The 123,390-nt window shown below is 44.2% G+C and overlaps 1 protein-coding gene across 2 annotated transcripts; it reads right to left on the bottom strand.

The window, feature by feature from the left end:
• Positions 1–56,755: 56,755 nt before the first annotated feature.
• LOC130076137 (anoctamin-1) lies at positions 56,756–121,527 on the bottom strand. Of its 2 annotated transcripts, none has more exons than XM_056241106.1 (24): positions 121,400–121,527; positions 113,951–114,268; positions 96,010–96,108; positions 95,778–95,929; positions 88,160–88,214; positions 88,028–88,079; positions 87,814–87,869; positions 87,660–87,701; positions 87,465–87,529; positions 87,259–87,393; positions 84,842–85,002; positions 81,326–81,408; positions 80,840–80,911; positions 80,124–80,198; positions 66,756–66,957; positions 66,510–66,621; positions 65,999–66,056; positions 65,822–65,922; positions 65,580–65,722; positions 64,732–64,884; positions 64,402–64,454; positions 57,753–57,937; positions 57,576–57,681; positions 56,756–57,407 (listed from the first exon to the last, which is right to left on the bottom strand). In XM_056241106.1, the coding sequence occupies exons 1-24, from the start codon at positions 121,502–121,504 to the stop codon at positions 57,183–57,185; spliced, it is 2,808 nt and encodes a 935-aa protein (XP_056097081.1). In that variant the 5' UTR covers positions 121,505–121,527; the 3' UTR covers positions 56,756–57,182. The 2 variants fall into 2 exon arrangements, with proteins under 2 accessions (XP_056097081.1, XP_056097082.1); XM_056241107.1 differs by lacking the exon at positions 121,400–121,527 and adding an exon at positions 116,882–117,077.
• Between the last annotated feature and the right edge of the window lie 1,863 nt (positions 121,528–123,390).

The following is a 123,390-nucleotide window of genomic DNA, read 5'->3' on the forward strand; positions in this document are numbered from 1 at the left end:
ATGTGACAATCAGCAGCTGTAGTGCCCTCGAGAGCCACTGGAGGGCACTCTCTCATTGTGTTATGTTTTCCTCATGGACTCATTATGTTTTATTATGTTCAGCTGTGTGTCATTATTGGTTATTGAGTTCCTGATTTAAGCCTGAGTTTTGCCTGTGTCCTTTGCGAAGTCTTGTTACACTGTAAGCGTGCATTTCTGAGCGTTATTCCCTGTTCTGTTTCTCCGTGTTTCCCTGGACTCTTGACCCTAGCCTGTATCCTGGACTGTTCTCGAACCTGTGCTGCCTGCCTCGACCCACGCCCGTTTGTACCACGATTTATTGGATTGCCCTTGTTTATTTATGTGCCTGATTGTCTAATAAAGTTCTGCCCATGGATCCGACCGTCTCTGCCCGTACGTTACACAGAGGCAGACAAAAACATATTCCCCCCCCCCCCAATATGTTTATTGTCCTTTTTTCATTTTATAACCACAGAACAAGTACACATGCTTACACCCTTTTACATATACATCTTCAATTTACACTTCTTAAAAGAAGAATATATATACCAAAAAAAATTTAAATAAAAAAATTGATCAAAGTCTTTCCATCAAGGGATATCGGACGACCATCACAACCTCGAACAGTCGAACTTCATTCACCACGTCTAAAAGTAAGCTATGGCTTGTTTAACCTGTTTGTTATAGTTAATTTGACTATCTTTAAATCTAGAGAGAATAATATTGGTCAAAACAGCATGCCTCTTTATACACAATTATGTTTTCAAATGTAGCTTAATGTTGTCAATATTCAAATGATAATTAATGATGGTTTTGTATAACATTTGCCACATTTCTTTTTAAATCATGCTTTAAAGCCAAAAATGTTGTTCTTTCCAATGACGAAAAACAATATAGAAAACGGTTAGTTTTGTCGTTTATGTTTCTCTTAATGTTATCAGGGGGTTGATGGCAAAAAATGCCAGCAGAATTAATATGCACCCAAAATTCAAAATGTGGTGGAAAAATTGCCCTAGTATGAGTTATTTTCATAATTATAACATATATAAAAAAAATATTTCCAGATTATTGGCGCGATTGCAAATGTGATGATTTTATAAAACAGTTCAGTAAACAAAGAGTGAATATTGTGATGTGACATTTTAGACATAATATTCCAAATATTCTCTGTTTTTGCTCTATTTCTCCAATGACAATAGTTCCAAACAAGCCACAGAAAGAGTTATGCGTATTTGTGATTCAGTGACCTAGTTGCTTAGTTCCAGAAAGAATCTGTCATTTTGAACAAATCAGTTGACTGCTTTTATGACTCGTACATTAAGACGGTGATTTGGCGCCACCTATTGGCGGTTTTAACTTCATAATAGGCTAAATGCCAACGGCTGTTATATAACTTATGTAAAGGGGATGCCAGTTTGAAGAATGCCATTTGGTGGCATAGCAGGAACCATTATACTTGAATTGTGAATTGTTTAATACCTTTTAATGGTCTTCTGCCATGTTTGAGGCATATTTATTTTTTCATGCTTTAAAGGGTACATATCATGCTTTTAAATCGTTCCTTTTTACATATAAATCATACATTTGTAGTCTATATAAAGCGGAACTGCAATGCTTGGGTCTGAATTCCTCATTATTATAGCTCCACAGGCCCCTTTTCTACCCCTTTTCTGATGTGCATCTGAGAGCAACTCGTTTTGGTGCGGTCTCTTTAAATACAATTGAGACACTTCATACCCCGCCCCCGGTGACACCATAGACAGATAGACAGGGTGACACTCGGTTCAACTCCACCCCGTTCGGCCATTTTTGTAGTTTGATAGCAGAGATACGATTATCTAGCAGCACAGAAACGTTTTATTCACACGTTATTAACAAAATGTCAACAACGGAAGACTTGTCCAGCCAGCCTTACATGTTCTAGCCAGAGTCGGAGCCGGAGCGAGATGAAAATGAAGACGACGAACCTGCAGAACAACGTCTTCATATGGATGTATCGCAATGGTGTGTTACTGTATTATTTACACATGAAACTTTGGTCTTCCGACCTTTTACCACCGTGTTGATTTATTTTGATTAATATGTGCGAGGGAGAGAGAGCAAGACAGCGCCTAGTTTGGAGACGGTGAAGTCTTGTTTACACTTTCGCCTGGCTCCGAAGAAAGAGAGTGCGCGCGCGCGACCGGGTCTCTCTCTCTCTCTCTCTCTGCTCGTTCTTTCAGTTAAACATGCGCCCTGTCACAACACAAGCACGGCAGTTCATCTACATTAGACGGTGTAATGAAGCGTGTGGGTTACATCCAACAACCGAACATTTTAACTTACCCTCTCGTAAGTTCTGCATCCTTTAGCTTGGACTACAAAATTGCAGCGAGAAATAAAAATGGCGGATTGCTCGAAGTGGTGGGCCGGAAGTCATGGTCCTTATTTGGCAGTTCCGCTGCAAATACTGTGACGTAATAGTTCAAAACACGTCATAGAGAACAGAAAAATCGGAACAGGTTGAAAAATATGACCAAAACAGAATATAAAGATATCAACGAAGCACCTGAAGAGAATAATTTAAACTTTTCTGTACTTCTAAACACTCCAAATATACAACAAAATGCATTTAAGGGCTAAAAAAATGGATTTAGCACGATATGTCCCCTTTAAAGGTGACCTATAATTCAAAATTGAATTTACCTTGGTATAGTCAAATAACAAGAGTTCAGTGCATGGACATGATAGAGTGAATCTCAAACTGGACTGTTTTCGCGTTCTCATTTAATTCACGTTTATGAAAAACACCCCTGAAAAACGGTCGGTTCTCCACACAATACCGACTGTGACGCAATAGTCGGGATCATTAATATGTACGCTTCCAAATATTTGCATAATGCCAGCCCTCAATGCCAGGCGGAACTGCGCAGCCGAAGCATGGCAGTTGCTCAGTGTGGATGTACACATGAACACAAAAGTATTTTTTAGTTCCCCTTCAGGGACTACCGCTGCGTGTAATCGCAGTGGGAACGCCCCCAGCGTGACGCGTCTGAAGCATGAATGAAATCAGTCAATGGAGAGAATGAGCGTACGGCGAGTGACGTCATAGACCAGGAAGCTATAAATATCCCCTGAGCACACCACACGCCAGCTTTTGTCACTTCAGCAGCTCTGTGCGTGTGTCTGAATCTGTCGATTGTGTTTGTCTGTTCTGTCAGGAGTTTATCACTATATATAGATATATATATAAAAAAACCAATATGAGCGAGCAGTATAGAAAGTGTGTTCCCCCCTGTACTCGATATATCACGGGTGGGGATTCACACGAGTTATGTGTGGCTTGTCTGGGTGTTCAGCATGCCCAGTCGGCTCTCGAGGGAGTCGACTGTCAGCATTGCGAACGCTTTCCTCTTAGAACTCTGCGCTCGCGGCGATCGCTCTTTGAGGAGAGTGGTTTGCTGCGAGCTCCCCAAGGCTCGGGTCCCGCTTCTGTTGAGGCAGAGCGGCGGCGCTTGACTTGGGGTTCGCAGATGGATCTCACCGGCGATGTTGAGACGGGCTCCGCCCTATCTCAGCTTTCTCCGGCGGGATCCGGTGCCTCTCACCCGGCTTCGGAAGCACGCGCTGCGGCGGTTACTTCTGCCCAGGTGGAGGCATATGACGATGTTGAATTAAGATTATCCAGTTCTGAGGATCTGGATGTCGAAAGTTTTGCATCAGAGGGTTCTAGTGTCACACATTATACTGCAAATGAAGAAGGTTTGATGGATGTGTTATCTCGGGCTGTTGAAAGGCTCAGTATCGAGTGGCCAGCTGATAGACAGGATTCTAAAATTAAAAGCAAACTAGATGATAGATTTCTGTCTGCACGACCTCAACCTTCTCGCCGGTGCTTGCCGTTCTTCCCAGACCTTCATGCTGAAGTTTCAAAGACCTGGGTTAGACCGGTTTCTAGCAGAATTTACACGAATCAATCAAATGCTTATGGTAACATTTTTGGTGCAAAATCTGCTGGTTATGTGACGATGCCGAAGGCGGAGGAGACGCTCGCGAGCTATCTCTCTCCTGCTTCTTCGGTTTCACTTGAAGCGCCGGCTCTTCCATCTAGACCACTAAAAAATACCTCGGTGCTGGTGGGGAAGGCTTACTCGGCGGCTGGGCAGGCGGCTGCGTGTTTGCATACGATGGCTATTATGCAGGCTTATCAGGCCGACCTGCTCAAAGATGTTTCTGAGGGGGGTGAAATTTCGGCTGATATGATTAGCGAACTTAGGCAGACTGCTGATCTCACTCTGCGTGCCACCAGAGAGTCCGCTAAATCTGTTGGTCGATCTATGGCAGCCATGGTGGCCACAGAGAGGCACTTATGGTTGAGTCAAACATCGATGAAAGAAAAAGATAAGTCTCTCCTTTTAAATGCTCCTGTTTCGCCTGCGGGCCTCTTCGGTGACGCTCTTCACTCGGTCACGGAGAGGTTCCAGGAAGAGAAAAAACAGGCGGCTGCTTTTTCTAAATTTATCCCTCTCAAGATTCGTGTCACTGGGGCTGCTGAGCGAAAAGGGCAGTCCCAGCCGTCGAGTTCTTCCTCTTCAAGAAGAGCACAGCAGAAGCGGAGTGTCGCGTCTCGTGCCCCCCCGCAGGGAAACTGGAGGGACGAGGCGGGGCGCTCCCCGGTGCGGCCGTCTCGGGGCAGGACTGATCTGAGGACAGTCATTGTCGCCAGGAAGGCCGCGTCGAAAAAATCCTGACGGGCTGAACGTCAGGACTCTGAGGGTGGTCCCCATCGGGAGAGACTTGAGTTCACCGCACAAGAACACGGTGCCCTGTCTTTCCCGATGCCCTCAGGGGTCTGTTCTACTAACCCTGCCTACACAGGGCGTAGAGAGACTCGGCGAGCGATTTCCCGAGGGACGCTCGCCCCCTCCGAGGAGGGTTGTGGAGTGTTCAGACCAGCTGTTTCCTGCCAGTATGTTACAGGGCGCTGTGTCTGTCACTCGGGATGTTCATCCAGAGGCCAGCCTCGAGAGGCTGGTTCCCTTAGTAGAGTTCCTGGCAGAATGGGAAATGCTTCCCAATGTTTCTCAGTGGGTCCTGAATATTATAAAGAACGGGTACGCTATTCAGTTCAGAACGCGTCCACCTCAGTTCAGAGGGGTTCTGCCCACGGTGGTGGGCCCCGAGCAGGCTCTGGTATTAGAACAGGAGGTAAAAACTCTGCTGCAAAAAGGGGCTATAGAACGGGTTCCTCCACCCAGCAGGGAGTTAGGATACTACAGCCGGTACTTCATCGTTCCGAAAAAAGATGGAGGGCTGCGTCCCATTCTAGATCTGCGTGTCTTAAATCGCACTGTAGGAAAGCTCAAATTCAAGATGCTCACTCTCAAACAGATCGTGTCACAAATCAGATCCGAGGACTGGTTTGTCACGATAGATCTAAAGGACGCTTACTTCCATGTATCTATCCTCCCTCAACACAGGAAGTTCCTGAGGTTCGCTTTCGGGGGCGAAGCGTACCAATATCGGGTTCTTCCGTTCGGCCTAGCACTGTCACCCCGCACGTTCACGAAGTGTATGGATGCAGCTATAGCTCCGCTCAGGCTGCAGGGCATCCGTATTCTGAACTATATAGACGATTGGTTAATCCTAGCTCAATCGGAACAACAGGCGGTTCGGCATCGAGATGTCGTTCTGGCTCACATCAAGAGGTTGGGGTTGAGACTCAACGCCAAGAAGAGTGTTCTTTCTCCATTACAGAGAACCACTTTTCTCGGTGTAGTGTGGGATTCGACGACGATGCAGGCACAATTGTCACCTGCTCGTGTTGCTTTGATTCTTGCCACAGTAGATCAAGTCAAGCTAGGCCGGTCATCCACTGTAAAACAGTTCCAGAGACTGTTAGGTCTCATGGCAGCTGCGTCCAACGTGATACCTTTTGGCCTCCTGCACATGAGACCGTTACAGTGGTGGCTCAGAACCAAGGGATTCTCCCCGAGGGGAAATCCGCTTCGCATGATCATGAGTTCGCGACGGTGTCATCGCGCCCTGGTTATGTGGAAAGATCCTTGGTTTCTGTCCCAAGGCCCTGTGTTGGGAGCTCCTTGTCGTCGCGTTACGCTAACGACAGATGCCTCTCTCACGGGTTGGGGGGCGATCATGAGTGGTCGCCCGGCTCAGGGTCTGTGGGGGGACCATCACCGTCTATGGCACATAAATTGTCTAGAGATGTTGGCAGTGTTTCAGGCCCTGAAACATTTCCTCCCAGACCTAAGAGGCCACCATGTTCTTGTCCGGACAGACAACACATCGGTGGTCTCTTACATCAACCATCAGGGGGGTCTGCGTTCTCGCCCGCTTTACAAACTGGCACGTCAGATCCTTCTATGGTCCCAGGGGAAAATTCTCTCTCTCAGAGCTATTTATCTCCCGGGGTATTTGAATCAGGGGGCAGACATCCTGTCGAGGCAGGGGCCGAGGCCCGGGGAGTGGAGTCTTCACCCCGATGTGGTGGAGCTCCTATGGGGACATTTCGGTCGTGCCGAGGTAGACCTATTTGCGTCCCGAGAGACATCACACTGTCCACTGTGGTTCTCTCTCAGCCAGCCAGCCCCACTGGGGTTGGATGCTATGGTACATCCGTGGCCGAGGTCACGCCTGTACGCTTTTCCCCCGATCGCTCTGCTCCCAGGAGTTCTGGAGAGGGTTCGCCGGGACGGGCTCAGTCTCCTGCTTATAGCCCCGTTCTGGCCGGCCCGAGTATGGTTTTCGGACCTAGTGTCTCTCCTCGACGGCTCTCCCCTAGAGATACCGATCAGGAGAGACCTGCTCTCTCAGGCGAGTGGGTCGATCCTTCACCCCCGTCCAGAGCTATGGAGGCTGTGGGCTTGGCCTCTGAGGGGGCCCAGCTCATAGATTCTGGTCTCTCGGCTGAGGTCGTTGAGACCATCCTCCAATCCAGAGCTCCCTCCACGAGGAAGTTATATGCCGCGAGGTGGAAGCTTTTCACCTCTTGGTGTGGAGAGCGCCAGCAGGACCCAGTTAACTGCCCGGTTGGTACAGTGCTGGATTTCCTGCAGGACCGTCTCTCCACAGGGTTATCCCACTCCACACTGAAGGTGTATGTGGCGGCCTTAGCTGCTTACCACGCCCCTTCAAGTGGAGGTTCCCTCGGGAAACACCCACTTATATCTCGCTTCCTTCGTGGCACCCTGAGGCTGAGGCCTGCAGTTCGCACAAGGGTACCAGCTTGGGATCTGGCCATCGTCTTAGAAGGTCTCTCCCTTGCTCCTTTTGAGCCCATCGAGGAAGTTTCGGAAAAGTTTCTTACTCTTAAGACTATCCTTCTTCTTGCTATTTCATCTCTAAAAAGGATTGGTGATATTCAAGCACTTTCGGTGGCTCCCTCGTGCCTGGAATTTGCTCCTGGTATGGTTAAGGCCTTTCTCTGTCCGAGACCAGGTTATGTTCCTAAGGTGCCGACTACTTTGGTTAGACCTATAGTTCTGCAGGCTTTCTGTCCTCCGCCTTTTCTGACGTCAGACCAGAGGAAACTTAATTTGCTGTGCCCTGTTAGGGCTTTAGATGCGTATGTCCACAGAGCTGCTCTGTGGAGGAGATCGGAACAACTGTTTGTCTGTTTTGGGTCACCTAAGAGAGGGTGTCCTGCATCTAAGCAAAGGATGAGCAAGTGGGTGGTCGAGGCCATCTCGCTTGCTTACGGTTCGGCCCATCAGCCTTCACCTTTGGCTGTAAGGGCTCATTCCACCAGGAGTATGGCTGCCTCTACAGCTCTTCTTTCAGGAGCTTCTCTTCAGGACGTTTGTGATGCGGCAGGCTGGTCCTCACCGCACACTTTCGTCAGATTTTATTCCCTTGACCTTAGCTCCACTCCCGGGGCTCAGGTTCTCTCGTCGGCTTGTGTCTCCTAATGACACACGACGGGGATTTGGTCGTATGGGGATGTGGGTATTGCGTTCCCACTGCGATTACACGCAGCGGTAGTCCCTGAAGGGGAACGTCCCGGGTTACGTATGTAACCCTAGTTCCCCGAAGGGACGGACGCTGCGTGTCCTGCCATACTCTCGGCATCCCCTTGGGTCGCTGCTTCAGTGACTTTTAAGCTGGCGTGTGGTGTGCTCAGGGGATATTTATAGCTTCCTGGTCTATGACGTCACTCGCCGTACGCTCATTCTCTCCATTGACTGATTTCATTCATGCTTCAGACGCGTCACGCTGGGGGCGTTCCCACTGCGATTACACGCAGCGTCCGTCCCTTCGGGGAACTAGGGTTACATACGTAACCCGGGACGTTCCTTCATCTGAGCCTCTGAAGAAACAATGGGTTAATTTTATTTTCTCTGGAAATTTCCAAACATTTCACCGAGTGTTTCCTCAACTTGGGCCAATACAGAGCTGGCCTCGGATCGAGCTACCAAGCAACACTTTCTGATGTGTAATTGTTCAAGTTCAGACAGGTAATCTTTCTCTCAAAATCGTTCAATACTGTTTATGCATCAGTAAGTCAAGCCAGTGACTAAAATATCAGCTTCACATCGTTTCTTTTAGTAGGATGAAAATAATCGTATTTAAATTGTGAACAAATTATATACAGAAAGCGATCAAAGAACAATCTTTCCACAGCGCGAGTTTATCTGGACACTTGCCAAACTCGTTATGAAATCAATGACGCACGTTACTGCACAACGAAGCTCTTACTGTATTTACATCATCGTGTTTGCATTGGTGAAAGCCTTAGAGAGAGTGCAGAAACTGCTTTGCAATGATAAGATCTTCATTCTCGCGATCAACACACTGTCATCTGCTCAATGCTCATCACGGCAACATTTTATGTGATGGGAATAGATCTAAATACTTTAAAAACATCTCACGATTCGTTAATCTCGATAGCTGTTATAGTAAAAACGTATAATAGCAGTAGTAAAAGTATTCGGGAGAGAGTTTCACATGTAATGCGTAGCTATTTCATATGCAAGCATGTCAGCCAATCACAGCAGAGGCCGCGGTTACACTGAATCCCACAGCCAATCACAGCAGAGGCCGCGGTTACACTGAATCCCACAGCCAATCACAGCAGTGGCCGCGGTTACACTGAATCCCACAGCCAATCACAGCAGTGGCCGCGGTTACACTGAATCCCACAGCCAATCACAGCAGTGGCCGCGGTTACACTGAATCCCACAGCCAATCACAGCAGTGGCAGCGGTTACACTGAATCCCACAGCCAATCACAGCAGAGGCCGCGGTTACACTGAATCCCACAGCCAATCACAGCAGTGGCCGCGGTTACACTGAATCCCACAGCAGACACGCCCCTTCAAACAGAGTGTTCAAATCAGAGGCTAAAAGCAGGCTAGGAAAAATGCCATTTATTTCTAAATTATGATTAATTTTTATCTAAAAAACATACTAACATTATAAGGGTAACCCAGGAAACATTATAAAAAATAAAAATAAAACATTCTAGGGCACCTTTAATGTTGGCCTAATTTCAGTTACATTTACATTTTAGGCTATGTAGTTTGAAATTGTATTTATTTTTTATTTTTTAGATTTTTATTGTAGTAACCACTCAGCTGTATGTGGAAATGCATATTTAAAAAAAATATGTTGCAAATAAAACCATAGTCCACAACTTATGTAGTTTTAACTTATTTTAATATATAAATTCAGTGAAATCATCAAACGTTTGTATGACTTGCCAGTGACTTGTGACCCAAGCTACGACTTGACTTGACTTGCTTGACATAAGGCAGTGACTTGACTTGACTTGACTTGACTTGCTTTTATAAAAAATTGACTTGGACTTGCTTGAGACTCGAAGGTTAAGACTTGAGACTTGCTTGTGACTTGCACATGTGTGACTTACTCCCACCTCTGATTCTAGGTCATGTATCTTGTGTAAACTGGATTAATTCACATGTGTCTATGCTGGATTTGTTTGTCTCCTTGGTGAAGAAACTCTGCTATTTTCCATTTAGCTGCAGTAAAACCACGTAAAGGAGCATAGAGTTGCCATGTTACAGTGTGATTCACAATGAATTTGAAATCTACATCAGAAACAGCGAACGCGCATCTCATTAATCCTGAAACAAAGACCTTTTCATATTCAAAGCTTCAGAGAATGCACACTTTTCTCCCCGTTACATGGGAGCCGGTTAGCCTCACAGCAGGATTCAGTAGCTAACTTAGAACTTTGAACAGAATTGTAAACGTTTGATTTTATTCTGACTGACTCTAAGATTAATTTTCCCAAATAGATTATCGGATTCGAATACTTCCACAAGTTTTGCGTCAGATTAGTGACGACTAATTTCCGGCATCACTTCAAGTGTGCTTGGGTGCAGAGACAAGATAATAACGTTTAGTGCAGCGAATGCTGTTTGATCAGCTTGGATTCGGGTGCGTGTCGTTTACCTCTGTTTTGATTTAATGTTACTTTGATACGTGTGCGTGAGTGATCACGGGTTGGCCAACAAAAACTATTTTGAGAGAAGTGAAGTTGATTGACTGACGTCTTTTAATGGTGGCCAAAATCTCTATTGAAGTAAAACGATTGAATTAAACTCACGAGGAGGCATTTCAAGGGGGTAATTAAAGTATCTTTTGATTGTGTACGTGTGAATACGGAAAATCACAGATATTTAACCAATCGCCTCTGTTTGATGACTGGAACTGACGAGATTGTGTCAGAGACCTGCGAAAGACCTCAAAGTACTATTTCCTGATCTGAGCAGGTAAAACATAATTAAGAGTTAAAAAAGAGAATCAAACATTCGCTAAGATTTAAAGGTGCACGGATATCATTAAAGCTTTTTTTCGTTTAGCATGTGCTTGCGGTTCATTGGGTGTTAACAACAGCAGAGTCACTGATTGGCCTTCAGCCTGACTGTTGTTGTACATTCAGTGCACTGACCAGCGCAGCTGCGACTGCAGGGCAAACTAAAAGAATCAAAAGGAACACTTTGACAACTAAGTTGTTCCAGAGACTAGAAGTAATATCACTCAATTTATATTCTTCCAAATATAATATAATTGTATTATAATTAGAATTATAATATACATTATGTTTAAAATGGCCAAGCAGGGCATTAATTTGAGAAGTGTGACATAATCCTTACAATTCGATTTCATTGGTCCGCTACCCAGTGCCAAAAGGGAAGGGGATGTGCTTTTATTTTGCCTTTACAAAAACACGTCTAGAAGTGTGGCACGGGTATTAGCAAGCCAATCACCTTTGACTGGGGTGCACCAACTAAAATTGAATCTGACCAGGGAAGCAAATTTACAAGGAGGGTGTGAAATGCTAATCATCAGGCGGAAGCACCACAGCCTTTTGTGTGAACGACACCACAACACAGCAAATGCTAAGCAGGCAACACCGAAACTGGTGAACTAACTCCTGCTCACAGATCTGGCTGTAATGAGAGCAACTTGAAGTAGATCCATGGGCATCGACCCATTTGATCTCATGACGATATGAGTGATAAAAAACTGTGAAGGCTCAACTGCAAGAGCAGCTTTAAAATGTCACACACTGCACTGAAACAACAGTAATGATTCAGACCTGGTCAATGAAACTCGGTTTCATGTGAGAACTGGAATTAAAACTGCAATGGACATGATAATGGAGCATTCCACATGTCTGAATTTGAAGTTGTTGAAAATATCAAAATTAACTGTGGTTCTCTCTGCATTTGTTTCTGTCTCAGATTTACTTCTGCAAATTCCTTGGAGGACGGATGCCAGGAGGGGCCGGACCTCACCTGGATCAAAGTCAGGACAGCGGGATTGTCAGAACATAACCTGAGACTCGGGAGATGGGTGAAAAGACACTTCAAGAGGCCATTTACATCTCACAGTAGCACACCACTACATTAGCATGGCCTCCCAGTATAGAACTGGAACTAAAGATCTATTGTCCATCTTCACACTAACAGATCCAGATATCTTCACACACATAGGATGTAAAGTGATCCCATGATGAGAGTCTAACAGAGACACACTTAACATACGCTATTCACAACACTCTGCCAACTCATGGGAAAACACTATAGCTAGATATGAATGGCTACAGTCATAAATCAATGAAGCAAATTATAAAGCAGAGTGTGACAATCAGCAGCTGTAGTGCCCTCGAGAGCCACTGGAGGGCACTCTCTCATTGTGTTATGTTTTCCTCATGGACTCATTATGTTTTATTATGTTCAGCTGTGTGTCATTATTGGTTATTGAGTTCCTGATTTAAGCCTGAGTTTTGCCTGTGTCCTTTGCGAAGTCTTGTTACACTGTAAGCGTGCATTTCTGAGCGTTATTCCCTGTTCTGTTTCTCCGTGTTTCCCTGGACTCTGTTCCACTGCACCTGTTTCTCTGCACCTGTTCCACTGCAACCCAGTGTGAGTACCGCATCTGACTATCTCAGTCTGGCATTTCCTGACAAGTTTGATGGCTCACCTGTGGCGTGTGAGGGATTCCTTCAGCAGTGCAGCGTATATATGAATCTTCAGCCCCAGTTGTACACCTCGGATGACGACCGCGTTTCCTTCATCTGCTCACTGCTCACTGGAAAGGCTCTGGAGTGGGTCGGTACATTCTGGGAACCAGGTCGGATGTCGTTCCCTTCTTATGAGGTATTTATCGCCCTATTCAGAGAGGCTTTTGAACTCCCCGCAGGAGAAGATCCTGAGGAACTGCTCTTGTCCCTGCGTCGGGGAGGTTCGTTTGCGGCTGATTTCTCTCAGTCGTTCCGCACGCCGCTAAAGCCTCATCTCCACAAACTGTTTGATCCTCCCTTGAGGGCCGTCAGAGGGGCTTCCAAGTTTACCGTTCCTGCCAAACCCACCCATCGTATCGGACCCCTCGAGCCCGTATTCCGCACTGGTTTTGTTGAATTTGCTAATCCAGATACAGCGGAGGTTTCGCCCGCCGGCCGAACTGGAGTTTGAGCACGTGCCAGCCGACTCGAAAGAATCGAATCCCGAGTCAAGTGAGTCAAGTCCCGAGTCAAGTGAGTCAAGTGAGTCAAGTCCCGAGTCAAGTGAGTCAAGTCCCGAGTCAAGTGAGTCAAGTCCCGAGTCAAGTCCCGAGTCAAGTGAGTCAAGTGAGTCAAGTGAATCAAGTGTATCGAGTGAGTCAAATGCCGAGACAAGTGAGTCAAATGCCGAATCTAGCCAAGGGAGAGTATCAAGCCCAGTGACTCGCCGTCGCAGGAGAAGAAGGAGGTCTCGTTTGGTTCGCCAGGCTCCGGTGGGTGTTCCCAGACTCCTCGCCCTGCCGGCCCGCCTCTGCGCCTCGCCCTGCCGGCCCCACCTCTGCGCCTCGCCCTGCCGGCCCCGCCTCTGCGCCTCGCCCTGCCGGCCCCGCCTCTGCGCCTCGCCCTGCCTGCGCCCTTCAAGCTCCGGGAGGGCTTTCCTGAACCTGTGGATTTCCCCAAGTATTTTTTGGGGGGGGGGCCAAGGGTCCGGTGAGGAGACCATGAAGGCTGCGCCGCCATGGTCGTCTGCAGGGGCTTCACCATCCTGGCCTTTGCCTAATCCTGCTCCGCCCTGGCCTTCGCCTCAGTCTGCTCCGCCCTCGTCTCCGTCTGAGTCTGCTCCGTCCTGGTACCCTTCTAAGTGTGTTTCACCCTGGTTGTCTTCGACGCGTGCTTCCCCGTGGTCTCTTGCCCTGCTCTGGTCTCCAGGCCCAGGTCTCTCCATGGGGCTGACCTCCTGCCTCTCCACGGGCCTGGCCCTCCATCCCAGCCCCCGTTGACCTCCCCCCAGAGCTCTTAGGAGCGTCTGGAAGCCGCTCCTTAGAGGGGGGTTATGTGACAATCAGCAGCTGTAGTGCCCTCGAGAGCCACTGGAGGGCACTCTCTCATTGTGTTATGTTTTCCTCATGGACTCATTATGTTTTATTATGTTCAGCTGTGTGTCATTATTGGTTATTGAGTTCCTGATTTAAGCCTGAGTTTTGCCTGTGTCCTTTGCGAAGTCTTGTTACACTGTAAGCGTGCATTTCTGAGCGTTATTCCCTGTTCTGTTTCTCCGTGTTTCCCTGGACTCTTGACCCTAGCCTGTATCCTGGACTGTTCTCGAACCTGTGCTGCCTGCCTCGACCCACGCCCGTTTGTACCACGATTTATTGGATTGCCCTTGTTTATTTATGTGCCTGATTGTCTAATAAAGTTCTGCCCATGGATCCGACCGTCTCTGCCCGTACGTTACACAGAGGCAGACAAAAACATATTCCCCCCCCCCCCAATATGTTTATTGTCCTTTTTTCATTTTATAACCACAGAACAAGTACACATGCTTACACCCTTTTACATATACATCTTCAATTTACACTTCTTAAAAGAAGAATATATATACCAAAAAAAATTTAAATAAAAAAATTGATCAAAGTCTTTCCTCTTGCATTTAGCAATATAAGTTAGCCTTTCCAGTCCCATGAGGTTTGATAACTCCTTTATCCACATTTTCATGGACGGAGCATCCATACTCTTCCAGCATAATGCAATAGCTCTTCTGGCTTGAAGCAGACCAAAGTCTATAAGTTTAGTTTGTCTTGGTGTTTGTATAAAGTCCACTGGATACATTCCAAGAATACAAAGTTTTACATTCAAAGGAATTTTAACGTTAAACATGTTTGACATACATTTTATAACCTCCTTCCAGAAGTTTTGTATTTTTGGACATTCCCAGAGGCAATGATATAATGTACCTTTATTATCCAAGCATTTAGAACACACATCTGGAATATTACCGGACATTTGATGAAGTTTGACAGGTGTTATAGGTTCTCATTAACCATTTATATTGCAGTAATTTAAACCTTGTATTTATTGTCTGTGTTTGTGTTTTTTATGACATGCATATTTCCAGTCTGCCTCATCTATATCTTCCTGTATATCCATTTTCCAGGCATTTAATTTGTCCAATGTTGATTCAGTACTGTGTTTGACCATTAAATTATAGTACACAGATACAGTACGTGACCCTTGCCTTCTAAATTTCCAAGAGTTATTTCTTCTAATTTTGATAAAGATGGCATACAGACTATCCGTTCTTCTTTTGATAACATGTAACTTTTCAACTGCAAATACTTAAAAAAAAAAGCTTTTTGGGGATTGTATATTTCTGGCACAGCTGATCAAATGAAAGTAAAACACCATCTTCATATAGATCCATAATTTCAGAATGCCTCTTTTACTCAACAACTTAAATCCTCCATCTTTATTGCCAGGTATAAATTGTTCATTACCCCAAATAGGAGTAAATTAAGATCATTTTGGCATATCACCAATATGCTTATGTGCAGCGTGCCAGATTGAAACAGTGTTTTTGAGGAAAGGTTTTTAGTTTTCTTCTTATCTGAGGAGTATAGATACATTTTTCATGGTATATCTGCGATGGACTCTTGTTCAATGTCTACCCAAGCTGGAGGCACTGTTGTAGAGAAATAGTTTAATGCTGAAGTCAGCTGGGCAGCCATATAGTACCATCTAAAATGTGGAAGTTGAAGCCCTCCTCTTTCATAGGGCAGGTGTAATAGCTTAAGGCGAAGTCTAGCTTTTCTATCATTCCAAATAAATTGAGCAATTAGTTTGTTTAGTTTATCATAAAACATATTTGGTAATGGCAATGGGAGTGTTTGAAAAAAAGTATAAGAATTTGGGTAGAATAGACATTTTAATTATATTAATTCGTCCGATCATGGATATTGGTAAATTTGACCATTATTTCAATGCTTCAGTGGTTCTTTCCACCAGGGGGTTGTAATTTATTAAGAGGATTTCACTAAGGTCGGGGGTAATTTTGTCACCTAAGTACCTAAAGCCTTCCGTAGATGTCATAAAGGGGGTATTTATTATGGGTCTATGTCTTTCTTCCTTATTAAGAAATAATAATACTGATTTAGAGTTGTTAACTTTATATCCAGAGAACTCTCCAAAGTTTTCGATTAATCTCATCAAATTTACTACTGTTCACTTTAGTGAGAAAAAATATAATATCATCTGCAAATAAAGAGATACGATGATCCTTCTCCCCAATTGTAATGCCTGATGTAATGATAGGCATTCTATTGAGTAACCACAAGGTGGCAGTATAGCCTTTCCTGATGCCACAGGTAGTGAAGAAACACAGAACGTAAAATAAAGCATGCAGAAGCTAGCAGCACAAATGTTCATGAGTGATTTCTTGAATAACAGAAAGCTGAACATTACATGGTACCAGGAGTGGGGTAAAGAAAGAACTGATGCAAGATGGACGCAGTAAAACCACCAACTCTGCTGAAAATGACGGGGAATGTGGATGCGAGCTGGCGAACCTTCAAGCAACAATTTCAGCTCTACATTGCCGCGGTTGGAGTTGATCGTCGGGAGGAAGAAAGAAAAATAGCCACCTTTAACACACCGTTTGGGCGTTACTGTTTTTTGAGGCTTCCATTTGGCATCAAGTCGGCGCCAGAGATTTCTCTCAGAGCTATGGAGTCAATAATAGAGGGTCTGGAAGGAACACGAGTGTACATTGATGACTTAGTTGTCTGGGGAAACACAAAACAACAACATGATGAGAGACTTGAGAAGCTGTTACAGAGAGTGAAAAAGTACGGATTAAAACTAAAAAGAGAGAAAGACTAAATATTTCTAAATGCCTCAGAGAACTAGGGTTGGGAATCGTAAGAAATTTTTCGGTTCCGGTTCCGATTCCGGTTCCGCCAAACGATTCCGGTTCCGGTTCCGGTTCCCATTCAATAAAAATTATTAAAACTAATACAACTAATACAAATAGTAGTAAGGGGAAAATACACAATCCTTTTTGTGTTTTATTTCTGATACTTGTCAAATGAGTTTAACAGACTGACAATGTCAACAAATGCAACATATTATTTAGCAATCATTTTTTCTGAAGGAAAATAAAAAATGTTGCATTCTCAAGGATAATTTGGGACCTCTCCTATATCTTATTGCATCTCCAGCAGTGGAATACCCTCTCAGAAGGGGTAGAATATGCTTGAACACACATGTAAGATCCAGACAGGTGAAACATAATATTTTTAAAATCGGTTTGAATGATTGATTCATAAAAACTTCACTTGTTTCCTTACTGGATTAAAGTGCTCTAGCAGTTAATAAACAGAAATGCATGCGTCTTGCGGAAGAACATTGTAGCCGGAGCTACTTCTCTATGTTTATGTCTATGACGCGAGTGAGTCACGCAGGCGCTGGGCTACTCCGCAGCAGTGCCGAACCGACCAGTGTAAAGTAGTCTGAGTCTAAACGCTTATTACAGCCTTACCGTAGTGATTCAGGATAAGACAAAAACACGTTTCGAAAAAAGGCATTCATGATCATTATATACATTTTGTAAATTCTGAAGCGAATTTTCGTTATTTGAAGCGACTTTCAAAAGGTGATTAACTGTTTTGGTTGCTACAGTAGACATCAGTGTTTATTCTCGAACTATAAACTTTTATCACAGTACTTCTGTGATCATTTGAATATTTTTAACACAGAAATATCGATACTGTGTTGTTGAAAAGACTGAAAGTAAAGCTAGCTGTTTCATGTAGAACTGCTCTCTCTGGGTCAGCGACAGCGCAAACAGATTTGAATGTCCCGGTGTGAAGTTTTTGTCATTTAGGAATAAGATCGCGTGGGTGTTTGAATCGAGATCGTTTAGAGATTAATGGTGCAGCTCTACTGTCTTTATTCTCTCTCTCTGCGTTGATATCTGACGCAAAAAAAGTAACTTGTTATACGAATAGCGCGAGGGACAGCTGCGCATTCATTACAATTTTAATATTCATGTGGTGAGACGTCGCTATTAAAGGATAAGCTCCCAGCACTTCGTCCACACATCGCATCAGAACCGTTTTCGGAACCGAAACTCAGGAATTTCGCACGGTTCTGGTATTTTTGAAAAAACACTACCGGTTCTGCATAAGATCCGGTTATCGGTTCCCAACCCTACAGAGAACTGCTGCATCACAACGTTGCATTTGCGTGGACAACAAAACATGAAAAAGAATGGAAAGAACTGAAGAGAACTGTGACTGCTGAACCAGTTTTAACCTACTTTGACCCAACAAAACCAATTAAAATCTCCACCGATGCATCAAAAGATGGACTAGGAGCCTTATTGCTACAAATGAACGAAGAAAAATGGCAACCTGTAGCATATGCATCGAGATCAATGACTGAGACTGAAAAACGCTATGCTCAGATTGAGAAGGAGACGTTGGGCCTAGTGTTTGGGTGTGGGAAATTTCACACTGATGTGTACGGACTGCCCAAATTCACAGCAGAAACTGATCATAAACCACTCATATCAATCCGTAAAAAGAATCTCAATGACATGTCGCCCAGAATCCAGCGCATGATGATGACATTGCAGCGCTATGATTTTGACCTAATATACACGCCAGGTAAATACATAGTGCTGGCTGACACACTTTCTAGAGCACCAGAACTCAACAGTGGCACAGCTGAGAACACCACAGCAGAAGAAATTGAAACACACATCAACATGGTCACTGCCTCACTGCCTGCATCAGACACCATGCTGCAGCAGATTGTTAAGGAGACAGCAGTAGACTCTATGCTGCTCAAAGTGGCTCACTGTGTAAACAACGGCTGGTCAAAAGGAGTGTGCCCACAGTTTTTCCCGGTGCGGGCAGAGCTGTGTATGTCAAAAGGACTCCTGCTGAGAAAGAACAGGATTGTTATCCCACAGACCATGCGCAAGGCGTCTTCATGAAGGACACCTGGGAGTGGAAAAATGCAAGAGAAGAGCACGTGAAGCCATCTACTGGCCAGGTATCAACAAAGACATAGAGGAAACAATTGTGAAATGTGACATCTGCCTCAGACACCACTACAAACAAGTCAAGGAGCCAATGCTGGTGGCCGAACTACCCAATGCTCCTTGGCAAAAGGTGGGCACAGATTTATTTAATCTGCATGGCAAGGACTATCTTCTTGTTATAGACCATTACTCGAACTAGCCTGAGATTGCGCAACTCTCCAGCACCACCGCACAGTCTGTTATAGTGCACATGAAAGGGTTCTTTGCCAGACACGGAATCCCACAATGTGTTGTGAGTGACAACAGTCCGTAGTATGATTGTGGAGAGTTTAAAGAGCTTGTGAAGCACTACGGATTCAAGCATGTTACCTCAAGCCCGTTGTACCCACAGGCCAATGGTCAGGCTGAAAAGGGAGTACAAATTGTTAAGAGGCTACTGAAGAAAGCCAAGGACAGTAAGACTGATCCTCACCTTGCTTTACTAAGCTACAGAGCTGCACCTCTGGAGTGTGGAGCATCCCCTGCTGAGCTACTTATGAATCGCAATCTCCGCACCACACTACCGCAATTACAACCAGGACGAGACAATAACAACTGGATTAACAATAAAAAGAGACTCAAAATCAGACAAAAATGGCCTATGACAGCTACAAAAAGTCTGGAACCTCTTTGGGAAAAGGACACTGTGAGAATCGAGGGACCTAATTGCTGGGACAGAGAAGCGACCATGCTCAGTGAAGTCGGACCTAGATCTTACGTTGTGGAAACAGAGGATGGACATAAAGTGAGGAGAAACAGGAGGAGTCTGTTAAAGACTCATGTGGACACTGACAAACACGGTGAAGCTGAATCTGAAAAACAAAGTGATACACCAAATGCACACCAAGCTGAGCCTCACACCACAGACTCTCAAATGACTGAACCAATCAGAAGGTCTACTAGACCTAGAAAACCACCTGAGAGACTTATTGAAAAAATATGAGGCTTTACATTGTTGTTTAAAGTAGATAGTTATTGTTATTTCTTTATGAGGTACGAGTCAGGGGCGTAGAATTTAGTAGGGACGCTAGGGACGTGTCCCTACCAATATCCAGTGACACTGATATATCCCTAGCAATAATTTCGATCAAAACTTAAAATATCCACGTCTGAGTGTCCCCGTCCCCACCAATGTAAAAATCAAACCTACGCCACTGGTACGAGTACTGTGCAATATGTTGACCTTTTGCATTTTCGTAAGGCTTTATTGCAAGCAAAAGTTAAAAGTTAAGTTAAAATGTTTAATGCCTTTGTTCTATAACTTTGGAAAGGGGATGTAATGAAAGGCATTCTATTGAGTAACCACAAGGTGGCAGTATAGCCTTTCCTGATGCCACAGGTAGTGAAGAAACACAGAACGTAAAATAAAGAGAGCCTGCTAACACGCAGAAGCTAGCAGCACAAATGTTCATGAGTGATTTCTTGAATAACAGAAAGCTGAACATTACACCGGATATTCCTGTATGTGCTCTCACTGCCATAGCTAGGGGTTCGATTGCCAACACGAACAACAACGGGGACAAAGGTAGTGATGTGACATTTGAACCGAGGCGTCGGAGCTTGTGTCGAGAAAAAATGGGCGTGCCAGATGAAGCCGCGATTCGAGGCTTGTGTTGTTAACGTGAAAACCACGTGACTGATGACAAACGAGGCCTCGGTTTGTGTGAAAACGTCATCGGTTCGGTCTGAGTGTCGCTTCCGGATAAAGGGGGTTCGAAACTCGCGCCACCTTGTGGGTGTTGCAGGAGTAGCAGAAGCAGGAGTAGTAGAGTCAGAGAGTCAGAGTTAGAAAACTCTCATTGTCATTGTCATTATATTGTGTCATACAGTGTTATGGCTGTATATTATTACATTATATCAGGTTAGAATACTTATAGTAGCCTATATTGTTAATAATAATTATAGTAGCTATATTATAGTCTTGTTATATTAATTAGATAACATTATTTGGATTGCTTTGGATTTTTGGATCTGGACTGGACTGCTTTTTGTTTTGGATTGCCCTTTTGGATTTGTTTGCTTTTTGCGACTCTTCCTTTTTCCTGGTAATGGAGCCAGCAAGAAAGAGGAGATCCTGGGCTCAACAGAAGCATCAGGATCCTCATTTATACCAACTGGCACTGACATTTTTATGTTCCCCTGCATCCTCTGTTCCTTGTGAAAGGATCTTTTCCAAGGCTGGAGAGGTTTTGTCCAAAAAGAGGAATCGTCTAAACCCCAACACACTTGACACATTTTTTGTTTCTCAATAAAAATCTATTGTAGTCCTTCCTTCACCCATCCCAAAATGCAGTGTTGCAGTTTGCTCCTCTATATCCCTGGTCCCAAAAGGACTGGAGGGGTATTACACTCCCTCTGCACTCAACACAGTGTCATACTGTCACTATCCAAACAATTTATGAATAATTAATTAACTATGTGTGTGAAAGTTGTCTCTGCACAAGTAAATGCAGACAGAGAAAGATACATATTTTATTTTATACTCAGGCAATGGACAAATGTCTGCTCGGGTCTTTTATTATTGCAAATGAAAGGTTACAAACATTAACAATGAGAAGAAAATAAATAAATTAAACAGAATGGGGGTACGGACATCATCTGCTCAGGTCATTGGTTCAGAATTAATTAATTTGTCTGTTACTTCTTTGCACAGTAGCTAGGTGTCGCTAGTGAGCAATGCTGAATGAAGCTTCGAGTAATGAACCTTTGGGTGAAGCAATGGCCTGCGAGGTCTCAGTGGTTCAGGAAGCCTCATTTTGCCATCACTAGACAAAGGGCACCTCTGACGGGTGGATCGCTGGAGATTGAATGATCTTGAGATGGTGTTATTAGTTGTAAAGTTCCTCTGGAGGCAAGTTGTAGCGAGAACCCAAGTGCAGTATTTATTTATAAACATAAGATTAAACATAAAACAAAAGCATGACATGGCATGAAACAAAACCGTGGACATAGACTTACACAACAGTGGTCACAGGAAACAATACTTGACCAAGACACATGGCAAACATGAGGGCTTAAATACACAAGACTAATGACAAGACAAGGGACACCTGTGAACAATGAACAGACGATTATTCACTGACAAGACACATGGCAGGATCACATGACAAACGAAGTAAATATTAAATTGTCTAAATCAGAGGGGAAAGGCATAGTGTGGAGAAGTGTAAATCAACAATGGCAACAAAGTTGGGATAATGCAACAAAAGGGAGACATTTATACGAAATTCAAAGAAAAGTAGGTATATCAAGAAGTAGGGGAACAAAGAGAAAAGAGCAGGTGATAATAAGCAGGTTGAGAATTGGGCATAGTAATCTTAATAGTACACTTTTAATTATAGGAAAACATCCTACAGGAATGTGTGAACAATGTCAGGAGGCTGAAACAGTAGAACATGTTCTTATAACATGTAGGAAATTTAATCAGGAAAGACAAGAAATGATAACACAGTTTAAAAATATAGGAAGGGTAGATGATACAGTAAAAAGTTTATTGGAGTATGGAGAGAGTGTGGGGGGTAGGAAATTGTTATTTGATTTTTTGAGGGGGACTGGATTAGATAGACGGATTTAGTATGAGTGAAAGTAAAGGGTAGATAAAGCCTGAAGATGGCAGTAATGCAACTTAATGGATGCCAACTGCCGTAAAAATCCAAAGAAGAAGAAGAAGACACATGACAAACAGGGAATCACATGACAGACATGGAACATGACATGAACAAACCAAAACGTGACAGAGACAAGACCAAATCGTGACATTAGTTAGTATCTCAACAGCTGGGTCCGTATATAACAGCAGAATCCACTTCAGAAAAGTTTCACCTAATCCAAATCTTGGATGAACATCAAAGAGATAGTCCCATTCTATTCTGTCGAATGCTTGGCATGCATCTACTGATAACATTGCGGTGTCTTTTTCATTGTGTCTCTTATGTAGTACATTCAAGACTCTTCTGATATTATGATAACCTTGTCTTTTTTGTAGAAAGCCTTGTTGACCGTCAGTAATTAATTGGGGAAGATAATGGTCTAATTTTCTAGCAAGTGCTTTACAAAGTATTTTTGTATCACATCCCATTAAACTATTTTTTTTATTTGGTTTTAATATTATAGTTATTATAGCAAGTCTTAATTAATCTGGGAGCCTTCCAGTAATAAATGATTCCTCATACATGTCAAGTAATGGTCTTATAAGCAATCTTTTACATATTTTGTAGAATTCTATTGGAATCCCATCTGGCCCTGGCGCTTTACCACTGTTAATATCCCCTATAGCTCCACTAAGATCTTCTATTGTTAATGGACTATCTAGTGCTGTTTTCTCATCTTCTGATATAGTCTCAAATTGCAGCTGATCTAGAAACGATTTCTGAACTGTTTTATTATTTGCTTTATATTCTGATTTGTATAACTGCTAATAAAAGTCTCTAAAATGATTATTTATCTCTATTGAGTCCGTAGTTAAATTACCAGATTTCAGCTTTATAGTTAATTGTTCTTTCAGATTGCATTTTCTTTATCCTCCAGCCCAATAGCTTACCCGCTTTTTCCCCCTGATCATAGTATGTTTGCTAAGCTTTTAGCCACTTTTAGCTTTTAGCCACTTTGTCGGTTGTTAATTTATCATAGTTAGCTCTCATGACAGACAGGCTATGTAACTTTTCAGGATTATTATCTATACTTATTTCAATTTCAACTTTTTTAATTAGCTCCTCTAGTTTTTGTAATTCCTGATTATTTCGTTTGGCTTTAGCACTTGTATAACTAATAATTTCTCCTCTTATGTAAGCCTTAAACGCTTCCCATCTAATACTTGCTGTAGTTTCATTCGTATTTAGTTCAAAATATTTATCAATACAATTCTCCACAAATGTAATAAACGCTGGGTCTTGTAACAAATAAGTTTGCAACCTCCATCTAGAACAATGCTGAAATCCACCCAAATGTATCTCCATAGATACTGCAGCATGATCACTAATTACTATACTATTATACCAGCATTTTTTCACATTAGAAAATAGTTCCATTGAGATTATAAAATAATCTGTGCGCGAGTGAGTTTTATAGGAACTTGAGTAGCAGGAATATTCTCTTCTATTTGGGTTTAGGGTTCTCCAAACTTCGATTAATCTTAGATCCTTCATATAATCAATTATTGCTTTTCTAGTTTGTATATGAGTTGTATCAATTTGGGTGGATCTGTCCAAAACAGGGTCGAGGGTACAGTTAAAATCTCAGCCGATAATATTAAATCCCTCCAAAGCAGATACAGTTAAAAATAATTTCTCAAAAAATAATGGCTGTCATCATTTGGAGCGTAAATATTAATAAGATTTAGCTTTTGTGTCAAAATATTCCCCTGAACAATAATATATCTTCCTGAATGGTCCTGTATAGTTTTTGTAACTTGAAATGGCAATGATTTATGAATGAGGATAACTACGCCCCTTGCATGACTATTAAAAGTTGCGTGAAACACTTGGCCTGGCCATCTTTTATTTAAGTCATGTATATCTGTTGCAACCAAGTGTGACTCTTGTAGAAAGGCTATTTTAGATTTGAGATATTTTACTCTATTCAATATTTGCTTCAGTTTGGCCAATTTTCTCATTCCACGGACATTCCAACTTGTAATTTTAATGTCCTGACTGTTTGTTAGTTTTGTTTTCTCCATTAATTATCATAACATATTTTAAATATAAATGGAAAAAGAGAAGGAAAAAAAAGAGAGAGAAAAAAAAAGGATGCAAGTGTACACAAACTTCCCCCCACCCTACAGGCACACACCCACACTCAGAACATCGAACTGTTCGAGTTTTAACCCCGGTACTTCCAACTGAAAGCCTATGTAATTTAACCACTTCAAAACAATAGCCTACTTCTTTATCTAATATCCATAACATAAGAACTATATTTCTACCAGAAAGACTCGGGAGAATAATGCCGTTACCAGTGAACATTTATTGACAGCATTGTATGATATAAGGTTCTTTGGCGTAGGCCCCGTCCGTAGTTCGCATTCCGAGGGTACGAAATCTGCATCTCCTGCCTGAAGACGAAGGCAGTGGCGCAGCCGACCCCCCTATGGGACGGGACCATCCTGGTGGTGGTGTTGGGGTGGGTGGAGGAGAAGGGACATCTTGGTGGTGGAGGGGAGGATGGAGGTGAATGGAAGCGTCAACATCTGCGAACTCAAACATGTGTAAGTTTCGATCTTTTATACTACGAGTAATTAGAGCATGATTGGATAAGAGAAGATAGACAGTGACGTAATGATTGAGTCTTCCCGGCAGAACTTACGCAAAGCTACATAGAACAAAGTTACCTTGGTTGTACCTGACGCGTCGCGCTGAAAATTATTACAATACGGCATACTTAAAACTTCGCGCACTCCAACTGAAGCATTCTTCGAGTTATTTAAACTCACTCCTGCTGCACATCTCGATTGTCCGCCGCTATCCACAGCTGCCTAAACATTTTTACATGTTGGTTTAATACCGTAGATTTTACGTTGACTGTGGGATGCTTTTGTAGAACTTTTCAGCTTCTTGCGGCGTTGAGAAGAGATGAATCTTGCCGTTATGTAGCACTCGAAGCTTGCAAGGGTTATGCTGAAATCCACGGAAAGCGTTGATTTCAACAAACAATTTCGTGACTGGATTAAATCCCCGTCGAATCCGTACCGTCTCCACTGAGAGATCCTGTGCAAAGGATATCTTGACCCCGTCATGCGTGATGTCTCACCGCCTTGATTCACGGTAGACAAATTCTTTAAGAAGCGGATGAGTATTGCTCTGTTTTGGTTGGGCTTCCCAGATGCGAGGCACACCTCAAGATGTTTATTATAAATAAAGTAAGACAGTAACTTTTTCCTCAGCTGTAGGCAAAGCCAAGCGCGTTTCAAACCAGTGCTTCTCTCGGGAGACTAGCGCTAAAGTAATCCCCTATTTTAGCGCCATCTGCTGTTTCAGAAGAGGAAGTTACTCATCTGCATTTGTGAGAAAATCGAGCCGAGAGATCTCACAATCGTAACAGACAGATATGCATTTGTATGCACTAGATTTGGTATTTGTTTAAGGTTACATGTAATTTATTGGATGGTTTGTATTTATTTGTGAAATATTATCAAGCATCATTTATTTATATTTGTAAAACACAATATTGGTTACTCCACTGCATTTTCGCTCAAATTGACCTTTGTTTTAGCTAATTACTTTCTGTTTGTTTGCGAGTCGATTTTTCCTATGCAAAGCAGATCGAGTTTGTTTGCAAAATGCTGGATTTGTTTGTTTAATTTTGGCACTTAATTCGCTCCATATAATACACTTCAAAGAATGACATTTGCCATATGTCATGAATCTCTGTGCCGGTGTAGTGCCGAATTTCGACCCCCGCCAAATTACTACCCCCCTAGTATTGGTAGGTTTAGGATTAGTTGTGGGGGAGGGGTTAGGATTATGGGTGGGGTTAGGATTAGGCAATCAGGTACTGACTTCAACAAGGGGGGTAATAATTTGGCAGGGAGTCGAAATTCGGCACAACACCGGTACGCGTCTGTCTTCAGAGGAACACGTGATCAACGGAAAAGCGTGAAAAGCTTTCCTTCCAGTCGCGTGAATACTTCACTCTGCGTCTCGTACTGTTTGAACCCAGATCATGGCTGCGTTCGAAACCGCATACTCAATGAGTAGTGTAACGCTTGGACCGGATAACTCGAGAGAAATCGAGGGAAGAAAGAGCTTTAAGGCTGAAAAGGCTGTATCACGCACATTTAATAAGTGCACAGGCAATGCAATCCTCTCATACATGAGAGCTACCCTTTCTTAGCGTCACAAAACTTAGTTAACAAATAAAATATATAGGAAAAGGGTAGAGCACGTCTAGCATCCACAATGGTCTCATCTCATCTCCAACTACGTCATCACGCATAGTACACGTCATGAGTGACGTAACCATCTCTCTTAAAGGGCACACTGCACTATAATGTGATAAACATGAATACACAGTAACGATCGTTACAGTAGGTACTTAATTTCAATGAGTACTTACTTAACGAGCGCTAAAAGAGTAGGTACTTTATAGCCAAATCTCGTTGAGTATGAACGCGAACCGGACATCATCGCCATGTTGACGTTATCATGTGACCTACGACGCGTTATCTTCAAGCGCATCAACTTAAAAGATGAACGACACGTTTAATTAATCTATCTGTAAATATCTTGATATTGATGAAACTTGCTCATTTTGTGGTATTGTTGAAGAAACAGCTCCCCATTTATTTTGTGAATACATTTAGGGTTAATTTAAGTTGTTATATTTTAAACCGTACTAATGTGACCCACAGTTTTATCCTTAACGAATTTTTTTTTATTAAGAAACCCCAAAATCGCCATCTCTTGAATATGCTATTAATTTCTTTATTTTATACCCAAAAAGTTTCTCCTTTAAGTTCTCCTCTTTTTCTTGATGAATTTACCTCTCGTTTCATCCCTCAGACTTATAACAACAAAACAATCTTTTTTTATGTATTATGAATAACTATTTAAAGATATTTAGCTTTATTATTGTTCTTTTTTTTCCTGTGTATAAATATCATATTATGATGTACACAAACCAATGATCTTTATGTTTTCTGTTTTGTCATTATGATTGTTCATTGTTAGATACAACTACTTGTATGATCTTGTATGTAATAAGTTTATAAGTTTAAATTATGAGCGACAGGTGCACTAACACTTCATAACATCAGTAACTCGACAGCACAACCTAGAACAGTTTTCCTCGGCGTTTGTAATGTCTGCACAAAGGAGACGGGCCGCTGCTCGAAGATCTCCTTTGGAGAAAACTGTTGATTTTATACTCTAAAAATTTAAGTAGCGCTCCTTAAAAATTAATATTACCTCAGAATGAATTGCATTGTTAGCCCACCCCAAAACTTAAACAAAATAATAATATTAAATGCTGACCAATACTTAATTATATTACTTTATATATATATACTAAAAATGATATAATTTAATAAAACAAGCTAAATGTAATTTGTTTTGTCATAGTTATTGTTACGATCTTTTTAAAGTCTAGGAGATGTTACGCAACACTTGTTTTATTAGTACTGCTGATGGATGAGTACGGTGGAAAGGAAACCATGACAGACTCAACTTGAAGAGAAACAAACTGGATTTTTATTGTCACAAAGCCGAAGCCACTAGTTCCAGTTCGGATGATAAATGGGTGCGCTATTTACAATGTTTAACGATACAAATAATAAACAAATGATAGGAAAGAGAACCAAACAGTGGCGCCAAAGAAAAGAACAGAATATAACAAAAACAATCCTTACGCTAAATCTAAACCTAACCAAAGGAAATGGTGAAAAGAAAACCGAAATCTTCAGTGCATTCGGCACCTAAATAACCTACCTACCAAAACAAAAACATACACAGAGTGGCGCTCACTCCTAACCTAGTGTATCTAACAAATAAACACTACGGGCATTATGTATACCGCGGCATACTGACCTGTCGTTCTCTTTCCCAGAGAGGGTCGAATTACAGGACCCCACAGCGTCAAACTGGGATACACATTGAAACTATGGTCTCTTAGACTAGAACACAATAAATACTAAGGTACATATAAACAGAGCATACAGCACCCAACTCATTCCACTACAAAGAGCCAGTCATCACTATCTGAATCTCCATTCACAGGTTTAGTAACCTCACAACGCTACACGAGCTCATGGCCGCTTCCGAGAGATCGAATGAATGAAAACGCCATCCTTTTGAACCCAGCTGGACAACTCTGATTGGCTCCCAGGCGCCGCCCCAACGATGAGTGACGTCCCGCTAGGCCAATCACAACAGCCTGCCAGCCAAGAGTGAGCTTGAAACAGAAAAAGATAATGAGCATATCCTATCAACACGTGCAAAGTATACCAGCGTGCACAGACTAGTGAAAACAAAACAAACCCCACGTGGAACGTAACACTTCCCCCCTTAAGAATCAACTATATGGTTTAACTCAACAAATAGTTGATCAAATGCATTCGCTCAAATGCCATCATAGGCAGCTCTAGACAGTGCGTCGTCGGCTATTATATTCTCGACACCTTTTTTATGCTTAATTACCAAGTTGTAACCCTGTACAATCAGAGACCAGCGCATCAAACGCTGATTCTGATTATGCATACGTGATAAAAAAACTAAAGGGTTATGGTCGGTAAATACGGTGACCGGAATGCTACTCGATCCGACATACACATCGAAATATTGAAGTGACATTAAAAGTGCTAATGCCTCCTTCTCGATCGTGGAATAATTCAACTGGTGTTTGTTGAACTTACGTGAGAAATAACAGACCGGATCAATTCCATCCTCACCTGTCTGAATCAATACAGATCCAGCACCAACAGAACTCGCATCTACATCAAGTTTAAAAGCAGTGTCGTAATTCGGTGCGGCTAAAACAGGTGCATTACACAAAAGATCCTTGATCGAATTAAAAGCATGTTGACAATCCTCAGACCATAGAAACGCACGGGATGGACTAAGAAGCGCAGTTAATGGATGTGCAATCGTCGAAAAGTTTTTACAGAAGCCACGATAATTGCCAACCATCCCTAAAAATCGACGGAGCTCTCGTCGAGTGGTTGGAGTAGGAAACTCAGCTATAGCCGTAACTTTCGCTTCTAACGGGCGCACCTCCCCTTGACCGACTTCCTTCCCGAGATACTTAATAGTGGCCTGCCCAAACTCACATTTGGCTAAATTTAAAGTCAACGAGGCTTTCTCCAAACGCTCGAAAACTGTTCGCAATGACGAAATGTGTTCTATCCAATCGGTCGAGTAAACTACTAAGTCATCTAAGTAGGCATTACACTTGGGCACTCCAGACAACACGGTGTTAATAAGCCGCAGAAAGGTAGCCGGAGCGTTACGCATGCCGAAAGCCATTACCGAGTACTGAAGAAAGCGATCAGGGGTAACAAATGCAGAAATGTCAGAAGCACGGCTCGTAAGAGGCTCTTGCCAGTAGCCCTTTAACAAGTCTAACTTACTGACATAACGGGCTGGACCGAGGTTGTCGACGCAATCTTCCATGCGCGGTAAAGGAAAACAGTCGGGCACCGTCACCGCATTTATTTTTCGGTAATCAGTACAAAATCGCGCCGTGTCATCGCTCTTCGGCACTAATAAGCATGGAGAACTCCAGGGACTACAGCTGAACCGAGCAAGTCCATGCTCTACTAGATACTCAACCTCATTTCGCATCACATCTCTTTTCACTGCATTTACGCGGTATGCATGCTGTTTAATCGGGGCAGCATCACCCACATTAATGTTGTGCTCCAAAACTGTAGTGCGAGAAGGTACATCGTTAAACAAAGCAGGAAAATCAATCAATCAACTGCATAATATCACATCCTTGTTGTTCAGATAAATGAGATACATGAGATCTAAGATCAGATAATACCTCAGAATTCTTAAGTCGAGCACATTGTTGATGTGTGTGACGAAGAACGACTCACTCATCCTCCGGATCAGTAATCTCGACAGCAGCACAAGTGAATACAGGAGATGACACAGGAGATGACACAGGAGATGACACAGGAGCAATGATTTCTTCTGCAAGTGACACATTCTGAACAGCTTCCCTATTGTAAAAAGTATTTGACATATTCACGTGACACACACAAGTCTTCCTTTTCCTATCTGAAGTTCCAATCACATAATCTGTAGTACTAAGTTTTCTTACCACCTCGTATGGTCCAGAAAACCGCGCTGATAAAGCAGACCCTACCATAGGCAGCAACACCAACACTTGATCGCCCCTATTAAAGGTACGCTGTACAGATTTACGATCATAGAGACTCTTCATCTTACCCTGAGCCACTTCAAGTGACTCTCTTGCCACGGAAAAAGCCTGATGCAAGCGCTCACGGAACTTACTCACGTAATCCAGCAAGTTCATTTTCAGGCTAGACTCAACAGACAACAGATTCTCTTTGAGCATTTTCAAAGGTCCTCTGACAGTGTGTCCGAATACTAGTTCAGCAGGACTGAATCCAAGGCTTTCTTGAACTGCTTCTCTGATCGCGAATAAAAGTAATGGTACACCCTCATCCCACTCTTTCCCTGTTTCCATACAGTACTTTCTGAGCAATGACTTTAAAGTTTGATGGAAACGTTCGAGTGCCCCCTGGCTTTCAGCGTGATAGGCACTTGCGACCCTATGGGAAATATTTAAACTGGACAACACTTGAGAAAAAATCCTGGAAAGAAAATTGGTGCCTTGATCTGTCTGCACAATTTTTGGTTAACCAAATGTAGAAAAAAACTTAACAAGTGCTCTAGTTACGACAGGTGCCGTGATCTTTCTCAATGGGATAGCCTCAGGGAATCTAGTTGCAGTACACATTACGGTCAATAAAAACTGATTACCGGTCTGAGATCTAGGCAAAGGGCCGACACAATCGACGATAACGTGCTCAAACGGTTCTACCATCACTGGAATAGGAACAAGTGGAGCACACGGAATGACTTGATTCGGTTTGCCAGTGATCTGACAAGTGCGGCAAGTGCGACAAAATTGTGTGACATCAGTTTTTAATCTAGGCCAAAAGAAATGTCTCAAAATTCGGTGATAAGTTTTCTTAATTCCTAGATGTCCCGATAGGTCGTGATCATGAGCTAAAGATAGAACTTGCTGTCGGTAACATGAGGGAATCACGATCTGATACACACTACTCCATTCAGCATCTGCAATCTCCGAACACCATTTACGCATCAATAAATCGTCCTCAACGAAATATGCAGCTTTTCTCTCTTGAGCTTTCTCTGTGGAAACAGCAGCAGCAAAGCACTTCTGGAGACTTTTATCCTGTTTTGGAGCAACAATAAGTCTCTCGCGCGTCACGCGCAGCTTTACACTCATAGTATCTGGAACATGCGCATTCTCAACAGTTTTAACGTCGTCAGATACAACATCATTGATAAAAACAGGTGCGATAAAAGATGTAGCCAAATCATCAGCATCCGCTTTACGAGCTTGGGCCCGCGTCGCTACACAACTCGAAAATGTTTCTTTCTGGATATGACTGTGATAACTCATCAGGCTGTTCGAGCGCCACTGGATTGTCGAGTACTTCCAGCAAAGGCATAATTTTTCCACCGGCTAAATCATTGCCTAAAATAATTTGTACCCCACTCACCGGTAAACGTTCACGAACAGCTAATTTCACAAAACCCGTACATAGTTCTGATTCTAAGTGAATCTGATGCAACGGAACTTGAACGAGACCCATCTCTATACCCTGTACTAGAACATGACTGCCACAAAAAGTTTGCTCCGAGAACGGCAGTACATCAGCACTAATAAAGGACTGCATGGCCCCAGTATCACGGAGCATCTGAACTCTTACCCGTTCTTCAGAATTTCCCGTAACGGAAATGAACCCTTCCATCAGAAAAGGTACGTAACTGGAATCAGGCTTGTCGCTACACTCAATTTTTTTAGAATCAATCCGTTCTCTTATGAGAGGTTCTCTCATATTGCGTAAGATAGCTTACGCTACGGGAAAGATTCATCTTTTCTGAGAAATTGAAGCCAAAAAATTATTCTATAATTTTGTATCTATTTTCAACGCAGTTCAGCTGCAGCAGACCATGAGCGGGCTAGCTAGCAGCTCATTGGTTCACTCACAGATAACTGCTTAAGCCTATAAGGAGACGCGAATGAACTCTCGGCCACTCTCGGAGACTCATTGCGTCAGAGCCCGCCGAAACGGGCATGGTCAGAGAGTATAATTTGGTGTCCTAGGCTGTAAACTCTGATTTTCATCTCTTCAGCGAGGCTACACGCATCTGCTGATCCTGAGAGAAGCCGCCGTCGTAGAAAAGGCAACTCTAGCGAGCATCTGGGAGACTGAGGAAGCCGGCCGTCTTCGCCACCTTCAGCCGTCCTGCGAGCTAGCGCCATCCGCGCTATCCTTTTTACAAAAAGCTTCCTGTACATTTTGTATCTAAAAGAGCCGAGCGTCTTTTTCAAGATGCCTCGTATTTCTTGCGGTTCTTGCCACGCTCCCCTCGAGGATGGAGATCGCCACGTCATCTGCGCTCTCTGCCTCGGATTGGAGCACGCCGAGCTCGCCCTCGCCGATGGCGGCTGCGATCTCTGTGAAGACATGCCGTTGTCAACCCTGCGGGCTCGACTTCAGGCCACTAAAGATGCTTCCGCGCCGCCTCTGACTTCGCCGCTGTTACGTTCCCTAACCGTCTAGGGGTCGGAAGGAGAAGTAACAAAGGAAAGAAAACGTAAAATTAACATAAAAAAAAAAAACGAGAACACACTTCAATTCCTCTGTCCCAGAGTGAAGACCACACCAGATGATATAAGAATCAAAGAAAGGATTTTATTTACAATAGCAAAGTAAAAGACAAAACACAGGTAACTGGGAGCAATGGCTCAGGGGAGAGCAAGGCCCAAAATAACAAACAAAACAGCCCTCTGCCTAATTTAGGAGGAATCCTAAATAACCTAAGATTAAAGAAAAAGAAATGAACAACATTAACTTCCCTCAACTCCCTCACTATATCAAAAACAGGGACAAAAACAGTATTAAAGAAAAAAGGCACTCACCCCCTACAGCTTCCCTCACAAAAGAGCTAAAAAGATTAATAACAAAATACCTTCTGGTTGATTTCATAGTTAGAACAAGATCTCTAAGTACCAGCCACTGCTGAACTCAGTTAGCCACCGTTAACTCACAAGTTTAGTCTTACTATCAGACAAATGTATCACAGAAGCAAACAGCGTTCAATCTGGAGCAGGGGAGAAGTGTGTCTTTCCCTGCAACACTGGACTGCACCCTTATACTCTCCGTCTCAGGCACACTCACAAACGAGATACAGGTGCTGATGATTAGGCCTGAGAATGAGTAGAGAGAAAGAGAGATAGCAAGCAAACAAAAACACAGGACACCCAACCATGCCCACACAGTCATAAATGATCATAATAACAAAAATGAATGAATACGTCCTTGGATGTAACACTAGATAAATAAATAAATGAATACGTCCTATGGGACGTAACACCGCGGAAGAAGAAACGCCGTTCTCAGAGGCCGCCGGAACCCCAGCCAGAAGCGTTCATCCCGCCGGAGCCTGTCGCCTCCGGCTTCCCTTCTCCGCCGCTTCCGGACATACAGTTGCCGCCGAGTGGCCGCTCTGTTGCTTCCGATGACGCCGCGGACATCAAGGAGACATGTTCGCTTCTCGCTTCAGACAGTGAGGAATGGTCCGATTCTCACGCCTCCTCGGCCCGAGAATCCACCGGGACCTGCGCTGGAATCGAGGAGGAATTAGTGCGCCTCCTCTCACAGGCCGTCGAACGCCTCGGGGTCGATTGGTCTCCTCCCCCCCGAGCAGACCACCAACCATATGGACGGCAGCTACTTCCGCCAGCGCTCGACTCCCGCCACTAAACGGGCCGCGCCCTTCCTGCCTGAACTGCACACGGAACTCACGAAGTCCTGGAACGCCCCGCTCTCTGCTAGAACTCGCTCTGACTCTTCCACCCCGCTTCGCGTTGTGGACGGAGCCGCAGAGAAGGGCTATCTTTCCATTCCCCCTGTAGAGGACCTGGTCGCCGCACATCTATGCCCGCCCTCCGCGAGATGGCGCTCATCACCTGCGCTTCCCTCTAAAGCCTGCAGAGCGACTTCAAACTTTCACGTCCGCGCTTACTCAGTCGCCGGTCAAGCAGCCTCTGCACTTCACTCCATGTCCGTCCTTCAGATACTACAGGGTGACATGCTTCGTGAATGGGACGAGAGCAGAAAAAATCCCCCTCCAGTCGCGGATTTGAGGAGCGCCACGGACCTTGCCCTCCGCGCTACAAAGTCTGCTGCGCAAGCCCTGGGGAAATGCATGGCCGCCATTTGTGTGTCTGAGAGACATTTGTGGCTCACACTCGCCGACATGGGAGATTCTGAGCGTGCCGCCTTTCTCAACGCCCCGCTCTCTCCATCCGGCCTCTTCGGATCTGCTGTCACGGGTATCGTCGACCGTTTTTCCAAAGTGCAGAAAGCCTCCCAGGCCATGAATCTCTTTCTGCCTCGTCACGCTAACTCCTCTGCAGGCCGCTCACGTGACCTGCCTCCTGCACGAGCCCCACCCCAGCGCCCAGCTCAGCACAGTCAGACTTCTCAGCGACGCCAGGGTGGCCGCCCTCGTTCTCGCTCTAAAAAGCCGCCACAGACCGCCGTCTCCCCGGGGGCCTCGGCCTAGGATTGCGCTGAAACCTGATAAATCGAAGTCTGCCTAGCACAGCTGAGAAAAAGACGGCGCTCTCCCGCCGCGGCCGGACCGCCGTCAAAGTTTCGCCCTCTGTTAGTCCCCGCCCGTGTGGCTACTACAGCAGTGTACTCCGCCATTACCAAGCTGGTCTCCCTTCCCGATTTGCATGAGCACAAACGCCGTTTTCACGGCGACCCAGAGAAATCTCAAAAAGAGCATAAAAGCCTCTCCTGTAAAAAATGTACCCACAACACTGTGTTCACTCATACACAAAAGCACTCCAACTCCCGTGTCTCACACAGAGTCCACTCTCATAAAGCGGTCCCAACCCGCTCGAGTTCCAGAGTACATAAGCGCGCCCACGAGCCCGTGTGCGCGTCCCCCCTCTGCTCACTCTGTTACACGGCCCATAAACTCCTCTCTGAGTGTAAGTCCCGCTGTCATAAATCTATGAGCGCGCCCGCGCAGCCCGCTATGTGCAGCGACGGGGACCATGTAGCCATTCACCCCCTAGCGTTACGCTTCAAACCGTGGGAAGCTATTCCGGGAATCTCCCAGTGGGTGATATTCCACAATAAGGCTTACCTCGGCTAGTGTTCCTGACGCTCAGCGCTCATGTGCCCCGCCTTGAACAGCCTTACCTCGGCTAGTGCTCCTGATGCTCAGCGCTCATGTACCCCGCCTGGAACAGCCTTACCTCGGCTAGTGCGTCTGACGCTCAGCGCTCATGTGCCCCGCCTGGAACAAATCAGCGAGCGCCATTTTGAAGCGTGCCCGACGGTTTTTGGCTAATATCTCCGCGAAAACACGGCCAAAATTCATACTGACGGTTCTCAACTAGACGGTTCCAAAGAGCCCAGCCACGGCCGGATCCGTCGAGTTTTCGCTTAGATAAATGTGTATTTTCATCTACATCTCTGGCCCCCGGGGGCCCACGGGGCCGTGGGTGGTCTCAAAGTAAAGGTCTCGTCCCCCTCTAAACGAGATACAATTTTGGTGTCTGTAGGACCCAGTGGGACATCACAAAAAATGAATACGTTGCTGCTCACATCAGTCACCATGCACAATCAATGGCCTCATCACGAACGGGGGTCGGGAAACGCTTAGAAATTGGCTAGGGCCCTCAAACTCGGGGGCCCCACTCAAGGACGGGAGACGACGGAACTCGCCGAGTTTCGGGCTCCTGCGACCTTCCGTCTCCTTACGGGAGCGCGTTCCGTTGGTTTGACCTTTTTGACCCCGTGACGTGTTTTTCACCCTTTCGACCACCGAACGAGGCCCCAGGGCCACCAAACTTTTAGGGCCGCACCAGGGGGCCGTGGCGAGAAGGAAAATGGCGCCCCCTAGTCGATCGGACTTTTCTAAGCGGCGTCCGCGAAACCACCGTAGTGATTCATTTAATGGGCGAGTGGGATTTTCATGGAAAGGTCCCAGGGGCCCCAAATTCGGAACGGTGACCCCTGGGCCCGCCCCGAGCGACGTACCGAAAGCACCGGGCCCTTGAGTAAAGGCAAGTATATTTTAGCCTCTATGCAAAATCTCTCCCTCGAGGCTGTTTCACTCTCACACTGAAAAAGCCTTTCAGGCCTTTAAATGATTTGATGGCGGGGGAGGGGCGATTTTTTGCAAAGGCCCTCGAGTTCCAGGATTCGGGGCCCCGCGTCAGGGGCCCCTGGAGAGTCGGAATCTGAAGTCCCGAGGTGCCACGACCCTCCGTCTGCGTACAGGGGCCGTCCCACGGGCCATTTACAGGCATGTCGGTTTTGGCCACTTTTTCGGCATTTCGGCCCCTGAACGAGGCCCCAGGGCCACCAAACTTTTCCAGGGCATCCCACAGAGTCTCGCTAAACACGTTTCATTAAAATATTTCGAAAGCTAAGCTTAAAAACCACTTTGTCCGCGAAGAAACCATTTTTCCCGCCAAAAAGTGGTTTCGAGGACACTCATTTTTATGCAAACCAAACACTGAAATTACTTGAAAATTAGTGTGATGTGTTCAGTGGAGTGTGCTTAGTACAGTAGAGGTGGTTTAATAAAAAATAAATAAAAAAAATCTCCAGTCACCATCCACATTTTTCAGTCACCATCCACAATGAATGGGCTTGTCACGAACGGGGCGTAAGAAATGCTTAGAAAGCGGCTAGGGCCCTCAAACTCTGGGGCCCCGCTCGAGTTCACCAGACGACGGAGCTCGCCGAGTTTCCGGGTCCTGCGACCTTCCGTGTCCGTGTGGCAGCTCGTTTCGTTGGTTTGACCTTTTCGACTCCTGTCAGTTTAAAAATGTGCTTTTTTCACAGTTTTTCGACGTTTCGACCCCTGAACGAGGGCCCAGGGCCACCAAGCTTTCCCGCCCGCAGCAGGGGGCCGTGGCGAGTCGGAAAACGGCGCCCCCTAGTCGGTCGGCCCTTCCGAAGCGGCGTCCGCGAAACCACTACGGCGAATACATTCATTTAATGGGCGAGTGGGATTTTGATGGAAATGTCCCAGGGGCCCCAAACTCTGCACGGTGGCCCCTGGGCCCGCCCCGAGCGACATGCCAAAGGCGCAAGGCTCTAGAGCGAAGGCAACACTTTCCCGCCCTTTTAACACTAATTTCGGCCTTGTGTGTCTTTCACTCATGTCCCTAAGAGCCTTTTGAGTGAAAGTTGGTTATAAGTGGCAAAATTTTTTTAGGAAGGTCCCAGATTTTCAAGCTTCGGGGCCGTGAGTCGGGGGCCCCCATTTGCCCAATATAGTGGGTTATTGGACTAATAGTGGGTTAGTGGGATGGGGGGGAGGGGTCATGGGGCAATATGCTCTCTGTCGCCTACTAGAGGTGTCCGAAAAACACCATCAAAGTAACCACGCCCTTATTTGTCATACATTTTACATCTAAATACGATCTAAACTAACGAGTTAGAAAAAAAGTCACCCCCCTCACAGTTGTCAGGCACTCGGAATTTTGGGGGGGGGGGGGGGGGGGGTCATGGGGCAATATGCTCTCTGTCGCCTACTAGAGGTGTCCGAAAAACACCATCAAGTAACCACGCCCTTATTTGTCATACATTTTACATCTAAATACGATCTAAACTAACGAGTTAGAAAAAAAGTCACCCCCCTCACAGTTGTCAGGCACTCGGAACCTATCGAAAAATACAATAAAAGTCCATGGGACCAACCTGTAAAACATGAATTTATGCTGTGAAAACGGACATTTTAACATGGGGTCTATGGATATTTGCTCCCATTTGGGACCTCCCTCTAGCGGATTTCCGATGTATTGCAGTTTTTCGCACTTCCGGGTAGGCTTCATGTTTCAGATTAGAATGTTGCCACGTTTCGAACGTACTTCTTCTTTCACGTACTGTTTTCGCCTACTATATAGTAGGAAAGTAGGCATATTCGAACGCACTATCGTTCGAATCTCGCGATAATTAGTACGTCACCCAGGTAATTTTCGTCTACTCTTTTATGATTCGTACATACTTTTCGCTCGCCTACTCTTTTTCCCCTACTATATAGTAGGGAAGTATGCGAAAGCCACTCTACAGGTTTTTGGAAGTTTAAGTCCATTTACTATTTTTTATTATTATAAATAAGCCTATAGCCTATGTTATATGATCGTATATCCTGCCATACAAACAGCATAGAAACCATAAAATAATTAGACCACCATTTATTTGCATAAAGCAACTCTGTTGGTATTTTTTTAAAGTATTAATTTAATTGTTACATTTCATTTATTGCCACACTTTAATATGTGAATTATATTATCAGAAAACTGAACATTTAGCGTTGTCAGTCTTTTATATGTGCTTAATAGATAAAACAACGGCGCTGCGCACTCGAATTATGGCTGCTATAATTTGACCGGCCACAAGATGGCGCTGTTTTCAACACTCTTGATGCTTCGAATCTTTTCCCGGAACAGTCAGGGGAACAGCATGGGAACTAGGGGTGTGCCAAAAAATCGATTCACAGAAGAATCTAGATTCTCATTTGCAACGATTCAGAATCGATCTGAAATGTCCAAGAATCTATTTAATAAATAAATAAAATCAGCTGGCTGTTCGCCTCCATTTTTGTAACTATAGCCTATACGGGACGTCCGGACGTCATGCACGCAGCCGGTTTTTGAACGTGAGCGGCAAATCAGAGGAAGCAAATATGGATGCTTTTATAGAGCTTCTGATGCTTCTAAATATGATGCTTCTACATTCATTCTGCCGTGGCCGGCCGCCACACCTAAAATAATCCGGCCACGGCTGCAGCTTCTCAGTGAGGTCCGATATTAATGTGCATACTATTGTGTTTATTTTTAAGCTAAAGGCATAAAAAACATTGTAAAGCACCATAAAGTGTTCGCACTATATTCCAAGACTTCTAAAGTCATTCAATAGCATAATGTGAGGTAAAAATGAATATTTAAGTCGTTAGTTCAAGTTAATGGAAACTCATCTCTCCTCAGTCATTCTCCATTCAGCATTCACACAGCGCGTCGCGTTATAGCGTTTTCTAAATCATAATCCTTTCTCCCGGGTGTCTGTTAGATTACAGCACTGGAGAGCGCTATGAATTGTTCTTCATGCGCACTGTAACTGAAATTTAAAACTGTTAAAAGAAAATGCTCAATAAACTGTTGCATATATATAATACATTAAGCATAGATAGACAGATATAATCTCTTCGCTTTGTGCTTTGAACTTTCATGTTATAATGTTATAATACTTAGGGGAGGTTTAAACACCTGGGGTAAGGGGGCGTGGCCAATGGCAATCACTCATGGGCCACGCCCCCTCCCCCTGGCGAAATGGGCCTGCCACCACAGCTGGAAAAAATCCTAGAGGAAACACTGTTATTCTGTATAGCAAAGCAGATGAGAGTAGATCATGATCAGAAACCCGATTAGAAATCATTATGGATAAAATCGAATCGTTTTAAATCGAAAATCTTTTTGAATCGAAAATCGATTTTGAATCGAAAATCGATTTTGAATCGAATCGTGGCCTCAAGAATCGGAATCGAATTGAATCGTGAGATGGTAAAAGATTCCCACCCCTAATGGGAACCCAAGGCAAATGTAATTGAATGATCGATCGTCCATAGGCAAGGGATATCAATCGCCATCATCCAAAATCATACAGTATACGCCTATGCATTAATGACATTCAATTTCTTTTTTAATGACAACAACATATTCTGATGACACTAATTTTTTTTTCTTTTCTTTTCTCTTTTTCTTTATATATTTTGTTACCACCACATCAGCAACTGTCCAGAGTTGGTGGATCTTCAGTTAGAGACTGTGTAAACAAAGCCATGAACAGGTCTGTGTTTACCTTTAATTGTTTGTGTGTATTGCTGCATAATATTGCTGGAAAATATATTTGATTGCCACAATAATAGTCACCTTCATTTATATAGCGTTTTTAACAGTATAGTTTGTTTCAAAGCAGATTTACAGTGATAACACAGCGTTTGATATTATTTGAATTCAGGATTTAATGTCCCACACCATTAAATCTCCTTATATATATATGCCAGTTTAAGATGTCCGTACTGACTCAGACAGTCAGCCAGACTGAAAACAAGAAATCAAAACAATTTTAGTGTAACCATGAATGACAGTCATAACTTGTCACAAAAACTGTGGATATGGATAAGGACATAGTTCATAGCACTTATTACACAATAGATTTTTGTTTGTGAAAGTGTATGTTTTAACATCGCCCGATTGATACATTGACACAAATCTCGCACACCAATGTGCATTGGCTCATTCTGTTACACTGGAGATGATAGGGCTCCCTGGCGCGATCCCAATTCGTCGGTACGCTGACGTTTGTCTCCGTTACCTCCTTCAGGGAAGGAGGCTTACGTAACCGAGACGTTTACAGTTATATGTATTATTTTGATTCTGGTTCATTCTGAAAGACTCTTGACAATACAGCAAAACAAAGAGCTCTCCTGTGCTCTCACCACATTCTTAGTTTTGATTCATTTTTGTTTCTCAGAACTTTCTCATGTTCTATTTTTATTTCTCATAAAGAATAAGAGAAATATGTAAAGACAAAGTTGAAACCTAAATACAACAAATAAGAGAATCGCCACTGTATATCCTGAGCTTAGAAAGGGCAACATCTGAGCAATTGAATGTTTCTCTAATGAAGTCTTGAATGAGATGACAAACCATAAAGAGATGGCCTATGCTTCTTTCAGAACATTCTCAGTTTTGACTCCTTTTATCTCAGAAGTCTCATTTGTCTCTATTTGTATTTCTTCTAAGGATTTTTAGGTTAATCATCTGAAACTCTGTTCATATTAAAATGAGATAAACAAGAATCACAACTAAGTCTCCTGAGTGTGATGTTTCAATAAACCGACTTAGTTTCCTTAAAAGTCTGAGCTTTATTAACATCAAAGTTTTTGACTGTACACGCAAACACAAATGTGACTCCTAGAAAACTGGCAGACTTGGGTTTTTCCTTAAGCATCAGCAACTCAACTCTTAGCAAGCACTTGGACGCCACCTAATGGATAAGGGACACATTACCTATAACACATTAAACTGTTTTATATCCCATCACCCTTCCTTATGAGTTACTTAACAAATGTAACATTGAACTATGAAATTCCTGTGGTTAGAAAACAACATTTCTTTTCACTTTATTTTCATGAATGTTTTCTCTTTTATCTCACAAAGTCTTTGTATCTCTGTGGAGTTGTGACAATTCGTCCAGACCTTGTTTTCACCCTTTTCGGTGAAATGATTTTAGTGTGACTGGACTCAGACTCAGGTAGACCAGTTCCTGGATGTTCACACTGCACTGGAAGGTCTGGGATGTTATCAGGCTTAGTGGCTGACCATGATCTTCATTTTGCCCCTGTGTCTGTTGAACTGAAGTAGATGCTGGCTCATTGTCACTGACTGTAGGCATCAGATACCTATTTTCAGCATCGGTCAGCACCCTGGAACAGTAGGCCACTGGTGTCAGCTGGCTGTAATGGTCCTGCAGCGAAATGCCGCGAGACCGTAGCTGATCGCGTCTGCGCTGGCCACTGTGGGCTCTGTAACATCGGAGAACGCTAGCACAGGAGCTTTTGTGATTAGGCGTTGCCGTAACAGGCACTTTTCTGTGTTTTTAGATTCAGAAAAAACAGTAGGATTGATTGATTTCCATTTACGAAAATTAACAGTGTGTGAAGATGATGCATGAAGAGGAGGCAGCTCCACATTAATAAAGATTGTCGACAGGAGACAGCTGAGAAACAAATGAATCATTTGCAATCTCAAGATCTAAAGTATGACCTTTTCTTGTGTGTTGGGCCGCTAATAAATTGTGTAAGATTAAAACAATCCAGTAAAAATAAAAAGTCCCTTGTCATCGCACAGTCATTTTGGTAAATGTGTATAATAAAATCCCCCAAAATAAGAATCCTTCTTCATTTCAGAATGCTTCATTTGCCTTTGGTGGTCGGTAGACGGCAGTGATGATAGTTGCTTTAGTGGCAGAAATGCTCAACACAAGGCATTCAAATGATGTAAACTGTGGTACACATACAGTACTGATGTTAAATTGCAGTTTGTGAACCACAATAATCCCCTCACCTCTGCCTCTAGAGTAATCTGATTAAAGAGAAGTCCATCGTTCCCTTTCAGTCGGACACATTCGACGTAGTCGACATATACAAACGAGCCAATGGACATGGCCTGAGTGAATTGCAGTGCAGGTATAAATACGGAAGTGGACGCACGCACCAGTTGCTTTACGCTCGGAGCCGATCGGGTTACTGATGTCTCTGAAGAGTGTGGCTATACAACGAGCGAGTGTGTCGGTGTTCCTCTGGAAGACTCTCCCAGTGTCGGTGTGTACAGCAGTGTAGCGGTGATCGCGAGCTACGGAAGATCTCGACTGCTGTTTTCACAGCATCTTTTGTAAAGAGTGTTTTGTTGACGGCCGGTTGAGGGCGAAAGTGTTGCCGTGGTTGTTCCCCTGTGTGCTTCGGCACTGGTGAAAGGTCCCATTTCTAAAAGATCAACACGGGTGCGTTTGCGTCTTTTAAAAGATGCCATTCCATCCGTGCGTTTCTGGGTGCAGTAGGGCTCTCTCCTCCTCTGAAGGTCACTATAGATGCATCACGTGTTTGGGCATACAGCACGCTGAAGAAGCTCTTGTGGATGATTCATGTGGATTCATGTGAATCATCTCGTGGATGATTACGCTGGCTTTCTTTCTCCGTTCCTCTGTTCCTGAGCCCAGAGAAGTCAGCTAGTCGGTGTGCGACCCTGACAGCCTTGCAACCATCATCTACCTCTGATTCACCAGCCTACAGTGATGGCAGTTCGAGGACCTGGTTTCACCTTCTCACGCTTCGCTGGGGTCTTCTGGAAACAGGTAAGAGTTGCACTTACACTCTCAGATTCAGTCTTGGGCCGCCTTCGGGCCTCTCGAGCTGGATCCCTGTTTGTGGCCTGAAGTCTGTGGTATCCGTGGTTCCGCTGCTTCGCCCGGTTGTAGCACTACACGGTGCTCCTGGCTGATCCAGCGTTTCCACCGTACTACGGACTCAGGTGGCCGTGGCAGAGCAGCACGCTCCGTGTGTCTTAACCCTCTGGGGTCTGAGGTGTTTTTGGGGTCTTTGAGATGTTTTGGCATGCCCTGACATTTGTGCTTTTTTCAGTTGCTTATAAACATATTAATGGCACAGGTGAAATTACACTCTATTAAGCACAAACAGGGCTACCATAATATGTGAGCAACATGTATGTACATGTTTGTATTTTTGAGAGAATATTGTTTATGCGTGGTATTGAAAAAACTAAAACTTAAAGTTTCTGAAATAAGACCACAAAACACAAACTAAATATGTGTCCACAAGACTTTTGACTAATGGATGTTGTCGCCTAGAGTTTTTTCTTCAAAATGATCTGTAAATCATCCTGCCTAATCATTCACATAAAACAATACATTGCTTTGAATTTTGTAAGACACTTTTTGTTTGGAAAGGCAATATGCGTGGAGGCGTGACTTGCTGTGATTCACACCTGAGAAGACAATGGCCCGCATAATGAGCGCATAATGACCTGAATATTACAGTTTTTCTCGATTGCTTAAACACATTTCTTGAAACTATGCCTCGTATTCTCAAAACAGTAAACACAAATCCATAACGTCTCACCCAATTCCCCAAACATCCTATTTTCAGGTCAAAATGAAGCTCTACACTCAAAACCCAATTACTCTTGCTGAAAAACCAAACTTTGCCCTCAGACAGCACACACAAGCCCTCAAAAATACACACACTACAACATAGTCTTACACACTGGTGCTATAAATTCAAAACAACATTTCCAAAACTGGTAAGTCATGTTGCTTGCTTTTTTTTACTCTCTCCTACTCTTACGTATGATGTGTGTGAGCATCATATGACAGTAAAAGAGCACACACAAACCTTATTCAAATATGGAATTGTATTGGAATGGTAAAGAGTGTTGGTACATGCCTCCACTCTATGATGAACAAGTCTAAGAATGTTCCACATATGGTTGAAATACCATCATTGGCCTAGAAAGATAACATTCTGGGAGTCAAGACTATAAAGGAGAAAGGATGCCCTCCCTTCACTGTCACCCTCTGCAGCCACTCTCTGTGACTGTACGACTGCTGGCCTTTTCTGGCAAGAACATAAACCTCATCAAAGACAATTGGAAATGTTTGTCTCTTATTCAGTGATAGAAATGTGTTTGCCACCACACCTCCCTGAAGGATCTGATGATGGAGGCGACGGTGAAGCGACTCAAGTTTGGCTGTACTCGTTGCCCAGCCTCCCTCATAGTCATACCATGGACAAGGACATGGCCAACTAAAGTGGCTTGAATTTCATCCGAGACTGCTTGTCTTCTTGCCCTTGCCCTTCCTCCTCCTCCTCCTCCTTCTCCTCCTCTTCCTCCTCCAATTCCTCTTCCTCCTCCTCCTCCTCGTCTTCCTCCTCTTCCTCTTCCTCCTCTTCTTCCTCTCCCTCCTCCTCCTCTTCCTCCTCCTCTTCCTCTCCCTCCTCAACCTATTGCTTAATTTCTCTGTGGATCCATTGTTCCAAAACTCAGTAAACTGATTTTGATCTTTTATAAAAGATTGTATAACCTTTTATCTATCTATTGAAGGATCTGACTGATGTGTTCAATTTTGACTCTTAGTGTTTTCACCTGGGTAATTGTGTGCTAACTGAGCTGAAGCTGAGCTGACTTGAGTGAACAATATTGAATGCTAGTGCTTTCTAAATGACCATGTGGTGTAGGCAATGAGAAATGAAGGGATTTGTGTGTAGAGTTTTGCTGTGACAGTTCAACAAATCTGACTAATGTGTCAAAACAGGGGAATAGCGTTCATAGTTCAGTGAAATGGGTGTGCTTTTTGATAAATGGCATTATGGTTTTGAAATTTTAGTTCAAAAGCCTGGTTATAGTGTTTAAGCAATCGAGAAAAACTGTAATGAGCCTTTCACTCAGGTGTGTCAATGAGCCACAAGAATGCAAGGACTATATATATAGGCCCATATAATACAAAATTGGTTCACAGTTCCAATTATTTATTTATTTTTCAAATTGTGCTTGCAAATTGTATAATATCCAAGGTACACATTTCTAATAATTGTGCAGTTAATTCTCATATATACTGTATTTACAGAAAGTTTGGGAATATATCCCAAATGTGTCACTAATAAAACACGATACAAATAATTTAAAGAGAAGGCTTATATTGACCTTTTAAGATTTACCTAAGATTTATTTATATGTACATATATTTTTGATATTTTATTAAAAAGGTTACAACAACAATGAAAATTTTAACTATATTTCAAGTGTAATCTTTCTTTGTATATACTAAAGTATACATTTTATCATACATAGTTCACAGTTGTGGATTAATTAGTTTGAATATAGCCTACAATAGAACAAACACTATAACAACATCTTAGTTGATGACTTTATTTTGACAAAACATAATATATATATATATATATATATATATATATATATATATATATATATATATCATATGAGCAGAAATGAGCAAACAAGCTTATTTGAAGTGGCGGTATTTTACAGTAAAAACGACATCTTGTCTTTCATATGTAACATTTTATGATATATTATGGCATATAAATGTTAATATGCAGTTTAATACGTTGCTTATACAAAAATATTTTATTTCAACATATTTCAGTCGATTTTTACTCATCTCAGTATAGCAATATAGGTAAAAGCTGTTCATTCATTCACACACAAAAATGCGATTCATATTCAAACAGTCTTTTGCATTTACACTATTCCATATCGCGATTAGAACAAAGCCCTTGAGAATAAAGAATTTACCTATTCCTCAGCTGGATCCGTTGCTCCTCGAAATGAAACTACCTGCACTTCTGACTCTGAGGTAATTTTTTCCAGGATTATTATTAAGATAGTAGTATTCCTCACAGCGTTGTAAATATGAGTCTCTGAGTAAACTTGGTGGGTTTTATCCAGCTGATGTGGGCGTTTGCATGGATCGCCTCAGATCATTTGCGTTTGAACAGCGTGCGCGGAGAGTGGGCGTGGTCACATTAGCGCGTAATCAGCGATAATGAGCTAAGATGAGAACGACTGACATCTCTCTCTTTTCCTACAGATTACATAAAATGAGAAAATTTGTTTATTATATAAATTACTTCATTTAAAAGAAGATAATTCAGGCTTCATGCCTGTGTGCCTGTATGCCTGTGTGACTGAGTATTTGCAGAGTTATAGTTCATTATCGGACGCGTTTCAGAATGGACTTCACTGACAGAGAGAATGCAGAATTCGCATCATGTTTATTTTTCTATATTTGTCGAAAAGCACAACACTTTTTCTTTATTGTGAGTATACACAAACAAATTAGACACTTAACAGGATCGAATGATGTATAACACTTGCCTGTATGACAGAAATCGACGGAGTTATTTGAGTCTCTTTTGCACTGAAAAGAAAAAAAGCGAGACAATCGTGCCGGCGCGTCCGCCGACCCCAGAGGGTTAACAACACCTGGTGTGCTGCCAAACTCTCAGCAGTGTGCAGACTTTTTTTGCTTCTCCGGGCTAATCGCCCCTGGAACAAATGTCTATTAACACTAGCTCAGGGGCCACGTATAACGGGCATGCAGTCAGGAGGGCTTGGGCATACCTCACACTGCACTGGCATTACATTTTCTCGAGTTTTTAGCAGTTTCTTTGTTTGATGCCGCTGCTCAGCAAGATGCACTGCCTAGTACAGCGACCATTTTTCACCTCGCATGTCACAACTCGCCCGCCACCTCCTCCTATGGGGTCAGAAGCTTCTGAGGTCGCTTCTTCCACTTTAAAATTCCGGCCTGCTCAATCGTGCCACCAAGGTGGCCTCACAACAGCCTGCTGCCAAGGAGAGTGAAGACTCCATCCCCAGGCGTTAAAGCTGTCTGGGATATCTTTTGGGCCACACAGTTACATCTGTTGCAGCTCTGATTTGTTCCCTTGCCAGTTGTTTTACTTCCCTAAACACTGAGTCACTGGGCCACAGCTGACGCCAGGGTCTAAGCAAAGTACGTTATATCCCCAGTGAGCCCCCCTGCACATCACTGTGTTAGTCAGGTAAGAGGAGCAGGTTCTTTAGTTGCCCCGTAATTGGCCCAACTAGGACCTTGTCCCCTAGAGTAGACAGCCTTTCTGACTCATTCCTTTGAGACTTCTCAGGGATGGGGCACCATTGGCACCCGCACAAAAGAGATCCAGGTTCCGTTGGGGTGGTTCAGCTTTCTACCTCTGAAAGAGCTTAGATACCATTACTTCTGCGAGAGCCCCCTCTAAGAAAATGAGGCTTGCTTACGATCTGAAGTAGAACCTGTTTGTTGTTGGTGTTCTTCTAATAAAAACCCCCGAGAGTGTTCGATCACTTCTGTGCAGTGTTGGGGAAGTTACTTTTAAAAAGTAGTGTTTGCTCGTTACTCGTTACTTTTTTAAAAAGTAATCCGTTACTTTACTTAGTTACCCCCTTTGGAAAGTAACTTTTTACGTTACTCGTTACTTTTACGTTACTTTTATGTTGCTTGACTTTGGGCAGAACCCAATAATATATGTTCCTAAATGTGTAGGCCTACATAAAGTTATACTATGGAGGACATAACAACAACAGGTATTTCGTTTGTGCTCTTTATTATAAAAAATAATATCAATAGGCTCCTTAGGAACAACATGGTAACCTCAAAATGGGCCATATAACTCAAAATAAAACATCCATGCCTCATCTAAAACCAACAGAAAAAATAATAACTTAAAAATGGCTTGTGTAAATAAAATAAAATGGCATAATACAGCTTAGAGGCAAAGACATTTTAGCCAAAATAAAATCAAGCACAACTTAAAGCATGACTAGCCTCAGAATTAAAAAGGCTATGTTAACTGGCCCTTTATACTGGCCCTTCTCCACAGTATGGCAGATAGAAAATAGGATATTAGGCATAGGCTTGAGTTGTCTAGCATGGGTGGCAGCTATTCCACATCAGCACAAAATGGGTGATTATACCTCATCAGGAGCAGTCTTTCAAAACGTTTATCTGAAAGTCTGTTTCTTCTGGGGGTAAGCACAAGACCTCCCAGGCTGAACAGCCTTTCCACCGGTGCACTGGATGGTGTGGCAGTGTTGTATTTCATGAACACAGCTTTCACTCGGGGGAAACGGTTGAGAACTTCTAACTCTGAGCCTGATCTCAAGTACTCAAGTACCTCTGAATCAGCACTAAAGGCCATTGCGTCTTCCTCCTCCTCATCAAAAGAAAAAAGTCCTTCTCATTGGCGCTGCTGTGTGCGGCAACTTCTCTGTTTTTATTCTCAGCCGGCTCTGCATCATGGGGTAGAGTGCGACACTCCGCGATGAGCAGCGCACGCGCCGCTTCTCTCCGCTCCGCTCCCCCTATCCACCGAACTTTAAATTTCGGCAACGTCAAGGCAGCCAATAAAGCTTCCCTGCTCTCCAACACCGGTGCGAATCGCGTCTTGATAGCCTAGGACAAAATTATACTTATTATCGATTAACTTTACTTCTTATTTATTAAATCTATCTAGGCAATTGGTTGATAAAACATTGATTACAATTAAGATACAATTAATACAAAACGAAATTTGATCACTTAACTTCTTTTTTATTAAATCCAGGCAATTGGTTGATAAAAACATTGACTAAAATTAAGATACAATTAATACAAAACGAAATTCACTTTAAAGAAAGACTTTCTACAAAAACAAACCTAAATAAGTGGTCAAAATCATGTCTGCCCACTACATTTGTCTCCCGATATTTTGCGCAAAATTATGATCTTACTCATGCTTTTCACTTTTTAATATAATAATCAACATAGATGAAATACATTTTTTATTGATTTTATTTAAACATAAATATGAAACTAAATCATTTTCTTTAAACACGTAGGCCTGTTAGCTATAACTTTCAGATAGTCTATTAATAATTGGCTTTATGGCTTACCTGTACAATTACATCCGGTAGGTCTGCTGTCATCCTTGACAGTCCATTTTGGAGTGCGAGTGTCCTTGACATCAGGGTCTCCAGGGTTGGTAGAAGACTACCATAGTAACAGTTATCTTCACCTTGCAAGATATCCAGTGCTACTGTCAGCGGTTTCAAAACACTGCAGTATTCCTTTAGGAATAGATGTTCGCGCTCTGTCGGGCCTCTGATGTCCAATCTAGTACAAAGTGTATTCAAATCTTGGGCCGGGATGTCACTGATACGGGACAAGGCATCGTGGAAGGAATTCCACCTTGTTGATGTAGGCACGATCATTTTTTTCCCACAGATTTCATCGACAATCTCGGAGGCCACGGTAGAACGGCTTGCCTTTGTCCAAAGAGCAGCACACTTCGCCGTTGCACTCCTGTACACAGATTTTGAGTCATTTTTGTTGGATGACAGCCATTTGTCGATGTCATTGCACAAGATCAAATTGAGCGTATGCGAAGCACACCTAAAATGCGGGGGAAGAGAAAACTGTCCTTCTGTGGTCCCAAGCAACTCTTCCACATCTGTAAAAACTACACCTTGCTCTTCATCCTCCTCCTCGTCAGGCTCAGGTGGTGCATACATCTTAAAAGCTTTAACAAAATTCGACCCGTTGTCTGTAATGGTGGCAGTGATCCTATGTGAAAGGCCAAACGCTGAGTGAATCTGTTCCATTTCAAAGCCTATACCATCATATGTATGCCCGCCCTTTATTCTTTTGCATGCGATGGCAGCTTTCTCACGATTCAAGTTGCGTGGATTGATCCAGTGCACAGTGATTCCCAGAAAGCTTCTGTTATGGCTACTCCATATATCCGCAGTGGTTGACACATACTGCAAACTCTCAAACATTTTCTTTAATTCAATCTCCATTTTTAGATAACATTCGTCCAGATAGCCCGTGAAAGTTCTACGATCTGACCATGGGTGCCTGTCTCCTGTTATGGGTATTTTGCTAAGTAGTTTTCTGAAAGTGGGAGATTCGACAGTATTGATGGGCAACATTTCATCGACGATGAACGAAGCGACAAGTTTGTCCAATTCTTGTTTAGTTACCTCCTGGTGGTGAAAATTAAGTTTTAGCTGCTTATTTGGAGTTGGACTCGACATATCATTTCCCTGGGGATCTTGAGCGACAAGCTTCATGTTAGCATGTTTTCCTTTCAAATGCTTGGTGAGGTTGGCAGTTGAGTTAACGGCAGTGGACAAAAGTTTCTCGCCAGGACACAGTGTACACTTTACACTCTCATTCCTCCCCTTAGTTTCAACGAGTTTGAAGTAGTGGGAATACCTCCATCCCTCAAAAGTTAGCGTTGGCTGCTTCTCGCTTGCCATGATTGCTCTGCTACAGTACCAGCCTCTGTCCGTACGTGTGGAGCTTGTGACTATTGCGCGCGCAAGCGCGCAGCTGAGAAAGCAGTGTCGCTGTCAAATCTATCCATGGGAAAAGTAACGTTGCGCTGAATTGAAAAAGGAACTACGTTTCGTTACCCAATTTTCAGTAGTAGCGCGTTACACTACTATTTACCCGAAAAAGTAGTTGCGTTACACACAACACTGCTTCTGTGCTTCCTTCCTGCAGAAGATGGGTCGGAGTGCGGCTGTTCCGCTCCACCCTCAAAAATAATGTTGCCCTTAGAGCAGATCAGAATGCAGTTCTTTCTTTCTTTAGTCTTTATTGTCCTATAAGGATATTCTTTTTCACACATGTCATTGTTACATTCCATGCAGGATGTACACAGCCTCATACATATAACGTATAACATATAACATATAACATATAACACCCCCCAATGGGTAGTGTCACGGGAGTTTGTTAAGTGCAGTGATTGCTGAGGGTATAAAACTTTTCTTAAAGTGCGCTTTTTTCCAGTCCAGGGCTCTGTATCTGCGGCCAGATGGGAGTAGGGTGAAGAACCGGTTCAGGGGATGGTCAGGGCAGCTTACTATGGTGCGTGCAAGGCGTGTGATGGCTGTGTCATTTGCATCAGTGAGGCTGGGGGTGGGAAGCTGTATTATCTTGGATGCTAAGTGTGAGATTTTAATGAGTTTGTTCTTGCTGATGACATTTAGTATGGTGAAGAAACAGGGGGAGCAGTAGAGTAGAAGGGGTTGGATGATGCTTTTGTAGAGTAGCAGAAGAAGATGGGGGGCAACATACAGTGATCTTAGTTTGCGTATTGCATACAGTCTCTGTTGTGCACGTTTCTGTGTAATGGTGACATGTTCATTGAAGTTAAGCTTATTGTCAATGGTGAGACCAAGATATTTAAAAGTGCTGACCTGTGCCACTGGTTGGCCATGTATAGTGATGTGAGTGAGTCCAGGGGGTGATTTTGATGCATGAATAACCAGTCCTTTTGTCTTGTCAATGTTGAGTTGGAGGTAGTTATCAGAGCACCACAGTGCAAAATCTGTGATGGACTGGTGGTAGGCTGTGATGGAACTGTTGTCTGTAAGTAGTCCTACTATGGCTGTGTCATCTGCATATTTGTAGTAAGTGGTGTTGGGTAGTGAACTCTGGCAGTCATTTGTGTAAAGTGTGTACAGGAAGGTACTGAGTACGCAACCTTGGGGGGTTCCAGTGTTGGTGATAATGGTTGATGATGTTGTAGTCCCTATTTTCACTGTCTGTGGCCTGTTGCTGAGAAAGTTGTATATCCAGTGGATGAGGAGAGGGGTGACATTCAGGTGCTGTAGTTTCTTGATGAGTTGATGGCGCTGGATTGTATTGAATGCGGAGCTGAAGTCAACAAACAGAACAGTTGAGATATAGGAAGTACGACTTGGTCGTCAGGTTCGTCAGTAAGGAGAGGAATGTTACCTTCTGGGGACCTTCTCCAGTGCTACTGCAGTCTGAGACCTCCCCTGAGTACTTCAGGTAGTTGAGTTAAAAGTCTGTTTAAAGAAACAGTTCTCCTATTTGATTGCTCTATCTAGAAGGTGGGGGACCTGCACACATTTTCGGTCAACGAATCGGGCCTGCTAACTCTTACTAATTGAGATCCCGGCCTGGATATGTGCCCAAGGTTCCTACCTCTCCCTTAAACGGGACCAGGTGGTGAGCCTGCAAGCGCTGCCCAGGAGGAGGCAGACCCAGCCCTGACTTTTCTTTGCTCCTCCCGCACTGCGGTTATAGGACAGTTTGCAAAGTCTCAGGACCTCTCCAGCTCTTATCTGTCCCGGAAACCAGCAGAAAGGAAGGCCGGTTTCCATGCAGAGGTTGGCCCACTAAGATTAGTGAGGCCATCATCTTGGTGAAATCCCAAGGTGCACCGTGCCCACCTGGGTAAGGAGCTCCTCCACAAGGGGAGTGTAGCTCCTTCCTGGGCATTGACATGAGTGCCTCACTGACAGATTAAGAGTTGTGGGCTGGGCAACACCGAACATTCGCTAGATATTAGCCTATGAGTCTAGGCCGTTTGCTTAGTGGGCTCCCTTCACTGGAGGCCAGCTTCACCTTAGCCCGGTTTATAGTGTCGGCTTGCTGCGCCATTCTCCTCTTATGGACTGGATAAGTGCACTTTTTGCTCCAGTGAGTTCCACTTCCGAACGCTGTAGAGTTCCTCCTCGCCCCCTTTGGTGTTGGACGTGGCGGAGCGTCTGATACTAGTCCTATCACTTGTATGCTTGTGTAACTTGTGTTAGGTGGGGCCCATATGTTGTGATCCCTACGGTGATCTAGTATGTGTATTCTTACACTGTGTGCTCCCTGCGGGGAGCCCGTGTCTTCCTTGGCAGAGCTTTCTCTGCCGTCACTGACCTGTTGTGTCTCCCCCCTGTTATTGGCTGGAGCCATATCAGTGACATGTCATATGTTTACTGCCCGCTAAGCTCAGTCCATATGTTGTTCTCCACATGTTACCTCCTTCGGGCAGGATGTGGCTTCCGCAGCGTAGACCTTCCAACGAAGGTACGCTTCCCAGTGGTGCGTAAAAACAACTGTTGCGTGCATGCACTAATTGTAATTGTACCCGCGCTGCGGGGCGGAGCGTGTGATGCAATTCACTCAGGCCATGTCCATTGGCTAGTTTGTATACTATTCGAAGATGACTGGCTCCCTGGCGTGATCCCAATCAGTCGACACGTCAACTACGTCTCTGTTCCCTCCTTCAGGGAACGAGGGTGTGGCGAGCAGGACGAGGCCGAGTGACGTGAGAGAGCGGCGCGAGGCCGGTGGCGTGAGTGATAATGAACGACACCTGTGAGACGCACCGGTCTCGCATCTCTCACGGAGGAGCGGAAGCATAAAGGAGGAGCGACGACAGTGAAGTAAACCGTAATGTTTTTATTACCTTAAAATGAGACATTTATATCTACATAGGTGCGGGCACCCCCTTCTATGAAGGTCGCCATATTGTGTCGTCATGTTTCTACCGTAGCCGACAGCGAACACACAGCGCTACAGAGCGCGTTTCGTCACTACCTTGAAAGAGAAGCAGCAGAAAGCTAGAAGCTAGCCATAGACACCATGAGTAGTGACTTTTCCCTTGTCAGTGGTGTAAATATGTAGTTGGATTGTTTCATGTAACTTAGTTCTTCTCCCTCGCTGTGTTATGGCTTTGCTATGTGGGGATAAATGTGCTGGTTACGTTCGGGAGACAGCTGATTAGTACTTGACCGTAAAACAGTATGTTACAGGAATCGCCAACCCGTCGATCGCGGTCGACAAGCCGATCTTGGAAGCATTTTAAGTCGATCGCGAAGAGTTTTCAAAATCAGAGAAAAAAAGCCTATTGTGTGTAGTAAATGGTGTCTAGGGGATGCGGAGTTGCGCGCGCTGTTACAATCATGTCATTTTTGCCGCTCATGCGGACGCGTCGAGATTAAACAAGGCTTTACGCTTTAACCAGCTCAGCCACAGTAACAGCTCATATTAGCCAGCTAAACCTTTACTACCCTGTTAGAAACAATATATAGTTGGATAGTTTCATGTGGTTCTTATCCCTCGCTGTATTATGGGTTTGCTATGTGGGGAGAAATGTGCTGGTTACGTTCGTGAGTAATCAGCTGATTACTATTATTATATTATATATTAAGACCCTTGATCCTCACCTGACTATGGCTTTGTAAACTTTATCCATGATGTGGTTTATAATGGACTGTGGTACAGAAACTTGGCTTACTCTGGCTATTCTCTGCTGTCTCAGACGACGATATGTTTGTCCCGTTTTAGCCACCGTAGCTTCTTCGAAAGGGAGGGGTGAGCAATGGGCTGAGCCCTTAGTGCAAACTCGCAACCGAACCGCTAGATGCCGCTAAAAATCACACACTGCACCTTTAAACGATATAATTACAACTAAATTACCAAAAACTGCCCAACTATCCTGAATGGTGCAAACGTCAGCAATACAACATTGACAACTGAAGTAGACTTTATTTCTTTTAAGTGTTACATTACAGTACACAGCAACACAAATCACTAAAGAACATTGTGTTTCTGATTTAAGGCAAGAAAACAGAAGATATCATGTATATGCGTTAGTTTAGTAGACATGTAAGGCAGTAAATAGTAAACATCATACTTAAAAAAAAACAATATGATTTTTCTGCTTGATATTTAAGACCATAAAAATATAACAGCACAGAAATGGTTTATCTTTGGAGCATGAAAGTTCGTTTGTGTCTTTATATGGTTCTTCGTGAGGCTGAGCTGAGTTTGCTTTTACTGTACAATCCATTTGGTGCAAAAAGTAAATTTCAATCAAACCCAGAAATCTCAGGATACAAATGCTTTAGAAATCTAACAGTCTATGTGTTTTTTTTTTTTGTTTTGTTTTTTAATGATTCTGTATAAAAGCTAAAACATTACTGGACTTATCATGGAATTTGTGGTTTTCAAGTCTGTTACACTCTATGAACAAAATGTGACTAATGTTCCACAAAGTTAATGCTTGCTCAATGCACAGATAACGAATATCCTATCAAGCACCATTAATTATGAAAAGCGTCAAATGTACAAAAGACTTAACGGCATTAGAAAAATACCATCATACAGTGAATGTGAAAACATGAAATATCAAGGTACATTAGATTAAAAGAATTAAAGGCTCACATACAGAAGAATCACTAAAGGCCGTCCACTTAAAAGAAGCTTGAACGTTTCAAAATTCCAAAAACTAATATAAATTATTTAAATTTAAACTTATAAGGATCAGACTAGGATCTAATTGCATCGTGACCTCTGATTACATTTTGACTACAATTTGTTCTAATAATTGAAATGTTCATTAAATGAATCAAGTTCCTATAGGTCCTTGTCTAAAGATCCTTACGATTTCTCCCATATTTAGGCTTTGTTATAAATTAAGGATGGGAGATATTTTCAATCACATAAAACTGCAAACAAAACAACCGGAACCTTAAGGGTTGAAATAAACCATATTAAATATCACGTTTCAATAAAAACATCTAGCAGCCCTTTTTATGGTCAAAATGGTAAATTAATTCAGTTGAGGTTTTTAATCCCTATGAGCATTTTATCAATGTATAAAAACAGTTCAATTTGTTTTAATGTGATGGTTTGTATAGATTATTCATAGGCTAGAAACATACTCGGGTATGTAAACGTGAATGCTTGGCCAACGCATTGCAAGCGTTTGGTTTCGTACCGTACATACTGTAACATTTAATCTTGCTATCAATTTATGGTAATAAAAAGCCTATAGGACTCAAAGGGGTGATCGAGTCACAATGTTTGTTTTTATTTGATCAGGGCTCCTCGAACATTACAGGCAGGTAAACTGCTTTACGCTGAGAACCGGCTGCATTATGAACTCTCTCTGACGCAATGATGCATGAACTCAAACTCACGTATCCAGAAATGTTTTTGTTCACATACTTGCGTAGAATATGTTTCAGGCCTTAGCACTTTCCTAGCCAACAGGGAACATTCTCAGAACTTTGTCTAATGTTGGGGCAAGGTTCTTTCAAAGTTATGAACAAACGTTCTTCCAGTAACGTTAATAGAACGTTCGTTCAAAGTTATCTGGGTTTTAATAACGTTCTTAAAACATTTGCACAAAAATGTTTTAGTTTGACATTCGTCTAACGTTTTTGAAATGTTACTTGTTTCAGAACGTTCAGAGAACATTCAAAAGTAACGTTGCCATAATGTTTGCAGAATGATACAATGGAATGTTTCCTTAACATTCACATAACCAAGAAAGACGTTTTTGAAACATAAAAAAAAACTGTACGTTTCGAATGTTGAGAGAACATACCGAAATAACGTTTTCATAGCCTAATGGGAACGTTAGCAAAACGTTCTTAGAACATATTTTGTTAGCTGGATTTTTGTCATTTGTAAAGTTCTTGGTGGCTGTGGCACATCTTTTGAAAGAGAACAACTGAGGGAAATGAATATGATCAAAATAAGCGTTGAGCACATACATCAGTGTGAAGAAGTGTACAATATGAAGGCAAAGGCAGTGTGCACTGGCGAGAGGCTTTACTTTAGACCCAGCGGCACGTCTTCGTCAGAGGAATGTAAGGACAGAAACTCTGCTGACGTCAGTAGGTTTGGCAGGGTGTGTGCGATATGGAGCGCGAGCGCGCTAGAGGACCGTGACGCATCTCCTTACTCGTCACGCTGTCCTCGGTCCGTGTCTTTCCCTGCTCCTCTTTCATGAACAGATCCATCATGAGGATCTTCTCCTTATGGATCTGTAAACTGATGTCTTTGGGGATATCTGGGATTATCCAGTCCACAACATCACTCATCAACATCACCACATTCTGCACAAATAAATCACCAGAGCTTAGCATGATTTTAACTGATGTTCTGTACACACTTGATTTCTGAGCGACTAATCACATTTTTTTTTCTTTGGGAATAATTTAAGGTAGCACTGCCCTTATACTGTGAGTCTCGCACAGATGAGCCTTTAGATATTAGACACTCACCTGAAAGACAATGACAAATGCTAGTCTGGCGGCCAACACAGCCCAGAACTCCTTCGAGATCTCGTATGGCGTCGGAGACCACGGAGGCTCTCTGTAGTCTTTATACCTGGAGGAGAATGGCATTAAACATGTCTGTAGAGTGGTAATGGAGCTGTTGTGATTGTATGCGCTTCATACCTGCAGATGTCCACACGGAAGCCCAGGTGGAACGGCTCCACTGGCGCAGTGCCGTTCTGGAAGTGACTGACATTAAAGTAAGACAATGTGTGGTTGACAAAGCCGTGCATCGAGCCGTCCTGGCTGTACATGTACTGATAGACCAGCCTGGGAATGAAGTCTGAAGTGAAGGAGATCACAAATGCCTGGAGGAAAGATGACAGTTATAAGAAGATTTCGACATGTTATTGTACAAAGGTGGCATATTAATGGAAGCAGAAAAAGTGAAAAAAGAAAATTAGAAAAATACTAAGTATGAACTAATGAATCATGATTAGTGTGTATAATCTTTAGCTTTTAGAGTTTTACTACTTCTGAACAGTTTTACAACCTTAACTTGACTCGTGGTCATTTTTGACTTTAAGTGAAGCTTGCCAAAGACAGGAACAGTGCAAACATAAACTGTTGTAATGTGACTTTTAGAGTATTTGTGGAGTAACTTTAGTTTATACTGTTCTGCCTCCACTTTCTAGTTTTAGCCAGTTAATAAGTTAAAGTGAAATATGGAAGAAAAAAAAATTGGTTGCACAATCATTACTTACAGTACAATTGCATCTCTCAAGGTATATCTCTGGATCCTAGTGCTACAATTTTAGTTTTCAATGGCATTAACTCAGTGATGGGTTGAGGCGCTACAGTATAGTTAATTCAATATTATGGTTAAAATCACTGGTCATCTCAGTGGGAATCCAAACTGTAAACTGCAGTGGTCTCAAACTCAGTTCCTGGAGGGCCACTGTCCTGCAGAGTTTAGCTTTTACCAGGTCTCGGCGAGAAGGACTGCCGATTGCCTGGGGCCAGCGTAAACGTCACTCAGGACAGTTGATCCAACTATGAAAGAGAGCGCAAAGAGAGCGCAATTCAATACTGAGAGAATTTTTGCTCCCCTTTCCTTCCAAGCATCTCAGTGCCTTCTCAGGGAATCACAAGCACAGCTATGACATTAGCAGCTGAGAACCTAGTCCACATCACAAAACCTTTCAAATGTGAGTGGAGAGGATCAGCCCGTCACATCACACAAATCTTGAAGGGATACTCCTGACAATAAGGCTTTAGAAGCTTCCATAATCCTTGTTGAATGAGCTCTAACAGTCATAGATGAAGCTTGTTCAGAAGCCTCGTTAGCAAGTGAAATAGACTCGACTATCCACTTGCTCAGTGTCTGCTTGGTCATGGGATCTCTTTCATGGGCGAACCAAAGAAGAAATAACTGGCCTGACTTTCTCCACCAGGCAGCTCTGTGGACATTAGTGTCAAGTGCTCTAAATGATGTTTTATTAACAAAGTTCGAGAGAAGCACGTTCAGATAATTAACACGGGTGGAGAGCACTCAGCAATCATGATTAAAACGCGTATATATAGACTCAGCAGTCTCACCTCATTTCTCTGACAGTTTAGCAGCGTCCCTCCACCACCCCTTCTCCACTCTTCTAGTCCTAAACCACTTTACATACAGGGGGAGTACTCTGGGTTCGAGCTCGGAGCCCTCCTCCCGGACAGCACGCCAAATATGCATTATACTTTATTCCCTTTAATTGTATGTAAGTGTGAACTCGTAAACTGGACACACTAAATGTAGCTTCTCCTGGTTTGAACTTGAAAAGGGGGAGGCAGAAAGCCTGCAGAACTATAGGAAGTAGCACATTAGTCTGTACCTTGGGCACATAGCACAGTCTCGGGTGTAAGAATGCCTTCACCATTCCTGGTGCAAACTCTAGGCATGACGGTGCAACTGAAAGGGCCTGGAGGTATCCTACTCTTTTCAGAAAAGTAATGGCTAAGACAAAGACAATTTTTAGAGTCAGAAACTTGACTGGAACCATCTTCAAGGGTGCAAAGGAAGCCAAAAGAGACTTTTCAATACAATGGCCAGATCCCAGGCCGGTGCCCTCGTGCAGACTGCAGGCCTCAGCCTCAAGACACCCCAGAGGAGGCGTGTCACCAGCGGATTCCTCCCCAAAGACTCATCATCCAAAGGAAGGTGGTAAGCAGCTATGGCCTCCATGTAGACCTTTAAGGTGGACGGGGATAACCCCGTTCCTGCAGGAACTCTACCACTGTACCAACTGGGCACCAATCGTCCAGCTGATGATTCTTGCACCATGAAGCGAACACTCCACTACAGCGCATAAAGCTTCCTCATGGAGGGAGCTCTGGAGTGAAGAATCAGTTGAGTGACCTGAGTCTATGCGCTGGGCCCCTCAGAGGCCAAACACACTGCTTCCAGCTATGGAGGGGTTGAAGGATTAAACCTAAATATATTTATTAAATATTATCCACATTATATTTCATCTAAAACAGCATTGTGAACTTTTATAACAATGCGTTTGGTCATTAACTTTTAAATGCATCATTACGCAAACATGAGGAGAGTTCTCCGAATGAAAGACCCATGACTGGCAGATCAACGTGCGACTACATTTCTCTCCAAAATGGTAGGAAATTAATTTTAATTGAATGTGGAGGATTTTAACTGTGACAAGATGATTGACAGGGTAGTTTAAACTAGTGTTGCTTTCGTCAACGAAAATTATGACTAAATATCGTCGTCAACGAACCTTTATCACGTGACGAAAACGAGACGAGACGCAACGTAAATGCTGGTCATGTGACGATGACTATAACTAAATGTATAATGCAATATCGTTGACGAATAAAAACGAGACTAAATGTGGTTTACAAAATAAAAAGTATGCTAAAATGTCTCTTCATTTTCGTTGACCAAAACGAGACGAGACGAAATGTTATTTAACGTTATTTCGTCTCGTTTACTTGCATTATTATGCAGCATTTCTGTTTCGTGTTCAGGGGCTGGATCAGATCGCACTGCGCAGACGCAGGCGACTTCACATCCTCAGTCAAGCCCCACTCGCGGCATTATTTAGAAGATCCAGCTGCGTGAGTTATGGCTGTTTCACACATACTCCGTGTGTAGTGCGTATGCGGTGCGTGTTGCGGTGTGTATGCAGGAGCAGCACGAGCTATTTTGCTTTCACATGTGCTCCGTTTGCAGTGCGCAACTGATCTACGGCTGTACCACAATCACAACATTTATTCTCTATTTTTTATTTCAAATCAATATTTTTAGCCTACATCCATTATGTCGCGTTGTTGAGGTACTGTGTAGATCTCTGCTCTGCTGTTATGCACGCATGCATTGACGGACCGCATCCGCGTGCGTGTGAGCGCTCTAACCATAGGCTCTACATGGGTGCGGGAAAAAAAAATTCGGAGTAGCCTATGTGTGAAACAGGCATTAGCATGAACGACAACAAACAAAGTTAAGTCTGACACAGAGAAAGGGATTCGTCTTTGGGAGAAAAAGAAGAAATGACATTAGGAAAAACTTTCATTTCATCATGTGTGTAGGCTACTTCTAACATGTTTGGTTGGTAAAATAAATATGTTGTAAATTCAAATCAGAGCATTTTTCGTGTCTGGAATGGATGTATTCTTGAGTCTATAAGGTAACAATAATATAATAAGATAACAGAAGATAAGATTGTTTGAAATGGGTTTGGCTAAAAGAAAATTTTGGTTTTATCTATACTATAGGTATAGGCTACTATATTGACTGGGTTAAATAGAATACTAAAAAGAGACTAAAATACAATTTTCATTGACTAAAACTAGACTATGTCTTTCGTCGACTAAAACTAGACTAAAATGTCATCAGTTTTCGTCGACTAAAACTAGACTAGACTAAAAAGAGTATGAATGTGACTAAAACTAATAAAAACTAAAATGACAGCTTGACACAAAGACTAGACTAAAACTAAAATTAAAACAGGCCGCCAAAAACAACACTAGTTTAAACAGTGACAGGTTTGCATGTAACTGTCATGAAGAGGTTGAAGCAAGGAGGAAGCAGGATCCAAATGCAGCACGTTTACCGTAATTCCTCAAATAAAAGCCGGGGCCTTTATTTACCTGAACTGCAGAAAGTAACCGGCTTTTACTGTATTTGAAGCAGGCTTTTATTAGAGGCAGGCCTTTATTTCTAATTCCATCTTTTTGATAAATAATAGGATTGGGCCGATAGACGATGCAGTCTTTCGTGATGGCTGACAGACATCACACTATGTTGAGACGGCAGCGCGATCCCCCCACTCGCCCTGTTTCCATAGTGACGGGTCATGCTTGGCACGCGCGTGATTCACCACAGCCAAAATAGCGCTGTATGCCAGATGTAGCGTTAGCACTTTTATTTCTAAATTTTAACAAACTTGCTTACCATGTCATCAACTATCTTCTATTCTGATTCTCAAATACATGTAAGAGAGTTTGTTTTGTCGTTTAAAAACCTTTAACGTTATAATTGATCTGTAACGTGAGATGTTTGTTTGGGCGCAGTTCAGAGATTCCTGTCTGTTGGATTTATTAACGTTACAGCACGTGATTTCATCAGTTTCTTCCGAAATACATGAAAGTAAGTGGCCGGTGAACTGGGAGAAGAACAGAGTAAACTTAGTTACTTACACAGTGTATCTGATATGAATAAAACACCTCGCCAAATATATTTGAATGAATTGTTATTGCTGCTTCCATAGACACCATTGTATATTTTACAAACTACAAATGTATTGTTTTTCTATAAATTATATGTATTTAAATGTCTGAAACCTAAAATAAACATGATGTGGTTAAAAGCACTGAATAGCTGTGATATACGGTATGACAAGCGCTGAAAGTCTTTAGCTCAGCGCCAGCCATAGCGCGAAAGCACAGTTTGAATCTGGCAGTGATGTCGCGTCACTGTACATTCGCTCCTCAGTGGTCAGCTGCTGCAGAGTGGGCCGACATCGATGATGAGACGTAGAGGATAATATCTTGTGGAAAACTAGTATGTTTATGTTATGTCATTATATGAAAGGCTCAGGAGATTACCTATCATCAACACTAAATTTCCCCCGGCCTTAATTTGAAGCTGGCCTTTATTTGTATGTGTTGACCCCGCCCCCGGCCACTATCAGAGGCCCGGCTTTTAATTGAATACCAGTTTTTATTTGAGGAATTACGGTATTTAAATACACTCAAACTAAACAAAGTCTCAGGCAAGGGAACAAGACTCGGGAACAGAACAACCTACAACGACACACAATCAAACAAGAACTCACAAAGACAGGGCTGAAACACAGGGCTTAAATACAGGGGTAAACGATCTAGATAGGATAACAAGGGGACGTGGTTAACGGGAAACACCTGGGAAGACTAATAGACAGACAGGGAACCACTAAACATGACAAGACAAACCCACACCGTGACAGTAACTAAGCGACAAAGCATCCTTTTAAGACTCACTTATGACCAAGTAGTATGTCCCAAAGCTTGCATACTCTTCACACTTTTTCTTCTCCAAAACAGTATATACATTTAGTGAATAGTATAAGTTTGGGAGGAAACAGCTAATATTGTTTGGTCCCGGCACTCTTTATAGCTTCCTGGTTATGATGACATCCAACCATTCCATTGAACTGATTTCACACGTACTTCAGGAGCAATCGCAGAAGAGACGCTCCCACAGCGAGGCTACAGTGACGCAGCGAGGGTTTCCTCGAAAGGGAACTTCCACACAGATGAGCTGAGTCTCCAGAAGTGAAGTTTGAGACCACTGCTGTAAAGAGTTCTTTAGTCTGTGAATACTGTTACCCTATTTGGATTGTACTTGTTTCACATGGGGACATAAGGTGATTTCAACATTTACAGGGGTCAGTCAGTGATTTTATTGCTTTCCTAAACCAGAATGTTAGTGTTTTTTTCTCCAGCCACCCTAGTAAAAATTCCTGGTGGAATTACAGTCGAACACCAAGGTCGTCAGGAGATTTAACTGCCGTCCAAATCCACATCTCTGAGATTATAAGAGAGGATCAATCCTGAAGTCATTTTGTAAATCTTTCTGACCGCTGGCGAGCATCGTGCGATAACTGTTGCTCTTTGTGGTGATGTGCACACATTTTAAAGACAGAGACGTATTACTGAAATGCTGGAAACCGTTTAAAAGAATAATATTATGTCACTGATCCACTACAGTGAGCGGGAGCTGTTAAGAACAAAAAGAACAAAAGCGCACACACTTTTGAAACTATTTCTACTAATTTCCACGTTTTTTTAAAGGACATCCATCGGTTTGAGAGATAAAATGCTATACAGAAAACCATTTAAACTGTAGCATGTCAACTTTCCTATTTTTAAACAGGGTATTTAAATTAAAAAAAATAATACAGAGGATATTATTTTACTATTGTTAAAATAAATATGAATTTATAATTTTCCAAGCAATAACAGTCATTTAGTATATGTGAGCAGCGCGTCCCCTCGTTCATAGGATCCCAGAACTCAGGTGCATGCGGATTTATATTTTACAGACGTCTCCATGAGAAACAGTTGTCATCCGAATAGGTCTTATTGACTGAGAAATTTTCAAGTTGACATGCAAATTTGACTAGTGCCAGGACAATAGAAGTAATTCAAGTGTCGTCTACTCAAACCCCTCTTCATAATGCCACTGTTCCAGAATATAAAGTGCTGCATGCAAAGGTGGAGTTTCGGCGTTCACAGGTAAATGTGATCCGCTAGCATTAGAAGGACCAAATAACACAGACACACTTACATTGACAATAACTGCCACTTTTGCGACTCCTCTGAGAATATTATACCAGATTCCTGTAAAGACATCATGTACAACACCATCAGTGTATCAGGACTTTGAGGTGAACCTCTTATAACACACCCAATGGAGCTATTGATATTATGTAAAGATCTGCAGGAATATTCCAGCTCAATAATATAATCTATAAATAGTCCATTCTTTTTCTCAAACTGGAGGACAAGTTCAAATGTTTTAAGATAGTGGACAGAGATGCCATGGATGCTTATCACAGAGCTTAAACTGATAATATAAGATTTATTATATGATTGTGAGAAGTGTAAGTGTACAGACCGATGTCTTTGCCTCTGGCTGCATCTGGTCTTCTGAGTTCTGCCACAAACTTCTTGGCATCCAGACGTATTTCAATGATGTTGTTGAGGAGGGCAAACAGAGGCGCCAGCGGGAAAGATGCCACAAACAGAGTCACAAAGCCAAACTGGATTACTGCAGGAATGGAACAGTAATAATTACTGCAGTAATATTAGAAACAAGCCATCTTCATACAGCCGAAGCTTTATTACAGGCTCATTACAGCTCACGAGCCAGTGGTCTGGTCTTAGTTTGACCAGTGTTAGTTCTTAATAGGAATTGAAAAAAGAACTGCACCGTTTTGTTCCAATGAAATACACATGAAAAAAGAGACGTGATGACGAGTTTGTCTGGTCGGATGATTTGGTTTGTGAGCGTGTAATGCTGCGTTCACACTGCAGGGGCTTAATGCTCAATTCCGATTTTTTGAAATATTCGATTTTTTCGCAAGGCAGTTCACATTTCCAATTAAACGCGACCTTTTGTGATCTCCTGTGTGAACGTGAACGTGACCCAGAAGTGACCCGCATGCGCAGAAGACTACTCAACGGTCAATTCCTGCCTACTTCAACGCAGAATTATGACGTTTGTCGCATATCAATGACGTGCGGGTCGGATACATGTGACCTGGCCGTTCAGATTGAAGTCGCATTTCAAAAGATCAGATACATATCGGATTTGGACCACATACCCAAGTGGCCTGGGTCGCATTTGAAAAGATCGGATCTGTGTCGTTCAGACTGTCATGAAAAGATCAGATACAGGTCACATAGGGGCAAAAAAATCGGAATTGGGTCGTTTCAGCCTGCAGTGTGAACTAAGACACTCACTCATCTCCATGTACTCGGGCGTGAGGCCAGCGAAGGGCTCCAGGAAATGATCCGTCTCATAACGCTGTAACTTCTTCTCATATTCCTCTTCCTGGAAAGAGCGTCTCTTGGATTTAATGTATCTGATCAGCTTCTTCAGTTTACTGCAATAAAGCAAATACAACCCAAACCATGGCAATGCAAACTGTTCAGCATGTCCATAAAGCCTGTCATGTTGAAGCGTGTGTGCTCGCTGTACTCACGGGACGCCGATCTCAAACAGGTTGTTCTGGATGAGCTGTTTCCCGAGCATTGTGATGCTGAGCTGAATGCAGAGCTCCATGAGGCATCCGCCGTGAGCGCACTGATCAAACACATCGAAACAGCCGTCATTCACCCGCTGCACTCAACCACACAACGCGTGTGTTCATGACTCATACCTCCTCCATGCGATAGGACTCGAACACGTAGAGATAACTGCCTGGACGCCCACCGAGCCTGTGCGGAAACACAGCTATCAGAGTCTGGCTTCAGCATCAACACATTCATATGCGGCACAAGTCTTTAATAAACCATAAATCAGCAGACAAAAGCACATGCAGCTCATCATTTCAGAAAGACAGCTGAGATAAAACTGCTCTGGAAATGATGGAGGCTTGTTTCCGCAACAGATTAAAAAAATAAATAAGGTAATTGCGACTTTTTATCTCACAATTTATTTCTCACAAGACTGACTTTTTTCTTGCAATTACGAGATTATATATTAAATTTCTTTCAATTCTGACTCTATATCTCACAATTCTGCCATTTTTCCCACAATTCCAAGTTTATATCTCTCAATTCTGACTTTTTATTCTTTATATACAAGTCAGAATTGTGAGATAAAAAGTTGAAATTTGATTTTGATTTTGTGGCTGAAACAAGCACCCATAAAGGATATTGAATACCCACCTGCCTCTGAAAAATGCGATGTATATGATGGGAGTGAACGCATTCACAAACTTCAGGATGAAGGTTTTGAAGATCAACCTTTCTTCAAAGCTCTTGTCTGTTTTAGGAACCTCTGGGAAGACCAACACAAGACAAATGATTGAAGTAACCCTTGTGTTTTATGTTTCACACATGAGCAACAGAAGTCAGATGTCACAGATCAGCAGCACTCGTTGGCATTAAGCAGTGCTAGACGAAGCGACCGACCGAGGACAGTGAGCCAGCGCGCCACGGCCCCGTACACTTCATCCAGGATGAGGATCACCACCAGGTTGATGATGGCCGCGGTGGTTTTAACCGTCAGCCTGACGTTGGAGCGGGTCATGGGGTTCGAGCTCATGGCGAGAGCGGCCTTGGTGGAGATCCGGTATAAAATCACACCAAACACAATAGCAAACGTCACACCGATCTGTAAAACAGTGAGGATGCACTTCATTCAGCGTGTTCTCAAGCACATACATGTGTTTTATTTTAAATGAAGACAGCTCTTATGAGTACACAACTGAAAGCACAACCAGATGAACACCAGCATTAAAAACAAGATAAAATACTATGCTCTCAAATGAAGCCATGATATGACGATGAAAGTAAGATTAAGTACTTGTTAAATGTACTTACTATAGCAATTACAGTAAAGTATGCACAATTACATGCAACTAACCCTAAACCAAACCCTAATCCTAACCCTGTAGTAAGTCCTTGTTGTTAATTAATATTACTCAGTACTTCAATTGTACTAAATGAACACTGTAACGAGGACACCTTAAAATAAACAGTATATTAAATTAATAATTGAAGTGTTGTTTATTTACAAATGATTGCTTTGCTTCTCACAAATATTAACGAAAAACAATAAAAAAGTTCCTATGAATCTTTCAGTGCATAATCATAATTATTTTAGTTTAATTTTTAGCCATTTTGTTGTGTACTTTTGTAATTTTATTTGAATTATTTTGTTTTAGCCAAGACTCTTGTGTAGCTGCCCATCAGATTGAGAAGCTGGAGGCGTTTTGGCCCAGTCCTCGACTCCTCGCTATACTGAAATATTTCTGTTCATGTGTATTTTTGGGATGTCTCAAAAGCTTCAGTGTTTGACCGTAAGGTCGTGATTCTGGGCCAGTGTTTTGCTTTTATTGCCATTTGTTGCAAGTTTGAGATAACAGCAGAAGCCTGGATATTCTGCTGGAGAATGTATGACTGCATGATGGGGATCAAAACAGCAAAGCCTGCCCTCTTCAACAGCCGAAACTAACTGTGTGACACATTTGAGGATAAGAAAACAACTGTTCATTTTGTAGAGGTTCATATCAGCAATAATGATCAAAGACTTTCAATAGACAGCTGGAACCTCATTTAAAGCAAACTAGCTGGAAGACTATCTGGAATCTGGATCACATCAGAGACATTGATGGCTGTAAGACTTGGGAATAAACCACAAACAATATAGGGAAAAAATTAAGATTCAGATTTCAGTGGGCAACAAATATTGACCGACACTACCATTCCAATGTTTGGGTTTTTAAATGTTTTTCAAAAAGTCTATATTTATTTTATCAAAAATACTCTCACAACTCACAACTTAGTACTGTGGTACATTTTCAATACTGAAATATTAAAAATGTAGCAATACTAGTAGAACCAAGAACGTACTCGGTTACTAACGTAACCTCGGTTCTCTCTAGAGAGGGAACGAGTACTGCGTAATAGCTTTACGCTAGGGGAAAAACTCTTTTCCGCGAGATATTGAAGCCAAAAATTATCCTTTAATTTTTTATTAATGCAAAACGCTTTGCAGCAGCAAGCAAACATAGGCGAAACAGCTCGCGCGCCTATTGGTTGCTCTGCAGCAAATGCAGCAGCCTATCGAGAGAGACTCTGCGTGACGTAATGACCAATGGGGGCAATTCGCGCCCATATCGTCACGTCCCGCCAGAAGGGGCGTGGTCTCGCCCTATAAATATGCTCGTTAGGCTGATACAAGCTGGTTTTTATCGCTGAAGCGAACCAGAGCGTATTCCACGCACGGCAAGATACGCAGTACTCGTTCCCTCTCTAGAGAGAACCGAGGTTACGTTAGTAACCGAGTACGTTCTCTTACGAGAGTATCTCTCGTACTGCGTAATAGCTTTACGCTAGGGGAACACAATGCAACACGCCGTGCGTAAAGGGATCCAACACCAAAGTCCCATGGGCCGAAGCCCAGGGCTCATGTAGTGCATAATCACCATAAACTCACATAGAGTAAAGGAAGAGAGGCTGGAAGCGTCATTCCCTATACAAAAGCACCCAGCGGGGCTATTATATGACCATCAAACGCGCAGCCAGGGTGAAAGCATTCAGCCTGATCTGGGCGGCCATACGTGAGTCAACACTCATGGGGCTGCAGTAAACTCAGCATCTGGGCCGCAGAGCGGGGCAGATAGCACTGAATTTAGACCGCCAAAAGCTTAGCTTGTAAGGCGGGTACCTCCAGGTTATAGTATTTTATAAATGTAGACGGCGAGGCCCAGCCCGCGGCCGTACAGATATCTTGCAGGGAAACCCCGCTAGACCATGCCCACGAAGAGGCCACGCCTCTCGTGGAATGCGCCCTGACACCCAAGGGGCACTGTAAGCCCTTCGCAGAGTAAGCGAGCGCGATGGCATCCACTATCCATCTGGATAGGCTCTGTTTTGAGGCGGCGAGTCCCTTGGAACGCCCGCCGAACAAAACAAAAAGCTGCTCCGTCTGTCTGAAAACAGACGAGCGTGCCACATAAGCTCTCAATGCCCTGACGGGGCAGAGAAGACTTGCATCCTCCTCCTCACTGAGAACCGGAAGGGCAGACAGGGAAATGACCTGGGCCCTGAACGGCGTGTTGAGGGATTTCGGGACATACCCGTGTTTCGGTTTGAGAATGACCTTTGAGTCATTAGGCCCAAACTCCATACACGACGCGCTTACTGAAAGCGCCTGTAGGTCCCCTATGCGCTTCACTGAAGCGAGAGCCATGAGAAACACTGTCTTGAACGACAGGTGTTTCATGTCCACCAGCTGGATTGGCTCGAACGGGGCGCCTTTCATGGCCTCCAAGACCGTGGAAAGGTCCCACGTCGGGACTGAAGGGGGCCTTGGAGGGTTCAGCCTCCGAGCTCCCCTAAGGAAACGCACGACTAAGTCGTTTTTCCCAAGCGACTGGCCAGACACCGGTTTTGCAAACGTTGCTATGGCCGCCACATATACTTTGAGCGTGGATGGGGTCCTGCCCTTATCCAGTAGCTCTTGAAGGAAGGAAAGCACTTCCGCAACCCCGCACTCCACAGGTGAAAGGCTCTGGGCCTGACACCATGTAGAGAAAACAGACCATTTCGAGGAGTAGAGCCGCCTGGTAGACGGAGCTCTAGCCTGCTCGATCGTGTTTAACACTCCCTCTGGGAGGCTAGCGGGTACCCGTTGATGGCCCATGCGTGCAGGGACCATAACTCCGGGCGAGGGTGCCAGATTGAGCCCTCCGCCTGAGAGAGGAGGTCTCTCCTCAATGGTACAGGCCATGGGGCAGTGCTGGTCAGCTGCATCAGGGCAGGGAACCACGTCTGGTTCGTCCAGAGCGGGGCTACAAGCAGCACTGGGCATCCGTTTTCCCTGATTCGTTCCAACACCTGAGGCAGGAGCGAGACAGGAGGAAAAGCATACAGGGGGCAGCGGGGCCAAACATGAGCCAGCGCGTCCTTGCTTTTCGAGAAAAACTCCGGGCAATGAGCGTTTTCTTGGGACGCGAATAGGTCCACCTGAGCTCTGCCGAACGTTTTCCACAGCAGCTGGACCGTCTGCGGGTGCAGCGACCATTCCCCTGCTGGAACGTTGTTCCTGGACAGTCTGTCTGGTCCCACGTTCAGGTGACCAGGCACGTGCGCCGCTCTCAGTGAGAGCAGGTTGTGCTGAGCCCAAACCAGGAGGCGTTCCGTCAACCTGTGAAGGTTTCGTGACCTGACGCCGCCCTGGCGATTTATGTATGCCACCACCGACATGTTGTCCGACCGGACCAAGACGTGGTGGCCTGTTATCTGGGGACAAAAACGCCGTAGCGCTTTGTCGACTGCTATCATCTCCAAGCAGTTTATGTGAAGGAGCTTTTCCCGTTCTGACCACAGGCCAGCTAGCGGTCTGCCCTCGAGCAGCGCTCCCCACCCCGAGGTGGAGGCGTCCGTAGACACCACCTTCACGCTCGAAGCGGTCCCCAGACTTACACCTGACTGATACCAGTCGGTTTCTCTCCAAGGTTTCAGAGCTGAAACGCACTGAAGGTCGACCCTGAGGCGAAACAGACCCGCTGTCCATGCCCTGGGTGGAACCCGCGTCTTCAGCCACATCTGCAGTGGGCGCATGCGGAGCAGGCCCAACTGGAGTACAGAGGCTGCTGAGGCCATCAGCCCCAGCATTTTCTGAAACCTTTTGAGCGGGACTATCGCGCCGTGGCGGAAGGATTTCACGCCGCGCTGAATATTTAGCACGCGCTCTGGTGACAGGCGTGCTGTCATGGACAGCGAGTCCAACACGGTTCCCAGAAAGGAAATTTTCTGACTGGGAGACAGTGAGCTCTTCGCCCAATTGACTGTGAGGCCCAGCTTCTCGAGGTGCTCGAGCAATGCGGCCCTGTGTTCTATGAGCTCCGATCGTGATCGAGCTAGAATCAGCCAATCGTCCAAGTAATTCAGAACTCGCATGCCCTGAAGTCTCAGGGGCGCGAGCGCCGCGTCCATGCACTTCGTAAATGTACGAGGCGCTAGGGACAGGCCGAACGGCAGGACTGTGTATTGATATGCCTGGCCCTCGAAGGCGAATCTCAAAAATCGCCTGTGATGGGACGCTATTTGTATTTGGAAATAGGCGTCTTTCAGATCTATCGACATAAACCAGTCCCCGAAGCGCACCTGCGCGAGGATTTTCCTGGTCGTAAGCATTCTGAACTGGCGCTTCACAAGCACTCTGTTCAGCTGCCGCAGATCTAAAATGGGTCTGAGACCCCCATCCTTTTTCGGTACCAGAAAATATCTGCTGTATAGGCCCCCTTCGCTCTGAGCCTGAGATAAAGGTTCTATAGCCCCTTTGCTCAGTAGTTTCGCTATTTCGGCACGAAGTAGATGAGATACTTCGTTTTTCACCGTGGTTTCGACGAGCGAATTGTAGCGAATAGCCTCTCTTTATAGTGTTCAGCACCCATTCTGAAACCCCGGGAAGCTTTGACCACGCATCTGCGTGAATAGCTAGAGGCAGAATGAAATCCGGGCTCTGGCCGCGACAAAACGGCAGCTCGAGAGCCTGGGCATACTGGGAACACAACACCGTGTTTACAGCGTTCGAGGCGGGGGGCGCGCTGATCACAGCGGGCGACCTGGCCGCGCTCAGCTTTTTTATGGCAGATTGTGCAGAAAAAGCGAGCGGGGGAGATCCCGTGGGAATCGGCGTGTCTGTGAGAAAATGTGGGCGCGGGGCTGCGGGCACATTTAATACACTGAAAACACTGTCGTTCATGGCCGACTGAATGTGTTTTGGTTTCGTTTTTACAGAAACCATGGGACACGCAGCATGTAGTGTGAGCGGGCATGATGACATGGGCACTTGCACTACATTGTTTGCACAATCGACCGGAGTCGATTTTATTTGTGCTAGCCCTGCACCGTGGCGGGCTGTGTTTGTGTGTGGGAATGGGCACTGGGTGGGCATTCTTACAACACTCATAACACCTTCGGCCGTGGCCGGAACACCAGAAAATGCACTCTTTATTGGATTTATCTGGGTAGCCGTAAAAACGGCTTTTGTGCGCAGGCAAACGGGCTGTGACACCGGCTGACTCTCTGCGAAATACACTGGGACAGTCGCGATGTTTGGAACTGACCGAGCGAGAAGTTTTGGTGAAAAACCGGCCGCAGCGGGATCTGAACACCGTCGTTTTCCTAGAACGGCTAGGAAGATTTTGAGGCCTCGGGCTTGATCTCAATCCTCGGCCGGGGCCCGCGCTGAGGGGGGCGGCGTCCAGCAGAGCGAGAGCGCGGTCTTTGGTCTCGGGCGTGGCGGCGCTGTGAAGCGGCGGCGGCGGGCGGTGCAGGCTGCGGCTGAGAGCTGCGAGCAGGCGGCGGTTTAGAGCGACCTGCAGCGGAGCTCGAGCGCTTCGGGAGGAAGTGCTTCATGGCCTGCGAAGTCTTTTGCACCTCCATGAATCTATCCGCAAAGTCTGTGACGGCAGATCCGAAAAGGCCCGCTTGAGAAATGGGCGCGTCGAGGAACACAGAGCGCTCGGCTTCCGTCATCTCGGACAGCGTCAACCACAAATGTCTCTCAGCCACGGTGAGAGAGGCCATGTTTCGTCCTATGGCCTGTGCAGCGGCTTTAGTAGCGCGAAGAGCGAGGTCTGTAGCGCTTCTCAGGTCCGCGACGCAGATCGCTCCGGGTCCTTCCTCGTCCAGTTTAAGGAGAAGGTCGGCCTGGAAAATCTGCAGGATGGCCATAGTGTGCAGCGCTGAAACTGCTTGCCCGGCGGCGGTGTAAGCGCGACCGTGCATGGATGACGTCACCCGGCAGGCTTTAGATGGAAGCGTCGTGTGCGCGCGCCGTCCAGCGGAGGGCGGGCAGAGATGAGACGCTACAGCTGGTTCCACAGGAGGAACAGAAAAGTATCCTCTTTCCTTCGCGCCATCCACAGAGGAGAAAGCAGCAGAAGCAGAGGTACGAAGCCTGGCGGAGAAGGGGGCGTTCCACGATTTCGTAACTTCGTCGTGAAGTTCCGGGAGGAAGGGCGCGGGCCGCGATTTCGACGGAGCCTCGTCACTTCCGAGAAAGCGTCCGTCCATTCTGTTGCGCGGCGGCTGCGCGGGCGCCTCCCAATCGAGGCCGATGCTTTCAACGGCCTGAGAGAGCAGACGCATCAGCTCAGTCTCAATGCCGGCTCTCTTACCAGTGGTCTGGCGGGAAACGCTAGCGGAGGGGAGATCCACGGAGCTCGCCCAATCCTCACTATCGGACGCCAGAAGAGAACACGCCTCGGAGGGTTCGTCAGGCTCGTGGATGGACGCGGCGGCAGGCGGCGGCCGTTGTCCGTCAGTGAGCGACTCGAGCGAAGCCGGCGAAGCAGGCGGGCGAACCGGCGAGCTTTGGCGGGCTGGAGAGAGCTCGGGAGCGCGCTGGGCGCGGCGCTTTTTACGGCGCGCCGTCACGGCGGGCTGTGGTGAAGGCTCGGAGAATGATGCCAGGCGCGTCCTCAGAGTCACCATGGGCAAAAGCTCGCAATGAGGGCATCCGCCGTCAGCGAGCGCGAGAGCCGCGTGATCCTCACCCAGACAGGAAACACAGATGACGTGTCGATCTCCATCGCTGAGCGGGGCGCGGCACGAGCCACAGGAAGGCATCTTTAAAAAGACGCTGCTCTTTTTGTGAGAGAAGTGTAAGTCGCGTCAAGTAAGCGAACAAACACTTCTCAACAGAGAAATACACACAGAGTATTGAAAGGATATATAACGCCGGAAAGCGCAGCAGGTACGGCAGTTGAAGGCGGCGAGGCCAGCGACTCCAGAGCTCGTCCCGCTGAAAGGCTTGCTTCGACGGCGCGGCTTCTCACTCCGGATCCAGCGATGCGTGTGCTTCGCTGAAGAGGTAAAAATCAGCTTGTATCAGCCTAACGAGCATATTTATAGGGCGAGACCACGCCCCTTCTGGCGGGACGTGACGATATGGGCGCGAATTGCCCCCATTGGTCATTACGTCACGCAGAGTCTCTCTCGATAGGCTGCTGCATTTGCTGCAGAGCAACCAATAGGCGCGCGAGCTGTTTCGCCTATGTTTGCTTGCTGCTGCAAAGCGTTTTGCATTAATAAAAAATTAAAGGATAATTTTTGGCTTCAATATCTCGCGGAAAAGAGTTTTTCCCCTAGCGTAAAGCTATTACGCAGTACGAGAGATACTCTCGTAAGAGAACTGATTTCGGTACCAATCTCGGTACTCTCACACACTATTTGTGTTTGTGCAAAGGTTTTGAAAGGCAAATGTGTATTTGCAGCGTTTAGCACTGTGTATTATAAGTGATTTATCCGTGCACATTATCATTATTGTGTTAAAATTCATGTTCCTGGTAATCTTGAATCAGAATAACTTCCTCTTGGAGCATCTGTTCTCTTCTTTGATGATGAGGGCAGGGCAACCTGTCACTCACATGAGATCCATTAGAAAACCATCCCATCAATTCTCTACTGACAAAATAAGTGAGTATGAAAAGGCGCCTGAGTTACACGTCATCAGCTTTCTTGTCTTCAGGATCTGCTTGTTTGTGTGCATGTGTAAGATAAGATTCTGACGGAGCGTGTACGATGCTCAAGGGAGCTGGATGCGCCAGTAAGTTGCATTCGCAGTAGGAATCTTTCTCCTTGATGCTTCGATCTCACACTCTGATCTCGTTGGTCTGCCGATGAGGCCGTCGTAGAGAAGTTTCCAGGCAGTGTATGAGCTGCGGTGTATAACTGAGGTTTTTAGCACCAAACATGCTTCCTTTGGTAGGCTGCTCAAGTACCCCTTGGGGTAGAGCAGGGTGAACTGACCTACGATGGGCAATTCACAAGAGTCCCTCTGTTTCGTTGTTGTTGGGTCTTGAAGAAGGGATATATGCTCCCCTTTGGTGGGGTGATCCTAAAGGGATGATCAGTGTTACAAACTGATGAGTATAGGTGGATCGCCGATATCGCTCATCAATTTGTAACTCTGATCAAGACTGGTGCCCACTGAAGCTAAGCAGGGCTGAGCCTGGTCAGTACCTGGATGGGATACTTCCTGAGAAAACCAGGTTGCTGCTGGAGGAGGTGTTAATGAGGCCAGCAGGGGGCGCTCACCCTGTGGTCTTTGTGGGTCCGAACGCCCCAGTATAGTAATGGGGACACTATACTGTCAAAGAGCACCGTCCTTCGGATGAGACATTAAACCGAGGCCCTGACTCTCTGTGGTCACAAAAAATCCCAGGATGTCTTTAGAAAAAAGTGGGGGTGTAACCCCGGTGTCCAGGCCAAATTTACCCAGTGGCCTCTGTCCATCATGGCCTCCTAATCATCCCCATATACAATCACCTAAAGGATGATTAGGAACACCTGTTCAATTTCTCATTAATGAAATTATCTAATCAACCAATCATATGGCAGTTGCTTCAATGCATTTAGGGGTGTGGTCCTGGTCAAGACAATCTCCTGAACTCCAAACTGAATGTCAGAATGGGAACGAAAGGTGATTTAAGCAATTTTGAGCATGGCATGGTTGTTGGTGCCAGACGGGCCGGTCTGAGTAATTCACAATCTGCTCAGTTACTGGGATTTTCACGCACAACCATTTCTAGGGTTTATAAAGAATGGTGTGAAAAGGGAAAAACATCCAGTATGCGGCAGTCCTGTGGGCGAAAATGCCTTGTTGATGCTAGAGGTCAGAGGAGAATGGGCCGACTGATTCAAGCTGATAGAAGAGCAACTTTGCATCGTTTAAATGCCACGGCCTACCTGAGCATTGTTTCTGACCATGTCCATCCCTTTATGGCCACCATGTACCCATCCTCTGATGGCTACTTCCAGCAGGATAATGCACCATGTCACAAAGCTCGAATCATTTCAAATTGGTTTCTTGAACATGACAATGAGTTCACTGTACTAAAATGGCCCCCACAGTCACCAGATCTCAACCCAATAGAGCATCTTTGGGATGTGGTGGAACGGGAGCTTCGTGCCCTGGATGTGCATCCCACAAATCTCCATCAACTGCAAGATGCTATCCTATCAATATGGGCCAACATTTCTAAAGAATGCTTTCAGCACCTTGTTGAATCAATGCCACGTAGAATTAAGGCAGTTCTGAAGGCGGAAGGGGGTCAAACACAGTGTTAGTATGGTGTTCCTAATAATCCTTTAGGTGAGTGTATATATACCAATTGGCTTCATCACTATGTCTCCTCTCCACCAGTAAGCTGGTGTGTAGTGGGCGTTCTGGCGCAATATGGCTGCCGTCGCATCATCCAGGTGGATGCTGCACATTGGTGGTGGTTGAGGAGATTCCCCCTTCTATGTAAAGCGCTTTGAGTGCAGAGAAAAGGACTATATAAATGTAATGAACTATTATTATTATTATTATTGTAGCATTCTATAGTTTAGCCATAAACTATAGTGAGTCCTGGAGAAGTGCCTTCACTCAAGTCAGAGTATGAGCTAATCTCCCCTAATCAATTTGGGATCATTAAACGGGAGTAGAAGCTCCCCTTCGGTAGGCTACTCCCTAAGAGCCTTCTCAAACACTGGTGAGATATGCCTGACGTACCTGAGGCTATGCTGGGTATTTTCTCCTCAGATCTCTGCTTTTGGGCCCGTATAGGGCTGAGGCCAGTCCCACTAGGGAGGGAGCTGTAACAGCCCGGACCTCTCTTGCTGTAGAGCATAGAAGCCTGGGAATCTTTTCTAGCATCGGGGAGCTTGGGCTTAGGGAATACCGCCATTATATCAGTCGCATGGGTAGAGTCAATAGCTATGTTTCCATCACCCTGTTTTTATGCACATTTTGAAGTATCGCATCAGAAACGAGTGATGGAAAAGCCAAATTATGAAAAAAATCCCTTAATTCGCGAAAACGTTTTACGCTCACTTGAGGTGGTTTTTGACAAAAGTTTACAAAAAATGGATAATGCGAATAATGGGAGATGGAAACGTAGCGCACATTACACCCACGTGACAGATAGACTATTTCCTCATGATGCTAATTACTGCTCTTTTTAGGGAACTGAACCAAATAATTTGTCTCAGCTCAGTAATAAGAGTATCCTGTCGGAAGCTAGTTATTTTAGTCTAAGTTAACCCCTCTGAAGCCTGGTGAATACTGCTAAAGATTTATTCTGAAAGAGGAAAGTCATATACACCTGAGATGGCTTCAGGGAGAGTAAATCATGGCGTAATTTTAATTTTTGGGTTAGTATTGGCTTTGGGAATTCCGCCATTATATCAGTCGCATGTGTAGAGTCAATAGGGGTAATTTTAATTTCTGGGTGAACTATCCTTTTAAAGAGACCACACTGCTCGACCACACACACTCCATGCAGTGACTGAATGTTATGTTAATGTGTAGCTGTATGTGCGTGCGACGAATCGAGAGTAACGGGTTTACGTCATGACACGTGATATACACATACACATCAAAATAACATTAAGCTAGTGACTACTTGCTGTGTGGCTGAGCAGTGTAGCGAATGGATAATCATATTATTATGTCTTGTATTAATATACAAAAAGGGGAAACGGCTCTCAGACGGGAACCGACTCTCACCGTTCTCTTAAAGCAGTCGCTCATTGAGTCGAACAACACACATCACTACTGTTTCCGCTGAGTCCATGTTTTATTTACTGTTGCTTACTTGGTTACCAATACCACCGTCAGCCGCTAGAACTACCTGATGGAAACGCACCTAATTCGCCTTTTTTTGTTCCAAACTTGGAAAAAAATTAGCATGACGTTTGGATGGAAACCCAGCTAATGTTTGCTATACCCACTATGTTTGTGCATATTCACAGCATAGTGAGGCAGGCATTCCCTCAGCATGGTGGAGAGGGTATTGGTTCCCCATAGCGGCAATAGCAAGACGCAGCGTCGAGGTTCCACTTTGAAAGGGAACGCCTCAAGTTACGACTGTAACCCTGGTTCCCTGAGAAGGGAATGAGATGCTGTGTCTATGGCACCTGTCTGCGCATCTCCTTTAGACGCCGCTCTGCATGTGACGTCATGGACTGCGTGTGCCAATGATTAATGGTGTTTGTTTACTGGTGCCTCAGACACCGGTCACACTGATCCCGTTCCCCACAGCGTCAATGCCCAGACGCAGCGTATCGGTCCTCATCTCAGGGAACCAGGGTTACAGTCATAACCGAACGTTTTTAACACTAATACATTTTATTAGAATTTTTTCTTGTTATTTTTGACATTTGATCAATTTAATGTGTCCTTTCTGAATAAAAGTCTTAATTTCTGACCACAAACTGTTGAATGATAGTACTGTATATGTGGTAAAAGCCCAGTGAACAGATGTACATGATGCATGGTGCCCACTATGACAGATGTATTTTGGTGAACAGCAACAAATACATTAATAATACCAAGTTTTCCTTAGATCTCATTCTATTGAAAAGTGTATTTTTACCTGGATCTCCTGGAATAAAAGACAGAAGCTGATATTCCAGAGGCAGTTGATGCTTCATCACTTTGGTCAGCCATGCTGAATTTATGTTGTCATAAATAAAGAACACAACGACATATAAAGAGGACAGTCATATAGAGTGATGGGTCAACGGTCATCACCCGTGGTGGTCTGGATGGTTAAAATGGTTTGTTATGATCTCTAGTGGACACCATGCATCAGAGGGTTACATGAAATCATGATGTCTGCCTGTGCTACGTGACAAAATATTCATATTCACATGCAGGATTGAATATGAATATTGATGTTCAATATTCATATTCACATGCAGGATTGAATATGAATATTGATGTTCAAATGTGGGTAACACGTTACATTAAGCTTTCATTTATTAGCATTAGTTATTTATATTAACATGAACAATTAACAATGATTTTACAACATTTATTCAACTATATTGCTAACTATATGCTAATTTCAACATTTACTAATACAAAATCAAATGTTGTATCTGTTAAAATAAAAAATTGTGTCAACATTAGTGAATGAACAAACCTTAAAGGGGTCCTATTATGCTTTTCCACTTTTTCAGCTTTAGTTAGTGTGTAATGTTGCTGTTTGAGCATAGAAAATGGTTGAGTTGCATTAGAGAAGACAGTGTTGACGCTTTGTCAAAGAGACACTGTTTTTTCCACCCCGTTTCCAAAACTCACTTGTTTGACCTTCCTAACTTAAGAAAGGTTAAGATTTATTTTAAACACAATCCTAAATTGTATATGGCACTGCACATTTTATGGAGAACAGCTTGTTTTCTGTAGCTTTTGTGAGCTCTCGCATTTGTAAGACGGTTCACCGCTCCTTAGGAAAATTAACCATGGATTAGTGATTGATTTCTGTTTGTATTACCTTAGTTTTCCAACAAATATCACAATCAAATGGTGGACAACATTGTCAGGGTCTGAATCGGGCTCGAATTGGTTTGAAATTGACGCCATCATTAATATTTACAGCTGAGTAGAGCTTGCGGTTATGAAGGGGCGGGACATTTCCTGAACACGTGCTAATAGCTGCCAATCACAACACACTGGACCAACTAACCAATCACAGCACATTTGGACTTCATCGAAATCAGGGTGTTTGAGCCAGACTGGGGATAGAGGAGCTGTAATAATATAAATATGTGAAAAATAATGTGTTTTTTGAACAATCAAGCATGAAAACATATTCTAGTAACAAGGCACAATAGAACCCCTTTAAATTACTGCATCTCTATTACTAAAATGAAGGTTAAGAAATGCTGTTAGCCAATGCATGAACTAATATTAACAAATTAGACTTTATGGTAAAGTGTTACCCGGAGGCGTGGGCGGATGTATGACTTCATATGAAACACAAGCCTTACCATTAAAAGCATCATGATGAGGTTTGTCATGTACGCAGGGAATCGGTCTTTACATGTCAGCTTCTCTTTCTCTGGCTAAAGAAAAAAAGAACAAGCAGAGTTTCTGTCTTTTTCAGCACAAATATCTGAACATTCTTAAATCAAGATATATTTACTGGACTATTCAAAAGATTTCAGGTATTAAGTCTTGTTTACTGAAAATAAAATCATCAAAATTGAGTGACTTTATGCTTAAAACAAGCACAAATATAATATCCACCAATGGGGTTTAAATTAAGTTTATTTTTCTGACCGCATTGGCAGATATTCTTTCTTGGTTTCAGCAAAAACTCACTTCATTTTGATAAATTTTTCATACACAAGACTCAATGTGTTCAGTAATTTTCTTGATGTACGAATGTTTAGATATTTGTACTGGACAACAAGACCGAAACACTGAGGAAGAACGTCATGTCCTTCAGTGTTCACATCAGAGAGGGGTATTTTTAGTGTTAGCAAGGTTAGGTATCTTATTTTAACCAAGTAATTCTATGGTTATGAATATTTAATCAAAACCGATAACTATTAAATAATTTAAATAATAGATGAACTATCAAATATTGCAAATATCATAGCCTACTGCAAATATTGCCATTCATTTTGGCAATTCATACTGTTTCAAAGCAGCTTCACAGAAATGCTATAGAGCATGGCACACATATTCATCATGAAATCACCTTCTGGGATTTGTGGTCTGTCCTCAGAGATTTCTGCATGACTCTGAATTCATATTCGGCTCGCGGGTGATCCTGACGTAAACAAATGACAATATATATGACAAAACTGACTCGAAAACAAGAAAAAAGAGAAAGAAAGATAGAAAGAAAGAAAGAAAGAAAGAGAGAAGGAAAGAAAGAGAGAGAGAGAGAGAGAGAGAGAAAGAAAGAGAGAAAGATGTATGTCTTCAGGTGAGTGTAAAGCTGTCCGCATGCTAGAAACCCTGTGAAAGACTCGAGAGGAAAGGTGTGAGTCGTGGAGAAAGAGAATACAGTCAGAGATCAGAGATTTTAATATGTTCAAACCTTCAGTGCTTCCTACAGACACACACACACACAGCGGGGAAGAAGAGGATGACAACATTAAATGACACTAGAGAAATGAGCAGTAGTGATCATGTGACTGTGTGTGTGTGTGTGTGTGTGTGTGTGGTCATGTGATCAGACCTCCTCGTCCTCGAAGCCTGTGAGATCCCACTCATAGTTGAGCCGCATCTGTCTCCTCTTCCAGTGCTCCATGAAGAACGCCGCTGCAACACACACACACACACACACACACACACCAGCATTAATCACACTGACAGTAGGTAATGAACTCATCACACACCTGAGGAACTGCGCTAAATGTAGCAGGAACTGATCAAATATTAACGGTTCGATTATGGAGGTGATTAATGATGAAGAGCGCATAATAAAGATATTTTCCCGTATTGGTCGAATCCATGGATGAGAATTCAAATGGAAGTCATAATGGAAACAAAGACAGTTTCCCAGCCATACAGAGCCTGAATGAAGAACAGTGAAGATTTCTGCGGGACACTCTAAGACACACGATGCTCGGCTGATACTCTGTGATGTGTGTGTGTTGGACGAGCAGCATCTGTCGTGCGTCTCCTGCGCAGTAAATCTGGTGTGTGAACTCCTGCCCTGCGAACCGAGCCGGAGTCACGACTTCCTGTCCAGATCCCTGAGCACTCGACACTGAGCAGAGCAGAGCCGTACACGCACGCATGATAAACCCCTCCAGACGGGAGATGTTTACTCTGAGACAGACAGAGCCGTTCAGAGATAGAGACACACACTGTCCTTCCAGCTCCAGATTCCCCAACTAACAGGGGGAATTCACTAAAGTCAGCTAACTCTAGATGGCACCTGTAAGGCAATATACTGTGTCTGATTAACAGTTGCTACAACATGACAACTATAGCTAATATTCAACATACATTCGTGTGTGTGTGTAATGGGTAGGTTTAGGGGTCAGGTTAGTGTGCGTGTGCATGTGTGTGTGTCTGTGTGTGTGTGCTGATGATTGCTTGAGGAAAGGCTGACAGTCGGATCAAACACAAGGCTACACTGATGGAGGAGCAGAATGGAGGATCTCTGGGTCTCAGGATCTCGGGATCTCAGGCTCTCGGGAGCTCAGGAGCTCTGGATCTCAGCATCTCAGGCTCTCGGGGTCTCGGGATCTCGGGATCTCAGGCTCTCACACAGCCAACTCCCCAGTGTTAAATGGTGTACATATAGTACAATGTAAAATTTATATTGTTAAAAACGCTATATAAATGAGGATGACTTGACTTGACTATAGGTCCAACTACAGGGTGTTAAAAATTAACACTGAAGCAGTGTTGAAGTTAATGAGATAATTAAGTGATTAATTAAGTGATGATTGGCCATTAGTGGTGACACCTAATGTTAATAAGAAGAATCATTGAAGGAAAGAGAAACAACAAGAACAGAAAAAAAGAGAAACACAAGAACTACTGACTTCGAGCCATTACACATTATTGCACTTATTATTACCAGTTTGACTTTATTTCTGTCATACATCTACACACAGTCTTATTTAGATTTACAGAAGTTTAGATGGTGATGTTTTATGGAATGTTTCATTTCATGTCGCCATTATGGTGATCAGTGTTTGATTCAGTTGGGCTCTTGACCTTTTACCTTTTAATATAAGTTTTTATCTGACCGCTCCAACTCTGTGTTCCTAAAGCACATTTGTTGTGGCAAGAGAAACTATGACCTGGACTGCGTTTCCCAAAAGCATCGTAAGCCTAATTTGATTGTACAGACCATTTGTTGAAAATGAAGCCCAGGTAATGATGGTAATGTTTAGATCAAATCAAATCCTACAATCCTGTAGTGGCCTGATACATTGAACCAGCATTATGAACTGATTATACAAATGTTTTATTCATATTCATTACAGTAGCTAATTCCAGCAGTGCTTTAATAATCTGAAGGTTTTAAAATCACACACAGACATCAAGAATCTACATATGTATCTCAACAATGGTGACAATCACACAAATGCTTCATGTTGAAGTGCATTATGGGAGCCACCAATCAAAACGCATCCATGGCTCACATCATGCATTACAGCATGAATAAATTATGCAGCTTAATTGTCCTGTAATTTTCCTTGGTTTTTCCTGTTTGCTTTTATTTTGCTATTGTTTTGTTAGGACTTTAGTAGCTTGTTTTGTGATGTTCAGAGTTGATCTGTTTGTCACTTGTTTGTTTATTGTCACCATTGTTGAAATTCATAAGCTGATTCTTGATGTCTGTGTGTCCAAACACAATAGCTTCTGTGCACAAAGTATTTTCAAAATTGTTCATATTGCTGTTGGATCTCAAACTGTTGAATCTCAGGGCTACAATCACCAATGCTAAAATTAGACATCAAGCATATAGTCAAATATTTAGACTCTGAACGACATCAGTGAATCAGGTCACTACATGATGATAATGTAATCATCAAACCATATTGTGAGCAGGTTTTCTCTTGCAGTAACAAATGTGCTTTATAAACACAACGTTTGAACAGACAGAGAAAATCTAACCATAAAAAAAGAAAAGGGTCAAGAGCTCAACTAAAGCAAACGCTGACCATCATAATGGTGACTTGAAATGAAAAACTCCATAAAACATTTCCTTCTATAAGTGCAATAATGTGTAATGGCTCGAAGTCAGTAGTTCTTGTGTTTCTCTTTTTCTGTTCTTGTTGTTTATCTTTCCTTCAATGATTCTTCTTATTAACATTAGGTGTCAGCACTAATGGCCAATCATTACTTAATTAATCACTTAATTATCTCATTAACTTCAACACTGCTTCAGTGTTTATTTTTAACACCCTGTAGTTAGACCTATATGTACACCAGGAGTGTTCATTTAACACTGGGGATTTTGCTGTGCAGGCTCTCGGGGTCTCAGGATCTCAGGCTCTCGGGATCACAGGGTCTCAGGCTCTCGGGATCTCAGGCTCTCGGGATCTCAGGCTCTCGGGATCTCAGGCTCTCGGGATCACAGGGTCTTGGGAGCTCGGGATCTCAGGATCTCAGGCTCTCGGGATCACAGGGTCTCGGGAGCTCGGGATCTCAGGATCACGGGGTCTCGGGGTCTCGGGGTCTCGGGAGCTCGGGATCTCAGGCTCTCTGGATCTCAGGCTCTCGGGATCACGGAGTCTCGGGATCTCAGGATCACAGGGTCTCGGGAGCTCGGGATCACGGAGTCTCGGGATCTCAGGATCTCAGGCTCTCGGGATCTCAGGATCTCAGGCTCTCGGGATCACAGGGTCTCGGGAGCTCGGGATCTCAGGATCACGGGGTCTCGGGAGCTCGGGATCTCAGGCTCTCTAGATCTCAGGCTCTCGGGATCACGGAGTCTCGGGATCTCAGGATCACAGGGTCTCGGGAGCTCGGGATCTCAGGCTCTCAGGCTCTCGGGATCTCAGGCTCTCGGGATCTCAGGCTCTCGGGATCTCGGGATCTCGGGATCTCGGGATCTCGGGATCTCAGGCTCTCGGGATCTCAGGCTCTCGGGATCACGGAGTCTCGGGATCTCACGATCTCAGCCTCTCGGGGTCTCGGGATCTCGGGAGCTCAGGCTCTCGGGAGCTCAGGCTCTCGGAATCTCAGGCTCTCAGCCTCTCGGGATCTCAGGATCTCGGCAGCTCACCCCACAGTGCCATGAAGATGGAGAAGAAGACGGTGGCGGGGTTGTCGAACAGGTGGCTGGCACGGGCCGTCCCACACGCCGTGCTCAGGTTCCAGTAGCTGCACACGCGGTCACACAGCGGACACATGGTGATGTTCCTCCGCTGGTCACAGATCTCCATACTGCACACAGAAGAAGCGCTTGAGTAGAGACTCTCACACACACCTGATCCAGTTCAGCTTCAGACTGTTACCTCTGCTTTATTACATACTCTAATACATTTCATCTCATTCCGTTCATTTTCTGAAGGTTACACAATTTCCAACTCCCATTCTACCCTTCACTCTCATGTACAAAAACTATCACAACATAATTTTAAATGAAACTATTTTAGGTGTAGTTTCTGGATAAAAGTGCAGGATCAGTTCCAGCAGGCTCTTTTCAGGCTGTCATAATATCCTGACAGAGACAAACTCCAGAGGCACTTTCAGACAGATGTTTGGGTTTTATATGCTCTTTCTCAGCGTATGAACTTCCTCTTGAGCAGTTTGAGGCTTTAGCTCAGGATGGGGGGCTCGACTTTATTACCCAGCAGTATTTCTGGCATCACAAAGCTGAGACATGAGTTAATAGCAGTTCCAGTTATTAAAATAGAACTTGTCAAAGATGTTTTGTGGAAACTATACTCTAAAATTTGCTGGTTTATTTTTTACTCAGACTGCTGGGTTCTGAGTTATTTTTAAAAGTGTTGGGTTTCTAAATAGACTAAATTAATTGTTTAGGAATATACAGTGCTGGGTAGTAACTGGTTACATGTAATCTGGATTACGTAATCAGATTCCAAGGTTACACTTTATTTAGGAGACATAGTTACAATGTACTTACTCAAATAAGTACTGAGTAATATTAAGGAACTACATGTGCGTAGTACTATAGATTAACGGTTAGGGTTAGGGTTTGGGTTAGGGTTAGATACTTGTAATTATGCATAATAACCCTACCTAAAATATGTAATGAAATGGATTACGTTACTAACTAAAATGTTTTGGTCATGTAATTTGGAATCAGTAACCAACATAGACTGTAAAAAAATATGGGCGTAGAGACCCTGACGTGACCCATACGTTTCTGAAGAGCATTTCTGAAGCCCAAAGTGGGCGGAGCCGGCCGTCGCCATCTTGGCCGCGCGCCACTCCTGGATAACAGAAAATGTGCAGCGAGGCGGATTAGCTGAGGTGACGTAACGCTAACAGACAAACGGCTAGCAGTGACATCAGCAGCAATCCACCTGTCACTCAAGTGGCCATGCCCTTAATTATGCAGAACTTTAAGGCTTAAAGGGGTGATGAACTGAGAAATCAAATTTTCCTTGAGCTTTTGACATCTAAGAGGTCATCATATTATAAGAATATCCTGTAAGTTTCAGAACTGAAAACGTCCTTGTTAGTCCAATAAAAGCTTTTATTGACACCAGGCTCAGCAAACGACTCGTTTTTCAAAGTGGGGAACTATGATGACAAAGAGGATAAAACACCATCCCCGCAGAAGAAGATCAACGCCTACTTCAACACGGACGGTTTAGCCCCGCCCACCGATTCGCGCATTACACGAAACTCATTATAATACGCAAAACTGTTATCCACTCACAGCAGTGGCCGTTTACTTCCAAGTCTACAATGCAAGAAGCCCATAAAAAACGAGCGTTTTTGAGCTAGGCTCAAAATTAGGGTAGAAAATAGCCTATTACTTATTCATTTTGATGTTTTTGAATGTAAAAACCAAGCGAACGTCATAAGTTGACCTCAGACAACAATATAAAAAAATTTAAAAAGCCAGTTCATGACCCCTTTAATATAATTTAAACGGATGAGTTATAAAAAAATCCCCCCCCTCACAGTCGTCATGAAGGGCAACATTAGCTATATAGACCAAAACCACTTTTTGCCCCAGACTGTAAACATGTTTTTTTCTGCTGTAAAGTTGGACATTTTAACATGCGGGTCTATGGGATTTAGTCTCTTCTGCAGCCGGCCTCTAGTGGCCAGTCGATGAACTGCAGTTTATGTCTCTTCCGTGTTGGATTCAAGAGAGAGACAGGGAGGGTGCCGCTTGGTATCCGACTACAATTTGTCAGTAATCTACCCAGCACTAACCCAGTTTTTAGTCGTTATAAGCTGATATTGGTTTAAGTTTGAAACTGCTGGGTTAAAATGCACATCATGTATTCTGCTATCCTTTAATTATATCATACTTAATGATATTTTATTTGGTCTGTACCAAAATAAGGTGATCCATTTTACTTCTGATTTCTGACATTTGTCATTTTCTGTTTGAGAGTAATTCCATTTTATGGTAACGCAATGATTAACGCAGCTTTCTTTTACAGTTAATATTAATAAATTCATATGCGTGTGCGTGCGTTTTGATTGGCCACTGACCTGGGAATGTCGTCATCAACAGTAACGCATCCATAGAGGAACACAATGACGCCCACTAAAGAAGCAGGGATCAGCATCTGGGTATAAACCCCAAGCCAAGCAAAGTAGAGGCCGATCTTCTCCCCGAAGTACTTCCTGCCAGACAAGCAAGAGATTACTAATGAAGTTCCAGCGTGGAGAGAGCTGTGTGAGAGTCTGAGATGTACCGGATCAAGCTGATGGGCTGGTACTTGTAGAAGACGCTGTAGCTCGCCCACTCTTCATACAGCAGCTGAAATACAGGCAGAAACACGGCCTTCACTATCACCACAGTCTTCACTATCACATCACACTGTCTGCGGTTCAACTGTTCAATCCTTTTCCCCATTCACACAGAGGTCACACACAGCACTGACACTCACCTTCCGGTCATTAGGCTCAGCGTTCTCCCCTTCAACATCACCCTGATGGTGAAGAGAATAATCTATCATATCCTACAGATCATTCCAGTGCTAATGCATCTATTAATCAATCTAACTCTGTGTCAGATTCACAGAAACAGTGCTGGATACTCACATCATGCAGTGGATAAGCAGCCAGATATACGCCGCTGCCAAGCAGGCTGGTGATTCCTGAACAACATGTCAGAGGGATTGTTCTGTCAGTTACACGTTTGCTGTCAATGATGCACATCTAAGTGTATGGAGCACTGAAACTTGGTGCTGTTCATTTTAAAAAGAAAAAATAATAATACTAGATTTCAAACTGCATAGACAAAGCAGTAGCTCACCCATGCTGAATTTGGCTTTTGTGCACTTGGTTCGCTTCAAAACTTCACATACCTAAAACAATGCACATATCAAAACATTTAATGATCAAATATGTCATTAATACTATGCATCTGACAATACTTTATACTTACTAATGAGCCTCTTGTTTTACTGTCGAAAAAGGAATCTCTGTCGGATAAATCAAACCTGTAAAGAAAAAAGGTCACAAGTATGTTTTTCAATGCAAGTTTTGCGTCGATCTTTCTCTTGCATTCAGGTCCATTCACACAGATCGCATGTGCAAATCTCATTCATAACACCTGAACAGAACTCAACTGCACTCGGGCCATTAACTGCTGTAAACACTGCTGAAATGTAAGGCAACACTTTCACTACGAAGGTCCACTTTCGTTTTACACTTCATTTTTCAAATATCCTATAGATTCCAGTTTAGGTTTAGTTAGTTTCATTAATGGTTTTGTTCATTTTAGTTTAGTTATTATTTTTTAATTATTAATAATAGTTTAGTTAAAAGAACACTTCCAGTTACAGACCTTTAATTTCAGCAAAGTTTAATGTTTGCAGTTAACAGTTAACTCTTGTGCAAACCACTTAATAATAAACATAAAATAATTGTTTGAGATTGAACAAAGAACCATAAATAAAAAATATTCATTCAAATTCATTCATATTAAAGATGAAATCTTGTTAAACATGTGGTGTGTAAGAAAAAAAAATCTGTATGATTATTATGATTATTCTTTTATGGTTATTTCTATGATTAATCCTTTCAAGCATATTATTCTTGTATTGATCCATTCATGCTTTTTGTCTATTGTATCTTTCAATATCATATACAGTTCTCATATTCATGTGTTCTATTCAGACCAGACATTTAGTTTACTTCTACTCTGAAAATGTCCGTCTATTTGTGGGATAGACATGTTTTTTTTTTCCTCGTTTTCTGCTCAGTGTGGTGTCTTGTCTAACTTGTGTGGTATCTTGTCTAGTTTCACATGAGAAGGTTATCTTACTTGGAAGTCAGGTACAGCTGTATTTGCATACGGTCTAGACATGACGGAAATACTTATTTGGCCTTTTCTGCATTTTTAGGGCTGGTTCACACAGAAAGCACTTTTGCTTTGAAAACGTGAGACGCGGGCCGTGGAATGGGGGAAAAGCACAAGTCTCGAGACACGTCTTTTAAAAGTTGAACTTATTTTAACTTGAGTGGCGTGTAGTGCCATGCGCGAGACGCTGCAAAAGACGCGAGCGCAACGGTCACGCATGTCCATCTAGTGCGTGTTTACATTGAAAAAGAAAGTAGCGCATCCATTGGGAAAACTACTCGGTTACTAACGTAACCTCGGTTCCCTGAGACTAAGGGAACGAGTATTGCGTAGCTATATGCAGTGGGGAAACTCCTTTTCCTCGAATTCTGAAGCTTCAAATGTAAAACGCATTTTGGTCACTCATTGGCTGTGCTGCGGCAACTGCACATCCTGCAAATGTGCAATACGCAGTGGGGACGCCATGCAAAACGCCGCACCGAGTAGCTGGTTGAAACTGCAGCTCGAGAACCCTGAGCTTACAGAGCCAGCCAGAAACCAGTGTATAATAATAAGACCAGACACTGTCGGGCCTCATGATATACCTCTTAATGTAATGCCCAAACATCCATTTTTAACCCCATCACTTAAGACCAGACACAGTCGGGTCTAAACAATAAAGGGAATGATAACCGGCCAGAAGCAGGTTTTATAATGATTGAATGAATGTGTGCTTATGACATTGACATATTATGTGGATAAGACCGGACACCTGTCGGGTCTAATTCATACGGAAAGGACCCTTGCCTGCCGGGAAGGAACCTCCATGTTATAGAATTTCACGAACGTAGAGGGCGAGAACCAACCGGCCGCCGCACAGAAATCGTGAATGGGAACCCCAGAGGACCAAGCCCAAGAAGAGGCCATGCCTCTAGTCGAATGAGCTCTAGTTCCAATAGGGCAAACCTGACCCACTGAGGTGAATGCCAGAGAAAAAGCATCAACTATCCATCTGGATATTCTCTGCTTTGTGACGGGCGACCCTTTGGACTGGCCACTGAAGCAGACGAAGAGCTGTTTTGATTGTCTAAAAGACGCGGAACGCTCCAGATAAATTCTCAGTGCTCTGACAGGACAGAGTAGATTAACCTCCCCATCCTCTGAGGAAGGGGGAAGGGCCAATAAAGTGATCACCTGTGCTCTAAACGGAGTTGAAAGCACTTTAGGCACATAGCTGTGTCTGGGTTTGAGAACGACCTTCGAGTCGCCAACACCAAACTCCAAACAAGAGGGGCTCACAGAGAGCGCCTGCAAATCTCCAACTCGCTTGACAGATGCCAGTGCCAGCAGGAGAGCAGTCTTTAGCGAGAGTATTTTGAGATCAACTGACTGAAGCAGTTCAAACGGTGGGCCCTTCAGGGCCCCAAGGACCGGGGAGAGGTCCCAAGAAGGAACAGATGGAGGTCTGGAGGGGTTAAGCCTCCTGGCTCCTTTCAGAAACCGTACCACCAAGTCATTTCTTCCTAGTGACCGGCCAGCCACCGGAGCATGATAAGCTGCGATGGCTGCCACATACACTTTGAGCGTGGACGGGGTCCTGCCCGTGTCTAATAGCTCTTGTAGGAAGGAGAGCACCACTGGTACCTCGCATGACACAGGTTCAAAACGTTTGTCCAGACACCAACTGGAAAACACTGACCATTTAGAAGCATACAGGCACCTAGTAGAAGGGGCCCTGGCTTCATTGATCGTGCTTAGGACCTTCTCAGGAAGGTCCCGGGTACCCATTGAGGGGCCACACATGGAGAGCCCATAAATCGGTTCGTGGATGCCATATCGTCCCTTCCGCCTGCGTGGGGAGGTCTTTCCTCAACGGAATCAGCCAGGGGACTTTGTCCACCATCTGAAACAGCTCCGGAAACCACGGTCTGGATTTAAAGAGGGGGGCTACCAGGAGGACTGGGCATCCGCTCTCCCTGACCCGCTCGATAACCTGGGGTATCATTGAGACGGGGGGAAATGCATAAAGGGGGCGGTTGGGCCAACGATGGGCCAACGCATCCCTGTTTTTCGAGAAGAACACTGTGCAATGAGTGTTGTACTTTGAGCTAAAGATGTTGATTTCGGCCTCGCCAAACACTTTCCATATCAGGCGCACCGTCTGAGGATTCAGGGACCACTCGCCTGGGGGAGTGTTGCCCCGTGACAGCATATCCGTACCCGTGTTGAGGATGCCTGGGATATGTGCTGCTCTCAGGGATCTCAGATTGGCTTGTGCTCAAATAAGGATATCTCTCACCAGGGCATACAGGCTGCCCGACCTGACGCCGCCCTGGCAATTTATGTATGACACCACAGATGGATCGTCCGTCCGGACTAGGACCTGGTGTCCCCTGATGTTTGGCAGAAATGCTTTGAGGGCCAGACAAACTAATTTCATTTCCAGGCAGTTGATGTGTAAGCTCTGCTCTGTGCTTGACCAGAGGCCGGAGACAGGCTTTCCCTCATGTAACGCTCCCCAACCTTGGTTGGAGGCGTCTGTGAAAACCACCTTCCAAGTGGAAATCACATCCAAACTCACGCCCTCAAGATGCCAGACCTGAGCCAGCCAGGGAATCAGTGCCTGTAGACAACCCTGATTCACCGTGACATACAGGCTGCCTGACCACCACGAGCTGGCTGGCACACGGCGCTTGAGCCAGTGTTGCAGCGGGTGCATGCGCAGTAGTCCCAAACGGAGTACTGACGACGCGGCTGCCATGAGACCCAAAAGTTTCTGAAACCTAGGCGTGAGCATAGGGCGTGAGCGTTCGCCTGCCCTGAATGAGGCTGCGAGCTGTTGAATAGAGAGCGCGCGCTCTGCTGTGAGGCGCGCTCTCATAGTCAGAGTTGATAACCGTGCCCAGAAAGATCACACTCTGGCTGGGATACAGTTTGCTCTTGGATATATTGATTCTGAGACCCAGACATTGCAAATGGTTCAGAATCAGAGACCTGTGGTGTAACAGTTCGGTTCTCGACTGGGCTAGAATCAGCCAATCAGCGAGATAATTCAGCACGCGCACCCCCTGAAGCCTCAGGGGGGAGAGTGCCGCGTCCATGCACTTCGTGAACTGTGTACTGATAAACCTGACCCTTGAAGGCGAATCTCAAGAATGGCCTGTGACGGGGGGCTATTTGAATGTGAAAGTAAGCGTCTTTCAGATCCACAGTAAAAAAACAAAATAAAAACAATCGCCCGGGTGAATTTGCGCGAGGATTTGTTTTATGGTCAACATTTTGAATGGCCGTCTCATGAGAACTCTGTTCAAATGTCTCAGATCTAAAATGTGTCTGATACCACCGTCTTTTTTGGAACTAGAAAATAGCGGCTGTAAAAACCCGAATGCTGCAGCGCGCGGGGGGGACAGGCTCTATCGCCCTTTTTTGCTAGCAGATTGTGTATTTCGGAGCGAAGCACGTGACCCACGTTGCTTCTCACCGAAGTCTCTATAACCGCCTGAAACTTTATTGTGTTTATAACCCAACTCGACACATCGGGGATGGCTTGCTAGGCCAGGACATGTGTGGCTAGGGTTTGACACGTTTTGGGACAGGCCGCCTAACACAGGGGGACCTGATACCCTTACATTGTGATTTGTGCACATATTGAGTGTTGGACTGACAGTACAAGCTTTTGCCTGGGAGAAGTCAGTGTAACCACTGGGAGGGGGCCGCCTAGAGAAGGGGGACCTTGAACCCGTGTGTTGTGACTGTAAAAACATTTATCGGGGATGGCTTGCCAGGCCAGCGCCCGTGCGACTAGGGATTGTCTGGGATGGGCCGCCTAACACAGGGGGACCTGATACCCTTACATTGTGATTTGTGCACATACTGAGTGTTGGACTGACTGCACAGGCTTTTTCCTGGGGAAAGTCAGTGTAACAACTGGGAGGGGGCCGCCTAGTGAAGGGGGACCTTAAACCCGTGTGTTGTGATTGTGAAACATACTCTTTTTGTGCTTTACGTGGGTCGCCGTGAGAACAGCGTGTGTTTGTAGAAACGCGCTGTTGTGTCTGAATCACGGAGAAGGTTCTGCGTGATGAACAGAATGTAAGGGAGCGGTAGCTCTCTTGTGTCGTAAAGAGAGATAGCCGCGTGCACATCTGACCGCGCACTTCTTCCGTCACTGCTCAATGAGGGAAGGAAGCGGGCACGCGCATGAAAGAACCTTTCATTGTTAGAAAGCGCTCTTCTGTGTGATGTACAAAACAGAGGGTGGGGTAGATCTCTTGTGTCGTAAAGAGAGCTAGCCACACGAACATATATGTGGTGGTTGAGGAGATTCCCCCCTTCCATATGTGAAGCGCTTTGAGGTCCCAGAAAAAGCGCTATTTAAATGTAACGAATTATTAACGGGCATGCCCTCACAGACCGAGCATCCCCCGGCAGAAAGTGCAGCTTGAGCATGGACGGAACCCAGGCACGCAACGCACTTAGCATCCCCGTTCGTCTCGTGCAGACGAGAGCCGCACGTGGCGCATGAAGAGCGAGGCATTTGAAACAACGCTCGCTGTCCTAAAAGCAAAAGCAAAGGATATGCGTTGGTCGCCGGATAGCGACAGCAGAGAGGCGACAGGGGAAGACGGCTTCTGAAACGAAGGCGAAATCCGCTGTAGAGATGCACACTCTAACTGTAGGGCTGGTTACAACGGCGAAGCTTTCAGAGGACTCAGAGACGTGAAGTATGTCGCTGAAGGAGATGAAATCTGCTATAATGACTATTTCGGGGGCTTTTATGGGCTATGGCCACGCCCCTTGTGGCGGGGTCTGACGTGTATGATGTAATGATAGCTCATTGGCGCACACGTTGGAGCCGCCCGCACCATTGGATGTGCTGCCAGACACTCACTGTGCTAGCTGTGCTGCTGCAAAATGCGTTTTACATTTTAAGCTTCAGAATTTGAGGAAAAGGAGTTTCCCCACTGCGTATAGCCACGCAATACGAAGTGACCATTCTCGAAAGGGAACTTGATTTTCCAGTACAGGGTGAGAGCTTTTTAATTACGAAAATGATTATTTATTTTTGCTAATTATTATTTCATTTCAGTAGGTTTTTAAGTAACTGTTGTTCGTTTGGTTTAATTTTAGTTTTTCATTTAGGTTTAAATCTCTATTTAATTTCAGTTTACAAAAATGTTTTTGGACTAATAGTTTTAGTCTTAGTTTCAGTTTTCGTTTACTAAAATGACCTTCCTTCACATGAGAGCGAGGACATTTAGGCAATGTTTTATTATAAGGTTAGTTTACCTGGCTCTGAAGTTGTGCGTGCAATGCAGTTTTTGTTGTTGTGACACCTACATTGCCAAGAATATATTAATATTATTACCTTAGGAGTCAACTTGATTGTTCCTGTCATTTTTATGTTCCCATATCAAATTTGTCATAAAACATTAAAATGTTTCCTAAAGCCCAAAGTATAAGTTACGCATACACTAGGGTGTGTGATGTAAATATTATCATCAGTACAGTATGCGCATACTGTACGTGCACTGTGTGAGTTTAATAACTACACACTTACTAATAACTTTGCACTAATTAATTCAATAAACACTGGACTGGGCCACTGATGAACAGTCAAGAACAGAAGCTGATGAACAACAAAAACAAACTCCTGGAGATGCTACGAGTACAGCAACACCAGTGTTTACTAGCGCTGTACTTAGGGTTAGGGTTACGTTTGGTTTAGGGTTAGTTGCATGTAATAATGCATCATTTATATGTTTATCATTTATACATTACTATGGTAACTGCATGTAACGTGTAACAAGGACACTGTAAAATTAAGTGTTATCACACATTTTTATCGGTCAAAGCCTTTAAACAGAAATTCGCCACAGAATAAAAAGGTAATTGCAACTATTTATCTCCAATTTTTTTATGTCTCACAATTCTGATGAAAAAGACAGAATTGCAAGATAATTAATATTAACAGTGATAATGATAATAATAAAAGTGCAATTCTGAGTTGTTTTTTCTACAATTGCGACTTTTATTTGATAATATTATAATAATATAATATAATAATATATTATAAAGTTTTTAAGTCATAATTGTGAGATTTATACATGGAATTGTGTGAAATAAAGCCAGAATTGTGGAATAAAAAGTCTCAAGTTTTTTCTTGTTGCCTCCATAAGAATAGCACAAACTCTGGGAAGTGTCACACCGCATGGACTTTGTGTATTGTTTCCCGCTCTTTGTCAGTTGTCATGGTTATTCATTTGATTTCATCATTATATTCAGGTGTGTGTGTCTCGTTATCTCCCCTATTGAAGTTCAGTTCAGTTGAGTTCAGTGTTTGTTGGGTCTCGTCTTAGTGTAGTTGTTTTGTGGATGTACCTTGTTGGAATTAAAGCCTGTCTACCTTCATCATCATCTTCATGTTATTTGTGTGTTGAGTCTCTCCCACACAACCCGTGACAGAAGACTGAAACCTTCTAGTGTTCGTGTTCATGCATGTTTGCGTGTTTGTCTGTACACATACTTGTGTTTGCATCAAAACTGAAGGGTAGTTTGGTCTAAACAGAGCAGAATTTCTTCCTTTTTTACATTCTTGTCACATTGAAAACTGCACACAGTGAGAAAAAGCCTATGAAAGGAGTCGCACTGACTGTCTATAACAGCACGTATAACAGACATTAAGAAGTGTTGGCGCTTGAGAATGGAGGCGGACACTAACAGATGCTGCTTTTCTCTGGAGAACGGGTACGAGAGGTGCTTCACTTTCTGCGTCCGGTTCTCTTCTAGGTTGGGATGAAGGGGATCTGTGAGTTTGCTGATGAACGTGTTGATCTTTTCCATTACGCCGCTGCTGTGTTTGACTTCATACACCTACAGTAGGAGCACAGCGTCATCACAGTCGTCACTCGTCACATCTCTGCTTTACTCAGGGCATGCTGGACAAACCTTACTTTTTTAGTAGGCATCTTCAGTTTCATGAACTCAGCCTCGCGACAGAGCACGTTCCACGGAGCATGAATCTTCACAAAGCCCACTCCAGGTGTCTTGGTCTGGAAACACACAACAGATTTTACAGCAAACACGTTTCATGCTACCGCCAAGCAGGTGTAATCTAAGGAGACAGACACAGTGTGTTTACTTCACTGTCAGAGCCTGAAACAAGCACTGGGTCATCCCTGCAAACACACACACTGGGCCCTATTTTAACGATCTGAAACGCAAGTGTCAAAGCGCAAAGCGCAAGTAACTTTGTGGGCGGATCCCGGCGCTGTTGCTATTTTCCCGGCGGGATAAATGCCTCTTGCGCCTGGCGCAAATCTAAAAGGGGTTGGTCTGAAGTAGCTTCATTATTCATAGATGTGGTTTGGGCGTAACGTGAAATAAACCAATCAGAGCTTCATCTCACATTCCCTTTAAGAGCAGGCGCGCTTGTTCTAAAGCGGATTCCTATTATAACGGCGGATTTGCCAGGCGCGCGCCAGGAGCGGTTCACAGCCGAGGAGAGCAACGTTCTCGTCAGGGCCGTAAAACACGAGAGAAGTGACATTGGGGATGGAGAAACCCACCCAAATTAACTTCTGTTAAACAGGCGTATGATAATTTGGGTAAATGTGTAAGCTACATGTATGCTTTTATAATAAATTGTCTATCTATCTATCTATCTATCTATCTATCTATCTATCGTAATAATGTATGATTTGCAAAAATGAAAACTGCTGCTTAGATGAGAGAATCAAAGTGTATGCGCGTTGTGCACACGCTACATTGATTATGGTCAAGCATGCGCCCTTAAAATAGCATAATGAACAACGCGCAACGCGCCACTGACTTTAGACTAGTTTTTTTCTGGTCAGTGGCGCATTTGTTTTATAGAACAGCAAAATAGCATGAGGGAAAGTTTGCGCCGGAACACGCCTCCTCTTTGCGCTGAAACGCCCCGGGGAGCGCAAGTGTATTTCTTAGTTAACCGACGTGTGTCTGTGGAGGGAAAAGTCCGCTTTGCGCGGGTGCAAAATAGGAATGATACATGCGTCAGTGTACAAAGTCATTTGCGCCGAGTGCAAGATAGGGCCCACTGAATCTGAAACTCACTGGAACAAGATTTGGATCATCCCTGCAAACACACACACTGAATCTGAAACTCACTGGAACAAGCACTGGCTCATCCCTGCAAACACACACACTGAATCTGAAACTCACTGGAACAAGCACTGGCTCATCCCTGCAAACACACACACTGAATCTGAAACTCACTGGAACAAGCACTGGCTCATCCCTGCAAACACACACACTGAATCTGAAACTCACTGGAACAAGCACTGGCTCATCGCTGCAAACACACACACTGAATCTGAATCTCACTGGAACAAGCACTGGCTCATCCCTGCAAACACACACACTGAATCTGAAACTCACTGGCACAAGCACTGGCTCATCCCTGCAAACACACACACTGAATCTGAAACTCACTGGAACAAGCACTGGCTCATCCCTGCAAACACACACACACTGAATCTGAAACTCACTGGAACAAGCACTGACTCATCGCTGCAAACACACACACTGAATCTGAAACTCACTGGAACAAGCACTGGATCATCCCTGCAAACACACACACTGAATCTGAATCTCACTGGAACAAGCACTGGCTCATCCCTGCAAACACACACACTGAATCTGAATCTCACTGGAACAAGCACTGGCTCATCCCTGCAAACACACACACTGAATCTGAATCTCACTGGAACAAGCACTGGCTCATCCCTGCAAACACACACGCACACTGAATCTGAAACTCACTGGAACAAGCACTGACTCATCCCTGCAAACACACACACTGAATCTGAAACTCACTGGAACAAGCACTGGCTCATCCCTGCAAACACACACACTGAATCTGAAACTCACTGGAACAAGCACGGGCTCATCCCTGCAAACACACACACTGAATCTGAAACTCACTGGAACAAGCACTGGCTCATCCCTGCAAACACACACACTGAATCTGAAACTCACTGGAACAAGCACTGGCTCATCCCTGCAAACACACACACTGAATCTGAAACTCACTGGAACAAGCACTGGGTAATCCCTGCAAACACACACACTGAATCTGAAACTCACTGGAACAAGCACTGGCTCATCCCTGCAAACACACACACTGAATCTGAATCTCACTGGAACAAGCACTGGTTCATCCCTGCAAACACACACACTGAATCTGAAACTCACTGGAACAAGCACTGGGTAATCCCTGCAAACACACACACTGAATCTGAAACTCACTGGAACAAGCACTGGCTCATCCCTGCAAACAGACACACTGAATCTGAAACTCACTGGAACAAGCACTGGCTCATCCCTGCAAACACACACACACACACACACACACACACACTGAATCTGAAACTCACTGGAACAAGCACGGGCTCATCCCTGCAAACACACACACTGAATCAGAAACTCACTGGAACAAGCACTGACTCATCCCTACAAACACACACACTGAATCTGAATCTCACTGGAACAAGCACTGGCTCATCCCTGCAAACACACACACTGAATCTGAAACTCACTGGAACAAGTGTAGCCCTTAGAATGTAAAACGGGACCGATATCAGTGCACCCCCCTTTAAATTTCGTTAATGTTATTGTTAGTTACTTGCATTACTTTATTGCATTGTGTTCAATTGGGTGAGACTCGGAGTCGTCAGCAGGGGGCACCCGTGAGTTGCACAGCGCATGGGTGGCTGACTAGCTAGAGTGTAGAAGTAGTATCCAGCACGAGATGAAGCGCGAAAGTGCAGAGAAATGTGCTCCTTGCTTGAACAATGCTTTTTCTTGTGTTTTATGCAGATAAATAAATGTGTTGCACCAGGAAGTGACATCGCCTCATTCCTAAAAGTGTAACATATTTTGGCGAGCCAGCCAGGAGGAGGCGATAGAGTGACCAACACCATTAACCCCCTCCTTCCCAACGAGTCGAACCTGAAACAAGATGGACGCCAGTCAGAACGTGCGTGATCAAGTGAGTGCAGCTCTGTGGCAGTTAGGGGAAGAGTCTCTTGTGGATGTCTGCAGGTACCTGAAATGTGATAGCCTGGACAGTGGAGAGTCCCGCAGCAGGACACGGAGGGCACTCATCAGGATGGCCGAGTGTCAATTGGATGGGCTGGAGGAGAAACTAGACGGCGATGAAGGTGAACAGTACTGTGTTGAGTTATTATCATTCATTGAAAAACACAGTAAGGGGCGTGGTCAATCGGAGAAAGGGTACCCATCAGAGAAGCCAGCTCCAAAAGAAGAACTAAAAAAGGATTTCTCACCACACACCTCTCTTTTAAAGACTGATTCACCATTCAAGAGCCGGCTAGAGCCCATTAGCCCATTGCCTGAGGTAACGATGCGAAGAGAGTTTAAAATTTGTGAGCAAATTGGAGAGAGTGGTCAGAGGGACAAATTGTCATATCTCAGTTTAGTCCGCCAGATCGAGCTGGGAGTACAAAAGGGGCACACACAGACTGAAGTAGTCGAGGCTGTAATCAGGGCTGTCAGTCCAGGACTGCCGTTGAGAGACATGTTAGAGATCAAGCGTGGGCTGACCCTCAGTGCACTCCTCACCATCCTAAAGGGCCACTATCGAGTAGACAGTTCGACAGAGCTTTACCACCAGCTTCTTAACATCTCTCAAGAGCCCAAAGAGACTGCCCTGAACTTTGTATTCCGGGCGATCGAGCTGAAAGAGAAACTGTTATGGAAAGCCACGAACGAAGACACCGATGAGCAGTACAGCAGAGCTGTCATTCAGCGCAAGTTCCTCCGCTCGATTGAAACTGGACTGTTGAGCGATTCTGTGAAGTTCCAAATTCTTCCCCACCTCAGCGATGTGAGCATAACCGATGAGGAACTGATACAGCAAGTGGATGAGGCGGCCAAAGTCGAAAGTGAGAGACAGGAGAAACGAAAAAGATCCACTGCTAGTAAAACTCTCAAAGTACAAGAGCATCAAGCAGACTCTCAGGTAAAATTCACAGCTGTTCAGAGCCCCTCTAAACACATGGAGTCCGACTCAACAGCCTCAATTAAAACGGTAAAGCGGAATGAGACTAAGCCTGACAGCATAAACGCACAGCAGATGATGGAAGAGCTTCGTAAGGAAATGCAGCAGATGTTTCGGGCTGTAATGGAGCCAAGTCCCCGACCTCATGGACTGAAGCAGGGAGGGAGAGGCTGCAAAAAGTGCAAGGAGGAAGGAATAGGCGAGAACTGTTCGCACTGTTTCAAATGTGGGCAGGAGGGCCACTTCTCTCGCGGGTGCAGAACCACGTCGGGAAACGGGCAGGGACTATTGAGGTGGGGCCAGCAGTAGTCCAAAGCCAATTGCCCCGAAACGAGCAGCCACCGCCCATCCCAGTCATGCAACCAACAACAGCCTGTGAAAAGAGAGTAGCCGGAGCATCATCAGCTGTAAGTGTGATTAACTACATACCGCCTCGACACCAGCCACAGTTGATAAGCCTTGTGGGTAGCCGATGCATTGTGGATTGCGTTATGGACAATTGCCCAGTTAGAGCCCTGTGGGACACGGGAGCACAATCCAGCATTGTGAATGACCTCTGGCGACTGAACCACCTACCCCACACGGTTGTCAAACCCATCCCAGAGTTATTGGGGGATGAGACACTGACAGTCTTTGCTGCTAATGACACACCCATTCCATATATCGGCTGGATTGAAGTCAGTTTCAGACTAGGCAGTGACCACACCAAGACAAATGATTTACAAGTGCCAGTACTGGTGTCAAGCGACCCAGCCGTTGCCAGTGACCCCATTATCGGTTACAACGTCATTGAGGCCATCCTCAACAGAAAAGAGGAAAACACTGAAGGTGAAAGGAAGCAGTTGGCACACAAAGTGAGTAAAGCTTTTGCGATAACAGTGAAAACTGCTCATCGTGTGGTGAAGTTGATGCAGAATGCTGATTCAGAGACTGGAGTAGTTTGTACTGGCGGAAAAAGAGTACCCATACTATCAAAACAAGTTACCACCGTCTATATAAGAGCGCATGTGAGTTCACGAGCTCAAGGCCAACAGATGTTCTTTTCACCTGACATGCTTAATCCTCCACCAGAAGGCGTGATATACAATGATGTACTGGTGCAGATCCCAGAAAAGAGAGTGCCATACATACCCATCTCCGTGACCAACACTACGGATCGCACCATCTATCTTGACCGTCACAGAGTGATTGGTTACCTGGAGCCCATCAAGACCGTATACACATCAGCTGTGCAAACGAAGGAGAAGGAGACGATAGCCGTAATGGACAACAAAGAGACAAAGTCTAGCGAAGTAAGTAAAACACAGCCAGATAACAAGCAAGCAGGAAGACCAATGTCATGGGACCCCCCTGTAGATCTCTGTCATCTCCCAGAAGGGCAGCAGGAGGCGGTAAGGAGAGTGTTGAGGGAGGAATGTGAAGCCTTTTCCTTTGACAGTGATGATGTGGGTTGTATACCATCCCTCAAGATGCATATAACCCTCCAAGATACCAGCCCTGTCCAGAAGACCTACATGTCCGTCCCAAAGCCTCTTCACAATGAAGTTAAGGAGTACTTGCAGGATCTATTGAGAAGAGGGTGGATCACACATTCTCGATCCCCTTATTCATCGCCGGTGGTGTGTGTCCGCAAGAAGGACGGCAGTCTTCGTCTCTGTGTTGACTTCAGAGAACTCAACCATAAGTCAGTCCCCGACCGCCATCCGATACCGAGGATTCAGGATATGTTGGATGCTTTGGGTGGGAGCTCGTGGTTCTCGGTCTTAGACCAGGGTAAAGCGTACCACCAGGGCTATCTGGATGAGGAGAGCCGCCCTCTCACAGCTTTCATCACACCCTGGGGGCTGTATGAATGGGTGCGCATACCCTTTGGCCTGAGTTCGGCACCCGCAGAGTTTCAGAGGAGTATGGAGCACTGTTTGGCGGATCTGAGAGACACAATTTGCCTCCCCTACCTTGATGACAACCTGGTACACAGTAGGAGCTTTAAAGAGCACTTGGAGCACAGCCGTCTTGTTCTCCAGCGTTACAAGGAACATGGTGTGAAGTTGACCCCAAAGAAATGTGAGCTGTTTAAATCAAGTGTGAGGTTTCTTGGCAAGTTGGTGACAGGAGAGGGATACACAATGGACCCTAAAGAGATGGCTCCAGTGCAGGCGCTAAAGGAAAAGACCCCTGCCACTGTGGGTGCTGTGCGCCAGATTCTTGGGTTCCTCTCCTACTACCGACCCTTTATCCCCAATTTCTCCCGCGTGGCCCACCCACTTTATAACCTACTCACCATTCCAAACCCCGAAAGTTGTACTCTAGAGCCGATCAGGAAGAAGTCCAACAAAATTGGAAAGAAAAAGCAGGGTCATTTACCATCACAGATGCCTATACAGTGGACCAGCTCCCATCAGGAAGTATTGACTCAGCTGGTAGACGCACTCACAAAGCCCCCTGTCCTCGGATATCCGGATTTCACCCAACAATTTGTATTGCATTGTGACGCATCCCAAGTTGGTCTGGGTGCGGTGTTATACCAGAGACAGCAGGGGAGGATGAGAGTGATCGCCTATGGCTCCCGCACCTTGAGTCCAGCAGAGAAGAGATACCATCTGCACTCTGGAAAACTGGAGTTTTTAGCGTTGAAGTGGGCCATCTGCGAACGTTTTCGGGATTATCTTTATCACGCCCCATCATTTGTGGTATATACAGATAATAACCCACTAACGTATGTACTCACCACCGCAAAGCTGAACGCAACAGGACACAGATGGGTGGCGGAGCTGGCCGATTACAACTTCACAATCAGGTACCGCCCAGGCAAAAACAACTCCGATGCAGATGGTTTATCAAGGATGCCGTTGGACATTGAGGAATACATGTGTAGCTGTACGGCTGAGGCCAGTCAAGATGTCATCAGTGCATCTATGGAGAGAGTCACAGCAGAAAAGACGAACCCTTGCCGGGGTGTTGGGTTGATCCAGGTCAGTGCTTTGAGCTTAGTGAAAGACCGTGAGACCAGCAAACCTCTTACCACAGATCAAATCCATAAAGCGCAGGAAGAGGATGAAATCCTGGCCAGAGTCCTCTGGTACAAGTTACAAAACAAGAGGCCAAGTAGATCTGAAGTGAAAGCAGAGAACCCCGCAGTGGCCATACTGCTAAAACAATGGCTCAAGGTTCAAGTTGTTCCAGATGGTGTCTTGCGCCGCAGATCTTCCCGTCGAGAACAACTGCTGCTCCCCAAAGCTTATCATCCGCTGGTCTTTAAAGAACTGCACCAGGACATGGGTCACTTGGGGGTCGAAAGGACACTTGACCTGATACGAGAACGATTTTACTGGCCACAGATGAGCAAGGATGTTGAACATTTTGTCAGTAATGTGTGCGAATGTCTCAAGAAGAAGAAGCCGAGTAAGCAGAGCCGTGCACCTCTAGTGCCCACCCAGACCACTTATCCCTTCCAGCTCGTCTCGATAGACTTCTTGCATTTGGAGAAATGCAAGCATGGCTATGAGTATATACTAGTGGTCATGGACCATTTTACGAGGTTTGCGCAGGCCTACGCAACAAAGAATAAATCGTCCAAAACAGTAGCTGACAAGATTTTCAACGATTTTGCACTCAAGTTCGGGTTTCCAAGCAGACTACATCACGACATGGGCAAAGAGTTTGAGAACAGACTGATGGCTAGCTTGAAAAAACTGTCTGGCATCCAGGGCTCGCACACAACACCATACCACCCCCAGGGTAACGGGCAGGTGGAAAGGTTTAACCGCACCCTGTTGTCCATGCTGCGTACCTTGGAGGACGAGGAGAAGGAGGATTGGAAGGAGTCCCTCGCGAAAGTTGTCCACGCGTACAACTGCACAAAGAACGAGGCAACGGGTTACGCGCCTTATTTCCTTACCTTTGGACGTTCTCCTCGCCTGCCCATTGATCTGTTCTTTAGTCTTGAAAAAGATGAGGCCCACGACACCTATGATGACTACGTGAGTCACTGGAAGACAAGAATGCAAGAGGCATACGAGATTGCGGCTAAAACAGCGGTCAAAGGAGCAGTTCGTGGAAAAGTCCTCTACGACCGGAAAGTGCAGGGAAGAGACCTCCAGCCAGGTGATAGAGTCCTTCTCAGAAATCTCACTCCCAGAGGGGGGCCTGGAAAAATTCAGTCTTACTGGGAAGGTCAGGTGTACAGGGTGAAGGAGAGGAAAGCTGATGGGAGTCCCGTTTATGAGATCAGTCCAGAAAATGGTAAAGGAAGGGACAGAGTGGTTCACAGAAATCTGCTGTTGCCCTGTGATTTCCTACCCCTTGATCAGACACCGGCAGGGCTTCGTCAGCCATGGAAAGACTCCCTGAGCTCCTCAAAGAAAAGAACCAAGCCACAACGACAGCAGCAACCAGAGCCAAGTGAAACCTCTGACGACGAAGACAGTGGTACCTACCAGTGGAATCTGAGATCTGGCAGGGGGAGACAGCAGAGACACACTTCACTGAATCCTCTGGCAGAACCCTTTCACCCACTACATAGCGAAGAGGATGTGCCACTACATAGCGAAGAGGATGTGCCACTACATAGCGAAGAGGATGTGCCACTACATAATGTGCCACTACATAGCGAAGAGGATGTGCCACTACAATCTCAGAGACCTGATGTGAGTTCTGACAGGTCTGAGAATGTTGAATCAGAGGCCGACCCGCTGGTTCGGACGCTAGGAGAGCGACATGCGGTAGGACCGCGACCCCAGAGACTGAGACGTCAGCCTGTGGTACTGAGTTATGACACATTGGGTCAACCGTCCTTGGTAAAACGAGACTGTAAGATAACAGAGAGTCAGGTAGCACAGACTAAGGGTTACTGGAGGCCTTGGATGGCTGAGGTTTTCTAAAGAAATGTTCACTTGTTCCGGGAAATGTCAGGAGACATTTAGTTTTGTGGGGGAGAGTGTAGCCCTTAGAATGTAAAACGGGACCGATATCAGTGCACCCCCTTTTAAATTTCGTTAATGTTATTGTTAGTTACTTGCATTACTTTATTGCATTGTGTTCAATTGGGTGAGACTCGGAGTCGTCAGCAGGGGGCACCCGTGAGTTGCACAGCGCATGGGCGGCTGACTAGCTAGAGTGTAGAAGTAGTATCCAGCACGAGATGAAGCGCGAAAGTGCAGAGAAATGTGCTCCTTGCTTGAACAATGCTTTTTCTTGTGTTTTATGCAGATAAATAAATGTGTTGCACCAGGAAGTGACATCGCCTCATTCCTAAAAGTGTAACACAAGCACTGGCTCATCCCTGCAAACACACACACACACACTGAATCTGAAACTCACTGGAACAAGCACTGGCTCATCCCTGCAAACACACACACTGAATCTGAAACTCACTGGAACAAGCACTGGCTCATCCCTACAAACACACACACTGAATCTGAAACTCACTGGAACAAGCACTGGCTCATCCCTGCAAACACACACACTGAATCTGAAACTCACTGGAACAAGCACTGGCTCATCCCTACAAACACACACACTGAATCTGAAACTCACTGGAACAAGCACTGGCTCATCCCTGCAAACACACACACTGAATCTGAAACTCAGACTGGAGCTTGACATGTTTGAATGCAGAATCTCAGACCAGTGTTTTCTGCAGCACTACACAGCAAAAGATGTGATCTGTGAGTTTACAGTCTGAATGTGCAAGTCTATATAAGCGTATATTTATAAATAAACAGTACATATATATATATATACACTACCGTTCAAAAGTTTGGGGTCGGTACGATTTTAAATACTTTTAAAAGAATTCTCTTCTGCTAACCATGGCTGCGCTTATTTGATTAAAAATACAACAAAAATCAGTTATAGTATTAAATATTATTCCAGCTGTTTTCTGTGTGAATATATAGTAAAGTGTAATTTATTCCTGTGATCAAAGCTGAATTTTCAGCATCACCAGTGTCAGTGTCTTCAGTGTCAAATGATCCTTCACAAATCAGTATAATATGAGGATTTGATGCTCAAGAAACATTTATTATTATTATCAATGTTGAAACAGTTGTTGGTCTGTCAGTTGTACAGTTTTTTTTTTTTTTTTAGGATTCTTTGATGTATAGGAAGTTCAAAAGAACAGCATTTGTTTGAAATAGAATCTTTTGTAACATTATAAATGTCTTTACTGTCCTTGATAAATAAAAGTATTGATTTCTTTCCTCCAAAAAATAAAAATAAAATTCTCACTGAACCCAAACTTTTGAACGGTAGTGTAGCCTATATATATATAAACAAACTGTACTTGCAGATAATGTAATATTATTTAAATAAAACGTACACTTAAATAAACTTAAATATCAAAAATTGCACTTTATCAAGTAATGTCAACTTGAAAATTGTACTGTGTAATTACAAACATATTTATATACATGACATACAAGTTTTAACAGAAAATACATTAAAGTATATTTTAGTTTATCATAAATGCTTGTCAGTTCATTCAGCAGTTACACTTTAACCATATTACAAAGACAATAGAAGTAATTATTAAACATACTAAAGTCCTAATTAGGTGGACGAAAAAAGTAAAAGAAAAACTTCTTAAGTTCAGGTTATAATATAAATTTAAACTATAATACATTTTAATTTAAGTGCAATTAACGTGCATTTGTCCAGACTTCAGTGTGTTCTTTTTGAAGTACTTGTCAAGGTTCTGTCTGTTCAGTGACAGTGCTGTCGTCATGTGTTTCACGAGTTCACACTTACATACAATCAGAGGGAGTAAAGTTTAATGTGTATGTGGCGTGCTGTCCGGGGGAGGGAGTTCGGCCCGAATCCGAACCCCCCATCCCCCCTCCCCCGCTTCTCTAGGCTCTTCTGTCCATGTGATATGTTGTGTGCACGGCTTGTGTCCCCTTTCGAGGGAACTCACACTGTATCGATGACGACACTTTGGGGAACGTCCCCCAGCGCAGCGGCTCTGAAGCATGAAGGAAACTAAGCCAATCGTGATTAGTGTTGCGTCATGATGTAATGTGTGACGGCATACACAGAAGCTACAAAGGGACGCCAGCACACAACAGAGTTAGCTTACTATTCTTCAGCAAGCGCTCTCTGTCGTGTGTGTCATATTTGGTGTTGTCTGTCAGTTTGCAAGCACTATATATTAGTGCTGTCAAACGATTAAAATATTTAATCACGATTAATCGCATTAATGCCATAGTTAACTCGCGATTAATCGCAATTAATCACACATTTTTATCTATTCTAAATGTCTCTTGATTTCTTTTTGTCCCATTATTTTTTCTCATTTTAATGCTCTTATCAACATGGAAAAGTGGATCGGCTTGCTTTGTGCAAATGTTTTTTTATTGAAACCAACATTGGCATATACTGTGTTCAATTTCACACTAACATTCTCACTTGGAGCAAATAATCTCTCACACACTGTAACACTGTCCATCAATAAAAGAGTGAAAAAAGTACTGACGAGGTCCTGATATTGACGAGGGGGTGGAGAATTCACATCAGCTGTGTGTGTGTGTGTGTGTGTGTGTGTGTGTGCTTGGCCATCAAGTGGTATTTCAGACTGGATGTCCTGCAATGATGATAGCTCAGTTCACAACGACAAAACACACAGATTACTTTGGTCTTGTCAATGTAACCATTTGGCAACTTTTTAAAAGTAAACTTTCCATTCAGAATCTTATTGGCATCCATTTCGGCTTCTCGCGCTCGTCATCCACTCAAAATGTAACGTTAACCAACTATTTGGCCGGCTCACAGACCCAAACAAGTGTGTGCGGCGTGTCTGTTGTTTTGTGCCGGTCTAGCTAGATCCGCTTGCGCTTTGGTCGACCTGGCAACAGGACGTCCTCGCGCGGCGCAAGCCATTGAAATGAATGGGTTTCATAGCGCAGTGCCGCACATGCCGCGTCCTGTTGCAAAAGCATGTGAAACAAAGTTTTCTAGGCCAAAAAGACCATTAATTAAAAAAAATAACGCCTTTAAAATGGGTTTGCGTTAACGCCGTTAATAACGCGTTTAACTGACAGCCCTACTATATATATATTATAATGGCGAGTCAGCAGTACAAGCGGTGTGTGCATCCCATTGGGTGCGGCGGCGCTCATCATGGGGTTCACAAATGGATCTGATCTTTATTTTTTTTTTAAGTATGTGCACTTCTTTCTCAAAAGGGTAGTAAATCTGTATCTGATTCACTTATTGAATGGCAAGTCGTCTCAGGTTACGACTGTAACCTATGTTGCCTGAGAACAGGGAACGAGACACTGCGTCAAGCGCTATGGGAACGCCTCAGTGTGACTGATGACTGAAACACTGTAGAATCACGACAATCCTATTGGCCGGCGTCAGCCATGACGCCATGCTCTAGTGTGACCAGGAAGTATAAAAGGAGCGCCTAGAGAACATGTCATCCACTTCTTCGTCTGAAGGGACTGTAAAAGCAGACCAGAGGCATGGCGACGAGACACAGTGTCTCGTTCCCTGTTCTCAGGGAACATAGGTTACAGTCGTAACCTGAGACGTTCCCTTTCGAAGGGAACTCGAACTGCGTCAAGTGCTATGGGGAATGAGATACCCACGCTGCCATGCTGAGGGGATGCTTCAACAACTATGGCTACAAGCAAAACACATTAACTCAAAGTTAAAGCCCCTTACTGCTTAGACGTCAGGCTAACTGTAGCACTACTCCCTACGGCCACTGCCCGAGCTCCATGATAAGCGAGGGGAACTCTGTGAATCACACAGAGGGCTTGCTAGCTCGAGGGCATGGGAACCACAGCCCAACCTTCAGAGGGGGGTCCCTTTAAAGGAGTATAGCCCAGAGCCTATGGGCCCTAGCTTGCTACTTTTGGGGGGACAGTGTCAACCCCCACACCAAGGAGGCTATCAAGCTTAACGCTGAAGCCAACAACCTGTTTGGGTTTACATTACTCAACCACAGTCTCTAGCCAGAGACAGTAGCTCCTTCACGGTGCTATGGGAAGCGGAGGCCTCAGCAGGATGATTCTGAGATTAGAGGAGGCCTGCCACACTTACACCACTGTGGTCTAGAGCTTTTCCTCATAGGGTGAATAAAGTTCATGATGCAGAACTCAGGCAGTGAGGGGCCTAAACAACTCTCTGTTAGTGAGATGGCCCTTTTCCTACTACCTGCAAAGCTTGTTTGCATGGAGACCTCAGCAGGATGACTCTCGAAGGAGAGGAGGCATGACACATATATTTCGGAGAGGTAGCTCGACGATCATCGGAGCTAAGGGCCTAAAGCACCCTACTCAGAGAGGAAGGGGCCACTTCTCAAGCTCTACCTGTAATAGAAGTTAAGAGAGAGCTCGACTACCACCAGAGCTCAGGGAGCGAGGGGTCTAACAACTACTCAAGAAATGAGGAAGAATCCCTTCCACGCTCTACCAAGCTGTATATATGGAGGCTTCAGCAGGATAACTCTCGAAGAAGAGGAGGCCTGACACATAATTAGGAGAGCTAGCTCGACCACAATCAGAGCTCAGGGCCTGAGGCACCTCCTCAGAGAGGGAGGGGCCACTTCTCAAGCACCACCTGCAACGTCTGTATGCATAGAGGCCTAAGCAGGATGACTCTCGAAGGAGAGGAGGCCTGACACATGCTATAAAACAGATCAAAAACAGCCAACCGTATATATAGAAGCCTCAGCAGGATGACTCTCAAAGGAGAGGAGGCCTGACACCTATTTAGGAGAGCTAGCTTGACGATCATCAGAGCTCAGGGAGCGAAGAGCCTAAAGCACCTCCTGAGAGAGAGGCCACTTCTCAAGCTCCACCTGAAATGCTGTTTGCATGGAAGCCTCAGAAGGATGCCTCTCGAAGGAGAGGAGGCCTGACACATGCTATAAACAGATAACACAGCCTAACTGAATATATGGAGGCCTCAGCAGGATGACCCTCAAAGGAGTGGAGGCCTGACACATAGTTCGGAGAGCTAGCTTGACTATCACCAAAGCTCCGGGAGCGAAGGGCCCGAAGCACCTCCTCAGAAAGGGAGGGGCCACTTCTCAAGCTCCACCTGCAACGTCTGTTTGCATGGAGACCTCAGCAGGATGACTCTCGAAGGAGAGGAGGCCTGACAAATGCTATAAAACAGATCAATCACAGCAAAATATATATATGGAGGCCTCAGCAGGATGACTCTCGAAGGAGGGGAGGCCTGACACATATTTAGGAGAGCTAGCTCGACGATCATCGGAGCTTAGGGAGCGGAGGGCCTGAAGCACCTCCTCAGAGAGAGAGGGGCCACTTCTCAAGCTCCACCTAAAATGCTGTTATCATGGAGGCCTCAGCAGGATCACTCTCAAAGGAGAGGAGTCCTGATACATATAGTTAGGAGAGCTAGCTCGTTACTAAGCACTCTATAGAAACACCCTTCTAACTAGGGGAGTACCACGTCATCCTACTCTAGAGGAGCGACTTGACCACTGTCTCAAATTCAGAGACGCAAACTGCCTCCACAGGGTTATGGGGAGCAGGGGCCTAGCAGAAAGACTCTAAGATGAGGAGGCCTGCCATACTTGCACCTAAGTGGTCTTAAACTAGTCTTTTTTTTTTTTTTGAAACAACTATATGGAATAAATCCAGCTCAGAGCCCGAGAGGCGGAGGGCCAGGAAACCCTCTCTTGACGACTTAAGAGAGTGATCCCAAGCCGTGCTGCCTGCATGGGGCTCCAGGGCCAGAGGTCTCAGCATGATGACTCTCGCATCTCACCACACCGTAAGGGAAACCCATCCTATCCAGGAGGGGAACGGAGGCCGTTAACTACAGCCTGTCTACGTTCGTTTTAACTGGAGGAGGCACGTAGTGTCAACTACTCTGTTAATGGTGTCTGGTAGGGTGTGGCCAGAGAGAAAGCACTCATCAAGAGTTTTTTTTTTCTTTTTTTCTAGCACTTCCCCTCTGACGCGCTGCCATTGCAATACTCAAGCCTGGCGGGCGCGTTCAGTAGAGCACTGACTGTTGGACCAGAGGATGCGTCAGAGCGCGCCTCCCCGCCCAACAGTCCCTTCTCGTCACCCGCCGACGAGTTTGAGAGAATCACTACTCTCTCAAACTCGTCAACGAGCTCCCTCTGAGATCCCCGCGATCTTAGTCTCCTCTCGGCACGAGCGGGACCCGAACCGCGAAGCAAAGATGACTGTCAATCCTCCCTCGAGAAAAAAGACAGACGAGAACGGAGCGTTCTCATTGAGAAAAACGCTCACGATCGGCGCACTCTATCCCCTCGAGAACCGAGCGCGCGTGCTCTACACCCAGACAAAGCCACAAAGGTAGTGAGTGCCACCAGGTGTGAGAAACCTCTCACACGGGTCGGCACACTTCCCTTGTTTGCCATAGTTTCATTTTACTCACAGTGTCAGTGAAACAGTCCCTGAAGACGAAAAGAGGATGACATGTTCTCTAGGCGCTCCTTTTATACTTCCTGGTCGCGCTAGAGCATGACGTCATGGCTGACGCCGGCCAATAGGATTGTCGTGATTCTACAGTGTTTCAGTCATCAGTCACGCTGAGGCGTTCCCCATAGCGCTTGACGCAGTTCGAGTTCCCTTCGAAAGGGGACACATCTGACAAAAAACAAGAATCGTTTCATGAAACTTAAATGTGTATTATGACTGACTGTCTATTCACAATGACACAAAGTATAACAAATGCAGGGTTTTATAAAAAAAAAAAAAAAATAAACATGACATTATTAAAACATTTAAATATGCTATCAGCATATTAAATATTTATAGACCTTTTAACGCAGTTAAAGTGCAGATCGCCCACCAGTGTCTGATTCAGGGCGGCCCTAGACTTCTGGGGGCCCTAAGCAAACCCCTCCCAGTCAATGCGTTCATTAAACCCCCAAATGACCCCTGACCCCTTCATCTGTTCACTCAGAGCGGTTTCACTGTCAACAAACAGCAGTGAGTTGAAACAGTCCAGTACCATACATTTTCTTTTTTACAAACAATAGGACAAATACAATAGAAAAAAGATACAAATGAAATAAACTGTTTAGCGTACTATACAGAATTAAGTAATTAAATGTAATAAAACTCTGTCAAGTCTTCGTCATATAAATGTAATATAATTTAATTTAACGGGGGGGGGGGGGGGGGGGGGCTACATTTCAGGGGTGAGTCCCAAATGAAGAGCAGCAGAGGGTTAAAGTAACAGTGAGAAGACGAGTGTTGGAATCAGGAAACGAGGCGCGTCAGATTGGGTTTCTCGCACACACACGCGTCACACAGCATGTGGAGCATGTGCACTACTATGAGCCCTACATAGACTGCAGCACAGCGGATCCCATGTCAGAGTTTCACAGCCAAGACCAAAAAAACAAACAGCTGCTATCATCATTACTTTAGCAAATTATCAAATCCATGAAACTCTGCGAGGCATTTAATGGCATAACCACATGAGCCAGACTATACACGGCGTCACATGCATTCATACGCTCTCATAAACGTGTGCTAGTTCACAGAGAAGAGCAGGTGCACACAGCTCAATCCCATTCATTCTGAAGGAGACACATAACCAATGATGGTGTGGTCACTTTACCTGCAGAAATAAGCTTCATTATTGCTAATAAGGCCACACAGAAATTAAAAACGACCTGTTGTTTTATTTAGATATATAAAAAAGAGAGAAACACTTTCACAGCAGACGCACGTTTGTGTGGAGCCGACTGAATGTTATCTGGGATCATGTGTTATCCCTAAACTGATATCAGGTGACAAAAGGTAAAAAAGATATTAATAAATCAAACAAAACCTCATTTTTTTATTTTATAGCTATTTCTAACATATTGTGAATTTTATAAATGAAATTAAAATATTTAAGAGTCTTCTTGAGCCTAATTAAGATTTAATGCTGTCTGTAATTCCTGTATATATACATACATGATGTCCGAACTTTCATTTTTTTACGTAAATAGTATATGTTAAAAGAACTTACTGTAAGTGTGAACTATTGTAATGTAATGTTTCTGGACACTTGTAATTAAATGAAAATGTACTGTATTATAGCTCACATTTGTATCAGATACAGTGAGCTGAACTTTAGAGTGATTAGTATTGTGCTGACAAGCATTTATGATTAAAATATGCTGTAATGTCACATATATTGAAACGTCTATGTCGTGTTTTTCAATGTATTTGTAATTACATATTTTTAATGAAGTTAAAAAATATTTTAACAATAAAAGTAATATTGAATAACATGCTAAAGTTAAAATTATAATCAAGTCAAAATAAGTGTGCTTCTTTAAAACATGATAGAAGATTATTAAAACATAGTGGTGTAAAATATACTTTACAATAAAGCGCTACTATAAAGTGGAGTTTTTAAAAGTTAAACTTTACGTGTGGTCAGAAACAGTAATGAAAGTGTTTTCTCTTTAATTAATTGACTTTACGGCCACAAATCAAATGTTCTTCCTCACAGTAGCTGGTGTTACTATACTGTAGTTCTGCTCCTATAATTAGACTGGTTAAGCAGTAAGTAAAGGTGTGTGTGTGTTTCGGAGGCCTCCAGGCCCGTGTGTGTTCCAGTACACACAGAGCGACTGATATTCACATGTCAGCACGGCTGGACTGCTTTACTGGCCAATCAGCATCCAGGAGCACGCTTGACCACAGCAAACCCATGAGCGAGCGGAGCAAGTGTGTCAGAGTCGAGTCTCACCGTCAGTGCTGTGTGACACCACAATGTGTGTTTTGTGCTGAAGTAAAACAGCTGAGCTCAGCCGAAAGACTAAACAAACCTGCGGCAGACAAAAGCCCTGTGAAGCCGGCCTGGATGAACACACGTACCTCCTCGTCTCGCTCCAGCTCCAGCCCCATCTCCAGCAGGCTGCTCTCGAACTCGGCCCGGCGCAGGGCCTTGTCCCGGTCCTGGTGCTCGTGGTGCTCTGCGCTGGGGTCGGCGCCCCGCTCGGCGTCGGCTGGAGGGCCGGGCCGGCCCCGTCTCAGGGTGCGTGTGAAGGCGTTGTCTCGGAGCCGGGACCCCCCGGCGCGGCTGCTCTTCTTGATGTGGTAGGTGAGGATATAGTCCACCCGTCTCCGGCCGTCCTGGTAGAACAGACCCTGCCGGCATTGAGTGTTCTCCTCAGGAGTGAGAGACTTCAGGAGCTGAGAGGAGAGAGGAGGCCAGAACATGAGTGTGTGTGTGTGTGTGACTGCAGTGGCCAGTCAAAGGTCAAGATCGCAGCATCTCCTCATTGTCCTGAACTCAGATCAGCATATGAGGAGGATCAACACTACCAGGCAGAAGCTGTGGACACATTCGGCATGATCCCAAGGCTTCTGCGGGAACGCTTGGAAGAAGTTCAAATTAACAAATATAAATCGTGGCTTATTGTCATATTCTTTACCAAACTAAAGGCACCGTTGCAGTGGATGTAGAATGAAAAGAAAGAGTGAATGTTGAGAGTCAGCAGAAAGTGTTCACGTGTTTTTGTTCATTACATCATTCTCAGACGTGCATTATTAGACAAACACTGTCAAAATGATTTTTCAGATGACTCGAGTGTTTTACAATAAAACACTGTCTCGTTTAATTCAGTGTGTTACTTGAAATGTCTTTGGAATTATTTGTGGAATTTAGCAATTTGACTTTTTTTCTGTGTGTTTACTGTTATTCTTAAATGTGATAAGCAGAAGGCTAATAATGACAGATGTGGACAGTTTTTACAGCGTTTCTGTCGTGTCGGACAGGATCTTTAGCATTAAACGAACTGAAGGACACTGACAACTCTCATGTGATCAGTGTGATGTAAATGTTTTGAACACGCTGAGCGGATATACAGTGTGTTAGTGTTATTTAATCTCTCTAGTGTGTGAGAGATTAGTGTGTATTTACAAACATAAGCATGGTTGAGAAGCCTGTCAAATGTTAGGAAATAAACATGAATATTAGACCACTTATATGTGTAACTAAACCAGATGTTATTTTCTTAGATTAATCAAAGGCAAAAGGGACACAATATAAATGAGGATAATTCATTTTTGCTGTTGAAAATGTACACAATAACAAAGAATACAAACGCATCAAATGTCTTCATAAGACACTCAGCACTACCAGTGAAATGAGTGGAATGATTTCGCTTTTTAAAAATGTTTATTTCATTTTAAATATGCGCTCAATATCATTATTAATTTAAAATAACTGTTTTCTATGAGAAAAAATATTTTTTATTTATTTATTTTTCTGAAACTGTGAAACACTACCATTCAAAAGTTTGAAGTAAGATATATATATATATAAACATTTTATTCAACAATAACAAGTGACAACAAAGTGACAGTAAAGACATTTATTCTTCATTATTTCTTACCAAAAGTTTTCTATTTCAAATAAATGCTGTTCTTTTGAATCCTGAAAATATATATCACAGTTTATACAAAAATATGAAGCAGCAAAAACTATTTTCAACATTGATCATAATTAATAATTAAGCACCAATAACAGCTGATATCTGAGCAGCAAATCAGCATATTAGAATGATTTCTGAAGGATCATGTGAAAATAGAGTTATCTGAAATTGTATCATTTCACACTATTACTGTCTTTACTGTATTTGACCAAATAAACTCCTTACAGAAGCATTTTAAAAATAGAATTGTTCCAAACTTTTGACTGGTACCGTAATAAATTCCTGGCAAAACTCTATTTAGGCCATTTTTTGATCTGACAAATAAATATATTCTAAATTATGAAAATAATTTCACATGAAATTAGTGACTGATATATTTTACAGAAACAAACAACATAATAAACGGTGACTCTGTATTATTATTGTATTATTATCTCTATTATTACTGTATTATTCTCTCTCCTCCTCCTCCTCCTCTTCCATCCAGAAGAATATGGCAGTCATGAGTAATATTGCACAATGCAATGATGATATTTGAATATAGGTTCAACACAACTGGATAATCTCAACGTCAGATGGAGGAGCACAACTCTCTTATGTGCATATTCATTAATCTCTGAGTAATATTACCGTTTGTGAAAGCCATAATTATTGCCACTATAGATCCAGTAATGTTTCATAAGTTCTCAACATGTTTGGCCCCAGTGTTTGAGTGTTGGAGATCAAACTGCCGGAGATGTTGGGGAATGTGTTGATCTTAGTTAATGAATGGATCTGAGTCATGTTTGACATGCAGCCGCTAATACACTGTTAAATCATGTTCGACACCAGTTACCTTGAACTTGAGACTGTCAACTACCGGCTCTTATTACATCTGTGGGAACCACAATTAATAACTAATAATATGACGGTTATATATAATATAGTACAGTAAGCAGGTTTCTGTTGCACTGTAACTAGTTCTGATGCGTTCCCTGTTGCACAAACACACTATGCGACAGTAATCTTAGATAGAAAATATTTTTTGAAGTCCTAATTTATGAGGTCAGCTTTTTTTGTAGAGCGACTGCAACCGATCCAGCAACTGCTGACTGTGTTATGGGGTGTAAGATTTCCTCTGGCATCCCGCTTCATCTTATGGGGACATGCACTCATATTTTAGGAGCAAAAGCATTAGCCCATATAGATCTAGCACATGCTCATTTTCTGTACTTATTGATCTAAAGGTACTTCATCTACATTTATCAAATTCTCAATTAAGCAGCCAATAATAGTCATCATTAATCGCAGATATTGCGTATGCATTATAAATATTGGGTATAAAGGTCCTAAAACTTCCTGAATAGTCATGAACACACGCCACACGCACCTGAAATTTGCCATGAAAGAGCACGTCCCTTAAGAAGTGTGCTTGCTTACAGGCACTCTGAGGTTGAGAGACGCCACTTTCTTTCTCGGTTAAATCCATCTCCCAATCACAGTAAGAGCCTGTTCTCACACTCCGGTAATCTTCAACACTGTTCTCTGTCTGCCTGTTTCTCTCTGTCCCTCAGACTGAAGCAAGACGCAGGTCACCAACTGATCCCTGTTGTTACTTGAGAGGAGTGAGAGGAGCCAGGAGCTAATATTAGACTCAACTATAAAGCCATACATCAAAGCCTCCGAGATGCCCTCACTCACACACATGGCTGTTGGTCAGAAGTCAGCTTAGTCTATGTAAAGGGGACTTTCGGAATTATGTCAACATAGCTAGGTATGTTGTTTTTACCTCTGTAAAATCTCTGTAATGCGGAAACATGTTTGCGCCATGGATTAAAAAATAAAAAGGTAATTGCGAATTCTGACTTTTTTCCTCACAATTCAAGCTTTACATCCTCATGTCTTGCCTCGCCCACACTCCCTTCGCTAAGGTTCATGCTATAAGCAGGGTCCCCGCTGAATCATTGTTATGTGATGAGCTGGATTATGTCATGTTGCAAGACCTACAGTCTTCACTGGTCCCGTCCAGCTCCAAGTCTCCTTCAACGAGGATGGTCCCGTCCAGCTCCAAGTCTCCTTCAACGAGGATGGTCCCGTCCAGCTCCAAGTCTCCTTCATCAAGGATGGTCCCGTCCAGCTCCAAGTGTCCTTCATCAAGGATGCTCCCGTCCAGCTCCAAGTCTCCTTCAACGAGGATGGTCCCGTCCAGTTCCAAGTGTCCTTCAACGAGGATGGTCCCATCCAGTTCCAAGTCTCCTTCATCAAGGATGGTCCCGTCCAGCTCCAAGTCTCCTTCAACGAGGATGGTCCCGTCCAGCTCCAAGTCTCCTTCAACGAGGATGGTCCCGTCCAGCTCCAAGTCTCCTTCATCAAGGATGGTCCCTTACAGCTCCAAGTGTCCTTCATCAAGGATGCTCCCGTCCAGCTCCAAGTCTCCTTCAACGAGGATGGTCCCGTCCAGTTCCAAGTGTCCTTCATCAGGGATGGTCCCGTCCAGTTCCATGTCTCCTTCAACGAGGATGGTCCCATCCAGTTCCAAGTCTCCTTCATCAAGGATGGTCCCGTCCAGCTCCAAGTCTCCTTCAACGAGGATGGTCCCGTCCAGTTCCAAGTCTCCTTCATCAAGGATGGTCCCGTCCAGCTCCAAGTCTCCTTCAACGAGGATGGTCCCTTCCAGTTCCAAGTGTCCTTCATCACGGATGGTCCCGTCCAGCTCCAAGTCTCCTTCAACGAGGATGGTCCCGTCCAGTTCCAAGTCTCCTTCATCAAGGATGGTCCCGTCCAGCTCCAAGTCTCCTTCAACGAGGATGGTCCCGTCCAGTTCCAAGTCTCCTTCATCAAGGATGGTCCCGTCCAGCTCCAAGTCTCCTTCAACGAGGATGGTCCCGTCCAGTTCCAAGTCTCCTTCAACAAGGATGGTCCCGTCCAGCTCCAAGTCTCTTTCATCAAGGATGGTCCCGTCCAGTTCCAAGTCTCCTTCAACAAGGATGGTCCCGTCCAGCTCCAAGTGTCCTTCATCAAGGATGCTCCCGTCCAGCTCCAAGTCTCCTTCAACGAGGATGGTCCCATCCAGTTCCAAGTCTCCTTCATCAAGGATGGTCCCGTCCAGCTCCAAGTGTCCTTCATCAAGGATGCTCCCGTCCAGCTCCAAGTCTCCTTCAACGAGGATGGTCCCATCCAATTCCAAGTGTCCTTAATCAAGGATGGTCCCGTCCAGTTCCAAGTGTCCTTCATCACGGATGGTCCCGTCCAGTTCCAAGTCTCCTTCAACGAGGATGGTCCCGTCCAGTTCCAAGTGTCTTTCATCAAGGATGGTCCCGTCCAGCTCCAAGTCTCCTTCAACGAGGATGGTCCCGTCCAGTTCCAAGTCTCCTTCAACAAGGATGGTCCCGTCCAGTTCCAAGTCTCCTTCATCAAGGATGGTCCCGTCCAGCTCCAAGTCTCTTTCATCAAGGATGGTCCCGTCCAGTTCCAAGTCTCCTTCAACAAGGATGGTCCCGTCCAGCTCCAAGTGTCCTTCATCAAGGATGCTCCCGTCCAGCTCCAAGTCTCCTTCAACGAGGATGGTCCCATCCAGTTCCAAGTCTCCTTCATCAAGGATGGTCCCGTCCAGCTCAAAGTGTCCTTCATCAAGGATGCTCCCGTCCAGCTCCAAGTCTCCTTCAACGAGGATGGTCCCATCCAATTCCAAGTGTCCTTAATCAAGGATGGTCCGTCCAGTTCCAAGTGTCCTTCATCACGGATGGTCCCGTCCAGTTCCAAGTCTCCTTCAACGAGGATGGTCCCGTCCAGTTCCAAGTGTCTTTCATCAAGGATGGTCCCGTCCAGCTCCAAGTCTCCTTCAACGAGGATGGTCCCGTCCAGTTCCAAGTCTCCTTCAACAAGGATGGTCCCGTCCAGCTCCAAGTCTCCTTCATCAAGGATGGTCCCGTCCAGCTCCAAGTCTCCTTCAACGAGGATGGTCCCATCCAGTTCCAAGTCTCCTTCATCAAGGATGGTCCCGTCCAGCTCCAAGTGTCCTTCATTAAGGATGCTCCCGTCCAGCTCCAAGTCTCCTTCAACGAGGATGGTCCCGTCCAGTTCCAAGTCTCCTTCATCAAGGATGGTCCCGTCCAGTTCCAAGTGTCCTTCATCAAGGATGCTCCCGTCCAGCTCCAAGTGTCCTTCATCAAGGATGCTCCCGTCCAGCTCCAAGTCTCCTTCAACGAGGATGGTCCAGTCCAGCTCCAAGTGTCCTTCATCAAGGATGGTCCCGTCCAGCTCCAAGTGTCCTTCATCGAGGATGCTCCCGTCCAGCTCCAAGTCTCCTTCAACGAGGATGGTCCCGTCCAGTTCCAAGTGTCCTTCATCAAGGATGGTCCTGTCCAGTTCCAAGTGTCCTTCATCAAGGATGGTCCCGTCCAGCTCCAAGTGTCCTTCATCAAGGATGCTCCCGTCCAGCTCCAAGTCTCCTTCAACGAGGATGGTCCAGTCCAGTTCCAAGTCTCCTTCATCAAGGATGGTCCCGTCCAATTCCAAGTGTCCTTCATCACGGATGGTCCCGTTCAGTTCCAAGTCTCCTTCAACGAGGATGGTCCCGTCCAGCTCCAAGTCTCGTTCAACGAGGATGGTCCCGTCCAGCTCCAAGTCTCCTTCATCAAGGATGGTCCCAGCCAGCTCCAAGTGTCCTTCATCAAGGATGGTCCCAGCCAGCTCCAAGTCTCCTACAACGAGGATGGTCCCGTCCAGCTCCAAGTCTCCTTCAACGAGGATGGTCTTGTCTCTGGCTCCAACTTAGTGTATCATCACTGTGGCTCTGCTTCGACTACCGCATCTCCAGCTGCAGCTCGACCCTCGAAACCTCCTTCTCCGCCGGGCTCCTCCTTCCCCCCGGTTCTGACATTGGCCTCAGTCACACTGGCTCTGCCTCAGTCTACCAAGCCCATGTCTCCCCCTAGGTTAAGCGTGCCTTCAGCTCCACCTTGGTAATCCATGCCTTCCTTGTCACCCTGGATCTACTTCTCCTCAGCTCCACCTGGGTCTCCACCATTCACTTCATCACCTCAGTTGCTCAGGCTCCTGGCTCAGTTCTGCCGTGGGCCTTCATCTTGGCTTTGCTCAGGGTCCTCCTCTGGTTCCTCCCTCATCTCCTCCCTGGCTTATCCCTCCATCTTCTCCACCTCCTGGATCTTATCGGTCTTCATCTGCACCACATCCACCTCTGGAACCCCCTCCCACATCTGTTGGACGTTTGCAGCCAAGGATGCACTTTTCGGGTTAAGACGATTATAATTTGATTTGTTTCATTATCATATTCTGTCTTGCTTTAATTCTCATTAACTTTTTGTTACTATGGTTTCTGATTAGTGCTCGCCTGTTCATTGTTTCGTGAATGATCATTCCCTGTGTATTTTAGCCCCGATGTATCTTTAGTTCAATGTTCTGCTTCATCAATGTAGTATGGTCTTGGTGTGTACTTAAACGTATCTTTATCATTCATTCTGCATCACGCATCTCGTTTTTAGAGTAATACTACGCTCAACCCATGACAACACCTCGCAATTCTTGCAACTTTTTTCTTGCAATTCTGACTTTATATCTCACAATTCTTTTAATTCAATTAACTTTATTTCTTGCAATTGCATGTTCATACCTTACAATTTTGACTATTTCTCACAATTTTGAGTTTATATCTTGCAATTCTAAGTTTACATATAAATTTCGAAGTGCAAAAGAATTTCAGAATTTTGAGATATAAACTCGCAATTCTGAGAAAAACATTTATCTTTTGAATTGTTTATTCCGTAGTGGAATCAAGCTTCCATTATGTCATCTTTTTTCAGAGAGACCTCTAATGTTTATAAGACAAGTGCTGTGTTGTCTTGCATACCGGCCATCTTAAAAAGTGAAGACTTAAAAACAAACTTACTATAGAATCTTGAAGATCATAACCAATATCTTCTATGGCTTTGATACTGACGATGTTCATTTGCTTGTCTGTGATCGGTACAGAAGGGAACTGTTCATTGTTCATGATGGCTGTTGTGTTTCCAGCACTGGACTGGGATCAGAGTTTAACCTGTAGACGAAAAACAACATGAAATACAGGTAAACATCACCAAATCACAACTACAACATTACGAATTCCACCTGAGTATAATACACATGTTAAAAAAGATAAATAAATAAACAGAACTGCCAGTTGTCTTTATTGTCTAATATATTCTTTAAAATAAAGCTTGAAAATATGTTTTCTCGGAAAATCCCATTGAAGATTTTTGTTGGCCAAAGAATTATTAAAAGAACCGTTTTTTTTCCTTAGTGTGCAGAATATTTGACAAAATAAAAGTAATTTTTAAAAATTAAAAATTAAAATAATTAAAAGTAAAAGTAATTTTTCATAAAATACATAATTTCCACTATAAATAACCTTTTGTGCGATGAAAGATTCCATGGATGTTAAAGTTTCTTCATGGAACCATCGATGAACTTTAAATGAAACCTTACAGATCCTACATTTAAGAGTGAGTGCACACAAGCTAGCCGAAGAATGACAGTGACAGTTGTTCTCAGGTTGAGGTGACCAGCTTTAACTAAAACTTTCAATTGAAAAGGAGTTATTTTTCATGAATAATGTTTAGGTTTGCATATTACCCTGCGGTTTGCTGTTCGTCACATGACCATACTTTTGGAAGCTGTTCGAATCTAAAGAAGCGCTTGCTCAGGTACATGCTGGGGATTAGCGTCTCGATCGCTATCAGGATCTTATTTGTTAAAGTCACACATAATGTGCATATTAATTAGATAAGATGGAGCCATATAGCAGGTTTAGGTCAATAGTTCATACCTTACATGTCTGTGTATCTATTAGCAGTGGCAGCAATAATAACCAACAGCAGATCTAGTCCACCGAGACCAAACACATTAACATGGACATAATCAAGAACATGCTAATACAACAAGCAGTGAAATTCATTTGCCCTTTTTGATCGAGCTACTTGATTGAAACATGAAAACATTTAACACGAGCAATCATGTTTGAATGACAAACTTTATTCAGTGGCCATGTTCTTTGCCCTGATGTTCTCTGGCTTTAATGTGTGGAAGAACTAAGAGCATGACTGGTGTTTGCCCTGATGTTTACATCCAGCCGAGACGATCAGAGCCGTCGGGACCTCCTCGAGCCCAGAGCCCTGCATCTGCTCAAGTCCAGCAGGATCACGGACGAGCGGACTGACAGCCGCCGAGAACTACCAGCCCGATCTCGTGAAAGTGCGTATCTATACCACGGATCTAATTTCTCGTGCCATTTATACGCCAAAAATAGTTTTTGCGTGTATATGATACGCACTTTATGGCGTGTAATACGCACACACTCCACACCCCTAATCCAACCGAGAGGTTTACAGTGCGTAGCATATGCACGCTAAAAACATTTGTGGCGTATAAACGGCACGAGAAATTAAATTCGTGGTATAGATACGCACTTTCATGAGATGATGATTCTTGTTTTTTTTTCTCTTTTTTTAAGAGTAATATTATAAATGAAGAGTAATGTAAATGAAGAGTAATGTAATAACGTTAACAAGCTGATTGCATCTATAAAACATTGCCCTCCATCTTTGCTACAGGGATTCGGTATTTCTGATAGTTACACACTTTAAATCGGTTATTAACACAGAATTAGCAAGAGCACTTAATATGGAAATAATGTACTTTAAAATAATATACTTAATTGTGAATGTACTTTTCACACACTATGAAAATTAATTGAAAATGTATTATAGTTTAAATTTATATTAAACGCAATTAGTTAACTTAAGTATGATGTAAAATACATAATTATATGTGATGTTATAAATACTTCTATTGTCTTTGAAATATGGTTAAAGTTTACTAAATGTACTGACACACATTTAT

The sequence above is a fragment of the Rhinichthys klamathensis genome, unplaced genomic scaffold (assembly GCF_029890125.1).
Source record: "Rhinichthys klamathensis goyatoka isolate OS25496 unplaced genomic scaffold, OSU_Roscu_1.1 h1tg000630l_1, whole genome shotgun sequence".
Classification (NCBI taxonomy): domain Eukaryota; kingdom Metazoa; phylum Chordata; class Actinopteri; order Cypriniformes; family Leuciscidae; genus Rhinichthys; species Rhinichthys klamathensis.

What these genes read in the sequence shown, in the direction of transcription:
- LOC130076137 (XM_056241106.1), bottom strand. Translation starts at nt 121,504, where the DNA reads ATGAACAATGAACAGTTCCCTTCTGTACCGATCACAGACAAGCAAATG. An exon ending in CATCTTCATGGCACTGTGGG is followed by an intron (nt 81,409 to 84,841) that starts GTGAGCTGCCGA and finishes TGTGTGTTGCAG; the next exon opens with CGGCGTTCTTCATGGAGCAC. An exon ending in CATTTGTCATTGTCTTTCAG is followed by an intron (nt 57,408 to 57,575) that starts GTGAGTGTCTAA and finishes TTATTTGTGCAG; the next exon opens with AATGTGGTGATGTTGATGAG.